Source organism: Python bivittatus, unplaced genomic scaffold (assembly GCF_059951505.1).
Source record: "Python bivittatus isolate LINGU-HERP-01145 unplaced genomic scaffold, Pbiv_v1 ctg000580_np1212, whole genome shotgun sequence".
In the NCBI taxonomy this organism is placed as follows: domain Eukaryota; kingdom Metazoa; phylum Chordata; class Lepidosauria; order Squamata; family Pythonidae; genus Python; species Python bivittatus.
In genome coordinates, this window is record NW_028277087.1 from 14,769,346 (window position 1) to 14,891,241 (window position 121,896).

Below are 121,896 nucleotides of genomic sequence, written 5' to 3' on the forward strand. Positions count from 1 at the left end.
GTCCAACACTCTTACTTCTCTGCTGAGAGATTTAGAGAGTTCCTCATTGGTCTACTGTCCCAGGTTCTGACCCTATCTTATCTCTCCCTTTGCTCTTGATCCTAAGTGTTTTATAGGAGCTCTGCCTATGCCTACAGTCAGTCAGATTTCTCATGAGATGAAAGCTAAGAAATAAACGATAATAAAAAGAAATAATTAAATATTTTATTTTAATTTAATTTAATTATTTTCCTTGCTTCCATCATTCTTCTTCCTAGTTGTGCCTCCCTATACTCCCATTCTCTTCATCTGCCTCTTTCTCATTCTTCTACAGCTTTCATTCTCCTTTTATCACGCTACTTCCTCCTCTTTTACGTTTCTCCCCCATTTTTTGATTCAGCCTAATGCTTCTCTGGGAGGTACCTGCTTCATCATTTACTCCCCAGTATTAGGCTTTCTCTTTCCTGAATACACACATGCATAATCTCTTGAACCATTTCCTTAAAAAAATAAAAGAAATACAGTATGTTTTTATAATTCTGCAAACCTCAGGATTCTCTCAGGTACAATATCTCTCCCTCTGTTCCACACTGGTCCTTCTACTACCACACTGTCAGCATGCAGGATTGAAATTCAGCAGCAGAAGGAATGATATAGGCCAAAAGGTCCACACACAGTTAATCAGGAAATTAGTACATTGTATCAGCCCATCGTGCTGAATGTTCATAATTAACAGATTCCAAGCAACCATTCAGATTTATCTGATCATCCTTCCCTCACTACCTCCCACCACAATCTCCCCATTACCTCCCATTTCCTAATGTTAGCTATAAATAACAGTAATCATAACTTGCAGTGTAATTGACAGAAGCTTGCCAGACAAGGATTTGAAATATTTCTCCCTCTATTTGCTATGTAGAATTTCTTGAATTTCGGCTGCCAAACTGAAGTGAAAGACGATGATAACAGCCCCTACCCCAGGGTTCATTCACTCATCTCCTTTTCTCAGAGATTCTATTTGTGCTAATCTGTATACTATCTTTTTTTTTTAAATCCCACTTCAGATAAGGTACATAATTTTCTTATCCATCAAGCTAGAACAATTAATGTGGATTGTGCAGGGATGTTGCTTTCAGAACTAAGGTTTTTATGTCACAACCAATGGAATTCTTTTCACAAATATTAGAATCTCTACCACAAAATGTTGCTTTTTTCTTGTTGTTCTTCAGTACCTTATTACTACTTCTCAAATACACTCTTCCGCTTCTAGGATGTAGAGCAATTGGGGAATAAAAGCATCCATGTGCTTTTCCAAATCTGGACCACTGATCCTGGCATCTACTAGCACAGTCCTGGTAGAACAATAGTGCCATCCCCCAAGTATTTGATTATTTTGCTGTGATAATATTTTCCACTAATTTATTCACAACAGATATAAAACTAACTGGCCTGTCAGCCCCTGAGTTTCATTGTTAAAAACTGCCATGACATTGAGCAATTTCTAGTCCTACGGCATTGTGACTAATTTTAGGGATACATTGCATATTTGTTTTACATTTGAGACATCAAAATACATTCAGTTGGAGTTATCTGACATATAAATGATGTTTTGGAAGACCCATTGGCTTTTGCAGATGCTTGTGTTCTGAATTGTATACCAAGAGTATGGAAGCTAATGAGAGAATGAAGGAAAGTGACATTGCAAGTTCTTATGATTGCCAAAAAAAAAAAAATGATACTACAAGGTTGGAAATACATAGATTCTCTTTGAATTATGTAGTGATCTGAAGAATTTCAGCAAGCATTCTATCATCAAGAGTCTCAATGGTAGAACTGTTTAGAAATTTGGTCTGCATATACAATTTTACAACAATTTTAATATACAACAATTGTACAATTAAAAATGTATAATTTACAATTCTGAAATGTACAGTTTTAATTGTCCATTTGGTTTTTTCCTGTTTTAAAGTTAGGTAAACTGACTTAAATGTAAACAAGGAAATTACATAGTATGATATCAGCATCTATGTAAGCCTAATGAAATAGCCTACAAGGCATGAATATTCATGGAAATTATTTTCCTTGTTTTTCTTTTCACATAATAAAAAGTATCCCTTAGATGGATAGTGATCAATATGCTTCAAATATGCATCCTTTTCTGCATTCAGGTCTGGTCCAGGTGAGTCTATGGAGCCTTGTTCTACCTGAATATTATCTGAATGCAAAAAATAATTGAGAGGAGAGCGATCAGTTTGAGTGCCCTGAGACACTGCCTCACAGGTTCGGTCAAAGGGGCAGTTAATAGTACTGTGCCCAGAAGTGGTGAGCTTTCAATGGCACACCTGCACTGGTCTCTGTCGAATTTCATCCTCTTATTTTCAGCCCTTTTCTCCAATCTATCAAGTTTGTTTTGATTTTCATACAACTTCAAGGGAATCCTGCCCAATTCTGTATCATCTGCAAATGTGATCAACATCTACCTCCACTTCCCACCTCTGGCTCCACAGTTATCTCCTACTTTAATCAATATTGAAGAAGAAAGGACCTGGGAGTGCATCTGGAGGGCCTCAACTCAGCCAATACCTCTCTCCCGTTTCATGCGGAACTATTGACCAGCACTCCTTGCATAAAGTTTTTGAGCCAATCAGTAGCAAGTTAATTTCATACCGTTCAGTCCCAGCTGGCTACTTGGTTGCTGTGACCTGGCTACAGCAGCACAGTAGCAGTAGGAATGGAGGCATGTTTCCGAAATTGCTTATTACTCCAGTATTCAGGAGTTCTCTGATATAGAAGAGCAACTTAATTTCCAAAATCTTATGGCTGCAGCATACGTCAACAGAAAACCAAGCAAAAATGTACTCTGCTGAGGACTGGAGATTGGTAATGCCATCCAGAAGAATAAACAAATATACATTTTGTGAAACATTATCCTGCGATTTCCCAATCTCTTATAGTAGGATTCATGATATAAAGGAGCACAGAGCAACTACGAAGCATAGGAAAAACATGGGAAGTTGAAAAGGTTTGGAATCCTCCTGAGCACTGATATGATTCCTATGATCCAGCAGCAGACACAGCAGTGAAGACAGAACTAATTTTTCAGGGTTTTTTTCTGCAGCAAAACTTGACATTTTTAGGAAACTGGTAATTGGTTAGTGCCCTTCATTATTTGCAAATATTTTTTTTTTGGTTTGAGCTTAAGGGAAGACTGCTGCCACCATGACAAAGCCTGCTTTAGCTAAAGTGAGTTATGTCTGGTTCTGCTGAATCTATTCCTTTAGGGCTAGGAGAGAGAACATGAGCTGGGAAGAAGAGGAGCCTGCCTAAAAAAATAAATAACTATGCGTGCCCTCTGCTATGCACACCACATTGTATAAAACATCTTCCTTATTTTAATTCTGACAGGGTATGAGGCATACGCCAAAGAGGGGGAGGAAGTGGGGGTGCTTTGAGTATGTGTACGTGTACATATAGCATCAGGGGCATCCATGAGGAGGTCAAAAAAGTCAAGATGGCATCCAAGACCACACAGTCAAAGCCCTGCTCCTTTTTTACATGTGTCAATAAACATAAAACGGAAAGGGACTTTGCTTGTGCAGTCCTGGATACCATCTTAACTTTTTTGACACACACCCATGCATGGACATCCCTGTAATATCATAGATTGATGACCTTATTCACATAACATGTTCAGTTATAGCTTCTTACTGGCAGCTCTGGCAATAAGCAATCACAATCACACAACTAAGTCATAAGCTCACTGTTGGGGGAATACAAAACCTCACCCCATATAGTCTAGAGCAGTGTTTCTCAGCTTCAGCAACTCTAAGAGGTATGGACTTCAACTCCCAGAATTCCCCAGCCAGCATCTATTTTTATAGGAATGGGCAAACCTTTTAAAGGAGGGGGCATCTCAGTTGTCCATGGGACCCTTAAGGGGGATGATGGGGCTACCATCATCATCATCATCTACATAACATTATATTAGCCTCTTCTCCCTTCCCCTTCCTGATTTAAAGAGTTGCCACCTGCATGAATTTTGTAAAATGTATTATTACATAAAGTTGCATGCTGTCCAATTCATATAGATTTGGGTATCTTAGAGTCAACAGATAAAACACACATTAAAAACAGTTTAACCTAAACATCAGCTTACCCTATGCAACCAGCCTCCATTCAGCAGCTGCTTACAATCAAGTGGTATCACCTGCCCCAAAAGCTCTTTAGAAGAGCATGTTTTAGTGCTCTTGAAATAACAATAAGGCAGGGGGCAACCTGACCTCAAGGGAAAGTCTATGTCAGAGCAAGGAGACTATGACTGAGAAGACTACTTCTAGACCCCACCCCTTCACATCCTGAAGAGGGGTAATCTGCAGCATGTCCTCCTGGCCATAACACAATGGATGGATAAATTCTACTCAAAGCAGATCATCTCCAAAGTATTGAGGACCCAGACAGGGCTTTATAGGTAAAAACCAGCATCTAGAATTGGATTCAAGTCTACTGGCACTGCTGCAGAATTGGTGTTATTCTGCTAAATGGGTTCTTCCTAGTCTGCCTGCAGTCTACTGTACTTTGTGCCAGCTGTGGCTTCCAAATTGCCTTCAAGGAAAATCCCATGTAAGACAAATTGCAATAATTTAAGTGTGAAATAATGAGGAAATAGATTATCCTTGCCAGTAGTGTTTATTTCTATATCTGTCTATCTATCATCTGAAAATAATTCAAGGTCTGGACCAGTCTTCTCCTCCAGGTATATTGGTATTACAACTCCCAGAATCTTGGTGGTGGTTGGAAATTGTGGGAGCTGTAGTCTCCCACACATCTGGATACCTACTTAAGGAAGACATGCCTAGAACACTGAACTATATCTTATATTGGAAAACATTTGGTTGGCTCATACTAGGAGTCCAAGCTATTTTGTAGACGCTGGCAATCAAGATGTGGTAAAGATACTAGAGTGATCATAACACTTAATTATACTGAGTCACCTTTTCCCAACCTGAGGCCTTCCATCACAACCAGGAAGTATGGCCAAGAGCCTTCTGAAAGGTACCAGGCTGGAAAGAGCAATAACCAGTTGTACAGTACTATCGCTATGGTACAACATGCTAAGCCCTACATGTAAATTAAGGGGGGGAAACAACCAGAACGTCTCTATTTACATATAATATGTCATGTCCCCAAATAAACAATATTATTAGTTAACATGATGGTCTGATTCATACAAGACAATGTAATGTGCAGGTTAAAACTAAGACAATGTCTGGGTAGCCACAGCATGCTTACCAGCCCTATTTCACCTTTGTCTAGCATCTTGCATAAATCTAGATAATGTGTTTATAAGTCCATTTCTTTAGCATAGCAGGCCAACCCAAATCAGAACATAACTCCAGGGGATCTCCAGGGCTTGATGAAAAACACTTCATAAGCTGGTTGTGTTACATTTACATGTAGATTTAGGTATAAAGCTTGATCATCCAAAGTGATTCATCCATGAAAAACAAAGAGCAGTGATGATGAGTCAGTCTAGCTATGAAAAGGAACCATTATTGGATTTTCATTGAGTGCTTAGTTGACAGGGAAGCACAGTGTCTAGGTTATGAATTTTCCTGCCAAATTTATGTTCAGGATTCCCTAAGCTGGCACAGATAGTCCTCACTTAACAACGGTAACTGGGACTGAAATTTCTATCACTAAGTAATGCAGTTGTAAAGTATGACATCACATGACTATGATGACTTAGTGACAGCAGTTCCAACAATCCCCAGTTACCATCATTAAATGAATTACTGCAGGTCATTAAGCAAGGACCTCACATGACTACAACATCCAACTTCCTGCAGACATCCCATTGACTTTGCTTATGGGAAGCCAGCAGGGAAGATCACAAATCACAATCACATGACCGTGGGATGGTGTGATGGTCAGAAATCCAGGGTGGTTGCCAAGCACCCAGATCATGATCATGTGACTGCAGGGGCACTGTGACAGCCAGAACTTTGAGGACCACTAGTTCAGCACCATTGCAAGTTCAAATGGTTGCTGAACTAGGGGGCATTAAACAAGGACCACCTGTAGTAAATTTAGTTTTGGAGATGCAATAATTTATCTCTCTCCCTTTCTCTTTCTCTTTCTCTCCCTCTCCCTCTCTTTTTTTTTAAAAACTATCCCTCTCCCAGGACTCATGCTGAGCAGGATCTGCACTGGAAATGGGGTAAGAAAATGGGAACATTTGTAGAGACTGGTAGAGTGGAAGATAAAAATGTTATTTTATTGTTAGAGTTCATGGTGAATTAAGAGAACACAGTCCTGGTTCTGATTTTCAGATCTCAGCATCATGTAACTTGTGGCAGTTAAATTACTGTCTCAAATTTTTACTTTGTTGTCTTCTTAATGTTAAAACACTTCTTTTCTTGATTATTCAATACTAAGTTTGTAATATAGCACCACACATTCCAAAACTTTTCATCCTGGTCAACCTGGTAAAAAAGGGAAATCTGGAAATACTGATTTAAAAGTATATTCCTGAAGATCTAAATCTGACCCATCAGTTTTCAGGTGAGAATGGGCACCTCCATATTCAAGAACAGGTAGTGACAGCTAAGATGGCTATTCACCTGGCTAATTGCTATATCCAGACGCCCCAAATTTCAGGTAGATAGAAATTCCAAGCAGAGGTCTTGCAAGTTGGTGTCAATACCAGTGACAGAAACACACACACATACCTACTGCCTTCCTCCTTGCTACATGGTTATATTTCAAAATATGGAAATTTATATTTTCTTTTCCCTTATTTTGTTAGTCGGCTTAATTATGTTCCTTTATAGATTGGTATGGGTTAAACAAAAACAAAAGACAGTTGAAAGGGAAGGTGCTACCACTAAAGGTATTATGCAGCTATTCTGCCTCTCATTCCTTAACAAATTTTGTTCTGCTAAAGAAAAAGGTGGGTGAAAAATGGGAAACACAAGAAATAAAGAATATTTGAAACCATGGGCACCAAGATTTTATTTATTTATATATACATACAGAAGCATACTCATATATATGCGGTGGTGGGGAGTAGGAAGAAAGACTTACGGTGGTTAGGGAGGATATGCTTAAGTTTTCCCTGCACCAGTGTGAAAGTCTCAATTGTGATCAGCCCCACCATATTTATAGTAGCCTGAAACACAAAAAGACAGCTGCACGCAATATAAAGTGCATTGTGTAATTTAGCCTTAACATTCCAGGTTACCCAAACAGGTGGCTTCGTACTACATTTTAACACAGGAATTATGTCTCTAAATTCATCATGGGTCTGATGAGTCAGTAGCAATAATTACAGGAAGTCTAAGTAAGTGCATCAAGATCTGGCCCTAGTGCATCCCAGCCTTCTCCCTACCTCCACCCCCCTAAATTCTTCCAAAAACCACACTGCAAGAGACCCACCATTGACATCATTTCCTTCTGAGATCTTCAGGATTGAAGGACCATCCCCTTCCCAATGGAGTACCAAAGAGAAAGTATTGTGGAATTGGAAAAAACAAAAAGTGGATAAGTCTTCATATTAATCCATGGCATATATTGGAAATAAACCAGTTAGTTCCAGACATGATCCCTCACCATTGGCCATGTATACTATGCCAGATGGCCATATGCTAACAATCCCAGCCACACCAACCATTCAGTGACATACTGGTGGCCACCCTGCAAAGAGGCAGGGCTGTAGAGGGTGGAGGGAATGGCCTGGAAGGACAGGAGGAAAAGCCACTACCAAGGCAACAGTCAGATAAAAGGGGCCTGGGCCCAGGCCAAAAAAGTAAGTTGAGAAAACATCTCAGACAAGCCCCTCCCTAATTCACATGGAGATAAAGAGAGAAGGAAGTACATTCAGACTTGCAAGATTCTATTACTATAGCTGTTACAATAAAAGTAGTACTGACCTACATGGCATTGGTTTCTTAGCCTGGTCTACCTTGTAGGCCTGGCAAGGCACCCCAAAAAGATAAAGTAGAGGCAGGACAGAATTTAAATTAATTGTTAATATTATTATATAGGAGTTCCTGCTTGGAGTGGAAAAAAGGAAGGAGGAAGGTAGCAGAAATGACACAGAAAGTTGCCACAGCAGAGGAAATAATAAATAGAGAAGGTGGATGAGAAATGTTAGCATGGGCAGAGGGTACTCAATGCCTGTGAAACTTGGAGATGTCAGGAAATACCTCTGGACTGACCAGCAAGTTGCATGCAGCTTTCAGGCCTCAGGTTGTATAGTTGTGGTATAGAAAATTCCGCCTTAGGACAAGATGAGACTCAGTGCTATCCTTTTCTGCTCCAGCCCATTATGAGGAAGAGAATCCAGCTTGCTGTTTTTCCCAAATCCTTGCACATTGTTTGCTGTGTGCTAGAAGACTTCCTGGCAGGCACAGATTGGTGATGCTATCAAGCAATACATCATCAGGGCAATGACCTTTTGATTAGAGTTTACACAAATACATCATAAAAGCCCCGCTGATCAGCAGGCTGCTTTTCCGATGATGCATTCATGTCATAGATCATCCGGGTGTCTTTGAAGGATGATGGATTTATAGCCCCTCTCAGTGGAATGCCATTGCTCACCCACAGAAGACTTGCATGGCAGGAACAAAAGCAGAGCTTTAAAAATGTTCTGTTAAAACTTTATTAATTTTTCCTTTTCAAAGAAAGAGATTCAGAGATGGGGAAGGGAGACAGGCAAGCATAGAAAAAGATTGCTACATGCTCAAATAAGAAAATTTGAAGAGCCCTATTGTTTTAGACTAAGGACCATCTCATCCAGTCCCACAGACTATGGTAGCTGGGAAAAATGGGGTTTGGGTGAACATCTCTCAAGAGCACTGGGTTACAAAAGCCTGATCTCATCCTACATTTTGCTTCCATCAGCATTCAACATAGCAAAGAAGGCTGTGATGATTAGATCATTCCTGTTGCTTGTCCCAGAGCTATCTTGCATCTGTGTGTAGGGTATTCATTTCCTAGCTTGGGTTTGAAATTTATAGATAATTGTATTCATTTTCTATCAAACACTGAAAGGCCTTATCCTCATAAAGTACAAGCTGAGCTATAATAGTGGTTCAGGAATTGGATTAAGACCAGAGACTTCTCAATTCAGGTCTGTCTTAAAATCACAGAATCTTAGGGTAGGAAGGAACCTGGAAGTCTTCTAATCCAACCCCCTACCCAGGGCAGGAATCCTCATAGCATTCCAGATAAATGACTATCCAAACTTTCTTTAAAAACCTCCAATGATGGAGCTGTTTCATTGCTTAATAGTTCTCATTTCAGAACATTCCTCTTTATTTCTAGTTTGGATCAGTCTCGCTAAAGCTTCCACCCATTGGTTCCTCAGGCACTGAGGGAAATAAATCCACATCCTCTTCCCTGTGACAGGCCTTCAAGTATTGGAAAACTGCTGTCATGTCTCCCCTTAGCCTTCTCTTCGTTATGCGAAACAAACCAAGTTCCCTGAACTTGGATTGAACATCAGAGGATTGAGCTTTCAGCTAAACCTTCTACTATGGAAACTCACTGTGTGATTTAAACCAGCCACAATCTTTTTCAATCCAACCTATGTTAAAGGTTCATTATAGGAGGGATCAACTTGGAGGAGCACAACATATATTGCCATAAGCTCCTGGAGGAAAATCAAGATACAAGTCGAACATATAAAGAAATAAATCTTCCTAAATAATATATAGTATAGGAACATAGGATGCTGACATGGCATTTGTTTATTTATTTTACATGTTTTATAGCCCACCCCCATATCAAAAGACTCTAGACAGGTTGCATCATCATCATCATCATCATCATCATCATCATCATCATTATTATTATCATCATCATCATCATCATCATCATCATCATCATCATTATTGTGGTTGGTCGCACAGCCAGATGTTTAGACTGGATTTGGCATTTTTATCCACCTATAAGCTGTTCCAATAAAGCTGCCTTTTGCAATTGACTGATGATGATTTTGTCAATACTGATGGTCTTCAAGTGCTGTTCCAGATGTTTTGGGATTGCACCTAAGATGCCTGTAACTATTGGTACTATCTTTGCTTTCTTTTGTCATAGTCATTCTACTTATTTGCAGATCTTTATATTTTGTGATTTTCTCCAGTTCTTTCCCTTCTATTCTGCTGTTTCCAGATATTGCAGTGTCCACTATTCAGACTTTTTTGTCTTTTTTATCAACAATTGTTAAGTCTGGGGTGTTGTGTGGTAGTTATTATTAAAAAGAACTACAATAGTAATCAACCTTCCCTTCAGATAAACACCAGTAACTTTTAACCAAGGTTGAGGGCTCAGTGAAACAAGACAGTCTACAACAATCTTCTAATTGCCTTGAGGGAGGCACCTTTACAAGCCTCTGGGGACAGTTTTACCAGTGATGAAACAGAGTTGTTATTATTCTAGTTCAGTGCTGTTCAAAAAGAAGGCAAAATACACTCCAGACAGCCAAGGCACTTTTGTAAGAAATCTCTTTCTTTTGGTTGTTATTGTTGTAATAGCCACTGTTTGGGCACCAGTACTGGCATTTTGTGGGTCACAATGACATTCCTTTCCCACTAGGACAAAGCAGGTACCCTTCAGGACAGCTGCCCGTTGCAGTAATTAAAAGAATTGTGCTGAAAGAGGGGAGCCAAGGGTGAAATCCACTGTGATGAATTTGAAACCAGACCTGAGGACCAAGGATAGGATGGAATCTCTGTTATAGATAACAATTAAGAGGGCCGTGCATAATCTCCTTGGGCAGGGTGAGCACCACCACAGGGTGATTTTAAGAAGCCAATTAATTCCAGTAGGCTTGCCTTTTCCTTCCATCTGGGTCAATACATCCTCATTCAAGTTAATGAAAAGTACATTGGTTTGGAAAGTAGGAATGAAGCAGCAAGCATCCGTGGATAGCATTCCATGCCGAATGAAAATTAGCAGCTTAATAGGCTGAAACCTGGCAGCAAGAGTCGGGGTAATTTATAATCTGCTTTTTAAAAATCACAGTCTGCTCCAGTGGCTTTTTGAAAAGTGGCCTCTTAGAGGTGGGAGGGGATTAGACTGGGTCATGATCACAGCTAATCAATAGAATTGATTGGGTGCTAATATATACCAGAAGCCTCCAGGAGAGCTAATTAAGTCCTCATCAAGGGCTTCACATTTCTGTAGGGAGGGGAGCCAAATTTAAATTGCAACTTCATCTGAACATTCTTGGAAGAAGAACAGCTGTGTCAGAAACCTGGCCTATAGATCTAAGCCACAGAAGGGCATAGTAGAGCCATCCTAGGGCCCCCCTTTCCACAGTAAACTGCAAAAATGTAGTCACAATGTAGGTTGATGAGAACACAGGTCAGTAAAAGTTCCCCTTTCATGGCATTCCAATGAGTGCTGGTGTGGTTTAGTGGTGGAAGTGTGGGATGAGGAGTGGGGAGACCCCAGTTCTAGTCCATCCTCAGCCATGGAAACACCACCAGGTAATGTTGGGCCAGTCATTCTCTCTCAGCCCAACCTACTTCACAGGGTTGCTGTTGGGAAAATAGAGGAAGCACTGTGTATGCCATCTGGAAATCTTGCCCAAAAGGCAGGATACAAATCTAATAAATAAATACCCAAGTTTGTTTTGCACCATGTACAAAAAGTAATGCTGTGTCAAAATCTGCTTCTCATCTGCCAAACATTTTCTTCCCCTAAAGAGAGCTCCTGTTTTTCTACCTTGCCTTCATAGAATCATAGAGTTGGAAGAGAACTGAGACGCTATCTAGTCCAACCCTTGCTCTGCCCTGGATCTTCTAGAGCAGTTTCTCAGCATTGGCAATTTTAAGATGTGTGGACTTCAACTCCCAGAATTGGCTGGCTGGGGAATTCTGGGAGTTGAAGCCCACACATCTTAAAGTTGCCAAAGTTGAGAAACACTGTTCTAGAGCATCACTGACAGATAAGCACCACATTTCTCTTAGAATTGTTTTCTTGAGATGATGTGATAGGACATGCTGTTGCTATGACTCTCTGTTGATGAGAAAGAACCATCACTCTGCTCCCTCTTTGACTGTCCCACTTTCTCTCTGAGAGTCCTTTCTTCTCCTGAAGGGATTCCCAAGATGTCTTCTTCCCTGAGCCTGAACTGAAATGGAAACCCTGGAGGCGGTAAAATACTTGAGAGGAGAGTACCGTAAAATGAATCCTCACACCTCCAAGTCTGGCTTTGACCCCGAATGAGGGCTTTGTGGCCCCTGGAAGACAACAAAAGCTCTTGTACATGCCAGGGTCATGCACACAAAGATGGTGGGTTTAATTCCTTCTGTTTAAAAGAGAGCTGAGAAGTTCACTTGAAAAAAATAATAATCATCAGACTTCTGTGCAAAAGTAATTCTGCAATTGGAGGAATGAAACCTCAGTGTGTTAAGTAGGTAGAGAGGCTTGAAGCAGAAATCACCTTACAGCTGATTGGCAAAGAGGATTTCAGAAAAGCTTCTAACACAGTTTGGGGAAAGTGAAGGGAAGGGGCAGAATGGAGGCCCCTCCAAGGCCAACTTAATGGATAATGTTACACTCAGGGTTAATCCCCTTAGAGCTCAATTTCTAAACCCAGGCATGAGAAATGGAAAATGACATGAAGCAACTCCTTGGGGAAGAATGTGATTTATTTATTTCTCTCCACCTTCCCCAGCCTGATGCCCTCTCCTGTGTATTCAGTTCCAGCTACCACCATCCCAAGCTGGAGCGGACATGATGCCCAGGTGCAGTAGGATCGTAGTTATAAGATAATGGAAGATTCAGGAAAGTTGGTTAATATACAATGCTGAAATTAGATACTAATTCCTCATTCTTTACCTGCATGAACATTTGAAAAAGGGCTCAGTCCGTCAACTGGAAATTGTGTATAATCCTTCAGCTAAAGTCTCTGCATAAGACAGTCCCATCTCCTATAGCTCCATAGCTGGAAGATAATTGCCCCCTTCAAAACAATCATTCCCTTCCTTCGAATCTGCAATGTTTTGCCTCACGTGGGTTAATATGTGATGTCCAATATCTGAGAGACTCTTTTACCAGATCAGAAAGAATCTGGTAGCATCTTTTCAGACTAATACTTTTTTTTTAAAGGCTACAGCTTTCACAAGCTACAGCTTACTCCATCAGATGAAAGCATATGCCTTTTAATAAAATTTGTTAGTCTGGAAAGATGATACCAGATTCATTCTGATTTTTGGCTACCATAGACAAACGTGGCTCTCTTCCTACAGTGTGTTTTGCCCGATGACACTGAATTTTATCCAATCAAATGCTTTCTTTATGAGCATGGCACAGTCCAGCATGGTAAGCTAGCTAGCTAGCTAGCTAGCTAGCTATTTGTTTGTTTGTTTGTTTGTTTGTTTAACTTGTCCCCGCCCATCTCCCCCCAATGGGGGACTCTGGGTGACTCACAACATATTAAAACAATAAATAGATATACAATTAAAATCTATAACAGTACACGTTTACAGAAATAAAAGGGAAAAAAATCCAGGAGGCCACTGAACCAGCACGGTAAGCTATACTAGTAATAACCTAAACAGTTTAAAAAGAGTAAGGGATTTGGGTTTAACAGCTCACAATTATTTTTAGGATAACCTAACTAGTATCTCCACACATCCAATCATTATATTATATTGATTATACTGTCTCCACACAAGACAGCCAAAATCTTGAGTTCCATTGACTACCAGGAATCAGGCACTAAGTGACCAGTCTTGTCCTACAGGTAGTCCTCAGTTAATTACCATAATTGGGGCCAGCAACTCCATTGCTAAGCGACACGGTTGTAAAGCAAAAAAATCACATGACCAACTTACAATGGCAATTCCAGCACTTCTGGTTGTGGTCATTAAGCAAATCACACATGGTTGTTAAGCATGTCATGTGACTGCGACTTGCAGCTTCCTGCCGGCTTCCCTGTTGACCGCTGGTTGGAAGCTGGCATTGAAGGTCACAAATGGAGAGCTCATGACTGTGGGACACTGTGACCATCATAATTGCGCACCAGTTGCCAAGTGCCAAAATTGCGATCATGTGACTGTGGGGATGATGCAATGGCCGCAACTTTGAGGACAGGTCATAAGTATCTTCATTCAGTGCCACTGTAACTTTGAACAGTCACTGACCCAGTGGTCGCTAAGTGAGGCCTACCTGTATTTGTAACTCTTCGGACGTGGGTAACCAATTGTTCTTCTCTGGGGTTCAAACCCTCTACCAGGAATTGAACTCATGGACCTTTGCACTTCAAATGACTATATACGGCACATTAACTTTAAGAGCTATCCAGGTCATGACATTCAGCAGTTGCAGGAATTCCCAGTAAAAAATTTGGACCCCATATGTCTTACCACCACCACCCCATCTTTTCATTGTCCACACATTTGATAGTCATATTTTCTAAACCCTCATCGAAGTAATTTCAATATGTTGAACTGGACACAGCATAAGATGGAGCTCTATAATATACTGTAGGTCTATTTTGTCTGCATCTCCAACAGACAATCAGACCTAGCCCTATTTCAAACCTGAACCTGGTAGCTTGGCATCTTAACCTTGAATCACAGCCTCTAAATTATGGATGTGCACATTATTAAAAATACTTCCTCTTTACTGAGCTGGGAAGGAAGTATTCCAATGAGATACTTTTTCTCAAGCTACTTTTTTAAGGTAAAAAATTGTGTAATCATTCTCATTTGCAGCAGCTCATAACACTCAAAAGCATTATATTGCTTTCTCCTAATTCAGGTGTTCTTGTAGTCATGGTGGCTGTGTAAATATCCTGCTTTTATTCTTTATCACATAAACACCTCTTATGAAGGCTTTATAAATTCAAATTCCCTTGATGAAAGCTTTTTCAAAAAATGCATATATTTCTGTTCATTCATAATTTTTAGCAGCATACCTTTTTCCCCTGCCTTTTTTTTTTCCCAGCGCCTGGTTTATAAAAAGGCAAAAACTAATGGGCTTTGATGTTAGGATTTGTAGGAAGATCTCATAGAAGATCACCACTTTTGGTGGAATTTCTGGGGAAAATCCACACTTCCTCTTACAATTCTTCATCCCATTCTCTTTCAAGGAACTATTTCATAATCCCAGCAGGGGATCAATATTATTGTAGCTGCTAACTAGTCAATTCTCACCCTGTGGAATTCTCCTTCCTCTCTCTTCCCTGTGGTTTTCTATTGGCAGCTGTTCCTTAGCTAAATCACTGAGTGTGGCTCAAAATCCACCAAAGAGGCTTTAAAGACAATTGAACAAGGACAAGGCCAGTGCCAACCAGTATAATAAGCAACATTTGCCTACCTCTCATGCACTGCTATTGAACTGCTTCTAATGACTGTGACATCAAAAGCTAATTTGTACCCAACCAGATAGACATCTGCTCATAGGCAGATGTCCATCTGCCTTTCCCCGAATAATTGAAAGTATTGTTTTTAGTGTACATTGTCAGAAAAAAAAATGACATTCTTGATGATATGACAGAAGCAACTTATATTCACTGCCTAACTAAACAGATACTGTTGGGCACAAGACAGCAAGCCGTTCTCTTCTTTTCAGATATAAAAATCTCATTATCACTAACTGTAATAAATTGAATTTGAAGGGTATCAGAGAAGAGCAGTAAATGGCCATGCAGATACCTGAAGGATTGCAAGGTGACTTTTCCTACCTGGCAAAGAAACACCAGCTCATTTAGAAGATATTCTGATTGTATTTCTCATCTTATGTACATGGAAGGAAGATTTTTTAGACTATGAGCTTTAGGGATTACTCATACTGTATACTGCAAACCTAAATCTGGGGATGTTCCTCCATCCAGCTCCATGAAGTTAGCTGCTAGAAGTTGAATGGGGCAATTTGCTTACCAGATAACAGGATATTACAATTTCCATAATCCATATCAAATTCAGAAAATACAGTTTAGTTTAAATCTTGCATCCCAAGACTTTACAGATTGGATCCAAGAAGATCAAGGGATTCTTCTTCTTCATTAGATTTAATTCCAGCTAGACCCCTTCATCAAGAAAATCTAAGACCTCAAGTTAGCTATCTGAATACCCATCTTCACTCCCCCACCACCCTCACCTATTGGCCAAGCATTTATTCAGTGCATCAGCAAGAAATTGGCAACAAAGACAAAACCAGAAATGAGTCCAAAACAAGAAATATAAGTCCACAAATCCTGCACTTCCCACATCCTCCCAAAGTCTACAGGAACAAATGGAGGTCTACTACAACACATGGAGAATACAATCCTTCCCTCTGTACCCAATAGAAAGTGGGAAATGACCACACTCTCCTTCTTTCTGCCCACAGCAAGGAATGATCATAAAGAGACTTCTGAACTGAAGAAAGCTGTTCCTTCCACCACTCAGATGGAGCATGAACACAATGACACTCAGCCTCCACTCCAGCAGAGTGAGGATAGGAACACTCCCAGCCTCTTCCTGAATAAGAAAATGATGGAAGGAGTACAAGTGGAGACTATGACCGGATACTTAAATCTAAATGTCTAATGTCTTGGTTTTGATCTCAGGTCCTATCTATCTGTCTTTCTACCTGTCTGCAAACCACAGTAGGTGTTGGGGGTTTGCTCCCTTTTGAAATCTTGCCTTCTCAATACCTAAATTATTGGCTCTTTATGTATATCATCCAACCTACAGTATATCATCCATTCAACTTTCTGGAATTTTTTTCTGCACCTATTTGTAAAAAAACGACATCTAAACAAATGTTGTTTGTCCTCACACACAAGTCATATCTTTTAACATTAATAAAGTTTTCTCCAGTTGAAATAACTTTGAAGACATAATTTTGTTCCTGCTATAGGCAGATAAAAGAACAGAGGAAATGGTCTCTATTGCTATCCCAATCATACTCAATGCAGACTTTTTTTAAAAAGGTGCAGCGTATTCTAGCTTGCTGGGGGGGAGGGGTCAGACCTCCATGTGATCTGACAAAGGACTGATATTCTGAACACTTGAATATATTACTGTGTCCAGGCTCCAAAATAATTTCAGAATAATAAAAAAATAATTCAACATAAATTTTACAACAATAAAAAATAATATAAACTAAAGAAAAAGAAAATGGAAAGAGAGAGTAAAAGGTGCAAAAAAGAAAAAAAGAGAAAAAATAGAGAGAAAAAACTGCCCTCATCACAAGTATAAGGACTTCCTGCCCTCATCACAAGTATAAACAGTTTCACTATCTTTTCACCTCCTCTTAATTAATGATATAAAACTCTTCATCCCATAACTCAACTCCAACCTATAGCATCCATATCTCCAACTATAGGCAAATCCAGTAAGCAATGTCTTTTCCAATCCAGGTGTCAGCAAAAAGTCCAAACAGAGCCCTAAAATAATAACTAAGCTATTATTAATTAACAAATATAAAATTCATCATTCCATATCTCAACTCTTAACTGTAACTGAATCCAATACACAACATTTTCCAGTCCAGTTGTCAGTAAGTCCAGAAAGAATCACTCAAAATAACATGTCCTATTTTAACCTTGATCAAATAAGCCAACTTTTCTTATCTGTCTGTTCCTTCCTTTTGCATAGAACAATCTTGTTCTTTAATCCATTCAGATGATTATTGACCCTTGTCTTCAATTTCTTCAAAACTTTAACAAGCCTCTTTTGTAAGTCCCGCATGAGGGAATTATTCCAATTGTTCTCTGGGATTGATATTTTTATTTCCATCTTAATTTTTAAAGCTTCTTCTTTCTTTCTTTCTTTCTTTCTTTCTTTCTTTCTTTCTTTCTTTCTTTCTTTCTTTCTTTCTTTCTTTTTTTTGGTATATCCAATAACAAATTCTTGTTCACATTGTTCTCCACACTCAAGTCAGATAGGTTTTCTTGCAAATCTTTTTCTGAACAGCTTCTTCTGGGAACAAACTGTTCATAAGAACACACAACATTGTGTGATTCAAGGTCCTGGTGCAATTTCTCAAAAATATCTCTGCACACCATTGTAAGTTGCTTATCTTGTTGTGTCTCCAATATCGAAAATAATTTTTCTTTCCCATGAAAATGCATTTATTCTTTAAGATTAATTTCAAAATCTTAATATTCAAAATCAAATATTTCAATGTTTTTTGAGCCCTTAATCCATTTAAAACTTTCTATAGCCAAAACCTATCTTGCTTTTTGCTGTTTATTTTAAATTATTAAAGCTTATAAAGATACAGTTTCATTTTCTTATATTAAGGATTGAAAGCACTCACCTGGTGTTTCCAGCCTTGCCATTTACAACATGTCTAACTTCTTTAAAGCAGTTAACAGGCAATTTCCTAAAGTGGTTAGCAAAGGAAGTGCGAACAGTGTCCTTTGAAGGCTCTGACTGCTCCTGGAGCAAGAATGGTAAATTCCCTTGTCTCCCAGTTCTCCCACCCTCCAGAGACCATTGCCTTGCAGCCTCCTTGTGAGGAACAACTGTATGAAGCATAATATGGGCAATCTTACATCCCCTCTTTCTCCAGAGAAGGTCAAAGGAGCCAATCTACTCGTCGACTTCCTGTTCGTAGCCACAACTGTCGGCTCTGCTTTTGCAGAGCCATTTTCAGTCTGCCATGTTCCTAAGAAAGTCCACTTCTAATTCCTGAGAAATGGACTCCTGATACTAGATTTCTTTTCATTTTTGGCCCAATGCCTTTGAGAAAGGAAAGTGCAATTATAAATCAGTGTTTGACTTACTTCCAGTGGCTTTCAATGTTGCAGTTTGTGATTTTTAAAAGATCTCATACATTCCGAAGGAAAACTACTACCATGTTTAATAATTCCTGAAAAATGGACTCCTGATATAAGCTTTCTTTTTACTTTGTTTTTCCTCAGTGCCTCTGAAAAAGGAAAGTACAATAATAAATCAGTGATCGGTTTACTTCCAATGGCTTTCAATGTTGCAGTTTGTGATTTTTAAAAGATCCCATATGTTCCAAAGGAAAAATTCTTCCTGGCACTAGAAGATTAACCAAGATTACTACCACAAAGTTTTCATGGATCATAACTTCATTAAAAATAAAGAATGCGGCCCCGGAAGAGGAATTTTAAGCATATATACAGTTGCAGTGGTGAGGGGAAGGAAAATGGGGTTGCTAAGAATACATATGTTTGCTTGACGGTTGAGAGAGACAATTGGTGAAGTGCAGATAGGGTAATTTCATTGCATTTTAGTTTTTTTTTTTTCCTTTGGTTTGCAGTCCCAATCTGGCCAAATTTCCTGCCCGATTTTTTTGTAAAAAGTCAGGAAATTTGCTGAACCAAACCTGGGGCAAGAAACTTATATTAGGGCTAGGATTTCACAATGTACTAAGCTAGGCTAAAGTGGACCCCTCAAGTCTTGCTGTGCTGTTTTATAATGGTGCGGGAGGGGGGAGGTTTCTGGGAGGAATGAGTGAAGAACACAAGAAGTGCTTGCCAAAAGTATATATTATAAAGTATATCATTCCAGCAGGATCACCCAAGACATGAAGGTCATCCCAGCTGCCCAGCGGAAGCAAGCAGGCACCTAGTTTGGGCAATAACAATATAGGAAGATGCTGGAGGCAGATGACACATTAGTGTCAATGGCAAAGACATCATTTCATACAATGTGGGAGAAGGCAACAGTAAACCACTTTACCAAGAAAACCAAATGGAGAGACAAGATAAAATGATTGATGATATAGTGCTGGATTATGGACCCCTCAGGTCAGATGGCATTCAACATGCTACTGAGGAAGAGCTGAGGAGCTTTCAGAGTACTAATTATGTTTATGATACGGCTAGATTAAAACTTTCAGGATAACTAATTGCCGATGTTGCCATGAAAAAAAGAAAATCCAAAGCTCCAAAAAACAGAATTACAGTGGGAACATGGAACATAAGAAGTATGAACAGGGAAAGCTCAACACAGTGAAAGATGAAATAAATCAATTATACATTGACAACTTAGACATCAGCAAACTGAAATGATCTGGAAGCGGACCCTCTCAGAAAGAAGATCATGCTGTTTACCACCCAGGACATGAAAAATTAAGGAGGAACAGCGCCGCTTTCATAGTCAGGAAGGATGTTGCAAGGACAGTACTTGGGTACAATCAGTGACCGAATAATATCAATTAGATTTCACGCACAACCCTTTAATATGACGATTAGCCAAGCTTGTGCTCCAACCACTGATGCAGAAGAAAAGGAGGATGACAAGTTTTATGGTCAAGGTCAATCTGAAAATGACAGAACATGCAGGCAAGATGTGCTGCTTCTGGTAGGAGACGGGAATGTCAATGTTGGAAATATTAAGGAGGAAAATGTAGTTGGAATGCAATGGTTTCTTCATTACTAACCCAGTCTCACCCAAATGATGCCTATAGATATGCACGTTACCAGATAGAGAACATAGAAATCAAATTGACTATATTATTGGTAGAAGGATGTGGAAGAGCTTAGTTATAAAAGCAAATATGTGGCCAGGGGCTGGCTGTGAAACAAATCATCCTGGAGAAAAATCTATGTTGTTGCTAAGAGTCATCACCAACTTGATGGCACATAATCACGCTAAAATTTAATTAGTTTGTGGTTGAATGAGTTGCAGAAATCCCACCATTGTCTTGCCATGTCGTGTGAATAAGGCCATCACATTTAATTATATGTTTTGTTTTGCAAGGCATGTTATTATTATTATTATTTATTATTTATTTGACTTGTCCCCGCCCATCTCCCCACAACAGGGGACTCTGGGCGGCTTACAACAAACTAAAATCAGAAATACAATGTTATATAATGTGAATACAGTGACTCTGTTGTGTTAGCCTGAGTTTAGGATTTACTCTATTGTGTTAACACAGCATACAGGATGAATGAGGGAACAAGTGGCATTTTCTTTTCTCTTTTACCACTCAAATACCTAGTGCCCTTAAAAGCATTTTTAACTCTGAGATTTCATGGACTTGCGCATGAACTGACAATTTTAGGAAACTGCAGAGCCAAAGGTCCTGTTTAAGAGCCTGCTTGACACTTTTATAAGCATCTCAGAGTTTTGAATGATAAAAGAAAAAGGAACACAGCTATGTCAGCCCCCACCACAATCCTATCAGGGACTGAGGAAAGGAGATGATTATCCTTCCCAGAATCCTGTGGACAAAATACACAATTTTACTCTTGAAAACTAGGTTTTCAAGTGGACTTTGTTCTCATCCCTAGGCAGAATTGCTTAAATACTAATTATCATAAAGTAACAGTATTGTCTCAGACAATTTTATGCAACCAAACAAACAGTTGACCTGTACCCCTCAAAGTCCAGCAGCTCCCTTTCTAAATAAGCTTTAAAGTCCAGAGAGCAGGGAAGGTTTATACACACAGTTATAGAAAAGACAGAGAGGAAAAGAATGAGAAAGGGGGAAAGGGAGAAGGAAAGAGGAGATCTAGGATTGCTTGGGAAATCAGCAAACCTGACCATTTGACTGTTTATCTTAAACTCCAGTTAATCAATAGTCAAGTTTAAAAGCCCCAGTCCATTTAACGTATACTATACCATGTTCAGGGGATTTCTTTCCCCCTTGCATCACTGTAGCAGTCACCCCATGAAACTGCTAATTGCCCCCAAAGGTGCCAGAGAAATGTGGCTTCTGTGATTCCCAATATTTCAAGACTATAGGGAAAGATTGAAAAGAACTCTGCAAATCATAGGGAATGATGGCATGATTCCTCCTTGAAGATAAATAAACATGACCTGTTCAATCCCAAATTAGTTTTTTAACATAAATAGTCCTCTTAGGAAATTACTTTGGTCCAGTGGAACCCTTTTTTCCACTTAATGGGCTTTTAACAAAGGTCAGACAGAAGATGGTGCTTTGCATCAGGTCACCATGTGATTAATGCATTAGGATGTAAGGTGAAGGCATTGCTTTTCTGAGATATATCAGTTCTTTCTCACATATATTTAAACTAAAAATGTGTGATCAACATTGATTTTAGAACAGAGGAAGAACACTCTCTTCCATATTTGGAATTACTGGATGGAACTCAACTGAAAGAGTTAGTGCATTAAAAGTCCCATGATTACACATTTCTTGGAAAAGGCTACAGGGTCTAACCGCTAGGATCAAAGTAAGAGTCACAGCTACCATCATAATACACATGTAAACATGGATTGCACCAAGATCCAGATCACAATATGTCACCAGAGGAAAACAGACATATCAAAAAAAAGTTGCTTGGAGAACATGTTCTCCTTTACATCATATTCAGAATTCATAAGACAGTCCATTCAGACTAGCAACTGGATGGAAAAGGGACTGAAGCAAACTATGAATAGTTCAAGGCTCAGATAAAGGAGCTCTCTCTATCTCAGCAACTAGTCTTATAGAGGTAGACTACCTCTGAATATCTATATTTATCATGGTTCATAGTTGATTATGTACTCCAGTACATTAAGATTTTTTTTAACCATAAAAATATTTGTCAATCAGAATGTCTTGTACCAGAATATGTTAGAATTTCTGCATTGGACAGAGAGAAGTATTTTCTTCTGTTCGTCCTGAATTTATTGCAAATCGGTTTCTATCTCTGTTAACATTCTCTCCATACCAAGTATAAACAGATAAATCCATATTTATCTGTTTATTATTTATATTTGCTCAGTTTGTTCCCTGGGTCTGCTATGAACTCAGTCAAAAACATAGCAGTATAAAAATCCAACAATAAATCTTTAAAAATCCTAGCCAGCATAAGAAGCCTAGCAATAAAATACAATACAAATCACAGTAATAAACCCAGCCAGTGCATAAAAAACTAACCTACCATGAAAACCCCCAGGACTTTTCAAAATGCAAAATCTTAACAAGCCCAGGGATGGGCATGGATGTGGGCATGGGTAGACCTTCACTAAATGCCAAAAGAAAGCAGTCCAACAGCCATATGAGCAATTCTATCCTCAAACTATAGAAAACATCCTACAGCTTGGGGACCCAGTCAAAAGGTCATTTCTCAAGATCACCTTACAAACTTCAGATTAAGGACACACTCAGAGAAAGGCCTATAAAAAATTTATCTTAAAGCACCTCAGGATGAACATTTATTTGTCTATGTTGTTTGAATACCACCATAATCAACAGACAACTGGCAGTTTATAATTAAAACCATAAAACATCAAATCCATAAGAATAAAGCTATTATAACAGGGTAGGGATTTTTTTAGACAACAAACAAGGTAGGGATTTTTTTAGACTACAATTAATGAAACATAAATATATAATTGCTTAGTATGTAATATTAATTCAAAACAAGAGTTCACCTTGTCACTTGAACGAGGAACTAAATGAAGGCCCTAAGCCTGAAGTGTGGGCAAGTGCAAGACAAGCAATGCAAGACAAGCAGTGTCCATGTGGAAGGCTTACAGTTGATTTCAGGATTCAAATAGTAGATGGTTAAAGGTTAGGTCTCAGAGGAAAAGAGGAGAGCAAATGTTTTGTATACCAAAGGACATTCATCTTCATGTTGTGTGCCCAAAAGCCCAAGTTCTGGGTCTGACATCCAGAAGAAACAATGCTGAGTTAGTGCTATACCAGATCATGTTCAAAAGGCAAACCTGCATATATTTTGATCCATGGTTCCTGTATAACTGAATCACTGTGTGAAGGCACCACACCTCAGAATCTCCAGATGCAGTTGTCATATGCTGATGTCTCTTTCCCACATGCTCATTCTCCCATCTCCAGCAGACAGCAGCAAATACAGTGAGAGATTACTTCTTTTTGTTTTCTCATATGTTCATTTCTTTCCTAGACATGTTCTTCTATTTGGCCCTTTAACTGTGGGGTTTTTTGATATCAAAAATGTCCATGATTCTATTGTTCTTGCTTCCTCTCCCTAATAAACACATACAAAATTATTGTGGCTTCCGTAGCTCATATTGTCAGGACCTATGATGCTCCCAAAGACCTATGAAAAGGCTTTCAGGCTACCAAAAAATCTATAGTTTATAGATTTATCATAATACTATGAGATCTCTACTTTGCAGACAATTTGAAAAGTTATTTATAGATATCACCTAGTTGTTTAGTCGTTAAGTCGTGTCTGACTCTTCGTGACCCCATGAACCATATTGCGCCAGGCCTTCCTGTCCTTCACTGTCTCCCTGAGTTTGCTCAGTTTCATGCTCATTGCTTCAGTGATGCTATCTAACCATCTCATCCTCTGCCGTCCTCTTCTCCTTTTGCCTTCAATCTTTCCCAGCATCAGGGTCTTCTCCAAAGAGATCTCTCTTCGCATTAGGTGGCCAAAATATCTGAGCTTGAGCTTCATTATCGATCCTTCCAATGAGCAATCAGGGTTGATTTCCTTTAAGATTGACTGGTTTGACCTCCTAGCAGTCCAGGGGACTCTCAAGAGTCTTCTCCAGCACCACAGTTCAAAGGCATCAATTCTTCGGCGCTCGGCCTTTTTATGGTCCAGCTCTCACAGCCATACATTACTACTGGAAAAACCATAGCTTTGACTATGCGGATCTTTGTCGGCAAGGTGACGTCTCTGCTTTTTAATATGCTATCTAGGCTTGCCATAGCTTTCCTCCCAAGGAGCAAGCGTCTTTTAATTTCATGGCTGCAGTCTCCGTCTGCGGTGATCTTGGAGCCCAAATAAATGAAGTCTGTTACTGCTTCCATTTCTACCCCTTCTATTTGCCAGGAATTGATGGGTCCAGATGCCATGATCTTAGTTTTTTTAATGTTGAGTTTCAAGCCAGCTTTTGCACTCTCCTCTTTCACCCTCATCAAGAGGCTCTTTAGTTCTTCTTCACTTTCTGCCATTAGGGTGGTATCGTCCGCATATCTGAGGTTGTTGATGATTCTCCCTGCAATCTTAATTCCGGCTTGTGATTCTTCCAGCCTGGCATTTCTCATGATGTACTCTGCATATAGGTTAAATAAGCAGGGTGACAGTATACAGCCTTGTCGTACACCTTTCCCTATTTTGAACCAATCGGTTGTTCCATGACCGGTTCTAACTGTTGCTTCTTGGCCCGCATACAGATTTCTCAGGAGACAGGTAAGGTGGTCTGGTACTCCCATCTCTTTAAGAATTTGCCACAGTTTGTTGTGATCCACACAATCAAAGGCTTTTGCATAGTCAATGAAGCAGAAGTAGATATTTTTCTGGAACTCTCGTGCTTTCTCCATGATCCAGCGAATGTTGGCGATTTGATCTCTACTTCCTCTGCCTCTTCGAAACCCAGCTTGTACATCCGGTAGTTCTCGGTTCATGTATTGCTGAAGCCTAGCTTGTAGGATTTTGAGCATAACCTTGCTAGCATGTGAAATGAGTGCAATTGTGCGATAGTTTGAGCATTCTTTGGCGTTGCCCTTCTTTGGAATTGGAACGTAAACTGACCTTTTCCAATCCCGTGGCCACTGTTGCGTTTTCCAAACTTGCTGGCATATTGAGTGCACCACTTTAACACCATCATCTTTTAGTATTTTAAATAACTCAGCTGGAATACTATCATCTCCACTAGCTTTGTTGTTAGCAATGCTTCCTAAGGCCCACTTGACTTCACTCTCTAGGATGTCTGGCTCAAGGTCAGTGATCACACCAGCGTGGACATCAGGGACATTAAGATCTTTCTTGTATAGTTCTTCTGTGTATTCTTGCCACCTCTTCTTAATCTCTTCTGCTTCTGTTAGGTCCCTGCCTTTTTTGTCCTTTATCATGCCCATCTTTGCACTAAACGTTCCTTTCATATCTCCAGTTTTCTTGTAGAGATCTCTAGTCTTCCCCATTCTATTGTTTTCCTCAATTTCTTTGCATTGTTCATTTAAGAAGGCCTTCTTATCTCTCCTGGCTATTCTCTGGAAATCTGCATTCAGTTGCTTATATCTTTCCCTTTCACCCTTGCTTTTCGCATTCCTTCTTTCCACAGCTATTTGTAAAGCCTCATCAGACAGCCATTTTGCTTTCTTGCATTTCTTTTTCTTTGGGATGGTTTTAGTTGCTGCCTCCTGTACAATGTTACGGACCTCCATCCATAGTTCTTCAGGCACTCTGTCTACCAAATCTAATCCTCTAAATCTATTCATCACCTTCACTGTGTACTCACAAGGAATATGATCTAAGTGGTCCTGAGTGGTCTAGTGGTTTTCCCTACATTCTTCAATTTAAGCCTAAATTTTGCAGTAAGAAGCTCATGATCTGAGCCACAGTCAGCTCCTGGTCTTGTTTTTGCTGTCTGTATAGAGCTTCTCCATCTTTGGCTGCAAAGTATATAATCAATCTGGTTTCGGTATTGACCATCTGGTGATGTCCATGTGTAGAGTCGTCTCTTGTGTTGTTGGAAAAGAGTGTTTGCTATGACTAGCTTGTTCTCTTGACAGAACTCTATTAGCCTTTGCCCTGCTTCATTTTGTACTCCAAGGCCAAATTTGCCTATTATTCCGATTACTCCTTGACTTCCTACTTTAGCATTCCAATCCCCTATGATGAAAAGGACATCTTTTTTTGGTGCTAGTTCTAGAAGGTGTTGTAGGTCTTCATAGAAGCGGTCAACTTCAGCTTCTTCAGCATCAGTGGTTGGGGCATAGACTTGGATGACTGTGATATTGAATGGTTTGCCTTGGATACGCACTGAGATCATTCTGTCGTTTTTGAGGTTGTACCCCATTACTGCCTTTCCCACTCTCTTATCGACTATGAGTGCAACTCCATTTCTTCTAAGGGTTTCTTGCCCACAGTAGTAGATATAATGGTCACCCGAATTAAATTCACCCATTCCCGTCCATTTCAGTTCGCTGATTCCCAAGATGTCGATGTTCAATCTTGTCATCTCATGTTTGACCACATCCAGCTTGCCCTGGTTCATAGATCTTACATTCCAGGTACCTATACAATATTGTTCTTTACAGCATCGGACCTTCTTTTCGCTTCCAGATACATCCACAGCTGAACGTCCTTTCGGCTTTGGCCCAGCCGCTTCACTCTTTCTGGAGCTACTTGGAAATGCCCTCCGCTCTTCCCCAGTAGCATATTGGACACCTTCTGACCTGAGGGGCTCATCTTCCGGCGTCATATCTTTTAGCCTTTTAACATTGTCCATGGGGTTTTCTTGGCAAGGATACTGGAGTGGGTTGCCATTTCCTTCTCCAGTGGACCACATTTTGTCAGAACTCTCTGTCATGACCTGTCCGTCTTGGGTGGCCCTGCACGGTATAGCTCATGGCTTCACTGAGTTACGCAAGCCCCTTCGCCACGACAAGGCAGTGATCCATGAAGGGGAGATATCACCTAGAGAGCCCTCTAATTATGAAAATGGCAATGCCCTACATGTTGAAAAATTATTGTGGACGTTTATTTTTCAGTTTAGAGTAGTGTGCACCCATTACACTTCCAATCAATCTCAGTCTCCAGCTCAGAGCAAGCACATGCACCACTCAGTGCAGATAATAATAATAATAATAATAATAATAATAATAATAATAATAATAATAGCAGTAGCAGCAGCAGCAGCAGCAGCAGCAGCAGCAGCAGCAGCTTGATATACAAGCATGAAAGTGAGGGAAAAAACTATCTATGATTTTTTAAAAAGTCAAGTTTTACTCTGAAAGGTTAGGGTTGCTTCCAGATAAGACTTTAAGACCAGTTTAAAATGTCATCAATTTGTAACTCTCACTGTTTTCCTGCTACACATCCTGTCTCCTTTTCTTAATAGAAAAAAAATCAATGAAAAGGAGATAAAGACAAAATAACAATTCAAAACATTATTGGGAACTCTTCATATATTGTATTAAGTCTACGTCTCCACACTATATTAATGTGTAGTATATACTGAGTATTACACATTAATATATTATGAGTCAGTAGATAAAGATATACACACTCTGTTCCAGAGTACCCTCTTTTTGGCAAGTTCAAATCTGATTTCATTGTGCCATTTAGAGAAAAGTCTGGGCATGCTGGAAGAGGAAACTGTTTCACTCAGTGTTTTGAGTGCTTAGTATGCTTCTAACCCCACATGGCCTTTAAAAATAAAGGAGAGAAATAGAATATGCATAGCTCAGGAGAGAAAGGAGAGAAAGAAGGCATTCACTTACTGCAACCTGATAAGGGGAGGGGACCAGAAAGGGAACGAATAAGCACTGGAAGCTAGGAAAAGTATAATTGAAAAATTCAGCTGGCACTGGGGAAACACTGAGGACGTGATTATGAAAGCTGAAGTACAAAATATTTGGGGAAGACTGGACTTAGGGGCCAGGATGCCTTTAGAGAAATAGATCTAACAGATTACAAGGCAGAGAGTCTTCAGATTAATATAGAAGGGGAGAATGCCAGGGAAACAGTGCAGCAGTAAAAAGACTTGTATACATGGAGACCTCAGAAGAGTTCTTCCTTATGGGATTCTTCACATCTGCATTTTATGAACATAAAATATAAAACATGACCTGGTGGGTCATCCCAAAGAACTATCAAACCTAGTTAGGTTTTCGAAACTGCTGATAAAGATCGATAGGCCTCTTCTGATTCCAGACATGATAGTACTTGGCCCAAGAGAATTGTAGCGGGAAAAGAGAAGGAAGGAGACATAATTTGAGAGAAGAGTTTTGATGAATAAAGTTGCACAAGATTGAGAACTGAGCAATTGTTATAATTCCTACATATCTAAGAAGGTTTTTGCAAAAGAGATGCTGATGGAAGGGAAAATGAAGAAAGACACTTGCATAATTATTTCAACAATGTAAGCAATTCAAGAGATAGTAGATCTATGCCCAGTTTATTAGGAGAAGCAGTAATGTCAATGTGAGAGACTCAGAATTAGCCCAAGTGTAGTTTAAATGTCTCCAAATTGCTGAATTACTGGCAAATGCATATTCAGTTCTTTAAGGAGGACCAAAGGATATTTGTAATTTGTAATATTTGTAATTAATAGCATTGGCAGAAATCAAAGACAGATTAGCACAAATGACACTTAGGAGAAAAAGAATTGAAGGGAAAAATGTATTTCACAGAGAAATTAGAGAGAGAAATTAGCAATATTTCAGATTCCTCATTCACAGGGAAGAGTTTGAACAAAAATGGTATCCTAGACTCAAACTTCTTTTTGTTTTATGGCCCAACAACCCATTATGTGCAGCAAGCAGAAATTGAAAATTGGACAATAAATGTTATCCCCAGTCCATGTGTGAATTCTTTCAGGCCTACTGGCTTAAATATTGGCTTTCTAGCTGGCTGTAATTACCCCAAACCTCTTTACAGCAGTGTTGATTGCTAAATCAGGATTCCCCCTGTGAGTACACATATTGCATGTTCAGCATGAAACAATTTATTTTCTTATCTTAAATATATTAAGATTAATTATTATGAAACGTAAAACAATGTTATGAGGATTTATAAAGAATTGAAACTGATCCCATAATGAGCTTTAAAAAGCAAGGTAGGCTGAGCTGTAAATTCAGGTGGGAACCTTAGGAGTTAATAGAACTGTTATTTGCATTGCTGAATTAATTGATAAGCAGTTTGAGCTCCTTTATAAAGCCTCAAGTTCAAAGCTGCATCTTAGTATGACTTATAGTGATGAGGTGCTCGAGAGCAGCCAAAGGGATTAGAGAGAGACAGTGACAGTGAGCAACTTTAGCCTTATTACAAATAGATGTTTCCTGATTGGTCATACTCATTTTGTTCCAATAGAAGAAATATCTGTAGCTCAGGTTTGAACTGTGGAGTCCTTGGTGCTCTCTGAACTTGGTTGTTTGATTGCAGATGTTTCATTACCCAACTAGGTAACATCATCAGTGTGAGTGTGGGATTTGCTCCCTATTTATATACAGTACACACACTCGCACTGATGATGTTACCTAGTTGGGTAATGAAACATGTGCAAGCAAACAACCAAGCTCAGAGACCACCAAGGACTCCACATCCATTTTGTTCCCCTGCCTCAGAAGAGCCCTTTTGTAAAAGTTCCTGCAAAATATTCTCACCATTCAAATGTTCCCATCAACCCAATAAGGTTAACTGTTGTATTAAGCTCAGTATAATAGGAAAGAGGGTCTGTCTTTTTTAAAGGTGATGCTGCTGGTCATCTATAGTTCATGATAAGTATTTGTATTTTTTAAAATATTACAAAACAGTGCTGTTACATTAGTGGGAATATCTTTTTAGTAAATCTCATTGTAATGGTAAATAGGTTTTGAACCACAGTGTCCAAGTGAGATTAGTCTAACTAATTAATCAATACAGCCTTACAGCCATTGTTGCTGTTCTTTAGAATTACTATTAGCATTATTATTTTTGGCATTACTTGAAGTCACTTTAGAGAGGTCAATCTCTTCATAATTATCTAGCTAAGCTAGTGTCTGAATGCCTTCTCCCGCTTCCTCACGCTGGATAATTTGGGATCCAATTTCCGCAAACTCTCCACACAAATTGGGTCCATTTCTGTACCTTAAATAATAAGCGGATAATTGTGAAAGAGAACACTAAAGCTTTCAGGGCTCCCTACTGAATGAATTAGAACAAAACAACTTCCAGAGACTTCCCTGCTAAATGTTTGATATCTAGCAATATTATTATTGTGTTTAAATATCTTTTAGAAAGTTCTGAGTGCTTTCTCTGCAGTAGAGCCTTGCTGCATTCCACAGTGATTCTGTCCTCCATAAAGATACAGAAGAACTCACAGAAAAAGTATTTGTTGTTGTTCAGTCATTAAGTCGTGTCCGACTCTTCATGACCCCATGAACCATATCGCACCAGGCCTTCCTGTACTTCACTGCTTCCAAGAGTTTGCTCAGTTTCATGTTCATTGCTTCAGTGATGCTATCTAACCATTTCACCTCTGTTGTCCCCTTCTCCTTTTGCTTTCAATCTTTCCCAGCATCAGGGTCTTTTCTAAAGAATCCTCTCTTCACATTAGGTGGCCAAAGTATCTGAGCTTGAGCTTCAGTATCAATCCTTCCAATGAGCGGTCAGGGTTGATTTCCTTTAGGATTGACTGGTTTGATCTTCTGGCAGTCCAAGGGACTCCTAAGAGTCTTCTCCAGCACCACAGTTCAAAGGCATCAATTCTTTGGCACTCAGCCTTCCTTATGGTCCAGCTCTCACAGCCATACACTGCTACTGGAAACACTATAGCTTTGATTATGCAGATCTTTGTCAGCAAGGTGATGTCTCTGCTTTTTAATATGCTGTATAGGTTTGCCATAGCTTTCCTCCCAAGGAGCAAGTGTCTTTTAATTTCATGGCTGCAGTCTCTGTCTGCAGTGATCTTGGAACCCAAATAAATAAAGTCTGTTACTGCTTCCATTTCTACCCCTTCTATTTGCCAGGAATTGTTGGGTCCAAATACCATGATCTTATTTTTTTTAACGTTGAGTTTCAAGCCAGCTTTTGCACTCTCCTCTTTCACCCTCATCAAGAGGCTCTTTAGTTCTTCTTCACTTTCTGCCATTAGGGTAATAATATCTGCATATCTGAGGTTGTTGATATTTCTCCCTGCAATCTTAATTCCGGCTTGTGATTCTTCCAGCCTGGCATTTCTCATGATGTATTCTGCATATAAGTTAAATAAGCAGCGTGACAGTATGCAGCCTTGTCATATTCCTTTCCCTATTTTGAACCAATCAGTTGTTCCATGACTAGTTGCTTCTTGGCCCGCATACAGATTTGTCAGGAGACAGGTGAGGTGGTCTGGTACCCCCATCTCTTTAAGAATTTGCCACAGTTTGTTGTGATCCACACAAAGGCTTTTGCATAGTCAATGAAGCAGAAGTAAATGTTTTTCTGGAACTCTTGTGCTTTCTCCATGATCCAGCAAATGTTGGCAATTTGATCTCTACTTTCTCTGCCTCTTCGAAACCCAGCTTGTACATCTGGTAGTTCTCAGTTCACATACTGCTGAAGCCTAGCTTGTAGGATTTTGAGCATAACCTTGCTAGCATGTGAAATGAGTGCAATTGTGCGGAAGTTTGAGCATTCTGTGACATTGCCCTTCTTTGGAATTGGAATGTAAACTGATCTTTTCCAATTCCATGGCCACTGTTGAGTTTTCCAAACTTGTTGGCATATTGAGTGCAGCACTTTAACAGCATCATCTTTTAGTATTTTAAATAGCTCAGCTGGAATACTGTCATCTCCGCTAGCTTTGTTGTTAGCAATGCTTCCTAAAGCCCACTTGACTTTGCTCTCTAGGATGTCCGGCTCAAGGTCAGTGACCACACCAGCATGGACATCAGGGACATTAGGATCTTTCTTGTATAGTTCTTCTGTGTATTCTTGCCACCTCTTCTTAAACTCTTCTGCTTCTGTTAGGTCCCTGCCTTTTTTGTCCTTTATCATGCCCATCTTTGCCCTAAACGTTCCCTTGATATCTCCATTTTTCTCAAAGAGATATCTAATCTTCCCCTTTCTATTGTTTTCCTTGATTTCTTTGCATTGTTCATTTAAGAAGGCCTTCTTATCTCTCCTTGCTATTCTCTGGAAATCTGCATTCAGTTGTTTATATCTTTCCCTTTCGCCCTTGCTTTTCACATTCCTTCTTTCCACAGCTATCTGTAAAGCCTCCTCAAACAGCCATTTTGCTTTCTTGCATTTCTTTTTCTTTGGGATGGTTTTACTTGCTGCCTCCTGTACAATGTTACGAACCTCCATCCATAGTTCTTCAGGCACTCTGTCTACCAAATCTAATCCCCTAAATCTATTCATCACCTTCACTGTGTACTCGCAAGGAATATGATTTAAGTCATACCTGAGTGGCCTAGTGGTTTTCCCTACGTTCTTCAATTTAAGCCTAAATTTTGCAATAAGAAGCTCATGATCTGAGCCACAGTCACCTCCTGGTCTTGTTTTTGCTGTCTGTATAGAGCTTCTCCATCTTTGGCTGCAAAGTACATAATCAATCTGGTTTCAGTATTGACCATCTGGTGATGTCCATGTGTAGAGTCGTCTCTTGTGTTGTTGGAAAAGAGTGTTTGCTATGACTAGCTTGTTCTCTTGACAAAACTCTATTAGCCTTTGCCCTGCTTCATTTTGTACTCCAAGGCCAAACTTGCCGGTTATTCCGATTATTTCTTGACTTCCTACTTCAGCATTCCAATCCCCTATGATGAAAAGGACATCTTTTTTTGGTGCTAGTTCTAGAAGGTGTTGTAGGTCTTCATAGAAGCGGTCAACTTCAGCTTCTTCAGCATCAGTGGCTGGGGCATAGATTTGGATTACTGTGATGTTGAATGGTTTGCCTTGGATTCTCACTGAGATCATTCTGTCGTTTTTGAGGTTGTACCCCATTATTGCCTTTCCCACTCTCTTATTTACTATGACAGCTACTCCATTTCTTCTAAGGGTTTCTTGCCCACAGTAGTAGGTATAATGGTCACTGAATTAAATTCACCCATTCCCTTCCATTTTTATTCACTGATTCCCAAGATGTTGATGTTCAATCTTGTCATCTCATGTTTGACCACATCCAAAAAAAAAAAAGGATAGACCTTACTTTTTCACAGAAAATGGACAAGTTAACAAGACAAGCCTAGAATTATCTTACTTTAAAGACTTTGGCTTCCACTTCCTTTACACCTCTCCTATTCCCGTTGTGTGTGTCTTCTCAGACAATTGCAAGCCCAGCACCCTTTGTTTTACAGACTATGCAACTTGTTCATTTGCACTAAAAGCAGTTCCAAGATGAGTGAAGATTATGTTTATTCCAAAATTATCAAATGGATGGAAACAATTGGCCATGCTTAGAGCTTAGTCTGCTGAGTGTCAGATGTGATGCGCGCACGCACACAAAATTAGGCAAAATCAGACAAAATCACCTGGTGTATGTATGTGTGTATGTGTATATAATTGATGTCAGCCTTACTAGGTAAACCAGACAGAAAACACAAAAAGATGAGCTAATTCTACTTTACTGTAAAGCTACATTAACAGAATCTTGCAAGTCTGAAAGTACAGATCTCCCAACATCTCCTTTATAGCCCAAGAAACTACGGAGGGGCTCTTCTGAGCCTCTTGCCCCACCCACTGTCCAGCTGCAGGTTATGCTTTCTCTCATCTGACTGTTCCCTTGGCAGCATCTCTTCACCCTGTCTCCCAAGGTCTTTCCTGCATACCATTACAGTACCCCACTGGACTACTTCTGAGTCCTACCTGTGACGTGTATCTCTGGATAGAAATCACTCTGCTACCTTATCTTCTCTGCACTATGGCCACTAGCCTAAGGTCTTCAAGCAGTTTACAGCATGACATTTGTAGTCAACTTGGACTATATGCAAAAGGAGAGGGAGTGGCATGTTCTCCTTTGCTTCAGACCTCAAAATATTTTGCATCAAATATTCCCTTTGGTTAAAGGGAAGTTAGTTGCAAGCCACAGTGAGAGCCCTAGTCCATGTCATGGAGAATCTGACGACATTTTTACCCAGGTACTGGGGGAAAAGGAGGATGTTTTAGATTAGATGTTGGAGCATCCCAAGGGGATGACTGAGCCATTGGGTTCTGGTTGGGTTTTATGGATTATGGTTTTTATAAGTTGGGTTTTTTATGGTTGTTGTGAGCCGTCCAGAATTGTGTTTTAAGATGGCTGGCCATACCTATCTTTTAAATAAATGAATGAAATAAACCTTGTGGATATTTCATACCTTCACTTGCCTTTCCATGTTGTTGTTGTTGTTATTAATTAAACTTGTAGGCTGCCTGACATTCAACAACTCTGGACAGCTCACAAAAATCAAAGAAATTACAATAAAATCAATAAAAGATAAAAGATAAAGATAAAAGATGCCAAGTGCAATGAAGAGGGGGAGGGTCTCACTCTCCCTCACCAAAGGTCTGGTTGAAGAGCCAGGTCTTCACAACTCTTCTAAATAATACATATCTTATAATATACCTTATAATACATACCTTATAACATGCAATGCATGTTATATGCATATGTATTGAAACTGATAGTTAATTATTAACTGATAGTTAGCAGTAGTTCATAAGCAGCATGGTTGCTTGTTATCAACCATGCTGTCCAGCCCCCGCTGATCATAGCCACCCTGTATGGTCTCTGGATTACCAAACTGAGCCTCCTCCAGCATACTGCCCAACATAGAAGGAGGAAAAGAAATGGAGGAATGTGGAGGTTGAATTCAATAATTAAAAGGTGGCTTAGGCATGAATAACACATGCCTGAAATAAAGACACGGGTAAAAGTAGGAGGCTGGACTATAATATGTAATAGAATATATATATATATTATATGAGAACCAGTTTCATATAATGGTTAGAAGCAACAGGCTAGAAACTGGCAGGCTGGAATTCTAGTCCCACTTTAGGCATGAAGCCACTGGGTGACTTTTATTAATCATTTTCTCTTAGTCCCAGGAAGAAAGCAACTTCCAAAGGCAACTTTGTTGTTGTTCAGTCGTTAAGCCGTGTCCGACTCTTTGTGACCCCATGAACCATATTGCGCCAGGCCTTCCTGTCCTTCACTGCCTCCCAGAGTTTGCTCACTTTCATGCTCACCAAAGGCAACTGCATATATAGAGAGAGAGGGAGGGAGGGAGGGAGGGAGGGAGGGAGGGAGAGTATAATATATACTGTTGAGGCACAAATGTGTTGACTAACAAACAAATTTCACCTCACAAGACGGGAATTTTCCAGTTCCTCTTTAGGCCGAATGGTAGGCCAACGGCTAAAATTCTGAGGGATTTCAAGAGAAGAACAAAATCAATAATACATTTCAAAAGGGAAGAAGAGTTAATTAAAGCAGGACACTTGTTTGGAGGATGACATTTCTAGGGGAGGTGACCCATTCTCTTTAATTAGACCATGTTTGATTTACTAAATTAGTCTAGTCCAGCATATGTGCAAAATTAAGCCATTTTTTTCTTTCCAGAGAAAGGTTCTGTTTTAAAGTGACAGTACTTCCGAAGGCACAGCCTGGTTGTGCAAATGCAGAAGCTGGAGTGGCTGAAGGTGCGGAAGAAGAAGAGCAGCTTGTCAGAAGTGCCAATGTGGAAAAAACATGGCTTGCTTTTTTTTTCTTTTTTTCTTTAGTTTACAGGAAGCCTGTCAAAGTCCTATTAATAGTGATATTTACCCAGGGCTTATCCTCATCACTGCTTCACACAAAGAGATTCTTATTTGTGCTATTTATCTTTTCTCACCCCTACCCTCCCATAAAATAATCTCAAAAGCTGTTTATCCTGCCTATAATGTAAGGCAAAGGCTCACCTGGGGATTGCCACTGCAGATGTGGCAAAAATCTGCTGTTCCGATACCTACAGACAATTGAAGAAGGGGAAGTGGGCTTCCTCTCTCTGTTTCTCTCTTCTTTTTTTTTAATTAAAAAAAGTGAACTGTTTCCCAGCCAGCAGCTCCTCGCAGCCATCTGCCAGAGTGCTTTATTTCTCAAAGCAAATAGCTGATTACCAACATGCACAAAAGGGGGTATATTTGAAGCAATTAAATAACAACCCCAAAATTATACAGCTGTGAGCTTCAAAATATGTTTAATTAAATGACTTTTTCTCCCCTCGTCCCAATAAATGGGAAGATCTGGCTGGCAGGATATAAACTAGTCTTGCAGGCAGTTCTGAAAAGTTTGCAAGCCACGCAGGGCTTTTATAAATCGTTTCTCAGAGTGCCATTTTTATAAAGCCGTTTTTATAAAATGCATCGGACGGTGTACGCAAGGCAGAAATGGTGCAGGGCTTTGGAGATAGGTTACATTTATAATATGAAGAAGGAGAGCAGATGTTGGGGTTGGCACAAGAATTGTTCAGAAACTGGGGAGGAGTAACAGTTAATAATGGAATGCAAACAAGGTAAGATGGGGTTATTGTCAGGAAAATGAGTTAATTAAAGAAATCATTGGAGAAAAGCAATGGAAGGGAGGACAGAGTAATTATTACAGTTAAGACTATTCTACATGTACAGAACATCAGTACGAGGCAACCAACTCTTTGTGATGGAAAAACTCACCTAAGAACACACCAACAATTGGAGATGATTCAACAATCATTTTATTAACGCTAGCAAATTACAGTATAGCAAGTCACTGGTTGCTGTTCAGAGCGAAGAGCACCAGAGATTAGTCAACCGAGTTCTTTTTTTTCCCAATAATGTTATTAAAAGTTTCGAGTAAAACAATAAAAGATGATACAAACTAGAAGAAAAAAGGAAAGATAAGAAATGCAAGAAAGAAATGTATTAAAAAACACACCCCTCCTCCTCTCCAAGAAAGCGACTTCCCATCCTCATCATGGCAAGTATAAACAATTCCCTGATCTCTTCACCTCCTCTTAGCTAACAAAGATAAAACTCTTCATCCCATAACCCATTTCTTAACACTAGGCAAATCAAATAAGTAACGTCTTCTTCAATCCAGTTACCAGCAAAAGATCCAAACAAAGCTCTAAGATTTTAATGTTAAGATATATAAAACTCCACATTCTACATCTCAACTCTTAACTATAACAAAATCCCACTTAAAAGGCATAAAATGTTCCCAATATCCTAATATAAATAAAATGTTAAAAACCCAAGTTTAACATGACAAAAAGAAAACATTTTTTCCTTTACAAAGGACAAGTTCCAATATACAACATTCTAGATAACTTATCCCCTTCAAATACACATTCCACATCTCTACTCTAAACTATAAGTGCATCCACATTTCACAAATATAAACTAATCCCAATATCCTAATGTAAACCAAAGACTAAAATTTGACATAAGAAAAATAATTTTTCCTTTAAAAAAGACAAATTCTCCAAACTTCCTTAAGCACCATAAAATTAGAATTACATAAAGTAACTATAGGGGGGAAAAAATCTTTACATCATATTAAATGTAAGCAAATCCAGTACACCACATTTTTCTAATTAAGATATCAATAAATCCAGAAAGAACCACCCAGAATAACAACATATCCCATTTTATCTCTGATTGAATAAACTGACTTTATAGTCCTTTTTTCTTCTATACAGGGTAGTCTTTCTCTGTAATCCATTCACATGATTATTGATCCTTGTTACCAATTTCTTCAATTTTAAGCAATCTCTTTTGTAAATCCAACAAAAGGAAATTATTCCAATTGTTCTCTGGGATTATCATTTTTATTTCCTTCTTCATTTTTAAAACCTTATCCAGTTTTCTCTCTATATCTGATGACAGATTCTTATTCAGAGTCTCATTCATATTTTCCTCATGTAAATTTTGCTGCATATCTCATTCTATAACATCTTCATCTGGGAATAAACTGTTCTCAAGAAGACACAACATAGCTGACATTTCATGATGCAGGTCTCTACAGAGTTCTTCAAAGATGTCTCTAAACACCATTATAAGTTGCTTGTCTTATAACTTCAGTCTTAAAAACAATTTTTCTTCCCCACAGACATACATTTTTTTTTTTTAATGTAAATTTCAAAGTCTTAATATTCAAAGTCCAACACTCCAACCTTTTCTGAGCCCTTAAAATTTTCTGTAGCCAAAACCTTGTTTTACTTTTTGCTGTTTAAGTTCTTAAAAATTATAAAAATAGATTTTCATATTCTTATATTGAGGAATGAAAGCACTCATCTGGTATTTCAAGTCCTGTCACTCTGTAGGTGTCTAACTTCTTTGAAATAGTTAACAGGCAATTTCCGAAAATAGTTAGCAAGGGAAGTGCACAAACTTAGTGTCCTTTGAAAGGTTCCATTTGCAACTGGAGCAAATATGGTGAATTCCCCCATCTCCTGATTTCCCCCCTCCATCCAAGATCACTGTCTCACTGTCTTGCAATTTCTTCATGAGGAAGAGGAACAACCATAAGGAGAAGCAGCTTGGGTGATCTCACATCTCCCTCTTTCATCCAGAGAGGATCATAGGAGCCAATCTGCTTTGGCTCCCTTGTAAAGTGCTGCAAACATCATCTCCACTTGTCTGTGGAGCTGTCTTCAGTCTGCATCTTCCCCTGGAAGCCCATCAACAGAGTTCTTATATAGGGTTATAGGGATTGAAGATGGGCATACATACACATTTGACTATTGAAAAAGAATTACCTTACAAGTGATAAGGAATACAGATAGGGGGAAAGAGGAATCTGGGCACCCCCGCATCTGGAAAGAGAACACTTTGTAATGCAGGATACTTAGCCTTTGAAAAGTATGAACGCCATCCCACTTTGAACAAGGAGCATGGTAAACACATCCATTATCACCATTCTTGAAAATGTTGCAGTTTTTGGAGGCATAATGTTTGTGAATCAAATGCCATTTATAGATGTATCAAAGATTACAACTATGGGAGGATATGTCAGAATATCCTCCCACAGAATAGTCATGACATATATTTTTATTTAAATTTATTTATTTTTAAAAGACTTGTATGGCTGCCCATCTTAGACCTGGATGGCTCGTAACAATTATTTAAACCAAACATGATAAAAAGATAAAAGCAAAACAACAAAGAAATCTGGTGCCACAGCCAATCTCCCTGGATAAAAACAACACCACTATCTTCCAGCTCCAGTTTCACCCTTGGAGGAACAGCCAACATTTTATGGGTTTCCAGAAGTTTAAGTGGGTGGGGGATCTCAAGGGAAAGGGTGTTCCACAGGGCAGGGACTGCCATGAAAAAGGTACATTTCCTAGGTCCCACTAGATGGCAACATTTAAGGCAGGGGTCCTGGAGCATGATTACTCTATCCAACCTGGTGGAGCAGGCAGATGCCCTCAGGGAGAGGTGTACCAGCAGATAACCTAGCCTTGAGCCATGTAGGGCTTTAAAGATAATAACCAGCACCTTGAATTACACCTGGAAGAAAACTAGGAGCAACTGGGAAAAAGCTGGTATATGAGACAGAAGAGTTAGCAGTTAAGGCTATTGTGGCTGTGTACATTGACTTTTACATTAAACAGGCAAGCAAAAGAAGAGATATTCAGGAATCATCAGTGACCCAGGTATGAACATATTGGAGGCATGTAGAACATAAAAAGTGCCTCCATACCATTCTGCTTTGAAGGCCACATGACTATGGTGTAAAGAACAAAAGCAAACATTGGATGGAGCTGACACGACCAGAAAGAGAGGCCAGAGCCAAAAGTCACAGGAAACAGCCATTCTCCCTCTAATACTCTCTTTTTTTTTCTTTCTGATACCTCATTTCTCCTCAATCTGACCAGAACTCTGAATTGTTTGTCAACAGCTTTTAAAATGTTTGTGACATCCTTGTGTAATTAGGCTGACAGTCTCTTGAGAACCACAAGTTTCCTACCCATGCTTTAAATGGGTTATGCAAATCTCAGAGGATACATTTGTCCTATAATCACTCTAATTAAATGGAACTTTTTTGCACAGAGCCGGTATGAGTTCCACATATTGGATTCAAAGAACAGGATTATCAAACCTCCTCAGGAGGGATACCCCATCATAGGAGCAACAATAAACATTTACTTCTTCATGGAAGGAACTTGGATAAAAGTATCTATATGAGATGTTAGACTAATTGACCTTTATAAATCAGGACTGTGGTCTATAGGAATTAAAGATAATCTATCAGAATATAAATTCATACTGCAGGATTAGACTTAGATATTTATTTTTATATATTTATACAGTACTGCGCAAAAGTTTTAGCCGGGTGTGGAAAACTGCTGTAAAGTAAGAATGCTTTCAAAAATATATATTGTAATTGTTTATGTTTATCAATTTACAAAATGCAAAGTGAGCAAACAGAAGAGAAATCCAAATCAAAATTTGGTGTGACCACCCTTTGCCTTCAAAACAGCATCAATTCTTCTAGGTACACTTGCATACAGTTTTTGAAGGAACTCGGCAGGTAGGTTGTTCCAAACATCTTGGAGAACTAACCACAGGTCTCCTGTGGATGTAGGCTGCCTCAAATCCTTCTGGCTCTTCATTTAATCCCAGACAGACTCAATAATAATGTTGAGAGCAGGGCTCTGTGGGGGCCAAACCATCACTTCCAGGACTACTACTCCTTTACACTGAAGATAGTTCTTAATGACATTGGCTGTATGTTTGGGGTCATTGTCCTGCTGCAGAATAAATTTGGGGCCAATCACACACCTCCCTGATGGTATGGCATGATGGATAAGTATCTGCTTGTATTTCTTAGCACTGAGGACACCATTGATCCTGACCAAATCTCCAACTCCATTTGCAGAAATGCAGCCCCAAACCTGCAAGGAACCTCCACCATGCTTCACTGTTGCCTGCAGACACTCATTATTGTACTGCTCTCCAGCCCTTCAGCGAACAAACTGCCTCCTGCTACAGCCAAATATTTCATATTTGGACTCATCAGTCCAGAGCACCTGCTGCCATTTTTCTGCATCCCAGTTCTTATGTTTTCGTGCATAGTAGAGTCACTTAGCCTTGTTTCCACATCAGAGGTATGGCTTTTTGGCCGCACTGGCCAGACTTCTCCAGACAGTAGATGGGTGTACCTGGGTCCCACTGGTTTCCGCCAGTTCTGTGCTGATGGCATTGCTGGACATCTTCTGATGTTGAAGGAAAGTAAGCAAGATGTGTCTTCCGTCTGCTACATTAAGTATCCTTGGCCAACCACTGCATCTATGGTCCTCAACGTTGCCCATTTCTTTGTGCTTCTTCAAAAGAGCTTGAACAGCACATCTTGAAAGCCCAGTCTGCTTTGAAATTTTTGCCTGGGAGAGACCTTGCTGATGCAGTCTAACTACCTTGTGTCTTGTTGCTGTGCTCAGTCTTGCCATGGTGTATGACCTGTGACATGAAACTGTCTTCCACAACCTTACCTTAGTAGCAGAACTGGGCTGTTCCTCACCCAGTTTTAAGCCTCCTCCACAGCTGTTTCTGTTTCACTTAATGGCTGTGTTTCAACCTACATATGAAATTGATGATCTTTAGCACCTTCTTGGTATAATTGGTTAATCATACACCTGACTCTAATCCTACAAGATCCTTGACTTTGTGCAAGTGTACGAAGTGTGCAAGTATAAAAACTAATGTTGTTTTGAAGCCAAAGGGTAGTCACACCAAATTTTGATTTGGATTTCTCTTCTATTCGCTCACTTTGCATTTTGTAAATTGATAAACATAAACAATTACAATGTATATTTTTGAAAGCATTCTTACTTTACAGCATTTTTTCACACCTGCCTAAAACTTTTGCACAGTACTGTATATCAAATTTGTCACCACCCATCTTTTTAAAAAGTGACTCTGGGTGGTTTACAGAGAAGTCAGCAAAGATATGCTTTGCTAACTGCAATATTATTTATAAATCCGTAGAAATACTACCAAAGGCAATTGTCAGTGATCCCCAGGCACTAGCCAAACAAATGTATTCTGTATCCAAAAATTATGTGTAAATATACCAGTGATGTACAACAAGAGGGATGAGATATGGAGAAATACAGATTTTCAGTGACGTTTTTCATAATGAGTCTCTAATGCAGCATACAACATTTTTCTCAGACTGTACACTGAATTTCATACAGCAGCAACAGGAGTGCTGAATCTGTAATTTCATAGAGAAAGGTTTGATCATATTAAAATGACATATTTGAACAGAGCTTCTCAAGATACTACATTTGTTCAGCAAAGATCACACAGCATGGAGGAAAATTCATTTTGCTAAATTTAACAAAATCAAAAATTAATCTGTTATTGAGTTAGACTAGTATATAGATGGAGAATCACAGAATGGAAAGATTGGAAGTCATGATGGTGACTATCTAGTCCAACCCCTTGCCCGGTGAAGGAATTCCTGACAGATGGCCATTTTGTTTCTATTTAAATACTTCTAGCAAAGGGGAGTCCACTACCTTCCAAGGCAGTTTGCTCCATTGCTGAAGAGTCCCTGCCATTAGGAAGAATTTCCTGATGTACAACCTAAATAGATTTAAAACCATTGTTTATTAACCTGTCTTCTGGAACAGTTCTGAACAATTCTGCCCCTTCTCCTACATGACAGCTGTCATAAATTCAATTTGAGGATGATCACAGACTCAGGAAGGAGGTGACAGAACTCCCATTATTACAAAACAATTTTCAAATAAAAGTTTCACACTTAACTCTAAGGTTTAACCCATATTTGTTAGATAAATTTCTATATTACTTTTCAATTAACTTACTCAACAATATCTTGTGTCTTCTGTTCTATATACTATGACTTCTTAACCAATAACCATACTTTATTCTCTATTCTACCCTTATAGACTACAATTTATACTCTATTCTATAGTACTGTACCTACAATTTCTTATGCTATTCTACTTTTCCCCCAAAATCACTCACTTGGAAGAATGTGCAGTCTGCTTGGGCCAACTGTTCAGTTATACAATGGGAGTTCTTGCAGTCCCCTTAATACTCCCTGGTACAGCTGTAGATGTGGCACTGTGAACTTAGGCCTGCTTCCCGAAGCTGCCAGTGCCCTGGGTCTTTAAGGAGTGGTGGTGATGGCTAGTGCCTGGGCCCTTCTATGCTTAGCAATCCAGGCCACCTTTAGATGCTAACACCTCAGCCATTCAAACATGCCAGCACCTGAACTCCTCAAGATACCAGCACTTGGGCTTCTCAGGAGAACTTTGCCAATGTCTTCAGAGACATTCCAGTGCTGACACTCTTCATTGCCAATGCCACTCCACTCTTGTTGCTGCTATGCCACCATGTCTTCTTAGCCATTTCAGCTTTCTGAGCTCTTTCCATCTTCTTGCTCTCTCATGTCTCCTGATGACACCATTGCACACAGCTTTTTAATGAGGATAGCTTGACCAATCCGCAAGGGTGATTGAAAAGTGAAAGAGAAGGAGGGGCATGGCATTCCAGCTGCCATGCATCCTTCCTTCCATAACAGCTGTTCAGATTCTTGGAGATAGCTATCATAACTCCCCTCAGTCTTCTATTCTTCAAGCTAAACACACCACACAGCTCCAATCATTCCCCATATGTTTTTCCCTCCAAGTTCCTTATTATTTTGGTTACTGTCCTTTGGGCATGCTCCAATTTGTCTAGGCAGTTCCTAAGATGTGGCATCCAGAATGGGAAGCAATATTCTAGGAGAGGTCTGATCAAGGCAGAATAGAGAGGAATAATGATTTCTCTTGATCTTGACACTACACAGAGTGTGGGAGTAGACATTAGAGTTAAATATACACTAAACAGAAGGCAGGGGATAATGCATAAGTAAATTTGTGTAACCCTTGAATCTCGTAACAATTCAGATCATGAAAATGGTTTAAAAAATGGAGATGACTGTTATTTGAGTCACAGATTCTACATTTGGTTGCAGACTGAAAATGAAATGTGGGAGTTGCTTGCAAACCTTTATATTAGGTTCTGCTTGTTTATCACCTTGTTTAATTGTGATGCTGGATAATTCAATAGCTTCCATATTCTTTTGTCAAACTGCCCTTCCTGTTAGGAAGTTTTTCTAACCTTCATTGGGACCTGCCTTCCTGTAACTTTATTCCATGTCTTGCACTGAAATAATAGAAAACAGGTCTTAACTTCTTCAAGTAACTGAAATACTCAGGCACATTGGAAATGCTGCCAAATCCCTCCTCAATCATGTTTCCTCAAAGCTAAACAAACCCAGGGTTCCCTCAGCCTGTTCTTGTAAAATTTAATTTCCAGTTTCCTGATCATCCTCACTGTCCTTCTTTGCACCTCTGCAAACTTGTCTGAACCTTTCTTAAAATGTGGTGCCCAGAACTGACCAAAGGGTAGTACATCGGGAAAAAATTGGAATAAATTTGGAGACTATATTTGTGTTGCTTCAGCCATTTGCTTTTTTAGCAGCCATGTTACACAGCCAGTTCAGTTCAGTTTGTAATCAATAGCTATTCTAAGATATTTCTCACACATTGTATTATCAAGTAGTTCCCCATTCTATATCTGTGCATTTGGTGTCTTTTTCCTAAACCTTGAGAGGACCAGATACACATATCATTCTAATTTGAATTTAAAGTTTTTATTTTCCTTATGTTTCAGCTTGCCATCAGTTCCACATTTCAAGAATTGCTCCTTATTTACAATTAAAATATAGCATTCATTTTCAGGTTAATAAAGAACATTGTTTATGCATCTGGGAGAGATGCCCCATAGGTGCAAACAGCAACTTTAATTTCACTGATCACTTTTCAGATAAGATCATTTTCAGATTCATGACTCATGAATAGCACCGCTGAAATCAGTTAGATCATTTGAATAACACAAGTCTTATTGATTTCAGCAGCACTTGTATGATCCACTTAGAATGCTTTTTTAAGTGGCTTAGAAAAACTGTATATAAACTTATGAAATAAATAAGTTTCATATTTCTTGAAAGGTGGTATATTCTAATAAGTATTATTCTAATAAAGTTTTACAAATTTAGATGTGTTCTAGAGCATTTTATTGGTTTTACAATGAGCAGTATTCTCTATTTTGGAGATCTTCAGTTGGTATACTTATTTATGGTCAACATAGCTCTCACTCACTCTATTTTTATATTAATGTTAATAGTATATTGTAAGCTTCCTAGAGGGAAATGGTTTTTTTCTTATCTCCTCCCATTCTTTCCACAAAGAAGTACTTGCCAGATAGATTGAACTATGATTCTTATCACCAGCTACCCTGTTGCAGTGCCTGCCCTATTGAACAGCGTCCCCTCTGTGATTCAGACAGCCCTCATCCTGTTAGCCTTCCATAAGGTACTGAAAACCTGGCAGTTCCTGCAGGCATTTGGGTTTTAACAAGCTGTGCTAATTGGTTGGTTGATTGGAATTCTTTTGTAGCATACTGGGAATGGTTTTTCTTGAGCTTGGTGATGTGGGTTATTTGTTGATCAATTTATTGTTGTTTGGTTTTAACCTTTTGTATGTTACCCAAAGTCATTCATATGAGATTGGGGGGGGGCAACTTTTTAAAATAAATAAATCTCTCTAGATTTTTCCAGTCCAAAAATCTAAAGGGTATTAGACTAGATGAGGGTAAGTTCTCACCACAACCTTATCAAAGATCTTTGATCTTTGGAAGCCAGTGGTTGTAGTTAGAATTTTGAAAACAAACATGTCATTCTCCCCAAGTGGCTGTTGCAGAGAGTGGTTATTCACAAAACCCTAATTTATCAGAAGGCAAACAAGTGAAATTCTCCTTGCCGCCTATTTTTTTTTTTTCCCCCCTGAGCAGGTTGACAGACTTCCAAACAAAGCCCAAAGCTGTTGCTACCCATCCTTTTTACTTCCGATGAATGCCTCTGGGATCCTTCTACAAACAAAGTGGCACAAATTCTGCCGCTGAGCTTATGGTCTTCCTTCTCCCTTCCTGTTGCGTGCCTCTGGAATCCATCATGTCAACATTAACTTCTGTCTCTAATGTTTCCACCTCCAAGCGATTGCTATAAATCCCCAGTTTTCATGAAACGTGAAACACTTCTCAGCAAGAGCTTAGTCAAAACAGATGCTCTTACAGCTGTGTCAGCAGATCAGAATATGAAGCCCAGAAGTCAACTGCCATATATATGTCTCTACTTTGCATGGTGGATGTCTTAATGATGAATGTCAGGCTATGTATCTACATATGTCTCAACTACTGTAACTGCTGCACTGGTTGGTCTCCAGGTGTAATTCTTCTAGCACAGCCTTCCTCAACATGGTGCCCTCCAGAAGTGCTAGGAATTGCCATTTACAGTAGCAAAGAATGAGGTTAAAATACCTACTCAGTTTTCCTTCTTTGCTGACATCTCTCCTGGCCTTGAATATCTTTGCTCAACAGTTGTGATGGCTCTCCTGGTTTTTAACTTGGTGTACTACCCAACCTGATTGAAAATACTTCACTCTGATGGCTTGATGACCTGAGTGAAATCACTGCTACAGCTTCTTCTTGTCCCTTTTAGCCCTGCAGTCAACCTAACAAATGGGGCTTCTATTTTTTGTCTAGAAAGACAGCTTTTAAACATCACTATTCCCTAGCATTTGAATATCAAAAAGGCCTGCTCAGTCTAATTTACACAGAAGAGTGTGGAGATAATACATTGAATGAAGAGATTTATATCCATACATACATATGAACTATATATATTACTGCACTTAACATTTTTGCGGAGGTAGTAGCCACAGTGGATAGGATAGTGTTGCAAAGTGGGTGGGGACACATCACAGACATGGGTGGGAGAGGGCTTTACAATTTTCCCCAGTTTGGAATTGTTTTTAACCCTGCTTGGTCTCATTTGGTCCATTGAAGCTTTCTGACCATAGATAGGAATGAAGTCTATGGGTGTCCTCAGGGGATTAAAAATGTCAAGATGGCAGCTGTGTGTAATTGGAGCCCCACCCCTTTTTACATTGGGTGCATCAAAAAAGGAGTGGGGCTTTTATCATGTTGTGCGATAGAATACATAATAGATTTTTGGAACATAGAGGAGGGAGAAGAACCATTATAGGAGGGTTGGATCATTAAAGATTCCTGAGTCTGGGACAGGAGACAACATGTGAAAGAAACTCAGAGTAACTCTACCTTAATCATACAAAGTATAAGTTGATCTGGAGAATTGCTTTGGTGGGCTTTCAAAATTCTCTTTCATTACCCTACAAGCAATAGAGTTCATTCCAGAAATCCAAGTGTTTTGTCAGCCTTTCAAGGTTGTCCATACCAGGAAACAGATTCCACAAGACTAGAACTAAGATTTATTGAGTTAAGCTATGTTAATAAAATCTCGCAAGTTTGATTGTGTTTTTCCTCCCTCCCTCTTATAACCCAATGAGTTAGGGAGGAGCCAGCCTGAGTCCCTCCCTAATACTATCTCCTTTCTCAGGGCTCAAGGAATGTTTCTGCCCATTCTGTTTTTGTAACAACTTCTGGCTATTTCACTTAAGGCCATCTTCATGGTTGTCTACATGTTTCCTGTTCCCTGAGTTTGCCAGCCTCAATGGGCTTGACATATTGTTACAACCTTTATCCTGACTTTATGGAAGCCCTTGATGAAGCCTAGTTTTGGGGCTTATATAGCACTGCAGCCCAGCCATATTTTGTTATATCTAGCACAACAAACAGGATTATTAGAGAGGAATCTTTAATTCTGGAGACAGTAATTTTCTTGAGCATAGCCTGAGGATGTCCTATTTTGTACTAACTACCCAGAACAGAATGATTAAGGAAAGAAATGAAAGAATCACATAAAAAGCTTTTTCTACTCTATCAGACCACTAGTTCACATAACACAGTACCATGAAACCTGAATTTAGCAGCCCTCAGTACAACAGACTTCACAGACAATGGACCAATTTTCCTCCAGGCTTTACATCCTTTGCATGCTGGTGTCATTTGCTAATGGCATAAATTGTTGCGAGTGGAGCAGTGTGATTTACGGCATCTGCAAAATGACATCCCACAAATGAGATACAGTACACTGGTGCCAACTGCATCATTTGTGTAGTGATATCATCACACTAGTGATGCAAGATATCAGTTCAGAAGTCTGACGAGAGATCTCTCTTTCTTTCCCCACATCTTTGAAGACACAGAAGAGAGCATCAGAAAAGAGGAAAACTATGTCAGAAAAAGAATGGTGGGTCCCCAGTAGATATGTAAAAGAATTCTTCCCAGATTTCTTCTGGGACCTGATTCAGGATTTCCATCCAAGAGGAAATCAGGCAGAACAAAGGCAAATCATAAGTGAAGTTTAGCTAATGTTTTATTCTCCCTACCCACCTCTAAAAAAAATCTGAATATGGGCTGAGTGTGCCAAGTACTTTAATGAATCAACAAGTTAATTAAATAGTGGTTACAGCAAACTGTAATGATTTCAAAATGATGTAATCATGCAGCAATTGTGTACAAAAGTCACGGTATTTGCATAACAACATCATCAGGCTTGGGCCATCATTCACGACATGCCATAGCCCACATAGCCATAAGAAGTTTTCTTGTAGTTTTTCCAACATCCAATTTTTTTACAAGCTTCTGTTGTGTCATCATTCCTAAACTGTTACAGAAAGTATGTGTTGTGGTGGGAGTTGTTTTTATCGGTCTACTATTTGCTGGAATATTTTTTGAAGTTACATACATACTGTATATGCTCATCATGCTATTCTCTTTCAAGGTAAGCAACATTATGGAAGGAACAGGTAAAAAAAGTATGAAGTAGACAAAACAAAATTAAAGACAGGAGATACAGGTAGTCCTTGTTGAACGACCACTTATTCAGTGACCGTTCAAAGTTACAAAGGCACTAAACAAGGGGGACTTACAACCATTCCTCATAGTTCCATTGTTGTAGCATACCCACAGTCATATGAATGTAATTCAGGTGCTTGGCAACTGTCTCACAATTACAATGGTCGCAGCATCCCATGGTCATGTGATCACCATTTGCAACTTTCACTGCCAGCTTCCAACAAGCAAAGCCAATGGGAAAGCTGGTAGGAGGTTGCAAATGGCGATCACATGACCGTGGGATGCTGCGACCGTACAGGATTTGCCTAATGACAGCAACAGGGACTGCCCCAACTGCTCTCGTAAGTCAGTGTGGTCACATAACATCATACTTTACGACCGTGTCACTTAGCAATAGAGTTGCCTGTCCCAATTACCATTGTTAAGCAAGAACTATCTGTAAGAGAAAAGGAAATCTAAACCTAATTTACACCAACACCATTCCCTATGCCTCTCCATCACCTTTTCTTCCTTGCTTCTATTATACCATCCACCTATTTATACATTATTTTTGTTCTTAAGAATACTTTATTTTCCAAAGTGATATTTCTGAAAGTGAGCCAGACTTGAAAACCTCTCTGTCAAAACAAGTGCTGGAATATCAGTCTGCACATGTCTAGTCATCCCTCAGACAGACATTAGGACCCCATCTACTCTTTCCTTCAACTCTGCCCACCCTGTGAATTTAAACTTTTATACCATGTTCCAAACATCAGCTCAGGCTGGTCAGATGGGGGGGTCAAAAAAGTCAAGATGGTGGGCATGATCATACAGTCAAAGTCCCACCTTTGTATGTGTGCGGTGCATGTTAAAAAGTGGCAGGGCTTTAGTTGCAAGGTCACACCTACCACCTTGACTTCTTTTATCCCTCTCTGAATGGATGCCCCCGATGGGAGGCCTTTCCACCTTTTTCTCCATCCATTTTTGAGATAGCAGAAAACTATACTAGCATGCAATTTGCTGTCCCCATTGCCAATCCCTCTATGGCTTCTATTCTGAGTCCTTGCTGGTCATCTGATTCCCCCCAAGGTATTGGGTAATGTACTGTAACAGACGGAACGCACCTTAAGGCTGTCCTAGGAAAGTTACAACTTTAAAAGTGGTACTACAGTTAAGAATGTAATAAGCCTGTCTCACTGATGCACTGGAGACAAGCTGAAGCCAATATCATGGGGAAATGAGAGAAAAAGGTATTACCAGTGCATGCCCATTTGCTATGCTTAGCTGCAAGTGGGGAAAGGCCCCAGGAGTTGCTTCATGTTTGTGATGGGAAAGATTAACAGTTCATTAGGAACATATGAGAATTGATTTTACCTACTCCTTCCTACACATGGGATTAACATGTTGTTAAACAAGCTGCCATCAACAGAGTGGTATAAGGTTTGAAACCTCTGTGTATTCCAAATTAAAATGTTTGAAAAAATGGATTTCACTGCAGCAAAGGTCAGTCAAGTGGTGAGTAGGAAATTAGCGAGAACAAAACCACAACTTCAGCTCTTTATTTTGAATTTTGCAAAACTGATTTTTGCAAACATGTTTTTGGATTTCACTCTGATCCTACAAACTGCCCCCTGCCCTTCCCTTAATTGCCCACGTCAAATCTCAGTGGCCTAAAGCCATTAAAAACTGTGTTTCAGATTTCTGAAATAAGAAAAAGAGAAGAAAAAATACACTGAAATATACAGGAAAGGCTCTGCAAAATAAAACCAGAGTTCATAGAAATGGGAAGGCCCAGAAAAAGACTATATACTTCAGCCTTTTCCATTCTCCAGATGTGCATTGGACCAATGCCCATAATCCCCAGCCAGCATAGCAATTTTACATTTGCTTACACTGAACTGTTTTTGCCAATTTAATGCCCATTTCTTCTGTTTTGAAAGATCTTCTCACTTCCATTTTTATTCTTTCCACCTTTCCACACCTAATCTGTGTTTCCTACTAAGTGAATGAATGAACAGCTGAGTTAACCCCCAGCTCCAGATCACTAACAAAACATTTTTAATTGTTGTTAGTTCAAAAGTTGACTCTCTTTTATCCCATGACTGCTTTTGGTTTGGAATTTATAAGGAGGAACATTATGAAAGGCCTTGTGAATGTCCAGGTAAACTCTATCAGGTCACTCCATCCACACCCGTTAATACTGTTGAAGAACTCTAAAAGTTATCATTAAACAGAGTTCTTGCTGTTAAATAGCATTATTTATACATTTCCTTTCGTTCAAGTCTTGTTATGTTGCCTCATCATGGCAGGGGGTTGTTCCTGAGAGGAATCAATGCCAGGAGTGTACACCAAGAATTTATATTCCCAGCAGTGTCACCCAAGGCACGAAGCTCATCCCTACAGCCCAGCTAAAGCAAACAGGCACCTCTATTGGACAGCAGCAAGATAGGAAAATGCTGGAGATGGTCACTTTAGTGATAACAGCAAAGGGTTCATTTCATACTGCACAGAAGAAGGCAGTGGTAAACCACTCCTGTATTTTATGAAGAAAACCACAAGACAAGATAAAGTGATTGACAAAGATCTTAGGAAGGACTCAACAAAGAATACCAAGCTGTGGAATGTCCTTACAAAAATGGGAATCCCAGAACATTTCATTGACAAATCTTTTGTAGGGAGCCATGGAGATGACCTTGGAGAAAGTATTCAGAAATCATTAAGCATCAACAGGTCCCAAAACATGTTTTGAGCTCAGGAAACAGGGAAAGTATTAGGAAAAGACTCAGACTGGCTCCTACTTGTATATGAAGCTCATCAGGTAACAAAGGACTAATTACAATCTCTCAACCCCACAAAACTCAGATTGCTGTTCTGAAGATAAAAATGAGCAGTGATCTCATATATTGGAAGGAAGGGTAGGATTTAAATGTAATAAATACATAAAATGTAGGGTTTAAAACAAACAAAAAAATGAAGACCTGTTCTCCAAGAATTTTAAATGCATAGGGCTAGGGTTATCTGGTTAGAAGGGCTAAACTAAATTGTTGCTGAAATTTCCCACTGAACTGGTACTCTAATAAAGTCCATCCTGACTTTTTCATATTGGGTGGTTCCCCCTAAGCAGAATCTAGGTCATAGCCAAGACTTTCTCTGAATAGAAATATTTCCAGATTTGGGACTCAGCACCTTGAAAGGAACTCCACAGAGTTCAACATTACATTGGTTGAGTTGGCTTTTAGATCTAGGATAGAACTAAGGTGTTCTCCTAGTTTTTTCCTTGAGATCTAGACTTTCTGCATGCAAAGCATGTGTTCTGAGCTACAGTCTGAAGAGTTTCTGAACAACTTCCTAAATTGTTTTATCAGACAGGTCTGTTCTAGTTGTGGGAGGAGGTGGTGGTGGGGTGCATCTAAATGAACCATGACTCTAGCCCAATGATTTTCAATTTTGGCAACTTTAAAATGTGTGAACTTCAAATCCCAGAATTCCCCACCCCTTTAGAAATTCAGAAGAAATAAACACAGGTGAGGTCCTTTGGCCAAATCATCAGATCCCCCATATATACCAGTAATGATGCACTTAAACTCTCTGCACCCTCTATTTGAGAAGCTACATGGAATAGAAGATCACAACAGTTTGAAGTTATAATAATCTCTCACCAAAGCAACTCAGCAGCTGGGAAATTTGATAGGCTTTTGACAGGATTCTGCTTTTAAATACTACTCAGAAATTTCAGTTGATACAAAATGGGGCAGTCCACGTGCTGATGGTAAATGCCATAAACATACATATTATATTTGTGCTGTGAACCCTACAGTGGTTGCCAGTAGGTTTCCAGGTACAATTTAAAATGTTGATTTTAACCTAGAAAGCCCTATATGTCTACAACAGTGTTTTTCAAACTTGGCAACTTTAAGATATGTGGACTTCAACTCCCAGAATTTCCCAGACAGCATGCTGGGTGAGGAATTCTGGGACTTGAAGTTCACAAATCTTAAAGTTGCCAAACTTGAAAAACACTAGCCTAGAGTCATGCTTCATTCAGATGCACCCCACCATCACCTCCTACAACTAAAACTGACCTGTTCAATAAAACAATTTAGGAAAACTTGCTGGTAATCTGAAAGGCTGAGGCTAGAAGGAGATGCTTTTCCACTATGGCCCTGGTGAAATAGTTTACCACTGGAGATTCCATAGCAGGTTAAAACAGAGCTCTTTTTGACTGCCTTTTTAATTAGTTAGGATAGCACCTTTGGAGTTATATACTCCAGATAATTATGAATAGTTTATGGCCATATTAATGATTAGCCACTAAGAGCCTTCAGAAATGGATGGCATACAAATGAAGTAAATATATTAATATTATATTATACTATGGATTTTTTATTTTATTTTTTTTTATAAGCCACCGATAGTTACGTGAGTGCAGCAGTATGAAAATCAAATAATATCCCAATATTGCAAGTTTTTGCCAGTTCAATAACAGGGTAACTCTATTAAATTTCTGCTGAAAAACAATCATTTTCTGATTACCAGTACTAAGCCATTGCAAGCCCTAGTGAATTCTGTGCAATGGATGTACAGTTTTCCCTTTATGGAAAAGAATAACTGCTAAGCAATATAACTAAAACATGCTTAACTTTATTAAACTGTTTTCATTTATACCACTGAATCATTTTTCCAACCAGAGTATGTTAGTTTGAGTCATCACACTTCTGTATAAACACCTCACCAACATTCTGAGGACTGATTTGGAGTAAACATTCTGCAGGCTTAAGGCAGGTTTTTGACAGATACTCAACCCATATAAATTATATTGAAACCTGTGGGATTTGAACAATAGAACATGTAATTGATTGCATCCACAAACTATAATGCTTAAGATATGTTCTTGATTAAGTTCATCAGATAAGGACACCAGAGCTCTGAAAAGGAAACCAGTACAGATCTTATATGACAGTCCTTTTACTTTAGCTTATGTATATGTGAATGCTAGCACAAAAGAGTTGATGTAAAAATCTGCACTGCCACTTTGCTCACAGGTATTAGAAACACAAAGCAATTAGGAAGCAAACCCCATTTCAATCCGCATCCAATGCTCTTAAACTGCTATCTGGTCTCTGACTTTAATAATAGAACCAACCTAATTTAAGTATATATTCGGAGCTGCTGTTCAAATTTCACTCCGTAGATTCTACATTCTGAGCTGTCAAGGGGAAGAAACAACAGCAGTTTGTCTGAAAAAGAAAAACAAGTATTGGGTAAAAGAGAAAAATTGTTTTTCTGACTGCATTTATAGTTCAGGCATTTATAGTGATTGCATCTGAATAGCCTTTACATTTTTTGAGGAGTTCCCACTTTCCTTTCTGTTATAAACAAATCATTACAGACACTTAGAGCAAAGTTGTTTTCTAGAAACACTGACTTTGCAAACTAAAACTTAATGAAAGAGGCAATGCAGTCTCAGTGTTATTTCTGGTAGATAGCTGTAGATTTCCAGTTTTCAGAAGAGATTAAATAAACCAGAAAAGATGGTCAGCAAACAGAATGCTAAGGCGAAAAGATGGCTTACAACATTCAGTGCACTGCCCAGATATTTTAAGGTGCCAAAGAATATTTAGCACTAGTTGTCATCTCTCTCAAGTTTCCATTAAAGCTTAAAAAAAAAAACTTAAAAGCAGCTGAGTGCCCAAATTAATCCCAAAGTATTTCCTTCATCTTACTGGTCATCAGTAATTTAAGATCTTAACTAAGGATATACTCAAATTCAGGGAAAGAGTTCCAGCTCACAACTGTCACTAGGTTATGTGGGAATAATAGTACAAGGCCCTATTGATTAATTGCACTAAGAGGCATTAAAAACTACAAATCCTATTCATAACAGAAGTGAGAAATATTCCTAACTTCCAGGAATGTTCCAGGTCTTAAGAATGAGGTTTATACTGGATATTCACAAGGTCAATGTCAGACAGTTTTCCTTGTTGATTCTCTTCCATCATGCCTACTTTGCCAGGTTAAGTTTGGGAAAGTAGTAAGGAAAGACAGGTGAAAAGGAACTCTCAGCAAACACCCCTTTCCACACAAAAACTTGGAGGGGACACCTAACTCTGGTTACAAGACAGGCTGGGGTAGCTCATCTATCAGCACTTAGAAAGCCATATTGAGAAATCAACCCTGGACTTACAAAATATGCTAGTCAACACTGAAACTTTCAAATATACTGTTGTACCACTGTAAAGATTAAGAGAAGGAAGGATGAGCTGCAAGGATGAGAAGTCCTATCGGTGTGGAAAATGTGAATTTTCTTGGTATCTGGATGGAGTACTCTGGCATCTTCCAATGCCCTCTGTGCTGCTTGAGTAAAGTTAACATCTCCTGAAGTCATCACATCAAAGACGCATGACTGGAAGTAGAAGTCTTCAACTGGTAGCTTCTCCTTACATAGCAGATTGGCTTTCTTTCTGGTGAGGCTACCTTTTGGATGACAGTACTCATATATAGACATGCGCTGGCTGAAAAAGCATCCTGACACACACAGCTGGAGGTCCTGTTCATCTGTGAAGGAGAATGCTACCTCCTTAGCTGTCCGGATGGAGAAGATCAGGTGCTTCCCTACCTGGCGCACAGCAATGGTGGTACCAATGTACGTTGCTTCGATTGTTATGTACTGTCCAGGTATACGTTCATGAATGGTTAAGCTATTCCCTCCAGGCTTCTCACCACCATTCACTGAACCATCTGTGAATGCTACTGGCAGGTTGTCCATTTCTGCTTGGTAGACTTTCTCCTCAATGCACTCTTTCATGTTCTTAAATATGATGGTAAGCTGAAAAGGAATAATAGATTTAAAGCACAAGGGATAGTTCAGGTAATTAACTTTTCAAGGAGCCATTCAATGACTGATTCATACTTTACCATCCAAAGAGAACACACACCAAGCTGAAATCTTCTATCCTCGTTTAGAGGAAAAGCAAACATTATCCATCAGATGGGATGGAAGACTAAAACTAACTAAAATGCCTTTTCTTATGCAATAGAAGAAAAGGAGGCAACACAAACACACATCACTTTTCTGCTTTTTCATGATGGACCTAACTGCTATGCTCTATCCAAAAACACAGCCTTGCCTGGGAATCTTAGTTATCCAGTGATGGATTCTATTACAGAAGAGAAATAAATGAGGGGTCTCCCGCAGCAGAAGCAGTTTCCCCAAATTAAAAAAAAAGGGTCCAGTTTACCTATGGCAGAACATAGTTCTGAGCTGAAAAAAGAAGAGAATCAACAACTTCTTGTGGGATTTCTGGAAAAGCAAGGGAGCATAAGAAGCAGAACTGCTTCTTCCATTATGTGTTAAGTTGATGCTAAACTTCCAGGCATGTTTCTTCCCCAGGTGCAGTAAAGTACATTGGCTCTTCAGGGCAACATAGGAATAAAAGTTGATTCACATATCAGGAAGTATTGCCTGATCTGGGGAATCTCCAAGCTTTCAACCAGAAATGGAATAGTCCCAGCTATTCATTTTTTAAAAAACTGAAAGTGACTGTGATTGAAATTTCTTGGGAACAATGAAAATTTCTTTAATCCAATCAGACCACTGGAAGCTCCAACAATACCAAACCCCTGCAAATGCTGGGGATTTTATCAGAAGTCCTCTATCAGTGATGGGAGCAGATATTGGACCTAGTATGCCAGCAACATTCACATCAGTCATATACCCACTATATATGTTCAGTTTCCTGATGGAGATGGCAGAGAATGTATTCCAACACATTAGAAAGGCACCAGATGAGAAAAGGCTCAAACACATTCCTGAACTACCAGTGCAAACCAAGGAAAGCTTCAGTATTGGCTGGGATCAGATATTGCATTAAACCATGTTGTACAAATCCAATTGTTACAACGTTAACCCATGATTTAATATTTTGTGGAAACCCAACCAATCTGACAAACAAATACAAGTATAATATGAGTAAGGCCAATCATTTAGAGGGGTCAGGGCCAGAACTCAACCTACAGGCCTTCTAAAGGCCAGGCAACATGGTGACATCCAAGAGAGAGACAAAAATGTGGGGTCCTTTTTTGGTTGGGGAGGTTTTAAGGATATGAACAAGAGTGGGAAGCCTTTGAGAAGCAAATTGCTCCATCTTCATCTTTAGCATCGTCTAAAACCTAAAGAAAAAATCAAATCACACCAGCAAATCAGCTACTTTGCCAGCATGTTTTCAAACTGCTGGGAGTTCTCAAATGGGATGCTGGGGAATACATTCACCCTGTTGGTTGCCCAATCCTGATATGGAAGAGTGTATTTCTACCTTGCCAATCCCAGTGATGTTTGATCCTTTAACAATAGGATAATTAGTGGTCTGCACAAATAAATTATTGTTGTCCAGAAGTGGCCAGGAGCCTTCAGCTTGGCAAGTGTAGAATTCGTCACTGAAAGTCCGGACATGAAGTTTTCCAAAGACAGCACAGTAGTGGTATGTGGGGGGACGGCCATGTTTACGGATAAAACTCTTCTCATAGTCACAGGTATCTATGGATGGAAAATCATGTTTGTTGGGTGCCAGTGCTGGAGGTCTTGGCAATGCTGTTGGCTCTTCCTTGGAACAGTTGTTCTGAATTATGAGATCTTCAATGACATAAACAGCTGCATGATATGCCAGGTCCCCACGGCAAGTGAGGGCTGTCCTCCGGGTGCAGCTAGAGTAGGAGCTCAAGGCATTACAGTAGGCAGTGTTCCTTTCAAGACCATGCAAGTTTGCTGTGGCATCTATAAATTCAGAATTACAGCGCGAAATCTTGCAGTGGGAATAAACTGTACCAAGGAAAATCAAGAGAAACCATTAGAAATAAGATGGAATATTCATACTTCAACATCCTTTGCAAAACTGCAAGAATCTCCTCCATAATACCTGACTCATCACCTAGCAATTTAATAAGCAAAACCTGGTCATCTGGCCCAAAAGCTTCCAACTCTCTTATACAGTCCACTGGAGTTGGGCAGCCAATAAATTTAAATAATAATAAAGCCCTAGATAACTTGAGCTCTGAATACAAAAGGGAATGCCTCCTGCATAAATTCCTCAAGTCAGAAGCAAATAATTCACTCTGTTAGCTCTTCATTGCTGTTTGTTTTTCTAGAATTCCCTGCAAGGGTTTTTCTGTGCTTTCCCATATCCATCCCAGGATCTCTCTGCTGGAGATTACAGCATGTTTTTCTGTTTTTTAGCAAGAAAGCATTTCTGCGTATGAGAGACCTTCTCCAACTTGGTTCTGTTCAAACATAATGACTTCAACTTCCATAAATCTCCAATCACTATGGCCAAGCTGGCTGGAGGGCTATAGGTACTGACATCCGATTAAGAAGACATCAAAACAGGGATAGGTGTATAAGGACTTTTTTAGACCATTAATTTATCAGAATGATACACTTCTGATTAATGATATTTTATAGTATTTTTATAACAAATTATCAGAAGATCAGAAATGGGAGCAGGGTCTTGTAGAAGACAGAGCTAGGCATGCATAGGCCTCAGTGCTTCAAAAAAAACCCCAAGACTCTTTCTTAAAACACCCAGAACTTCCTTTGACTATTACAGTTGAAGATTGGTAGCACAATCTGTCATTATTCGGAGACAAGAAATGCATGAAAACTGTAGTGTAAGCTGTATTACACACACACAGGGAAAAAACCCAGCCCCACTCATTTTGCATGGGTGTCTTGCAAAATGTGGATCAAGTTTGTCCAGCACCTTATTTTGACAGCATCCAAGGGCAGCCTGGAGGTATGTAAAATCTGTTGGGTTTGTCACCTATCACTTTGGTACTTGGGGGAAAACCAAATGACTCGCTGTGACTGGGGACAGAGGTGATAGAGTCTGAATAGGATTGGCAATGAGAACAGCAAATGTCAAGCTAGTGTAGTTTTCTGCTGACTGAAGTTTGGATAGAGAGCAGTTTAGCTCAGCAATAGGGAAAGACCCTAATTTAGCACTACCCCAAATAAATAGCTTAGATGTCAAATCTCTTACCATGTTTATATAATAGGAGAAGGGTCAGCAATTTAATGAAGAAGTTTGGATTCGTTGAGTAAAACAGATTCACGCAGCGGGCTGATTGCCTTGTTCTGAACCATTCAGTCATTTTGGAAGCTGATCGTTCAAGTCTCTCCTCACCCTTTCTTTCCACTGGTTTGCTGTAAATAAACATAGACTGAAATAAATCTTTTTGGTGTTCTCCTGCTTTATGCCACACAATCTGGCCTCAGGGAACATTGCTGTCCTGTACGGTTTTTTAATTTGTAGCTCTCATTTTGAATTCTGTTTGGGGGAAAAAATTGTGACAATGAAATTATTCTTTTTCTGGTATTCATATCACTGAAGCGCACTGAGGCCATTGTACTTCTATGAAGGCAATTCTTACCTGAAGTAGTTGGAAGGCAGGGTTACCTAAGGTGTAGCTATTTCCATTTCAGACCAGTGACAGGCTTAAAAATCTCCACTTCAGAGTCTAGCAAACTAGTTCTGGTTCTTCTCATACTCTTATTGGCCCTCTCTGGTGACTTGAAATGTACTCCAATATAAAAAAAAATTGCAACAAGATATTCCTTTTGAGGACTTCACATTTCAGCCAAGATAGAAGATCCTTGACTTAAACAAAACTAGGTAAAGGAAGATACCTTCTATCCACCTCCAACATCAATCAAAGCAGTACGTGGAAGATGATCAATTTCAGGCTGGCAAATAACCGCCGAAGCTGGAGCAATCGTTCACACGAGAATGCCTTTATCCACCATTTTGATGGAAGGGCAAGCTAGTAGCAGGCATCTTTTGTCTTACCCTCTGAAGAGATTCCATTGCTCTCTTGTTTAAGAGTACTACAGCAATCAAGAAGGATCTTCTTTCTTTTCACTATCCAATAAACAGTTTCCTCCATTCCTAGTGTCCAAGGCCGATTTTACAAGGACTTAGTGACACACTGCACATCCCAATCGTGTGTGTGTGTGCTACTGTGAGAGATAGTAACCTTTCACTAAAGTCAATAAACTATGGCAGAGACTTTGCCCGTTTCCAAACTTGCATCATGAGTTAATGATCAACCAGTTGATCCCTGCATACAGTGATCCCTCTAACAACAGGATGGCAGAACCCAAAATTATAAAGGATTTTACAATAGGCAACAAGTTTGGGAGAAAGACCCTTGTGTCACTGCTGAGATGAACCATTGAATTATTCCCTCCCATAAGATGCCCAAGAGCTAGCTTGCATCTCTCAGTTTGTAGCATCAAACTCAAACAGGAAGAGCATTCAGTTCAGTCCTAATCAATTCAGTTAATGATCTAGGACTGAATTCACACAGCATGCTTTGCTTATTAGGATGGGTTAGCTAAACAGGCTGTGACTTAAATTGTGAAAATCCAGCCCATCTGATTAACTTGACATTCAATACATTGTATAAACTCAGATAATGGGTTAATTCAGTAATTAACTTCAGAAAGATTACTGAATTCACCCACTTTGAGTTTACACAATATATTGAATGATAATCTGATCAAAAGGGCTGGGTTTGCACAACAGATTTGTAGTTGTATGGGGGGGAAAACATGGAAGAGATACTGCTATGTACATTGCCTTGAATTCCTGGAAGTAAGGCAGGCTAGAAATAAATAAACAATCATTTTCCCCACCTGTCCTCTTTGTGGGAAAGATGGAGTCAAAACTCACAGATCCTGTGTTCCTAGAGGGACACGTGGAAGAAGGCGGTGACTCTGTGAGGCCACTTCCTCTTCCTCCATGCAACGAAGAAGCACATGTCTGAGCTCTTCAGCTCAGAGATAAAGTATGGCCTAAAGTATGGCCTAGTCTTATAATCCAGTTAATAGTTTAAAATTGCTGTTTATTTATTTCTTGCTGCTGTAACTGCTGTTCTGAAAAGAAAGAAAAGTACTTCATGTGAGTAAACGTTATTTCTGCTTTCCTTTACAAGAAAACTGCAATAGTTATTTTTGGGGGAATAAAAGGAGTAGCACCAGTTATAATTCCATGCCCACACTCTTGAACAAGAGATCCCGAATCCTGCAACCAAGGCTTTTAGGACTCATGATGTGTACATCTAGTTGAAGAGAGACACAACACAATCCACAGCCCCTGAGCCACCTTTTTCATAGCCCTCAGATCCTGTTCCTCATTATTATGACTCCTAAAAATTAACAGTTTGGTTTCCTGCTATCTTGAAGTAGGAAACGTGAGAACTGCAATGCAAACTCTAAAATAGAGATAACACAGTTAAAGGAAAACCACCAACATTTCCATCCCAAGTCCTGCCTCACCCAGATGTGAGACAAGGCCATGCCTACCCTGTGGCTCTCAATCCTCACAATGTTCAATGGGGTCACTGGCTACCAAATGGTTGCCAAACCTGGGTTACATGAATTAGACCATTATTGTTTATTGAACACAGGTTTTAGCACATGAACTCAGCTTTTTAGTGGTTTCACACTGAGCAGATAGTAGTCTAGTCCACACAAAGGCCAAGTTTACAGAATAAATCACAATTAGTGATGGTCACACCACAAGTTATATTTTTCCAAATTAAAATGGCTCCATTCATATGCAGCATGCTGAACTGAAATCAAACAAACCAAAGTATGATTTAGGCAGTGGGTTATGGGTTTTGATAAATAAGCTGGTGTGTGCTTGGGTTCACAGGTTGCCTAAGCCATACTGTGGCATATTTGTAAATTAAATCCATGTGAAGGTCAAGCAAAGTTCCATCTCAGAGGATGCTCACACTAGGCTACAACCTCCTATTAATTTCAATTTTTAAAAATAAGACCTCCAGGGTATATGCAGGGCCAGAAGCAATCCTGGAAATAAAGATTATGCTTGAAGATAGTACTTTATAGAAAGCTAGTTTCCCATTTAATTTGTTTTAATTAAAATATTTTTAAAATACGCTAAAATTAGATATGGAGTCTATAGGTTACATGGGTGTTTGTGGACCCAGATAATACTGCACTCCAGGGGTATAACTGAGGGATTCTTGTCCTGTCAAGTGAATGAAATAAACACAAGTAGCTTGACATAGAAGAAAATGCTGAATACTTCCCTTTTTTTAATTCTCCCTATATCACAAGACATTTTAGATGCCTCCCAAAATGACTTATATCTTCAAGCAGCTGAAGTCCAGCTGTTCTGATCATTTAATGTGGTTTCCAAGCTTAGCCTACACACTTCGAAATAAGCAGCACTGAAAATAATTGAGCAGTTATTCCCTGTATTTTTAAAAAGGTTAACCAAGATCCATCTTGATTAATGCTTTGATGAAACGCTTCCAAAAACTCTCGGCTATGTTCTAGATTGAGAAGTCCCTCCCCAAATTCCAGAATGCAACAGGAGCAGACAGGCGCATCTGCAGGGGTCAAAAAAGTTAATATGAGAAAAAAATTGATTAATGCTGGATGTTGGAAGTCCCTCTTGGATTTTTTTCAGGAAGCAGAAAAAAATGAAATTATGATATATGGATTTGATAATTAAATTAATAGATTATACAAAATATGTACATTAAGGTGCAGTTTTAAAGTAAGAGGTTATTATATGATTCATTTATATCTGCTGTATGAGGAGTCAGAAGTCATTCTTTTTATATTTTTCTTTATTTTCTACCTCTTTTGTTTTCTTTATTTCTAGCTCTCTTGCTTTCTACTCTTCTTGATTAGTTCTTGTTTTTATTCTTTTGCTTTCTAAAACTTTATTAAGTCCATTAAAAAAATCTAAGATGTCAGCCAAGAGGGTGGAGTTATGTAGTTATAGTTACCATCTTGTCTTTTTTGACCCCTCCAGACACCTGAGGTGGCAGATTACTTCTATATTGTGCCAAGCAAACTACATGATTATGCCCAGTAATGATCAGAAATCAAGTCTGACTCAAAAGAAACTCTTTTATACAGCATGTGTAACCTAGCCTATATATAGTCCTACAGTTCTTTTTCACCTATAAACCAGCTTCACAATAAAATAAGTTAGACTGTTTTCCAATTTATATTGCAAGATTTCTTATCTAAATATTTTTATTACTTAAACTCTCCACCTTTAAAATTTGCAATTTAAACAGCAACAAGCAAAAGAGGCAATTCCACAAAGTTTTCTTCAAATTCGACTAAACACTTATGAATTCAACCTCCACTGAAATATTAATTAAGAATTATTAAGTATCGATATAATCCCAAACAGACTATTGACACCTACCCCTATTCTATTCCATTTTTTCTGGACAAAGACTTGAAGGAAATATGCAGATTTGGAAAAACAAACCAATGGGGATTCTTAGCAGCAGGCAGAGTTCATAGCACCTTCGTTCATCTTTTTGAAAGATTCAGAATTACTAATGTCACCAAAACACTAGAGTGCTACTCTTGTAGACTCAAAGTAATAAATGAAGAGATGCTGAGGTTACATATCCCAGGCAACTTACCATCACCACAAGTCACCAGAGTTCCACTTATTTAAAAAAAAAAAAAAAGTATTTAAAACATGTGTGTGTGTGTGTGTATTTTACATATATAGATATATATATGTATGTATGTATGTATTTTATATATATATAAAAAACACACTAGATTTCTCCAACAAAGATTTCTGTTCTAGAGTTTGCTTGGTCACTTTTTATTCATGCCTGCTTAGCATGATCCCACCCTTTCTTGGTCCCGCCCTTTATATTTAAACACCTGTAGTCATGTTATATTTTTTAAAAAAGTTCCTCTGAATTTATGCAAAATGCCTTTTGACTCAGCTGAACAATTGTAACCTATCCCCACCCAAAACAGAGATGCAATATTCCTTCTGTTATTGATGGTAGCCCTTACCCTCCCAAGACATACTGAATGACAATTTCTTGTTTATCTTACAGCAAAACAATCTAGTTTTGCTTATAATCAGCATAAATAGCCTGGTGTCCTCTATTTCTTTTGGATGGACTCTCATTAGATCCAGCTGCCATATCCCATGGCAAGAGATTACGGGACTAGTATCCAAAATATTTGGAGAGCCCCAGGTTGCCAAGGCTTACTTGGAATTCCTTTTATTGTTCAGTTTTAGGCCAGTATTCCACTTCTGGATAACACCTGCCCATTTTCATTGCTACTTAAGGTATCTTATTGGGCTAAAACTTTGAAGTTAGCAAGATTAAAAGGAGAATCACTAGACATATACCTTTAAGGAACTGCAGCATCCCAAATCAGAAAAACTTGAAAAAAATCACAGAGGAATAGATTTCTCCCCCACAGTGCAGCTTCTTTACTTTTTAAACAAAAACTGGATCCTCAGCCCGTGCTAAGCCATGGTTTGCTTGCCCAGGGTTTAAGTAAACTACAGTGTAGTGGATGTATATAACATACTGAGCCATAAACCATGGTTTACAAGCCACAGTGGCTGGGTTCACATCTGCTAAGCCTAATCCCAACTACCTTTAGAGTTGCATGGAAACTCAGACATGGTTTGTTGAAGATTGAATCCTAAATCTTAATTATGAGTCAATAGCCACAATGGCTGAATTCATACAACATGCTAAGCCCAAATGAAAGACGCCATATCATGGCATAACATAACAAACTGTATGAGCCCAGCCAACATTGTAAAGTTTGTATTCTTGTTGTATCCTTGACCCCCAATATATATGTAGGGCTATCTGATTTTTAAAAAGATCAGGGCCTTTTTTAAAAAGGAGGACTTACTTCTACTGAAGTTCCATCTTTTACACAGCTAGTAAAAGCAGAAGCATCTGTCAGTTTCTGCAGGTGGTTATCCTCTAAAAGCAGCATCATTTAGTACACTTTCTGTTGGTTTTCCTATTAAATACAAGAAAGAGTAACAGTAAAAAAATATACAAGTCCAAACTTCAATAACAGACAAACAATGACATGCAATCACAGAAGTTTGGCTATGTGTTTGTACCCATTTACTTGGGATTAAGCCCCAATGAAGCCAGTAGGACTTACTTTTGAGTAGGCATCCCTAGAAATATGCTTTACATATTAGAATCATATCAACTGGCTGGTTTAGCACATCACTCTAAACCATGATAGGGTTTGTTGATTTTCGATTTAACGTCTTATGTGATATTAGTGCCTGGCCACCTTTTTTATCAGTTGTGACCCTGTGACAATTTCAATGCAGTCGCCAACCTTCTCTTTCTGGGGGAGGTTGTTGAGAAGGTGGTGGTAGGTCTAAGCTTCAAAGGATTCTGGAGGAAGTGGATTATCTGGACCCATTACAATCAGGTTTCAGGCCAGGGTAGAGCACTGAGACATCATTGATTGCACTTGTGGATGACTTCTGGTGGGTCTGGGATGGTGATAGTGTATCCATCCTGACCTTTTGACACATTTGATTAGGTATCCTTTTGAGCCAGCTGAGGAGGTTGGGGATGAGAGGTATGGTTCTTCAGTGGATCTTCTCCTTCCTCCAAGGCCACTTCCAGTTGGTGTTGCAGGATAGGAGAGGTTCCAGCCTTAGGCCCTTGCTTTGTGGGGTGCCACAGGGCTCAACTCTCTCCCCATTACTATTTAACATCTACATGAAACTTTCGTGCTGATGATACTTAGCTGTACCTCTCTGACCCGGGCCACTCCAGTGATGTTGTCAAGATGCTTTCCCAGTGCCTGGAAGCTGTACAGGCCTGGATGGGGAAATATTGGCTTTGGTCAACCCTGAAAAGACTGAGTGACTATGGGTTTTAGAGTCCCCCCATATCTTGTGATTTGATATCTTTAACTCAGGCTGGGGTGACATTCCCCCAGTTGGAGCTGGTGCACAATCTGTGGGTTCTCTTGGACTCTCAGCTCCCGCTCAAAGAGCAGGTAGCAGCCATGGCCAGGAGAATCTTTGCACAGATATATCTTGTATGCAAGCTGCATCCTTTCCTAGATCGGGAGCACTGCTCATAGTCATTCATCCCTTAGTTACCTTCCAATTGGACTACTGCAATGTGCTGTACATGGGGCTACCCTTTAGGAGCATTTGGAAGCTGCAACTGGTCCAGAATGCAGTGGCATAGGCAGTAGTGGGCACACTTTGGTACACCCATGTAACACCACTGCTGCATGAGCTACACTGGCTTCCAGGTGCAATTCAAGGTGCTGGTTGTCACCTTTAAAACCCTATATGGCATGGGCCCAGGTTAGTTGCAGGACTACCTATCCCCAATGGTTTCTGCTTGCACTACTAGATCTGGCAGGGTCTGCACACTCCAGGTCTCCTTGATGAAGCAGTGTTGCCTGGTGGGACCTTGAAAGTAGGCCTTTTCTGTTATGGCAACTGCCTTATAGAACAGCCTCCCCCTAGTGATACAGATGGCCCCAACCCTGTTGGCCTTCGGGAAGGTGGTGAAGAGCTGGCTTTTCCTCCAGGCACTGTGGCCAGGATGCTGATAGAGCTGGCACAGGGTGGTTGGTAGATGAATCTAAGTTTTTATTGAGGCCTCAATGCAGTTTATTGTTTCAAATGGTTATTTTTAATATATTGTGTTTTTATTCGGTTTGCTTGTAATCACCTTTAATAGTTCAGGGTTGTGGTTCAGAACCTGGCTATATCTGAGGTGGTCTCATAAGAAGATAAGATCCAGCCAGGAGGTCCTGTTCCCAGAGCCTTCTTTCTTTCAGCCTCTTCTGGAACAGCAGACCCTCAGATATAAGGACAGCCTTAACCCTGCTAGGATTTTGAAAGGCTGTCAAGACCTGGCTTTTCCGGGGCAATTTGGAGATGCTATGGTTACCTGAACTGCTCCTTGTGAAGTGGCAGCAGATGATCGTTGAGAATTCTGATGAGTTCATGATTATGATATGTATTGCCATGTATTTTGATTCTGTTATCTTAGTTCTAAGTATTTTTAATCTGAATATTATAATTAGGGGATGGGAGAAACCATGAGTCTATCAGAAAAAGTGAAATAAACCCAATAATTCATATAGAAAATATTTCATGAAATGGACCCTTCTCCAAATATATCTGTCCAGATACTTTTTATTGATTCTTTGGGACATTTACTGGGGAATAAGTCAAAAAAGACACCCTCATCTCCTACTCAACTCTTAGCAAGGGATGCCTTGTATTTCTTTGCAGTAAAGATGAAGGTAAAGACAAAGACAGGTTTGAACTGAGATCAATTCCTGGTGCTTTCATCAACCTGTTGAAGCCACTTTCCAAAAAGTGCCTTCTAAAACCAATAGATGCTCTTTCTTTAAAAATAGGAAAATCAAAGAAAATGTTTTTAAATTCTTAGAAATTCAGGTTTAAAAATAAATTTGCACTATGAACTTCTATTTTTAACAAAGATTCTTTAGTTGTTGGGGGGTTTGTTTTTTGTTTTTGAGGGATGGGTAGTATTTAATACCACACCTCTAAAATAAACCTTGCCATTAAAGGTTTAACTCTGTAAAAGTGTTGGGTTTTAGATATTCAATATCTGTTCCCTGTAATACTTTCTTCCCCTGTAAGATGCAAAGAAAGCAGCCATTTTTATGGCGGCAGCCATTTTGAAATTCCCAATATTTAGAAAGCCCCTCAGGTTTCTGGCTAAAATTAAATGTCTGTTTCTACACTCTTCCTAAAAAAAGAATGTTGCCTCTCCCCGAAGTATAGCTGAAATAAAACAGACAATGTGGAGGGGAAAAAATCAAGAAATCCTCCTTATTGTCATGGATGGCAAAAATGGAGTGCAGCTCTGAGGAGAAAGATCACACAATTTTATTGAAGCAACGATCACTGGGTTCCAGCCTACAGAAGAAAAGGAAACAGAACACAAAGGATAGGTAAGAATTTTTATAGATATTTCAAACAGTTGTATATGCTGTTTGGGGAATTCTGATTTGGTGTTAGGGTTCTTGAGATCATAGAAGAAAAATCTGAGTGGTTTTGTCTATGAAATAAAAGCTGCATTATTATTAAAGAAGCAATGTGTTTTTAGAAGCAGCAGCATTGGAAATTACTATTGTATCCCCTGCTAACGAGCAGTAGAGTGTTGATGGGATTAGGCACCTGTCTCCAATTTACATAAAACATTTGCAGTTATGTTCTTGACCTTTCCCTCATTAGGCTAGTCTTAGCCCCATTAAGTGGAGCTGGATCTCTGCTGCTTCATGTCAATTTCATTCTTGTTAAGGTAAGCAATATTTCTTGACCTTCAGTTCCTGATGGAATTAGGGTGCTTTCTTTTGGAAAAGTAATTTTTAGACATGATGCGATTATGTAAACAGGGAACTGAACCCAATCTCTATCACATCTACAGGAACAGAGAAACATGAAATGTATTCTCCTTTTATTTCAGCCATAACATTATCAACTGGTATCTCCTTACTCAGATGTTCTCATTCATACCATGAGGTCCATCAGATGGCTTTGGTTCCTTTGTATCAAACTGACCTTACTGGATTGTTGCAAAGAGGAAAATAAGGGGTGGTCACTGGAAATGCATGGCCCTTCCATTCATATAGCCACAGACATAAATAATCAACCTCCTTTGCCTTAATAAAAATTGTGAAGCAAATAAAGATAGAGTTTCTGCAAGGACACATGAAGCAGTTGGTTAGCCACCTGCCCTCTAATTTAGCCAAAAGAAACAGCCACCAAGCAATCCAGCACTCAGCAGAGAGAAAGGCACCCAGTAGCTTATGAACCTGTTAGGGCTGACCTTGGCATTGGACGTGATCTACCATTTGAATCATGAAATTCCATAATCGAGGATTTTTTTTTCACCAGGAACTCATTATTTATGAAACAGAAGGAGGAGCAAACAATGCCTTCATGCATTTGTGCATTCCAAAAACTCATCCATATATACTTGATGATGGAAGAAAATAGTGATGGCTAAGCACAGATGATGGGGCCATCACATGTACAAATCCATAGACAAAATTCTCCCATTGCCTTCTGTCATCCACAAATGCTTTCTGGTGGAGATGGCTCATACCTTCAAGGCATCAAAGCCTGGTTCACAGATGCCCATACAACATTTGTTTTCCTTACACCTGAATCCTGTACACATGATGACTGGTAGTTAAATCTGCAACTGTGTACAAGCAGTGTATTTTGAGGGAAGGGGATGAGAGCATTGTCTTTGTAGTGATTAGACATAGTATTTGGCCAGTTAAATACTATGTCTGTATTATTTGATGTTACAGAACAACCAGCCCTGGCTGACTAGCCAGGTGTGAGAAGGAATGAAAGATCTCTCTGCAGTATCATCTATGATGACAACTAATTCATACATTAGAGATCATGAGTTGACTTTGCATTCATCAAGTGATGACAGTTCATAATAGTTATGGGGGATTATGAGGTTATGAATAATCTATATCAAAAGCACATTTGGGAAATGACAATATGGTCCCATGAATACCTGGTGATACCACAGAAAACAGTAGAAAATGTGGGCAGTATTTCTGATTGGTAAAACATTGCTTGTCCTAGAATTCCTAACAGAATTCTCAATGATACATATGTACCACAGTGGCCGTTTTCTTTCTGCATTTTGTTTACATTCTGTAAGCATGGACTGAAGTGTAAAGCCTCTCATGAAGAAAAACCTTCAACAGCTTAAATCAAATAAAATGTAGAATTTATATGAAATGACAACTGAGGGCCGCACACAACTATTACTTTAAAAGGAACTCTAAAAACCAAAGAATTAAACTTTATTTTGGCCTCTCTTAAATAACAAGACAATACATTTAACAATGAACACATATCTGAGCTCCCCGTTATGTCCATGATTAATAATCTGTGGTTTTGTTTTTTGTGTGTGTGTGAGAAGAAAAACCTTGCATTTGCTTATGTCTGTACTCTTTTTCTGTAAAGTTTTACAAATAATATAATGTTAACAAAACTTCCTCTGTCCTTTGGCAACTTTGATTTGATGTGAGAGTTTTTTCATTATCATAAGTTCCCCAAACTTTTCTCAGAGATTTCATGTTGGCATAGCAGTTCCTTCCCCAAAACCTAGCAGTAACACATTCTGCTGCCAACAGCAAAAATGCCAAGATGGTTTAAAACATCTTAGCTTTTCCTGAGTCCTGAATGAGTGGAAAAATACTAATGGGATTGTCTATGGCTTAAGATGTTCGCTGTGGTGGGTGGAAAAAGCTATACTCTAAAAGAAAGTCAGAATTTATCATGTACTACCACATGCATTAATACAACTCTGAATTTCCACCCTTTTCAGTTAGGACTAGGCTGCTTAATATAAATAAATCTCATTTTAAGCAGTGGTCATGGCCATCTACATAAAGTGATTGCATTTGCATTTGCCATTACTTTTCCAATCCTTCCTCAAATTTTGCCTTGTCTGTGAAGTTTGTAGGAACCCTGTAGTTTCCATTTCCTATTGAAACAAGGCCTAACCTAAGTACTTAATAAGGTACATATTCTTATTCTGTTCTTCTCTTCCTTACTCCCTTTACTACAACCTTCCCCAATTTGCACTCCCTTCAGATGCACGGACTATATATTTTCCACATTCACAGCAATGGTTATTCACAATCACATGAGGTCCTTGCTTAACAACCTGCGTGGCCCTCACTTAACCAGAGTTACTGGGGACTGCTGGAACTGCTATCGTTAAGTGGTGTGGTCACATGATCCCAATTACTGTTGTTAAGCGAGGACTGCCTGTACTGGCAAGAAAAATCTAGGAGTCAATGCCCACATTTCTGAAGGGCACCCAGATTTGGGGAAGGCTGCCTTACTCTATTACACAGATGTCCTGGGACTGTAATGCTCAAAATTTTCAACCATTCCCAGACTGACTAAAAATTCAGGAAGCTGTAGTTCCAAACTCATCTGGAGGGTACTAGGTTGCGGGAGACTTTTCTTTAAAGGCTAAGATATGGCTTAGTGATACAGAACACCAGTTGCAGGTAGAAGCTTCTATTTCAATCCATCACATCTACAGATACAGCAGAAAAATCTTACCTGAAATCATGGAGAACTATTGCAAGCCAGTAGTCCTGGATTAGATGGACCAGTAATTTGTCCTTCATAAAAGGCATCTTTTTATATTTCTATGCCTCCCTTCTGTTCAGTTTTAAAGCAGAAGATTTTTGAGCTGAGATTACTGGTGTTTGTTTTTCCTCTGTAAGGCACCATTATTGGTTGTGGTGGTGGTGATGGTAATGGTCCTTGGGTGATCTGTGCAAGGTGACTTAAGATGATCTTAAGCGATCTGATGAGATTCTTGCAGGGTCAAACCAAAGATCCATGGACTCCAATATTCTGTAACAGGAGGCAATCTAGATAACCCCTTGGAATCCTACAAAGAAAGCAGGTAATTTTTTCCAAGTAATGTTCGGTGATAAACTGCTTCTGAGCATGGATGCTTCATATCACAATGATAAATAACAGGCAGTGATACATCTCTCTTATCTTTTAGTGCCATAAATTAGCATTAAAAGACTGGGAGTTGCAGTCCCAAAATATGTCAAAGCTATCAGGTTGGGAAAGACAAACTTAAATTATTTTATCTGAAGACATCTTCATCTCACTGTGGCACACTTCCCTTGGTTGTTTGCTACACTTGCATCATACACTTGCTTCTTCCTCCATGAAACTGCCTACATTCTCCAATCTCTTGAGCAGCCAAGTCCATGGATGTATAATTTTAATGGTGCTACCACTTTAGGATCTCCTTAGCTATTCATTACATCTAAGAGTACACTCAAGTTCATCAGTTGTGCAGAAATAGATAACCCTCATTCTTTGCCAAGGACCAGTTTAGTTATAGGTGGCAAGTGAAAGAGCACATATGCTTCTGAGAGGCATACCCAGACTAGAATCATGTCACAGTGTGATTTTTTTTTTTTTTAGAGCAAGGATCTGGAACTTTTTCAGGTGATGCATGATGTTTAAAAAATCAAAAAATTTCAAACAATGTCGCATGTGCTAAAAAAGAATAATTTTTAAAAGTAAGCTGGCCAGATTCTCATGAGTTCTTGCAGGTATCATCTTTCTGATAAGATGCTGGCTTTTTTTTTTTAACTTTTTTCTTTAAATTTTGGAGGTTCTGGAGTGCCACCAACCAGGGTCATGGGCACCATTAGTGCCTGTGGGTGGTGAGCTGCCAACCCTCTTTTTGGATCCCAAATACAGCCACTTGTGATGGACTGGAATGGAGGAAGGGGGGTGAAAATGGTGCTCTCGTCTCCAAAGCAACGCTCTGGAGATAAGCGGAGAAAGCTGGCGCATCCCTAAACATTCCAGAAGATAGTGAATAGCTGTGCCTGGGAACTAGTGGTCAGTCTGAGAAGATTTCTGTAAATAGGCGCTGGCTAATAAACCTTGCTGATTGAACCTGCATGGTCTCCAGGAGTTCTTTGGGCTAGGCCTGACATCACTCCAGCATATGAGATGTCTTTGATTGTTTTTTAAGTCTTCAGAAATGTTTGATGCTTGAAGAGGACAAATCTAAATAATCATTTATTATAGATTACAATTAATCAAATTGAACCATTTCTCATTGGCTTCAGACTGCAATTCCAACCATTCCCACTGACACCAACAACAAACTGTAGGAGTTCTACATACTAGAGGCCATCCCTACTGCTTATCTCTACCCTACACCTATATTACAGGAAGGCTGCCATGATCAAACCCTGATTTTCAATATATTCTTCCTTCTTTCTCTACTTAGTAGCTCCCTAAATGAGCCATTGAAAAAAGCTGCAATGAACTATAGCAATGGATGCTACTAAGTATTAGCAGTTGTGACAATCTCTTTTTTTATATAAAGAATTAAGCAGCACCTTGCTGGAGTTCTGTTTAGCAAATGCAGCTGAATGCAAAGAAGGGAGCTGTTAAAGGGCCCCTTAGATATACCACAACAGCTGCAATGGGTGAGTGCAGGTTCCTTTGCAGTTAATGAATTCTCCCCCTCAATATTTTCATGTCGTTGTTCACAAGCCATCTGTTTGGCTGCCGTGCTGGAGTCTGATTTCTTTTCTTTTTTTCCTGAGAAAAGCAAAGGCTTATCCTGAACTACTAATGCTATTGACAAAAGTATGTCTGTGGGGTGTGTGTTTGTGTGTCTGTGTGTGAGAGAGACAGAATGTTGGGCTTAGGAATGCAGATTGGATGAAATCAAAACACAGTACAGTGTGCCAGAATTTTAGTTTATGAAACAGGCAATATAAATGAAAACTGATTTCCTATTATATACTTTAAGTAGTGCTTGATTAAAGCAAGAAGATGGTTAGGGCCCAAAAAAGGTAACAACTAGCTGTATGTGTGCAAGTGAGGGGACCTGAGAGTGGTAAGTGGTACAAAGGATTACTTCTTTGGGCAAGGTAAGCCTACCAGTGGCTCTAATCATGATGATTGGCCAAACCTGACTGCCAGGGTTCAAATAATTGGCTTTCTCTAGGACTCTTTGCAGTTGCAGGACCACCACTTTCTCCACAACCTTTCCAAAAAAAGAAAGGTTGGAGACAGGTCAAAAGTTGTCCAAAATGGTGGGATGAAGCAAAGGTTTTTTCAGCAGGGGCATACCACAGCTTCTTTCAGAAGTGATGGAAATATCCCCTTGCTCAAAGAAGCATTGATTTTTGCTTGAACCTAGCTTTGTGCCACCTCACAGAAAGCCCTAACCAGCCATGAAGGGCATGGATCCAACTGGGAATTGATGAAACTGACAATGCAGAGGGCCCCATCCATTTCCACACCACTACAGACTCAAAATTATCGTAGATTTCCCACAGAAAATAATTGTAGGTAAGCTCAAAAAATATTCCACATCTGCCACACTGTACTTTTGACCTCAATGATGGACATATTTTATTAAGTGAGTCCATCTGGTCATAACGGTAATCTTATATAGCACATGACATCTTCCCTGAACACCCATTTACTTGCTAATGGAAAGACTATGAGCATCCTGTGTAAAATGTGGAAGGTCTATTTTTGCCTAGCAGAACAGATGTGTAGATTTTCTTTCCCTCTCCTCCCTACCTTACCACTCCTTGTTCCAAAAAACCTGTGTACCAGAACAAAGTGACTGACAACATTATAGTAATGACCGTAGCTCCACTCCATGCCAGCAAAAGCTTTTTTATTCCACTCCACAACAGATCAAAGATAAAGCAACAGCTGTCAGAAGCTCCCGAGGCACTATAATTACCATTATTATTTTGTATGTTATACTACTATAATGTATAATTATTATTTTGTATTTCCATAGTAGTATTTTCCATCAGAATTATCCTTCCCAATCACTCCCTCCTCCTCCAGTTCGCATCCTCATGGAAGAACTGGTGGCCACAATATGTAAGGCAAAGAGATGGTAAAAGATGAAATTAAATGCTGCTGACAATGATGTTATATCTTAAATATATTTCCTGAGCTTCTCTTTTAGATGTTTATGGAACAGCACGAGTGCACTGTTATGCATTATGCACATCTCCCATACTATTTTTCATTGTGAAGCTTGAGACATTGTGAAGCAACACAATCCTCTATAACTCACAAATGGAATGCCGAGAAGTTTCAAAGAACCAGGAAAAATACTCTTGGGTTGATCATTTAGCAAAACATCTGTTCTTTCCAACTATTCATTTTCTTTTATGACCTAAAAAAAAATCAGAAAATACAAAGCTGCAGAGAGTAGAGTGTTCTCATAAATGTTGATTATAGAGTTTTGATCAGTGCTAGAGACTGGCTCAGAGTATCATTTGGGGGAGACTGAGTTGGGCAGACTTTTTTCTGCTAAAGATGACGTTTCTTCTGAGTGATCTACCAGAGGCTAAATGCTGCTGTAGGTGGGGTTAGAGCCAGTGGTGGGCAGAGCCAGAGCCAAATATGGACAGAGGAAATAAGGATAAAGGTTTGCAACATACAAGATGATATATCCTTCCCTCCACATGAAATAAGCCAAAGGCTACAAGTCTCAAGCTGTAGGTTCCTTAGCCGGTTTAGGGAATTCCACTATACCATCACAAATTAACAGTGCTACAATAAATATTTTAACACCAACCTTTTTCCCTATATGAGGGGTTCTCTTATGTGATGTAGAGAACCTTCTTCCTCTTCACACAGTTCCTTTTACCTAGAAAAAACCCAGTTGCAGACCAGGTTCAGTACCCTGTAGTAAAATTATTTGTGCTTGAATCTTGGGATGCACCTACAAGGGTGTCATCTATCTTGACAACGGCATCCTTGACCAATTCATAGAAGCTAAATAAGGTGGTGGTGGACTCTTCTTAAATGCTGGAATTTTGCAGGGAAGAGTTTTAATGGAAGGAAAATCAAGTCCAACAAAACTATTTATGGTTCAAAAGGGCATAGAACATACAACACCCTGAGTGATATTTCTGCAGAGTTCACAGCCCTGCCTCTGCTGCTGTGATAACTAGCAAAAGTCTTCTGCATCAGGCCAAGCCAGAATTAGACTGATAAATCCCTCCCACAAACTACTTTTCACTTCCATGGCTGACAGTGCAGGCATCCCTGCTGTGCCAATGCTTAATTAATGTTGGAGGTGGGTCTGGGGCTGCCACCTCCATCTCCCTGGTCCGTTGCTCACCTCACGGTGCAAAAAGGAGGATGCTTTATTATAGGAAGACCAGAAGTTCTAATCTTCCAACTAGCCCTCATTCCAGAAGCCAGATTACTGTTGTATTGTATTGTGTTGTACTGTTGTATTGTGTTGTACTGGTGAGGCAGATGGATGTACAGCTCCATAAGTATCAATTCTTGGCATCTTTTATCCCTTTGACCACTTGGGATGTTAAGAGTACAGATAGCAAGCAAGGGATTCCCTTGTGCTTCTGCTTTCTACTCTGCCCGCTCCTGATTGCTAAACCAATTCTCTTTGGTTCTCCTCTTCAGCCTCTTTCCCACAAGGAGAAAACACTGGCTTGCTTCTTCTTTCCCCCACCTTGGGACAGAAAGCTTTCTATCAAGGCACATAATCTTAATAAATCTTGACTTTTTGAAAGTCTGGGATCTCTCTCTAGATACTCTTAACAGTTCCACCCACAAATGTATCTTCTGCTAAATACAGACCCTACTCAATACACCGGAGGATACCAGCAAGAATTCCCTCAAAATCTTCCCTGCATAGGCTAGTGCTCAACTGTGGCTCAAGCTGGGTCATGGAGTAGAAAAAAAATACAAAATGTGGGCAATAAATATGGTTGCTAGGGAGGTTGTTGAGTCACCCAGTTGCAAAGTCTTCCCCCTTCCCCAAAATAAGAGTGGCATATATAGATCTCTTTCCTTAATTCATATGTGGACCTTTAATTCAATAGTCAAACACTATTCTATGTGTAGAAAGCAATGAATAGGAGTAAATGGACATTTCTTTCAATTAGAGGGATGTAAATAGTGAGGTCCCCCAGGGTTCAGTATTAGGACCAGTGATTTTTTAAATATTTATAAATAATCTGGAATCGGCCATGACTAGTGGAATAGCCAAATTTGCTGATTATACTAGATTGTTCATTGTGGTAAAAACAATAAGGGACTGTGAAGTGCTCCAAAGGGATCTCTGCATAGGGAAGTGGGCATTGAAATAGCAGACGTCATTCAATGTGAGCAAGTGTAAAATGATCTGCACTGGTGCAAAAACCCTAACTACACATACAAATGAATGGGACTAGAGCTAACAGTGATAAATGAGGAAAGAGATCTTGGAGCTTGCTGGCCAGGGAATTCTGGGAGTTGAAGTCCACACATCTTAAAGTTGTCAAGGTTGAGAAACACTGTCTTGGAGTAATGGCAAACCGTTCAATTAAGGTGTTGACACAGTGTGCACCTACTGTAAAAAAGGCCAACAGCATGTTGGGGATAATAAGAAATGACACTGAAAATAGAGATGCCAATATTATAATGCCCTTATATAAATCAATGGTGCAACTGCATCTGGAATATTGTGTGCAGTTCTGGTCACCGCACCTCAAGAAGAATATAATGGAGCTAGAGAAGATTTAGAGGAAAGTAACTAAGATGATCAAGGGGCTGGAGCAACTTCCCTATGAGGAAAAGGCTGTGACATTTGGGGTTTTTTAGTCTAGAAGGGAGGTTTATGACAGGGGACATGTTTCAGGTGTACAAAATTATGCATGGTGTGGATGAAATGCTTATGTTTGTATGTTAAAGACCAAGAGGGAATCTTTTTTCTTCAGTTTTCATAAGCATATCTACAGTGGGGCAAAAAAGTATTTAGTCAGCCACCAATTGTGCAAGTTCTCCCACTTAAAAAGATGAGAGAGGCCTGTAATTTTCATCCTAGGTATACCTCAACTATGAGAGACAAAATGGGGGAAAAAATCCAGAAAATCACATTGTCTGATTTTTAAAGAATTTATTTGCCAATCATGGTGGAAAATAAGTATTTGGTCACCTACAAACAAGCAAGATGTCTGGCTCTCACAGACCTGTAGGAGGTACAGGTTGTACTACAGGTAACAGCACCTGTTTGACCTTGTTATCAGTATAAAAGACCCCTGTCCACAACCTCAAACAGTCACACTCCAAACTCCACTATGGCCAAGACCAAAGAGCTGTCGAAGGACACCAGAAACAAAATTGTAGACCTGCACCAGGCTGGGAAGACTGAATCTGCAATAGGCAAGCAACTTGGTGTGAAAAAATCAACTGTGGGAGCAATAATTAGAAAATGGAAGACATATAAGACCACTGATAATCTCCCTCAATCTGGGGCTCCATGCAAGATCTCATCCCGTGGGGTCAAAATGATCACAAGAACGGTGAGCAAAAATCCCAGAACCACATGGGGGGACCTAGTGAATGGCCTGCAGAGAGCTGGGACCAAAGTAACAAAGGCTACCATCAGTAACACACTACGCCACCAGGGACTCAAATCCTGCAGTGCCAGACGTGTCCCCCTGCTTAAGCCAGTACATGTCCGGGCCCGTCTGAAGTTTGCTAGAGAGCATTTGGATGATCCAGAAGAGGATTGGGAGAATGTCATATGGTCAGATGAAACCAAAGTAGAGCATTTTGGTCTAAACTCAACTCGTCGTGTTTGGAGGAGAGAGAATGCTGAGTTGCATCCAAAGAACACCATACCTACTGTGAAGCATGGGGGTGGAAACATCATGCTTTGGGGCTGTTTTTCTGCAAAGGGACCAGGACGACTGATCCGTGTAAAGGAAAGAATGAATGGGGCCATGTATCGTGAGATTTTGAGTGAACACCTCCTTCCATCAGCAAGGGCATTGAAGATGAAACGTGGCTGGGTCTTTCAGCATGACAATGATCCCAAACACACCACCCGGGCAACGAAGGAGTGGCTTCGTAAGAAGCATTTCAAGGTCCTGGAGTGGCCTAGCCAGTCTCCAGATCTCAACCCCATGGAAAACCTTTGGAGGGAGTTGAAAGTCCGTGTTGCCCAGCGACAGCCCCAAAACATCACTGCTCTAGAGGAGATCTGCATGGAGGAATGGGCCAAAATACCAGCAACAGTGTGTGAAAACCTAGTGAAGACTTACAGAAAACGTTTGATCTCTGTCATTGCCAACAAAGGATATATAACAAAGTATTGAGATGAACTTTTGATATTGACCAAATACTTATTTTCCACCATGATTTGCAAATAAATTCTTTAAAAATCAGACAATGTGATTTTCTGGATTTTTCCCCCCATTTTGTCTCTCATAGTTGAGGTATACCTAGGATGAAAATTACAGGCCTCTCTCATCTTTTTAAGTGGGAGAACTTGCACAATTGGTGGCTGACTAAATACTTTTTTGCCCCACTGTATCTCTCTGCTTTCTGGAGATCTTGAGGATCACTGGGTCATGCCACAAAGGCATTTAGTTTGTTTTACAGTACACAGTGTACTTGTGGTATTCCTACCTCAAAATACTGTGATGGTCACCATTTTGGACGGCTTTAAAAGGAGCTCAGACAGCTTCATGGAGGATAAAACTCTCAATGCCCACTAGTCATATGGGCTATATAATATCACCATCATGAGAGCTGTCTGTCAGAAGCCACAACAGTGTCAAAATAAGATCATGTATGTCATGGTGTTATGATGTAGATGACAGTATTTATCCCTCCTTCTTTCCCCCCACCTCCCATAGACACCCATGATGAATACCTCCAGGGATATACTGTCTATAGCATTTCCATAAACTTCTAGTAGCCTGCTCTGGGAGCAGAATGCTTGACTAGATGTCTCTTTCAGCTGATCCACCATGGATCATCTGTTCCTCTTACATTTTAAAAGGATGGTTGTCCTCACCATGACACACGCTAAGCAAGCCATAATGTACTTTCTTTGATTTAGCTGTAGTAGGTTGTGTGAACATATCCTCTCTGATTAAACATGATTTGTGGCTCAGCATGTTGTGCAGAATCAGCCACCTGTGGCTTACTCAAAAACACAATGGTGCTCTTTCCCAGTGCAGTCTCTTGTTTAGTTTAAACGTGTTCAAAGCAAGAGTTCAACAAAATATATTGTTTTAGTACAATGTAAAAAAAGAAGGTGGCTTCCTCCAACTCTCCCGATTCTCTTAAAACAATTGTCTTCAGCATTTCTTCAGGAAGGCAGAATGCAGGAAGCATTTCTTCACTTTAGAATGCAGGAAGCCAGGTTTACAAAGGAAAAGGAATGATTTATGAGTAGTCTGTGCTTAACAGGACAAGCCTTATATTACTTACTCGCAATAGTTTCACCAGCTACAGCACAGGATGCAAGTTTCATTCTTTCCAGCTGTCACTTTGCCTATGCTCATACTTTATAAATGTAAAAGATAGACAGTGACCTTCACAGTGGTAAGATATTGGCTGAGCAGAAGAATTTTTTAAAATAGAAGAGTAGACCATTACCCAGTAAAATATGGCTCAGATACTATCTACAGCTGCACTAATTCACCAGAATGAAGCATGGTCAGAAATATTTAAGGCTGCTGTCCACAACTACAGAAATATTCATTTCACAGCCTGTGGTCCACCTTGACCTAGAATAGCAATACTGATAATATGGTTTGAATATGGGAAATGTACTCAGGTGTACTATTTAATAAACTTGTATTTTGGAGGAATCAGCAAAACAGGTCAATCTGTTTTCCTTCTGTGTGTATTGCTAACTCAAAACAAAAACAAGAAAAATCAGAGGAACATTACACACTAAGTTTTGGCATAGGTATAAATTGGCTGAACTTGTTTCCTTAAGCTGAATTCATACTTTTTCGTGACTTTCTCTCATGCACATTCTTTTAGGAACAAGCAGAGAAAATGAAGTCTCTCTAAAAAGTTAGAAAATAAAATGTATTTGCATAATATAGGTTGCTGAATTACAGTTCTTAGCTTCTCACATCATTGGCCACGTGGCTGGAGCTCATGGCTATTGGAGTTTAGCAAATTTAGAGAACCACTGGTTCTTCATCTTTAGTGCAAAAGAAAAATAGGTAGAGATGGCTCACAGATTTTTCAGTCTGCATCAAGAGAAGAAGAGTTTCCAAAACACAGGAGATAAAAGTTCTGTATAATTCTATACTGGTCAAATGTGATCTTGGGTATTGTATCTAGTTCTAGGCACTACACTTCAGACAAACTGGAGCAATTCCACAGAGGGGCAATAAGGATGATCAAAGAGACTGAAGGAACTTATCTCATTTTTCAAATACCTGAAAGGATGTCACATAGAAGAAGGCCAAAGCCTGTTGTGATCATTCCAGAATGCAAGACACAAATGGACTGAAGTTACAGAAAGTCTTATTAGAAAAAATGTTCATGATGTGGGTGTATGTATAGGTTTAGGAAAACCTGCAAATTTGGGGTTCCTTTTTCCCTGCTGAGGCCTGAATAAGTCTTGTCCATTTTCTTTTGGTGCATGGTTGGGAATTGAAGCAGGGTAATCATGAGATCTCTCAAAGCCTGGATCACCAACTTGCCTCCCTCATCCATGCCAGGTTGGTGCAAATCAATATGTAATAAGGCCTCCCTTATCCGTGATCTGATAGTGGATGAGAGAGCTGACCTGGCATGTATAACTGACACCCGGCTAAGCTTCTCTCTTGGAAGTGAACCCAACTGGGTTTCAAGTGTGGCAGCAGTCGTGATCCAAAGGGAAGGGCAGTGGAGTAGCTATAGTCATCCAGAAGACTCTGGTGGTTGTCAGGAGTGATGCTCCACAGAGAACCAGATGCAAGTCCCTGTTTGTAAAGGTGGATTCCAGGGATCAGTTGGGACTGCTGCTACTGTACCAGCCTCCCTGCTGTGAGGTGGTTTCCCTACTTGAAGAGCTTCATTTTATGGCTGGGCTGGCAGTGAGTTCCCCAGACTTATGGTTCTGGGGGACTTTAATTTGCCATCCTTGGGCATGGAATCAGAAGCAGTTTGGGAGTCCATGGCCACTATTGCAACCATGGACCTGAGTCAGGTTACAGAGGGCCCAGCAGATGGGGGTGTCACCGGTTAGACCTGGTCTTTGTTTCAGGGCAATGGTGATATGAACTGGACTTGACGGATATGCCATCAGTCCTTTGTCATGGACAAATCACTCTCTGTTAACTCAGGAGTTTTCTGTGGCCATTTCCCACTGCAAGGCAGATAGACCTATCAGTCTACCCCAGGTGCCTCATGGACCCTGTAGGGCTCTAAAGGGAACCTTGGATGTGCCTGAGGCTCTGAAGTGCAGTCTGACTAAGGCCTCAATCACTGCTTGGAATGAGAGGGTGATTAAGACCTTGGATCAAATTGTACCTGCATGGAATCTCTCTGCTTGTAGATCCCAGCAGGTCTCCGAGTTTACAGAGGATCTCTGGAAGATGAAGTGGCAGAAGAGATACTTACAGCGCTGTTGGAGAAAGATGAAGACTGATTCTGACCAAGCACAGATGAGAGTTTTTCTTAAGGATTACCTTGTGGCAGTGAAACATAATTACTTCTCTGCTCTTATTGCATTCACCGACTGCCAGTCACAGTCTTGTTTATGGTAACCCAGCTTTTCTTGGGTAATTTTAGAACCATGCTCATCTACTAATCCAGCCTCCCTGAATATATATTCAAAGTATAAGTTGAACAAATAAAGAGAGAGTATATGGCTTTGTCTCACTCCTTTCTGACCTGGAGCCAGTCTGTTTCTCCATGTTCTGACCATACTGAGACCTCCTGACCTATATATAGGTTTTGCATGAGGATAATAAGATGTTCCCATTATAGAAAAGCTTTCAATTGTGCTGACCATGTCAAGCTGGGGAATGTTGTTAGAAAAATGGGATTTCCATGTTTCTAACAACATTCTCCAGCTTGACATGGTCAACACAATTAAAAGCTTTTCTATAATCAATGAATCATATACTGACTTCTTTTTGGTGTTCTTTGGCTTTCTCAATTATCCAGCATATATCAACAAAAATATCTCTTATTCCTTAGCCTTTTCTAAAACCATCTTGAAAATCTGGCATCTCCCTTTCCACAAAGAGTTCTAATCTACACTGAATAATCCTAAACATCATTTTGCTAACATGGGAAATTAAAAATAATGTACAATAGTTTTCACACTCTTTTAACTACTTTCTTTGGTATTGATATGTAGACTGACGTCTTCCAATCTGTTGGTCACTGTATCATTCTCCAAATTTGTTGGTATAGTTTGATTAGAATCTTTACTGATACTTCTTCTGTTGCTGTCCATATTTCAGTGGGTATTCCATCCGTTCTTGTAGCTTTCCAACTTCGTAATGACTGGAGTGCTGATCTAACTTCATCTTCTAGTACTAGAGGTTCTTTAAGTAGGGAATATCTTCAAATATATCTTGGATATTGACATCTGTACTATACAGAATTTCTTCCATCTTTGAATCTGTTAATATCTGTCCATAGGTGTCCTTAACATATCAATTTGAGATTGGAACCTGCTTCTGAGTTTAGAGTTCTTTTGGAAAACTTTCCTTGTTTTTCCATGTCTGTTTCCATCTTCAGTGTCTTTACAAATGTCATTGTAGTACTGTTTCTTGTCTTTTCTAACAACTCTCTAAAATTCTTTGGTTTTGGCTTCTTCTTGGCCATTTCCACCATCTGTTCTGACATCTAGTTTGCTTCCTTCTATTTTGTTGGCCACTGGTTTGGGGATACCTCAAGACATGCACCCTGCAAACTAATCATACAAAGTGAGAAAATGAAAGGGAAATAATAGAAATCAGATATAATGGCGGCTTCCTATCGCAGGATAAATGAAGAACATTTTAGCATTGGTGCTAAGAAATATCTAGCCCTGGACCTTATCTATATTACTGAAGGAGAATTCCTGGGCCAAGTTAAAATCCCCTAACCCAAAAACATCTTCCCAGAAACAAAAACTGTCAGCATAGCCATAAAACATTTAGAAAGCCAAGGAATGCTGAGAAGCTGGGAAAAGATCATGGGAGGTGAGCGGAGTTCTGGGAAAACAGAGGAAAGTAATTCCCTAGAAAGAAATTATGTGCATCAAATAACCGCCTCTTTGTTCTTTCAAAACCCCATTGTCTTTGGAATCCTGTCCCATTACCTCATAGTTATACCCTAATGGCCTCACTAACTTCACTAGACACTTGATGTGTTATATCCAATGAAATACCTGGCTGCTCTATCCAATCACATGTATATTCTAATTTGTGTAAATCTATAAAGAAGGGCTGTGACCCCGCCCCTCTCTAGGCCTGTCTGTCTTCAGTTGTCAATAAACCAACTTGTGCTTCAATGTAATGTGTCCTGATCTCCAGTACAAACATATCCCTAAAAATTCTACTATACTACATATTTCACTCCATCTTCCAAAGGGCCCAAAGGAACAGAAATAGAAGTTGTGTCCTGTTTGGGGACAGAGGTTTCAGCATGGGGTTCATAGGCATAGTTGCAATTTGATTTAATTTTTTTTTCTTGTCCTATCTATTTTGGAGCATGATCTCCCAAGCCTGCCACTTAAAAACGAACCAGAGCCTTTAGCTCAAAGGAGGTTGAAGATCCTTGCTTTGAGTCTCTTGTATTCCACTGTTGCACCCTTTATCCTCATCCAGGCCAAACTGTGCTGGTTCTGACCTATGAAGTCCTAAGATGGCTCAACAGCTGCTTGCTGCATTTCCATCTTCTAGTGCTTGTTTTGCAAAAGCCTGAACATAAAGCAATGGCTTTACCAAGCCAAAGTAATAAATATAAATTGTAGCTGTAATGTTCAAAATGCACAGCACATTAAAAGCCTAAATGAATTGTTAATAAATATTGATGCTTCTGGCTGAAATGAAAATAAATGCAGCGCTCTAATCTTATTGGGAGCAGAGACCCAAGAAAGAATTATGAATGGAGCTTTCTTTGGCAATTATAGAGGAGAGAAGAAGAGGGAGATGCCAGGGCCGTATTTAAATAGAATCATCCATTGGAAGAGCTTTTCTTACTGTGGTGAAGGAAGAAAGATTCCAGACTTTGATTATTAAGTCAAGAATGGAAACTGCAGATGTAGCTGGTTCAGAATGGCACTCGGTTCTTTGTAGTTTGGGCTTTGTATGCACCCAAGTGAAATTATGCTAGTTCTTTGTCTTCCACTGATTCACTTGTATCGTAGAAGGGCAATTCTAACTGAGAATCATATTGTCATGGTTTGGCAACTGCCCACCACAAAGGGAGGAATGGGTGGCAATTGTAGAAACACAGAAGTTTTGCTTAATCAGGGTTTGCTAAATAAGTCACAACTGGCTGGGTTTACAACATACTGAGACAAACCCAAGCAAGCTATATTGTAGCTTAGCACAATATGTGAAGCCAGTAGAAGTTTCTAAATAACCCCTCATGGAACCCTTGTGGAAATCATACTTCAGCTAAACCTTATTCACTTCTGCTAAGAATGGAGAGAACAAGTCAAGTACAATAACAACCCTCATTTTGCACTCACTGAGTGTGTGTATGTATCACTTTTAACATGATGAAAGAACTAGAATCTAGGCTAAAGCTGTGAAGATGAAGAGGGCTGTTATTGTCCATGATTGTTGCTTGTGAGAAATAATAAGGCTGTAGGTTTGGGGTTCAGCCTCTGATATCACATTCTAAAGTTGGTAGTAAACAGTCTCAAGAGCAAGTGTATTTTTTCCATACTGTATAAGCAAATAGCTGCCATTCATTCCATACCATTTATTCCTTGGACAACAGTGTTGTTCAAAGAGAAGCTCCAACATAATGTGTGCAAAACAGAAATCACTCTGACTCTCTTGAAACATGCATGAAACCATCAGGGCATACAACAAAAAGGAACAGGGAGGAAAAAGCGGCGGGGGGGGGGGGAACAAGTTCAGGTTCCATTTCATAAAGTTACAGTTCTTATCATGAGGGTTAGGATTAAAGCACTTCAGGTATCAGAATGAATGACATCTCTTAACAGGGATGATCGAATATCTCTACTTTTTTTCTGTCCTTTTGCTCTGCAGTCACTAGGAAAGACTGGCACTGAAGAATACTGAGGGAGTGACAGAGGCAGCTAATCCCAGTCAATAATGCCTTAGGGGTTCCTTGAGACAAGATTTATTTGGGTTCACCACCACACTAAGCCACAGAGATCTTCCAGGCAAAGGTTCAGCCTCAGTAATAGTTCTGACCCCCCACCCCCAAACATGACATTGTAACTGAGAACTTGAAACTGAACCTACAGCAGCTCTCTGCAAATGACCCTGTATCTACAGACACACACTATAATCTAGCAAATGCCACTCCAGAAACACATTGCTAACTTGTGCCCCAACTGATGGTCTAGGTTTCTATTGTTGGAGGTTGAAGCACTGTGTTTGAATGACCCTGAGAATGAGAATCTGACCTGAGAAAGGATGAGTGAAGCAGGTTTTACAGTATACCTAAAACAAAAAGATGTATTTGTCAGAAATACATTATAAGGATAGAGAACACCTAGTTAACCACATCCTACCCAGAGGCCAAGAATCTGTGCTCTGTGAGCGTGTGCCTGGGAAGAAAGGCAGAAGGAAGTGACCTCAGATTAGTCATTTCCTAGAGAAAAAGCAGGTAGAGTAATAGGCAAAGAGGGGACACAGAGTAAATCCTTAGCTCTCTATCTACACCATACTGCTCCTTGCGGTCAGTAGACCATGAGGAGCTGAAGAGTCAGCATCATTGGATTCATACCTCCAACACCTATTGGAAGGAATGTTTACTCCACTCTGCCTTTCAATTCCTTGCCATTATGCAGCAACAGCTGCAATGAGCCTCTTTTTCTCCCACAACGATCAGCGACTTTGCTTGAAACTTCTCATGGACATGAGAGCTTTCCTTTTTCCTTCACTCCCCAACCCCTCATTCGCCTCCCATAACAGTCAAATGCAGAAGGGCTAAGCATGGGATTTATAATGCACTGAAAGTTTGCTGCCATGATGACTGGGAAGTATTTGAGGATTTTTAGCATTTTTTTTTGTAATTTTTAGCCATTGATCTTCTCTCAAATAACTCCCTTGACACTGTCCCTGGGATTTTTTTTTTTTAATAAAATAGCAATATATATGTAAAAATACATAGACCATGTGGAAGGAGATACTAGCAATTCATGTTGTTTTATTTTTGTGAAAGTATGTTTATTTAGTCATGGATTCAGCAGAATTTAAGAGGGTAGGATGAGACACTCCATTATTGGTCAGTTTGAAAAGTGAGATAAAGATACAGATGGCTTCATGTTATCTGCCTTTGGTCGACACCATGGAGGAAAGGGAAAGATCTGATTGGCTAATAGGTTCTCTGTAAGATCTAGACTTACAAAGGTTTAGACATGGCCATTCTCAAAGCATCAGTGTCCAAGATGATGGGTACATAGTAAAAACAGCATAAAATTTAGTCACATTTTAAACTAGGTTGAGAAGACTGAGAGATAGGGAGGGTGGCCATCTGGAAGACCTCGCAGTATGGTTTTGGATTAGCATGTACTAAACTACTGCTCTGGATTACAAACGAAACCATTGTGGATTATAAACTGCAGTGTAAACGCTTAGTTCAGTGATAAGGAAATCATGGCTAATGTGATGTGTGAAACCATCCAATATTAGATTTCACAGAATCTCTCCCCAAAAATATATTAACTCAAGCTGGTATCTGAACACAGCACTGCTGTCACTGTTTAGCCATGAAACCGTTTTTAATTTCAAGTTGTTTTAAAAAGAGAGCATGGTAGATAATTATAAAAACAGATTCCATCACTGAAGACGTTGACTGATGCTGGTTGGAGTTAGATCTTGACAGCGAAACAGGATGAGCGACGGCCCAGTGGCTCTAAAGACATTACCTTGCAAATGCTGTTTATTTTCTGTCAACTCTAAACTATGCAGTAAATAACACATTATAAAAGACATCCAGAAATAACATTAGGCTCAAATGGAACCATCCATTACATTCCCTTTCTCAAGCCTTTTAGAAAAAAAAAATATGTTTCTCTCTGAAGTATTTCCACTTTTTTTTCTTCATGAGAAACTCCTTCTATGGTTGCAGGCCTGTTGAAAGAAGAAAACGGGAAAGAAAGTGTGTATGTGTTTATAAGGAACAAAATTTTTAAATACAGCCACCCCATTGTCATTTGGAATCTGACTCCACAAGCCTCGTTCTCCCAGATAAAGGATCAGCCATTTATTTTACCTTATTCCTAAAACAAGTTTATCATTATTTTTGAAAATGAAAAAAGAAATCTCCCCAACCTAGGATCACCAGACATCCATCAAAAGGAAAACATGTCTTCCTTTTTGTCCTCGTGTTCTCCATCTGGCAGGCATAGCCTTTAAATCAAATGTTGCCCAGCTTTTTGAGTGCCTTGTTGTTTTTTTTAAAAAATATATTTTTGGACTGTTTTCATCACAGTAGTCATTCACACTTTTCCATGTATTCTGATCAGTCTTTTTGGTGCTGGAAAAATAACTTCATACACATGTAGCCCTAAGTACTTTTCTTTTTTTTTGCAGTTTTTTACTGTAATTTTTGCCACAGATGTCAAGAAAATTGAACAATATGTCCTCCTTTCCAATTGTCCATTTCCTCCTTTCCCTGTTCAGATATCTGGTAACCCTACCCCAACCTGTCCTACCCAGGAAAACTGTGAAAACTCCTCTTGTTGCTTATGGATGTGAGAAAATCTTTATAACTAACTATATGTCATTGATCTTTCCACTGTGGTTCTTGCTGCTTCCCTCAAATGTTCAGTGCACATTAAAAAACAAAAAAGCTATTTCCTTAAAAGAGGGATGAGGAATTTATACTGGGTCATGAGCTACAGCTCTGTTACACAACCTGCCAGAGAGTTGCAAAAGACCATTTGGCTAATTGATTACAGCACTGAAAGAGGTGAGACTCAACTTTTTATTCTGGAGAAAAAATAGAATAAGAACAGGGACAACTTGCCTCCTAAAGCAGGGCTCCTCAACCTTGGCAACTTGAAGATGTGTGGACTTCAGTTCCCATGCTGGCTGGGGAATTCTGGGAGTTGAAGTCCACACATCTTCAAGTCACCAAGTTTGAGGAACCCTGTCCTAAAGGACCTATGCATTGATGCTCCCCCCCACTCCCACCCCCACCTCTTATGTTCATGATTTGGTAACAGTGAACAACACATTGCTGAATTTGAGGCAATCTGGGGGGTCCTTCTTGACTCATGACTCCTGCTCAAAGAGCAGGTGACAGTCATGGCTAGGAGCTGCCCTTGAAGGTATCTAGAAGCTTCAGCTGGTACAAAATGCAGCAGTGTGGGCAGTTATGTGTGTCCCAAGAACGGCACGTTACACCTCTGCTCTGTGAGCTGCATTGGCCTCTAGTTTGCTTCCAGATCCAGCTCAAGCTGCTGGTGATGACCTTTAAAGCCCTACATGGCATGGGGCCAGGTTATTTGAGGGACCGGCTCTCCCCAATTACCTATACCCTCCCATCAGGTCTGGCAGGAGGGGGCATGTTAGAGGTCCCGTCAGCCAAGGAGCTTTGTTTGGCAGGACCCAGAAAGAGAGCCTTTTCTGCCATGGCATTCACCCTTTGGAACATCATTCCCCCCCAAGGTGATTGGCCCCAACCCTGTTGGCCTCCCAGAAGCCCCTCAAAACTTGGTTTTGCCATTAGGCCTGGGGGTCCCATGAAAGCATGGAGCCCATTAAATGGCTGCTATAAATTTAGACTGCATTCTTCTATGTCTTTTTGTTATTATAGTTTTTTAACTACTTTGAATTGGTTTTAATGGATGAACTATATTGATTTAGTTTTTGTTCTAATTGTGTAGGCTGCCCAGAGTCACAAGCAAGTGAGATGGGTGGCTGTATAAATCAATCAATCAAAATAAATGTTGGTAATTTGGGGGGTAATTTTGAAGGAGGTTAAAATAAGGATACATTTAGTTCACTCTCCAAGGACTTTTGCTTTCATTTCCACTTTTATTTCTTTTGCAAATACAAACACTGTGTGTGTGTGTGTGTGTGTGTGTGTGTGTGTGTGTGTATACATACATACATACATACATACATACATACATACATACATACATACTGTATATCCATTTTGACTCCAAATTTTGGTGGTACAATCTCAAGACCCTGGAGGTGCTGAAAATACAGTGCAGGTAAAAAACCGATGACATACATTTCCTGCCTTCCCTTCTAAGGTACAAGCACCTTCCCCACTGAAACTATGGTAGGGCTGGTTAGAGCAGGGTCTTCCTCATGGCAGCATTAACCCACTTGCTCCAATCCATGAGTCAGAAGAAAAATACATCAGTATAATTTGCCCTCCCGGATGGCCGAGCTCTAATCTCTCCATAACAAGGCTTACTGATAACAACTTAAAGTAGTAACTTTTCTAGCAAAAGTTGTTCAAAATTTACCTCAAATTATTTTAATTGGAGAATGAAAGGACTGAGTATTTTTGGCCTAGAGGAGAAAAAGGAGATGGATGGCAATGATAGTACTCATCAGATACCTGCAGGACTTATTCAGGACTGTATCAACTATGCTGGATTCCCAGAGTTTCAGCTGAAATTTAAGATAAATTTGGAAGATCTAGTAAAATAAATTTGATAAGAGCAGTTCAACAGGGGATACAACCTCTGGACCCAGAACTGTATTCATCCACTTCTCCCACCAAAACATCTCCAAAATTTCTCACCAAGTTGCAATTTTTAAGGTGACCAAAGCATAACTTTATTAAGCACATGGAGCATTATCATATTAATTGTGATTCAATTTAGTTTAAGGTTAGTTTAATTCATTTTCAATTTCAGTTCAATTAAATCAAATTTTTTGTCCTGACACAGCCACTTTGGGGAGTCGAACCATTTTATTCATAGGCCAAGTATACCCTTCATCCTTCTGGAGGAAACCAGATTGGGAAGATGAGGGTATCATAACTCAGCAGGGTTGACATGTCTGTCCTTCCTCACTAATTTTCTTCAAGAGCATAGACAGAAGAATTATATAAAACAATCCCTGAAACTCTTTCTATCCTGACAGATGTAGTGAATGTTGGTTTAAAAAAAAAGAAAGCTCCTTCCACAAAATCCCACCATCTGGTGTAGCTTCCATCCATCTGTTTGAATATGAACAAAAGTTATGTCCCATTGGTATCAACATGTGATTGAGACTGAGATTTCAGTTCTCTCAGACCATCCCAGAATCCTTCACATCAGGCTGTGCTAAAATCTGCCTTAAAATTTCTCAAAAGTTTTCTTCCTTGGTAAAAGAAACTTCCTTCTGTTTTCTCAAGGGGCTTGAGGATTTGTTTCAAAATTTACTTTGTATTTTTGAAGCTTATTATTGGGAATGGTTCAGGTTTTCTGAGGCATGTCATCATTGTTCTGAAGCTTCTGTTGCTACCCACACTTCCCAGTCTGAAAATGCCCCATGGAAGAAGTTCATTCTTGATGTCTTTTAACGGAGATGACATTTGCAAGCTGGTAAGAAGAAAAAAAAATTCTGCAAGAACCTGGTTTCCCACCAAAGAACAATGTTACTTAGGGCCAAAATCGATGGTGTAGAATCTAGTTTGTAAGTAATTGCAAAGGGAAAAAATATTTTATTCCATTTAAGGTTGTTGAATGTTTGTTGTTCCATTAAGCACTGGATTAATCTCATTCATTTATTCTCCTATTTTACCTCCTTTTTTGAAATATTTTCTAATCCATTATCCATCTGTCCAATCTGTATTCATTTATATTCATTTTGCTTTTATTTATTCACAATATTTTTCATTTTGTTACTCACTTTTTTTTAAAATGCATTTTACAGCTTGCTTTCCCAGCACCTACACACACACAATCTGCAGCAGTGGCAGCAACAGAAACACTCATTTCTGTGCCCATCCCTTGAAGTCACTCTTTTTTTTAACCAGAATGCCCTGAAAGTTGTATTTTGGGGGGAAAGGAGCATGAAGGGAACGGCTACTGCCATATTCAGAGATACATGAAGTTTCACTTAACTGCAGTATCAGTGATAATTATCTGTGGATATACCTCTCATCAGTTAATCTTTCAAAGATCTTTATGGCTTGAATTCCCTAAATCTATTTTGCACTCTGTATTTCCATTATCCATTCCTGGATTTATCAAAGCTGTCAGTACAACCAGAATGACAAGTAATCAACAATCAGATGACAGCACAAAGAGGCATGCTGTCCTGTCCAAACATGTCATACAGAATAACCACCTGGAAGCAATAGTGCTGACCAAAAGTAGATGGGGCAGTAAATACATCTTGGCACAACATTGTGAAAGCCAATGAAATGTGGTCATTGGGGTGTTGGATTAGAACTGGGGAGATTCAAAACCCTATTAAGCCATTGGATGGCTTTGATCTCCTCACTATCTTGAGGATAAAACTGAACAAAGGAAAAGTATATACTGGGGAAAAGGCAGGTTATAAATCTAGCCAAGAAACAAAATGATATACATAAATTTAACATGTATACATTTTTAATGTGAGTAGCAACCATGATGGGGACTGATAATCAGAATACAGCACACGAGCAGGAATGTGTTTAAAAAGTAGTGAATCGTCCCCCTTAAATTTTTTCAGTTACTGAATTTGCTCCCCCTGCTTTCAGTCACACAGTATTTGTATTTAATATGCACAGCAAAGAGTAAGAATAAATTTTAAAAACTCGGCCTAGTCTCAAGAAAAGCTAAGCAGGGCAGGATTTGCTTAGTAAATTAGGCATTAAAAAGAGCATCTCCAAAGATAATGAGAAGCCACTGCTGTTCTGTTGCCAAGAAGACCAAGAGTCAAGCATGACCTGAGGGAATAAAAAGGACACACCCAAGAGCACTTTATGGAATACATAAACATAGGGCACCCAGTAGCAAGCATGCAGTTCTCAAATTCCTTCTTTCCTCCTCCAACCTGCCTAGGATACTCCAAACTTGCACAGCCAAGAAACAGCTCTGCAGTTTTCTGCAAGGAAAGGTTCAACACACATAGAAATAATATCATGAAATTATAATTATTTTCCACCACCACTACTGTCCCACACAAACAACATGAATGGAATATTCCCTGCAATTCCTGGCCCTAACCATTTGGGTGACATTCTCATATCACTGCTGCACCCATTCTCCTTCCCAGGAATAGGTAGGTAGGAAGGACGGACGGACGGACCTACCTCTTCTGACAGCAGAAATCCCTCTCTGCGAGCAAGAGTGAGAAGGTTTGTGCATGCTAACCTATTACAATTAGATGTCAGTCCTAAGGATGTTGGCACTAAGCAATCATAGCCAAATATTGGTGTTGTGTTCAGGCAACAAGCTTAATCAGATCTGAGGAAGGTCTATTGACTGCATTTCCAACATACTAAGTGTAACAATCTGCCACTCACAACTCAGTAACTCTCCTTGCAACCAGTAATGGTTCAAAAGAAAGTTTATTGAGAACAAGTGTACAGTTCCAAAGTATTGCTAGGGCTGAGCCCGCACCCACCAAAAGTTGCTTTTACCTTCTTTCTCTTTCCCCCTTGCACCCCCCTAATCTCCAAGTCTTCTCACACACGCTTGTTGGTACGACCATGAGCATTCCTCAGTCTTTGATAACAGCCCATATGCCTCTAATGGTCATTTCGTTCATCCATCCTTCCAGACCCTTCCAGCACACACACACACCCCACGTCTCCTAATGGCAGAACTCAAGCAAGCAAGCAAGCTAGCAAATAAGGTGGTTAATTGATTGTAAGGATTCTGATACTAAGATTAAGCTTAAACTTGGTTTTTCTTGTGATTTACCATGTTCCGTGAATTCTGCTTGTTTGTTTAGTTTATGGTTAAATTTATTATCCAGATCCAGCAACTAGAAGTATGTTGTATGAACCCAGCCAATGAGTTGTAGAGATCTCCATCAACAGCAGTCTTTGTCTCATTTCTAATTTTCCTTGGAAACTTATGTGGGAATTCTTTCAAGGTTTATATTTCATGTGCTACACGTAGCAAGTATCTGCTCAGCAGCCACTAGAGGTATTCATTCATTCATTCATTCATTCATTCATTCATTCATTCATTTTAAACTGCCACAATCATGCCATTCCCAGCATTTTATACATGTCTGGTTGTCCCAAGGAGTATTCCAAATGGGACTCATTCTTTAGCTAGCACTAATGTCATTTCTCAGGCCCTTGACTTAGGTTGCAAATGGATTACATGACACAAAAAACAGAAAAACAGAAATATCACAGAAAACAAAATGCAAACATTCTCCTTTTCATTTATGATCACCTCTCCCAATCTGTTGCTTCTCAGATGGGTTAGAATTCTCACCCCATTGTTCCCACAGAGTCAGAAGGAGCCATTTAAGCCATCAAAGTCAACTCCCTGTTTAGTGCAGTAACCAAGATCAAACCATTATATTTTTATAGTTGTATGTTTTCCAGACATGCATGGTTCTTTTTACTCAGTTTTATGGTCTTAATTTTAACTGCAAGCCGCCCAAAGTCAGGAGGCCTTTATAAATAAAATAAAATAAAATGCTGAGCCTCTGCTTGAAGTAATCAGTTTCTGGTAATCAATTTCACAGGCAAATTGCTATTCCTCTGAAGTTTTTCCTAACATTCAGTTGGATTCTACTTTCCTATACCATCAGACCATTATTCCATATCCTACCACCATGTACATTAAAGAACAAGTTGTGGCTTCCATCTCTGTGACATCTCTATAAACAAACTTGAGAAAGTGGCATCTCATTTCACCTCAATCACCTTTTCTCAAGGCTAAACATAACCAGTTAGTTCCATCTCTTTTTTTAGGTCTTCCTTTCCAAGGTTTTTCTTTCTAATCTTCCTTCCTTTCACCTCTCTAGTTTGTCTGAATCTCTTTTAAAGTGTGATGCCTGGAAGAATTGGACACAGCACTCAGGGTCTGCTCTGCACATGTTCTTCTTAGCTATATCCACCACGTTGCGAATCTTATCTGCTGACATGAGGAAATGGACAGAAGAAGCTTATACAACACTGAAAGGAAGAATCTATACCTGATTTGTAGAAATGTATTATTGACCTATTTTGCCAATAGCTCCATTGCCTCTTTGTTGACATAAAGGATAGGAAGATTTTCATTTAGGGGTTGTTTTGTTTATGGTGTAATTTACCAGACAACCCCCCCTCCTCCTCCTCTTTCACCCCACTTTCTTTAATGGTATCTTGTTAGTAAAGTTGAGTGTATATTCAATTTTCTGTTAGTTTGACACAATGAAATACCTTTTTAAAAAGAGAGAGAGAGCTAATTGGCTTCCTTGACATTTTGCTATGGATCAAAGGAATTTCTGCTGTTCCTTCAAAAACATTTATTTATTTATTTAGCTAGCTAGCTAGCTAGCTAGCTAGCTAGCTAGCCTATTTATAAGCTATTTATCAACTAGGACTTTAGGCAGTGGCCAATACAAGCAGTATAACAATTTAAACCAAAATATGAAGTCCAAATAAACATACAACAGGCACCAGGACAAACTAGGGAATGAATGCCCCCTGGAATAACATGGTGCCTCATAAATGGGGGGAGGCACTCTCACCTCCAGGGCTAAAATGTTCTAAAGGTGGGGGCCATCACTTAAAAGGCCCATTGTCTGGACCATGCCACATGGACCTCACAGAGTGGGGGGACCATCAACAGAGCCTCTCTAGAGGTTCACCAACTGGACCTACTCACTGAGGTAGTAGCAGAATCACCAAAAAACAGTGCCCTCAACTCCCAACTGCTGCTCCAGAAGAATACCATAGTTGATGGTACCAAATACTGCTCAGAGGTCTAAGACCAACACAGGTGCACTACCACCATCCAGGTCCTGACATAGGTCTAACAGAGTGAGCAATGCCACTTCTATCCCATGACCAGGCCTAAAACCTAACTGGGAAGGATCTAGGTAATCTGTTTCTTCCAAAATCCTCTGAAGCTGAACCACCATCACCTTCTCCACAGCCTTACCCAGAAAGGGACCGTTGGAGACGGGGTGGAAGTTGTGAAGAATGACTGGGTCCAAGGAAAGCTTGAGGATAGAGTGCACAGCCACATCCTTCCAGGCAGGTGATCTCACACTTCCCTCAAAGAAGTATTAACAGAAGAGCCAGGAAGGACATGGGTCAAGCCAGAGGTGGTAGCAGATTTCCTCAGGCTCCATTGATGAAGCAGGATCTCCATTTCCTCACACTCTACTAGCACAAAAGTATCCCAGATAATCCACAAGATATTGCTCCTCTCACCACTATAGAATCTGCCCAGTCAGGGCATATACAACTGTCTTTATCCACTAATAGACCTGCAGCCTCATCCAATGTACCTGTTGGAGTTTTGATTTGCCAATTGTTTCTCAGAAGGTTTCAGGTAACACAAAATGTAATAATTGCCATTTTAGAGATTGCATTGTTTTCTTTCTCTGGGCTGCTTTCCAATTATTGTTTTGCTTTTGCATAGATATAAATTGCTAGATAAGGTCTAGGAGAAAGACATGGGGGAAGAGATGGAGAAGAGAAAAGGGATGATGATGTTCACAAGGTTGTTCTGGCTGACAAAGCTATCCCTCAGACAGTATTATCTTTCCATTCCCAAAACCAAGTAGTTGGTAGTGTAATGTCTACAAGAACAGGAAACTTCCCTGCTTTGAGGCACTATTACTTAATGGCAAAATGCCTACACTGCAGGTTCAGAGTCAGTTCTTAGAACACTGCTCAAAAAAAAAAAAAAAATAGGATTAGGAGAAATGTTGGAGAAAGCCGCATTCTGCCTCAAACCCTTGGTAGATAGATTAAGAGTCTAACCTGGTGCAAAACAATTTCATACATTCTTATCCTATCAAGGCTGTGCTTAAGGTTCCAAATTCATGGCTTATTCCCAAAAGTCAATTGCATTGCAAACCACTAGCAAGGTGTGATAGCAGGAGTGATGTGTGACATTGTCACTGCCTCCATATTCATGAACATACTCAGACAGCCCTAATGCCTGATTTATTTAGATGAACAGTGGATGAATTGTTTTATTTCTGCTAACAATATTTAGGATTAATCAGAAGTTTCAAGCTGGGGAGAAGGGAAGGGAGAATAAAATAATGCTGGGTAAAAGGTTCAGAAGGTCAAGCATTTTACCCATAAATTAGCTGTTATAGTGAGAAACAATTCCTCTCCAGGTTCCCATTGCTATGAACTGCCTGTCATCTCCTCTCTACTGGAGAGAGATATATGATAGTATTATTTAATTTGAATCCACCAGAAGAGGAAAGCAACTCTCTGACCTTTTAGGGGGAGTTATTAGCCCAATGTCTGACAAGCACTCAGTGCTAATTAACATAAGTTACCATCTTGGTCTGAAGTGTTCCTTCATTAGCATCTCAGGTCAATTCCTTTTTTAATTTCTGTCTTGCAGGCCACAGACAGAATCTGAGATGAGAGAGGTGCCAAGACTTGGCATTCTGACAGCAAGAACTTTGGAACAGATTGTAAAAATCCAGATACAATGGAAATTCATAAGCAGAGGGAAGGAAACTTCTTGCGAGGTAAAATAGGGGCAAATTTAGGGTCCCATTGAAAATTCCCAGATTGGAGGAATATGGATCTTAGCCATGGCCATCCATTAGTTTCAGTTTTGCTCAGTTTGACCAAATATATGCATTTTTGTTAGCAGTTTCCCTAATACACTGCATTTTAATATTATTCTCCCCTAATCTATTCATTTTTGCATACTCTTTTGTCTACTATGTAAATATTGCTGTATATTTTAACTGCAAATGAATAAAAGAAAACAGGATTTTGGATTGCTTATAGGTTCAGGGTGTACAGATCAGGTAAATTCACCTTAAAATGAAAGATTTATTTCTTATCCCCAAGCATAACTCAGCAGGAGAAAGGAACTGAAAGTGCTATTGTTCAACTTTCATAGGATGTGCAGGAACACTTTCCAGGTGTACCTGAGTCACTTTTGTAACATCTGCTTTTCCGCATCAATCCCTTCTCATATTTCACTCTGAATGCAAGCTTTGCATTATGTGATACCTGGAAAGGGGGTATCCATTCATTCAATCAGTGAATAAGCCTCCTTTTCTCTTTTCATTCTTCAGATATTACAATAATCTTTACTGGAATCCTATATATTCTCCTTTCAATATTATTTTCTGTGTGGATGGATCAATTGTTCTTTTGCTTACTTGTCTAATAACAAAATAAAGCATTTGTGCAAAAATCAGTAGGCTGGAGAAGGAAGGTACCATAAATACCGCAAAGAGAAACATTCAGCTTTAGTCTACCTACCTTGATCATGACATTATGGCACAGTAGCCCTCATAGATAGCAGATTAAGTACCTACACTGATCAAGAAAGCAACTTAATCCTCCCCTGCTCAGCCTTCCACAGCTAGAAACATAGTCTGTTCTCACTATCCAGCTCTTCTGAGCAAACCTGAGCCCTTCTCTCCTTTTAGAAGCATTTTTGGCCTATTCCATGTTGCTATTTCCAAAGGATAAAGTAATTAATGCCAAAGGAGCATCTTGTTTGGTCCACCATTCTGAGGAGGAGAACTTCTAAAAAGCAAGGGAAAATGAGGCAGATAGCAATGGCATATGAGACAATTCAGGGAACCCAACATTCCGAGTCAGGAATGAGGAAGCTGTAGCTCAAGGATCAGATCTAGCCTGCCAGGCATTCCCTTTCAACTCTTGGAGGCTCCTAGTGAGGGCATATCTCTTTTCTGGAGCTCCATCTCTCAGACAGGGAGATATCAGTAAAGTCAAGATGGCAGCCGGAACCAAGCAACTGAAGCCCTGCCCCTTTGTGGCAGGGGGTTCATGTAGGATATACATAAAGAAGGGGGAAGGCTTCAACCACCAGTTGCAGTCACCACCTGAAACATTTCAATCCTCCCCTGCAGACATGCCTGATGGTTACAGTATACATTTTACAGAAATAGTATTATACTGGCAGCTTAGATTTCCCAAATATTTCAGTGGTTAGTAGCACCCAGCCAAACTCATTTAGGCTTAAAAGGGGAGTTGGGCTTGGTTCTACCTGGCTGGAAGACTACCTGGGAAAACCAGAGCTGTAGTCTAGACTGGGAATTCAGGAACCCAGAAGGACATCCTGGAGGAAGGTCATGCCAAATATGGTTGAACTGTTGTGAAGAAAACTGAATGGACACATTCATGTAGTTACCAGGAGACTAACTTCAAGACTTATTTACTTACTTACTTACTTACTTACTCACTCATTCATTCATTCATTCATTCATCTCCGCCCATCTCCCTCTAATGGGGAACTCTGGGTGGCTCACATGATCCATTAAAACAATAAATATATATAAAATTACAGAAAACATAAAAACTATACAAACTTTACCTTATGTTAAGTTTTTAATTCCTTTCTTAATGATTTCCAAGATGGTCTAGCCATTTTTCACAGCAGCTACTTCCTGGGCTGATGTTTTCACCATAACCCAAGATCTTTTTCCTGGTCACTCACTGGTAGTTCACAGACCATTAATCTATATGTAACATTAGGATTTGTAATGCCAGTTAAATCATTTAACCCTTCCTTATCTGAACCATATGCACACATCATATGAAGAATGATACTTCAAATGCACTGGAGTCTATGATCTGTCTTTTCTCCTAGCTGGATAAAATACAAACATTTCACTTTCCACCTTGCCCATATCATACAAAATCATTACCCACCCAACCACACATGGTTGTTTCTTGTTGAAACCAAAGATTGTCAAGCCTTTCACAGAGAAGAAAGCAATCCTTTGTGGTGGCCTAGATTTCTGTTCAAATTCAGTAACACGAAGTTTCTCAGTGTTTTCAGGTAGAAAATGCACACAAACTATAATATAATCCCTAAATAGATTTTAGACCTGTTTAGAAACACAAAGATAACTCTCACTCCAATCAACCCCAAAACTGAGAAAACTTGTAGCATGAGCCATCTCTTTTGCTGTAAAAATACAAATGCCCACTCGATAACAGCAATCAGATACAAACCCCTAACTCTTTGCTGCCATCTGGTAAGGATACAGAATTTGGCAGCCCAAACACAATAGCCCTAACTTAAGGCTATCTGGAAAATTCAATCTGGGAAGGAAAATTTAAACGGTGGTACAGGGGCATTCAAATTAACTGTTCACACAGTTGGGCTGGGTTTGTACTTAAACTTAGATCCAAGTTTAAAAATATCACTCCTGTCTTCATAAAACATGCTATTCCCAAAGAAACAAATCAAATTATGGCTGAACATGATGACCCAGTTCCCCCAATATGCTAAAACAATCACTGAGTTCCTTTAATTTGCTAAACCATAAACCATGCAATACCATTTTAGCCTAAATGTAAATAAGCCTTACTGTAAATACGTAGCATAGGATTATTAAGCTATCCTTCCAATGATAAAGTATCCACATTTATTTTTGGCATAAACATATGAAGACAAGAATCCAATGCTTCATCATGTCTCCATACCACACCCTCTTATAAGATCTACTTATAGATCTCCATACTTGACTTGTCACCTTTATTACAGGGCCTTCACTTGGCAAAATGAAAAGTGTAGCTTCTCCATGTTTGATGTGTATTTAATATACATAGGTGTAGAATGTTTGCAAACTGCTTCTTGAAATATTTCAAAATGATCATCATAAATCACTTCCAAACTTAGTATGGAAAGCTAGTTTACTGCCACCAGAGGAATCAACCGAAACTCTGCTACTTCAATCCATGAGAGATTCCATGGAATTAAGTCATATTTCCTACTCCCAAGAATCTTAAGAGATAGCAAATTTTACTTTCTTCTTTTTCTTTTTCTTTTTTTGTAAAAAACAAAACAAAACCAAGCAATTATTAACCATTAGAAACACCTTTCCCTCCCTCTTTTTCAACTAATAAATTATTTAAGCATCTTTCTCCACCCATCTCCAAGTGTTTGATTAACTGTCTTTTTTATGCAGTGATTAAAGTTACACTTACAATAAAACTGTTTTGTTTGGGTGGTAATTGTAAGTAGCAGCAGCAACTCTTGTTTCCAGATGCCTTACTTTATTATCTTCCTTCAGAAAGGTCTTAATATTTATGTGATTTATTGATCACTTAAAATGTCAGCCCAACCATTAAGAAATGCATTTCGCTGCAAGTCACCTAATTTCCTAGTACATAATTTCTTAATAAACAGATATGTTGTGGAGAAACATTAATTAATTTCCCTTCCCCTGTCCCCCAATTAGGAGATGCATTTTAGAGACAGAAGTTTCAATGGAGCTTAGGGATGATTTATATCTTTCCATGGCTGTTGAAAAAAGATGCATTGAGACAGGGTCCAGCAAGGACTTCGATGTGTTTAGTAATGGAAGGACATTTGAGATTTACATCAAAATCAGGAGAGGAGATTCAAGGAAATCATATGACATTTGTCTTCTTAATTAATGACAAGACATATATATTAAAATATACAGCCTATGAAACCTTGGTTTACGAAAGAAGCAGCTGCAAGTCTATAATGCACTCAGCAATGATTGAACCAGCCACATGCAACTGGCCAAACATTCTGCTTCTTCCCAATTGATATTAACCTTGAGTGGCATTGAAGAGAGTGCTAGTACAATTTTTCAACGCAGGTCTAGTGCTCTTTCAGAAGAGTGCTAAACCTGTGCTTATAAGGAGTCTGCATAAAACCTGACAAGCACCGTAGAAAGTGCTAGTTGGGCAGTATGCAGGGAGGTCTCTCTGCAGAAGCCAGGTGTCCTGTCTGCCCTGAACCCAAGCCAGAATAGCCATGGAAGACAGTTTTCAGTGACCAGAATAGGCAAAGTATGCCTGCAGCAACCTAAAATGGCTAACAGGAGCTGGGCATGAACAACCACAGTATTGATGCAGCATGCTAGTTCATGGGGAACATGTGCTGGGAGAAGAGGGAAGACATTGTTTTAAAACTAGAACAGCCCATGGCAGCTTTAAGCTGCTTCAGATTTGGCTTAGGATGAAACAAAGGGAGAATAATGAGGACATGATATTAAAAAAAAAAAAAAAACCAGTAACCAGGGCATGATTATGCTACAGTTTGGGGGCTGTGGGGATAAACTGAAAAAGAATTTGGAGGATTGGGAAGTTAGGATCTGTAGCATCAGGGGAGAAGGGGCCAATTAGATTTGCTTTGGAAATAAACCGGCTAATTCTCAGTCTGGGGAAAGAAAATTTGGCTTGTCCAAGATAACGTTAATGGAAGCTATGGGTCACCTCTAGCCTTTAGTTTCAAAAACGAATTGGGGGGGTGGGTGTCTTATGTATACTTATAATTTAGATTTATAAAGGCTGCCCCACTCAGCACAGACTCTGGGCTGCATACAATTAAAGCCAATACAGCACCTAAAACAATCAGGAAAAAAAACATAATTTGAATCTAAGAGGGGGTACCACATGCCATAGCCAGGATGAATTACACACCAATAAGCACAATGCGAGTCTATCCCAGAGCTTGGGGAAAGAGTCCAGTTTTTAAATATTGTCTAAAAAATTGTAGGATCAGGGCAGTCCACATCTCTGGCAGGATGTTTTTCCAACATGTAGCTCTTCCACATAATCTGCTAGCCATTTTTAGATAGCATGTCCTCAAGACGCAGCCTGTCTCCTCAGCAGCTCACCATGGAGGCAACCTATACTTGTCCTTAGCTGTTCCAGTTTTAAAGCAATGTTTTCCGTCTTCTCCCCTCATAAATCAAGCCATACCAATCACCTACATTCACAGTCTTGGAGATGATTTAGTCAGGGGTTGGTGTCTGCTAAATTCCTATTGGGGGTTGGAGGCTGCTGTGAGCATGCTCCCTCCCTTCTGATCACGAGGGACTGCCCTTTATGTCCATTTTACTTTGGGCTGCAGGAGAAATTGGTTTCTGTGGAGGCATCTTCATGTATAATGCCTAACTCACCCTTTGAAAAGCACCATTGAGACATGATGTGGGTTCCTTATGTACGCTGGGAAGTTACTGTTCTGGAAGACCACAAGACCTGTTATTAGACACATTTTCAGTGATCTTTCCCAACTGGCAGATCTTTCTCTTAAAAAGGGGGGTGGGTCAGCCAGTTGAATTACAGTGGGAAAGAGATATATTCCTGGTTCTGATCCAAATTACTGCATTACAGGTTTTTGGCGGCGGCTGCTGCTGCTAACAAGGGGTTATGTGTGGCCATACCTCTACTGTTTTTACAACTTTAGGAGAGAGGTGTTGACCGTTTTGCTTCCTCCAAAGGATACTTCTGGAGGCGATCAACTGCATTTCTTACTGCCATTCCTTTGCAGCAGTTGTTCTTTTGGGATATTTGGGAGTTAGAGTGAAATGGCAAGAGCCCTGCCCATTTCCTCTTCTAGCACCAGTGACAGGAATACCAATAAATCTGTTTACCAGTCTTCTGGAAGTTTGGTAAACTTCTGTTCAAAAATAGCCCAGCTAACTGGTCAGTGGGATAGAAGATGAGCCAAGATGAAATGGGAGGGATCTCTCTTAGTGTGCCATGTGAGCTCCTTCCCACTTCATCCAACGCCTCTCTTTCACCATTCATCTGGGCTTATTTTGGACATGTTCAGAAATAGCTTAAATCAGGTCACTGATTTGGAGCATCTCCACGTCAGAAACTGTCACTTAGACAGCTGGAAAGGTAGCTACAGCTTCCACCTCAAGCACTTACCCACACTTGCCCAAGTCTCCCCCTCCACCCTTTAAGGAGAATGTCTGGATGTGGCTTCTCCTGCCAACTCATGATACTGGGTGGGAAGGAAAATAAAGCCCAGAGAATCTATCAACTGCTGCCCTTAAATTGTCCCACAGTAAAGCTTAAAGACAGGATGTCTCACAAGCCTCATTACTGAGGGAGATTATTGCTCAGCCATCAGGGTAGTGTAAATTATGGAAGCATATTTGGCTGTCAGACCAAGGCCCGGAGGAATGCATATTAATGTGACCATGAGGAAGAACCCCAAAACAGCTAAAATCAAATAGAAAAATTGTAGGCTTCATAAGGTATGAATAGTAGGGCAGTCATGAGGCTTCTGCTTATGTGAAGAGAAATTATAAATAGTCCCCATACAGACATTCCAGATTAAATATGGAATATTAAGCTTTATGGAAAGATATGGAAAATATTAATCTTTTCTTGAATAGAGGGCATGTAATGCTTGGACATCTTCTCGATTAAAATGGAGTCCCTCTGAGCGGGTTGCTTCAGGCCTATTTTAAGCACAATAGTTTTGCAAAACTCTTGCCATTTCCCAGCACACTTCAAAATCCATCACAACAGCAAGCAGAGCTAGTAGAAAACAAAGAGTGTCAGAGCAGAGATACCAGCAATCAAGCCCATATTTCTTAATAGTTTCTGATTCCATGATGAATGAGTTCCTTGGATAGTCAGTCTTTGATCCAGGTTTCAGAGAAAGAAATTGGAGCCAATTTTTCCACAGAATACCAATGCTAAAAAAAAACTGAAGGCAGCTACTGGCAGAAATCTCAAAGTGACATGTATGGTGTAACATCCTACTTCTAAGCAGCCCCCATCAACTCTACCTTGTTGGCTCCCCAATCTCAGTAGTCCACAAGGGCTTTGTGTGAGAAACTCCACCAGCCCCTGAATCTGGGACAGGTAAAAACCCAGTTTGCTTTGAATCAGAAATAATGTCCAATCCAGAGCAGGACCATTTTAATGTTCTTATGTTTAAAAATCAGTTTTCATTTTCTGATTATGCAGACAACATAATTGTTCCAGAAAGTCCAGGATCCCTGTCACTTCAACTGGATCCCTTATTGAGGTCAGAAGTTTAAACTTCCTCCATTTGATTCTCACAACAGTACAGGTAGTCCTCAGTTAACAACCACTCATTCACTGACCAAAGTTACAGCAGCGCTGAATGAGTGATACTTAAGACTGGTCCTCAAAGTTCTGGCCATCCCAGCAGTCATATGATTGCGATCTGGGTGCTTGGCAACCGGTTCACACTTACAATGGCTGCAGCATCCCACAGTCATGTGATCACCATTTGCAATCTTCCGTGCTGGCTTCCCATAAGCAAAGTCAATGAAAAAGCTGGCAGGGAAGGTTGTAAGATGCTCCTGTAAGTTGCTCATACTCCCACAGGTTTTTCTCCCATGATCACGTGGCTGTTGCAGCATCTCTGCAGTCACAACTTCACAGACCAGTCATAAGTCCCATTCATTCAGTGCTGTCTTAACTTCGAACAGTCACTGAATGAGTGGTCATAACCCAAGGAATACCTGTACTATTTTCTGCATCATCTACTTATTTCATATATTTTCCTTTATCCAATGCACATATAAAAGGGCAGAGTACGCATCACATCAACACATTGCTTTTGTCATTCCACCCCACCCCATTCCACGGACACCACTGGGTCAGCATTACAATGGTGGAAGAATCCACTGAAATAAGGATGTTCCCTTGCTGGTTTCCATTTTCCCAGGCAGATCAACAGCCCCCACTCCCATACCCTTCAACTCCTATTATTCCAAAACAGGAACTTTAAGCTTTGTGCCGTTAGCCATAGATTTAGGCTTGGAGAACTTCTCGCTCTACTGCTGCTCAGTATATGGTCTATAATGTAATGACAGCATCCTGGCAGCCCTTCCTTTTCTCAGATACCTCTAGCCAAGAAATGCCCACAGCCTCTTTGTGGGATCTATCACACTATCCAGTATCTCTTATGATTAGAAACATTATCATTTAATCATTTTATGGGCATCTATCAGGAGTGCAAAGGAAAAAAATCTGCATTTTTCCTAGCAATTCTCATTCCACTTGATAAAAGAAAAAGTGCTGTTCGAATTTCTTTTAAAGAAGAATGTATAATTAAATTCTCATGGGTCAGTTGTGATGTTCCTGCATTGTTTTTAGTTTACAAGGTGCCAAAAGTCTTTGTGCAAATATTCTGCCTTTCACTGTATAATTGTCTCTTCAGCAGTCTACAGCCTTCCTGGGTTTGCAAGCTTCTCTAAACTCCCAAGAGGAGGCACCCAGAAGGCCTTTTCAGATTTTTAAAGTGATGGAAAAATGTGTAACAGAAAGACAGTAGTAGCAGAACCACAGCTTTTGCCATCCCTGGCAATAGTCAGCTAAGCAGCACCTCCAGGGGAAAGTCACAAGAAATACTCAAGCACTCTAAAAATATGGTAGTAAAACAGAAGCCCTCTTTTGTGGGCTTTTTAATGAGAATTTGAAAGGCAGGTGGCTATGTTGCATTATCTAGAAGTGACACAGTCAACTTTAAGCACTCCAAGTTCTAAATAGAATCAGAAAATTAAGAATCAGAATACAAAATTAATATGATTTTTTTTTTTTAGGCACTGGGATGGAAAAGTCTGTCCTGTTAGCTCTGTGAAAACAAAAACAGGATTGAATTCTTTCTCAGAGCAAAGTCAAGCAGAGAATTTTAGATCCTGATGTGCAGAGGGAAGGATGTAATACTTCGCACTATTAATACAATGAGCTAATGTATCCACCTTTTAACGCCCCCAAATATTTTTATCATATCCTTGGGCCCTCACATAAGGCTCAACTGGCATGCTTAAATATTCTGGCCTCAAGGGAGTGCTTATGAATATGTTTAGTTATAAAAATTGAGACCATCATATACTCCTGGAATGCCCTATCTATTTTTCTTGGAGTTAGAGATCATTCCCCTGATCATAAATGATCAGGATTGGTCCCAACAGGTAACTGTGTGTGCTTCTTATTTAAACAGCCAGGACAGCAATGTTTCCAGCAGGTAGCCAAATTCTGTGCATACCATTAGAGGTTAGAAATAGATGCATCTCAACAGAACTTAAATATGCTCAGTTTGTGCTGTGAACAAGACTTTTATGCAGGACATTTTGTATGTTAACTCTGGTTGGTTGGTTTATGACTGGGCATAAACTAATAAATAATAAATAAACAGAACAAATCCTGCCTCGTATAAGCCAGTTGCTGAGAAAGAATTATAGATTATTTGAATTGTTCAGCTCCCATGATTTATTCCAGCAATGGCAACCTATGGCCCCCAAGTTTTTTTTAAAAACCCATTTGTTAGTCAGGAAACATATAAAAACTGTGATACTGAAAGTCAAAGTGCTCCCATAAAAATCAGGGGAAAGAGAAAATCCCAGCTCTGCTCATGTGCGTGACCTCTCCAACTCACTTTGCATCTTTATTCTATCTATGACAGCTCTTAGATTCCCCAAAATGAGTGCAGCTTCTGAACCCTAACATGTTCTCCACCACTTTGGTGAGTGATCCTTTGAATGTGCAAAGCCTGTTGATTTACACAACTGCAAAGCATCATCACCAAACTGTAGCTAGATTCTATACATTGTGATTCTCCAACAATTAGCCTAACCTTTAATGTTTATACTAAGGACAGAAAAGCAACCTTAAAGCTTCTAAAATCAGTCCAGTCTCCTAGTGGGGATTCAAAGGAAGGACTAGAAGAGCAGGATTACCTCCAACCAACAAAAATGATCACAAGTCAGCCATAAAGCTCTGATGTCTTTGCACAAATTAATGTCAGAAACATACAAGCTAATAAGAAAGGAAGAATAAAAACCTTCAGAAGCTTTTCCCTAATTAATCTGTGCACCTTTCTTAAATAAGGAAGAACTTCTTTAACGCATTACTTATTATACCTAAGCATCATGCTATCAATCATAGGAGACATAGAGGCATTTTTCCAAACTAATGTCTTGTCATTATACTAACATTGTAATGATGATGATGATCCACATTTTTCTGGCCACAGGGAATTCACACATGATAAGGATGATAGAAATCTGGGGCCATGCCTAAGCTGAGCTAGAAAAGCAAGGAGAACATTTTGGACCAAAACTATTGCTTTTTAATATATTTTGCATTTCCTCAGAAAATAATCGGGTACACTTGATATTTTTAGTCACTTGGATCTTGATTTGAACATTTGCAACTGGCATATATTCCAGGCACTAGTTCAATTCAGTCCCAGCTGGCTAGAAACCATGGCCAAAAGTGTTTGCACGTAGTGGGAGATATATCCTCCCAATGGCTCATAAAGGTTAATCTCCTCTGCCATGCTTGGGTTACGGATGGGATAGTATATTCTTGAAATTAAGATCTGACCAGAAAATAAATGCCTCCTCCTGCTCTAATTTACTCAAAATGGAAAGAATGCTCCAGAAACAGCCATGTTAATTTATTCAGTATCCGAGCACTGCTAAGTGCTATGCAGAATTGTGAAAATCTCAGGAGGTCCTCAATTTAGGATCAGATAGCCCCTCCCCCCCCAAAAAATCTGCCTCACTAGCAAAATGTTGGGCATCAAGCAGAAGGTACAATTTTACTGAAAGATATGGGAAGAAATATAGGCTGCTAGCATATCCTGCCCTTTCGGTGTTTACTTACCTCTAGGGCAGTTAAAAATAATAAAAATCAAGACAAGTCACACCAATTATCAAAAGAGGGAGGACTTCCATATAACTTTTTTGAGTAATATAGAGAAGGTATAGACTAGCTTATCAGTTATACCCATGCCACAAGCATTGTTGCCTACTCATGGGACTGACAATGCTAGTTTTGATACATTTTGGCCAGCATGCCCTAACCATAACCAAAGCCCACTTGTACCCCAAGTATGTTCATGCTATTCTAGTGCACTAATTTAGAAATTACCTTGCAAGCCACATCATTGCCAACTTCCTACCATGTAGGAGGTATATGTCATAAAGTAATCCACACTCAGGATGTATGTTAGTAGTTTAAGAAGCACATTGGGGGAGAATGGACATGGAAGGGAAGAAGTGAAAGAAATGAGAGGGGAAGTAGGACAACTGCAGAAAGAGAAAGTAGGTCCTGTATAAAAATGAATTAGAAGATAGATTACTCACCCAACAGGATAAATGGAAACTGGATATAAAGAAAGAGGAGATGGCTACTGCTTGAAACAAAGCAAAATGAATAGGTCCTGAATTAATGGGGATTGAACATAAACACAAATGGCCAGTACAAAAGAAGTACATTGAGGTAGTTTGATCATACAGAGAAAATAAATAAGGATCAAATTGCAAAACAAATATATTCAAAGTGAATGGGTCAAGAGAAAGGAGAAAATGAAAAAGTAACCATTGGATGTGATTGATGAGATCCTTAGAAAGAGAGACAGGAAGCTACGTACGAAGCAATGCATGGATCTTGTGGTGGTCAGGATGGCTGGCCAGGATAGAAATGTATAGAGAGGTATAATGAATGGAGTTCACACAAACTAGTTCAATTTATATTTCCTTTTGTTTTCTTATGCTTTTAATTCCTTTAGCTTCATATTTTTACTCCTTTTCTATGCTCTACATAACACTGCTTATCTTGAAAGAGAATTGCATAATGCACAGTTACCTATGTATGTATGTATGTATGTATGTATGTATGTATGTAAAAAAAAGGGCTTAGATAATAAAAAAAAGCAGGTAAGAGTAGTTAAAATTAAACTCTGTGTAAGATTTACATTTGCTGTGGAACAAATGTGTCTCTATAAAAGTCTTCACCAACAAAGATTCTGAGAAAAGGTGCCAACCTAAACCCCTAAAACAGGACATTTAGGTGCCACCATTGAGAATGCTGTCGCAGTGGGTCTTATCAGTTAGGCCTCATCACAGGTGGGAAATAACAGGGAAGGAACCATCTGTTAGACCAGGGTTCCTCAATCTTGGTGACTTGAAGATGTGCGGACTTCAACTCCCAGAATTCCCCATGCTGGCTGGGGAATTCTGGCAGTTGAAGTCCACACATCTTCAAGTCGCCAAGGTTGAGGAACCCTGTATTAGACCTTATAGTATGAGAAACAAATACTGGGTAGAAGATTCCCAAGGCAGAAATTGGCAACCACATTGGCTGCTGTGCAATTCCCCAACCTTATCTTTTCAGGCTTCTGCTAACATTAGAAGGCAGATTAAGGATTTTCAGTGGTTAAATTCTTGTACGCATTTTTAAAAGAAGTCCATTAGGCTTCCTTTAAGGCTTAACACACCTTTTTGTCTTTAACCCCACAAAAAAGCCAAACATTGCAGGCTTATCACTGCCATTCAGCTTTTGTAGGGCATTTTTTTAAGAGCAGCCTTCCTGTGTCCTAAAACAGGAATTCTATATTCTCACTGTCTCATGAGAACACTGAATCTCACTAGATTTCTAAAGTTAGTTCAAATATCTATCTATCTATCTCTCTATCTCTCTATCTATCAGATTGGCGAAAGGGGGCTCAGACAAGGTTGTTATGGATGACATGGTGTCTGTAGGTTTCCACACTCCCAGCCCTCAGCCTAAGAAAATATATTGAACCTAAACCCTGAAAGGCTTCAGAACTCATTGTGCTTATTTTAATTTATAGCCCCAAACAAGCTGATAATCAATCTAGCTCTTACATGATCAATGCAGTATGATCCCGCTTGCTAGCACTTATCCAAAAGTATATTATCTTCCAGTCACAGGTACCAGTTTTATACACAGCTATTCCCTCTGCAGGCCTCTGATGGTTGGGCACAAACAACCACAGATACCTGAGCAGCTAGATCCAAATTAAAGATGTGAATACATGGCGGGAGGAGGGTAACAGAAAATTCTGAGCAAAATATCCTCACTTTGTCCTTTCATGCCTTTATTTCCATAGAATCATAGAATGTAATGGTTGGAAGGTATTTTGAAGATCATGCAGTCTAGTCCTGGCCTTGTGCAGATCCATTAATTCAGCCTCCCTGACAGATGACCATCCAGCCTCCATTTAAATATCACCAGCACAGGAGAGCCTGCCATCTTGCAAGACAGCCTGTTCCACTCTCAATCAGCTCCTACAAATAGGATTTTTTTCCTATGTCCTACCTGAAATCTACTTCCTTGAACTGTAAATCCATTGGCTCTTGTTCCATTTTCTGGAACAACTCTGAACAATTCTAACACATTTTCTATAGTAAAGCCCCTTGGATACTTGAAGACTACCATCATGTCTCCCTGCAATCTTCTCTTTCCCAGGCGACACATACCCAAAACTTCCCACCTATCCTCATTTTTTTCTTCCAGCTGCTTATTATCTTGGTTATTCTTCATAACTTCTTGCAGGCTCCTACCAAACAGTGCATTCATTTCTAAATGTTCACAAACCATTGCTTAATAAAAGACACTAACAAAAGTTAGTATTGCATATATTTTCATCTTTCTAAAAAAATGTTCTATTTCTCCAAAATTTCTAGAAATGTTACATCTCTACTCCTGATCATATATCATACAGTTCATAATGGTGGCAGAGGAATTTTGGAAGACTGAAAGCAAGATGACTAAGAGAACTTCCTAAATCAGCTTTCTCCAACCTGATACCCTCTTAATGGATGAGGATTGTAATTGTACTGCCTGGTCATTCTGAGAGGCATGTCAGAAGCCAGTAAGAAAGATTTCGGACTGATATTACTCAGCCTATAACTCTGAAATATTACACAACCTCAAAGTCCTAGAGAAGCAAGCATGTTCCACCTACTGTAGTGGAATGGGACATTTTAGAGAGCCCAGGATACAAATCTTGACTAAGCAAGTCTCTGGGTCTTTTCATGCTATAGTTTGAGAAGAATCAGACTCTCCCTGTGAGATGTATACATGCTGAGATCTCAAGTGCCTTTATTCTTGCATCAAACAACTGAACAAAATCAGACACCATTGAAATCTACTAATACAGCTCAGAAGTAAATGACTACTCTCCATGAAAGTGGGGGGGGGGAGTAGATAATATGTGTAAGTATTGTACATGGCAGTAGAACACACGGGAGAGTAATGTCTCAAAAATAAATGAAATATAACATCAAGCAATAAGATTCCATGAAGAACAGGGCATTACTAAACAGTATTGTAATAGTTCTGCAGTTTGAAAAGACATAATTGACTTTGCTGGGTATCTTTTATAGAATTCCCATTTTGTGTTCCAAGTCAGCCAAAAATACTAGAATAAGATTAGCTGATTGTTTTGCCAGTTGTACACAAACCTAACACCTAGATATTCAAATAGCTCCCCTTCTCAAGTTCTCATTTTAACTACTCTTGCTCCTCCTACCCCATTCTCAATAGCTGCACTCTGAAAATAATGCCTGGAAGATGCCAGCTTTAAACAATTCTTTAAGGCTGGAGAGGCTGAGCCTGCCTTAGTGCAAAGTGGGAGGGGGGTCCTCAACTCTCCCTTTTACACACTGTGTCCCACCTTCCTGACTTGGTGCAGCTTCTTGGTAGTTTTATTGAATCATCACCAATCCTAATGGAAGAAGGAAATGCCTTTACCTGGCATCTTCACCTTTAATACCATCTTGTGAGACAGATGGGGATCTCACACCCTGAACATGTCCTTGCCAGTAAACTGGAAATCATCATCATCCTGGTGGTGGTGAAAAAGGAAAATTATATTTGGCAGCATCACAACCTGGCCATTGAAGCATGTGGACAGAGAAAAACAGCCTCCCCCTTCCTTTTGTCAAGTGCAAACAAAGCCAGAAAAAAAAAATTAAAGATCAAGATTATATCAAAAAAGAAAGGAAAAAGAAAAACTTCCTTTTTACTTCAAGCAGTCAAAATGCTCCAAATAATTACAAATGGATGAAATACGGGATTTAGTGTTCTTAAAATCACAAATAGTTTGTTAAATGTTCCTCTCCCATAAAGCTGTGGACAGCCTGGGCACAGATCCATGATAGGTGGAATTTGAGGCTCAAAACAGGGTGTAGGATGGTCAAAAAAGTCAGGATGGCAGCCACAACCATGGAGTCAAAGCCCTCCCCTTTTATAAAGGTTGCAGTGCACATAGGAAAGGGGCAAGGTTTTGATTACATGGTTATGGCCAGCATCTTGACTATTTTGACCCCCTCCCTGCAGTCACCCCCGGGCTCAAGCTTAAGATGGAAGAAAAGCACAAGAATTGAGTTTGCTTCACCCAAGTATATTAGACTTCAAATGCAAAAGTTAATATTGACAGTTACTAGAAACCATACCTTAGAACCATTTTCTACACCTTAGAAAATAAGGTATAAAATCCTTATAATGCATCTTAGCTTACTGATTCTCATTGTTCTATGATTCAGTGATACTTTCCTTTTTGCAGTTTTCCAACTTCCAATTAGAGGCTTAGGAGCAGTTTCACCTTCCTCCTTTGTTTTCCTAGGAGCTTCTGAGTTCCACTTCAGGAATCCTCCCTCATCTCAATAATCCAGAGAAACCAGCTTCACAGTTTTACTGTGGATCCAGACAGTTTTAACTCTCCATAGACCTAGAGACTTGCCTCAATTATTCTGAGCTTTGTCTTTTTCTATTGCAGTGTTTCTCAGCCTTGGCCACTTGAAGATTTGTGGACTTCAACTCCCATGCTGTCTGGAGAATTCTGGGAGTTGAAGTCCACACATCTTCAAGTCGCTACGGTTGAGAAACACTCTTCTGTTGACCATGGAGGCCTCAGGTTCCCAATCTGGCATTTCCTCTCTCACCTAGAGAAATTAGCTTCACTCTTCACCACAGATCCAGGCAGGCACTTTTCCATTGACCCAGAATCCTGTCTTCCACCTTTCCAAGCTTTGCCTTCTTCTGTTTCCGCTTGAGACTACTAACCGTGAGATCTTTTTCTAGCCTCCACATGATCATAACATTGTCTAGTAATGGCTCTACAATCTTCCCTAATCTCTCTCTCCCATCTCAAGGCAAAGCTTTTTAAAGCAGAGTGGTGGATTCAGATGTTGGTTCCCCATCTGATAACTTTCTGTATGGACCATCTCTGGGATGAGTGTGGAAATAGCTTGTCTCCCTTCATATGGGAGGCAAGTTCTGCAGGGAATGGAGGCTTGTCTAGTCACTACAAAGCATTGCAAAAATACAGCACATATACCAGGGCATGCGCAGGACAGGTCAAACATAGCAAGATGGCAGCTTGCAAAGTTCTGCCCCTTTTTTATATATGTCAGTACATATTCAGAAGGGATGGGGCTTCAACTGCATGGTCACACCATGGTCTTGATTTAAACTTTATATGGAACTGCCCTCCATGTGTGGGGTCTAGGGAAAGTGTTCCCATTGCTCCCCTGTCCCAGCCCCAGCCATATAACAAGGCCTTGAATGAATACACTGATCCTAGTTAGCTTGTTGTTATTAAGCAAAAGATATTCTCTGCCTTTCTAAAGGAAACTCAAGGGAGCTTGCAATAAAAACTGTTAGTTTAACACAAAGCAAGTTACAAGAAGTTAAAAGGGCAGAAGCAACACAGATATTAATAATGAGATTTTTAAAAAAATATTTGAATCATAGAATATATATTGCACTACCCTTCCCCCAACCTAGTGCTTTCCAGGAAATTGTGGATGTTGAAATCTAGCACATCTGGAAGACAACAGGCTAGGAAATGCAACACTACATTAATCATATGCCAAGTTTGTTGGTTGCTAATTTCTTCCAGGGTCAATTTGAGGTGCTAAATCTGGAATGGCTTCTCCATTTGTTTACCATTGGATACCTCCACTATTGGATGCACAAGCACAAGTAATTGAAGTCAGGCAGGTGTGCAAAATCTGGAATGGCTTCTGCATTTTTTTACCATGATCAGTATGATGGAAAATACATTGCTTTTTAATTCTTCACACACTCGCACCCAAGAAGAAAAATTTGGATTCTCATGGACTACAGTTCCTTTGCACTGGATCTAGTAGATTGGTATCCAGCAATTATGTAGGAATGCTGTATCTCTCACTTTAGAGTCATTACTCTGCAGAACTGCAGGCACCATGGTTTCAATCAAATCCTAAGGAAAGATCCTTGCTACTGAAACTCATCCCATGGTCCTTTTCTTAGGAGCAGCTGAGGGTCTTCAGAATGATGGGGAAATGTTTCATGAGAAAACATTTCAACATGTTCTGTCACATCAGAAGGGGAGAGTAAACTCTCAAGTAATTCTAGAGAAATTCTGAGGCACTCTGAGAATGACTATAGAAAAAGGGAAGAGAAGAGAGACCTTTGGGGAAAGTAAGAGAACAGAATTCAGCATAGCAATCAGTGATTTTATTTCAATCTGTGGGCTTATTTACCAAACAGCTCTGCCTTCTTACAGCAGTATTTTTTTTTCTTGTCCAGATATAAGCCATGTGGTCTAACTTCCAAATTAGAAACTCAGACCAAGTTGAGTCTTCATGAGTTTACTTTGCCTTTCCTTCCATCTGCGTCCCTTTCATATTTCACAGCTCCTTAGTGGCAAGATGTCAGCCCGTTATATTTGAGGAGGGAAGTTGGAGGGGAGCAAGAAATCCCTCCAGACAACTTGTCTGTGTGTAAGATTATGATTATTACTGGGGCCACCATGATCCAGATGGAAAGCCAGATTGGCTCAGGCTGTGAGTCTTCTCCTCGCCTGCTGCTCACTTCCTGCTTTTGCCAGTAAGGATTATGTCAGTGGACAAGCTGTGTGTGCCACACCAAAGCAGGCTATCTAACTGAATTAGCTCTTTTCAAGCTGTTGGGGATTTTTTTTTTTTTTTATAATACATGTGTGTGAGAGAGTGTGTATTTATACACACATACACACTCTTTGGAAATAATTTAAACCAGAATGGTAGATTTCTGCCCAGAGAGCTGATACTGGAAGTAACAGGAGAAGCACAGGAGAATCCACGGTAATAAAGACAAATCTTAATTTACCTCCTCCCCAGATAAAGCTAGCAAATTTGTTTTTTTATTACTTGCAGCAATTCTCACCCCACCAGTCCCAAAGGACTCTGGGCAGTAAACAGCCAAAACAAAATTCCAAAAAAGCATAACTGAAGTAATGCAATGCATTTGTTAAAAGCCTTAGCAGTCACGGTCCTCCCAGTCACCTCAGGCCAAAGGCACAATGGAATAGGATTCCTTTCACTTCCTTTCAAAGTTCCACAAAATGGGGACTCAAGAAGGCCAGCCACCTTGTGCGTGCTTCGTGTACCTCCCAAGGAGCGTGAACTCTCAGCAGGCCCTCTCCAGATGACCAGACTGGATTTCTTTCAGTCCCCTCACTTCCTACCATACCCAATCTAGCCTTCACAGCAACGTAAAAAGCTTTCAGCCAACCCAGGGCCAATAAATATTCCAATTTTACTTGGACCATTTGGTTCATACATTATGCTAAGCCATAATGTAGTTTGCTTCATTTTGGCTTAGGGTGATATGTGACTCCATCCAACTACTTCTGCTTGAAAAATGTGGCTTCTGACTTAGCATTCTGTGTAAACCAGGCCATTGTGGCTTGTTTATCAAATTGTGGTTAAATGAACCATGGCATAGGCCCTTTCATTTTGTTTGATTTCTAACAGCAGGAGGGAACTGTGGCTGGAGTTGCATCTGTGTTACCGAAATGGGCAGAGCCAACATGTTCACCCCATACAGGGCAAAACCATTTCCATAAGTGTTGCTTTTTATTTTAGTGACGAGAAAATAGGAAAAAAATGTGATACCAGAAATCAGCTGTTTGATCACTGAATTTCAGCCAGGCAATACAGAGAGTTCTGGAGATCTTCTATTTAATACAAGGCAACTCTCACTGAAAAATGTTCCCATTCCTCAAACTTTCTACAAGATGCTTCTAGGCTAACTAAGATGACCACAGGGCTACTTTCTCTAGTATTCAGTGGATATCTTGCAATTAGCTGCCCACATCCCTGTACTATAATGCTTCATTTCAGGCACTCAGATTGGAGTCAGATATTATGCTAGGTCATAAGTACTTCATGGTTGAAAGCTGTCTTCACTATATGCTTGCTGTGACTCACATGTGTAAGTATTCCTTCATACTTACTTTGTAAAACACCCTTTAAAGGCAGTTATGGAATTAACCCATTTTCTAGTTTTCCATAATACTGGGACCTATAAACAAATTAAATGGGCTGGGTTTCCACAAAATACTAAGCCACAAATCTCACCAAGATTAGCATGTTGTCCAAATGCAACTGCTAGTTCTTTAATTTGAATAAGGATTTTATGTGATCCTAGTTGGCTTATCATTTCTGAGTAAACCTAGCCATTGTGGTTTATAAACCATGGTTTGGGGCTTAGCAAACCATTGTGTAATTCAACCAATGATGGCTTACCATCCCTGCTTAAGTAAATAATGGTTTGCCACAGTGTGCACTCTCACACTGAAGGAGAAACATTTAGAGGGGTCCTACTCCAGAATGCCATCTAAAGGTCAAGATAGAATTGTTGTTGTTCATTTGAATTATATCCGACTTTCAGCCTAGAGGGCACTGAAATATACAGGGTATACCAAAAGTCAGGCCCCATAGGCAATTTATTATATAAATTACATTAAATGTTCAAATTGGTTGCCATTTTCTTCTGAACATTTCCTTACTCATTGATGCATGACCTTTGAACATTTCTAGGTACAGTAACATTTTCTCTGATATTTGCAAATTGTAATGAGATGGTCTCCTTTAGACTGTCTGTTGGCCTATGGGGGTCTGACTTTTGATACACACTGTATATGTCCAGTTGTCTGTCCCCATGCGCAAGAATCCTGCAAAATATACTCTCCTCTGGCACTGATTAAGCCGGCAGACATTAACTTTCTTTGTATTCAGGAGGCCAAAATTGTACACATTGAAGAAAATAAATCTGATCTTTCAATAAACGAAGTGTGATTATAATTCAGTTCAGAAGGCAACTTTCATTTTTCAAATATCTATACTAAAGAACTTACTATTTTTTATATTAGGGACAGGTGAAGTAGATGGGAAAATATATCCTGTTGCCATGGAGACTCCCAAATGGGAAGGTATGATGTTAATGGAGCTTTGATGGTTTTCTTGATGCTCATTATAACATTATGTAAAAGAAGTTAATTTTTTAAAAAGAGCAAAGCAATTAACATTTTTCTAGGGAAAACAGTCATCCTGATATGAACAAGGTAACAATTAACAAGTGCGTGTTTAGAAGTGAATCATCTGAAATAATGATATAATTATGCCCCCTTCAATTAATGAATAAAGGACAGAAGATCATCCAAAGAACTTTGCCATTTTGTTCTTGAATAACCTTACAGGCTACATGGATTTTTCCATTGCCATTTGAATTTATCTATAGAATCAGAAGGACCTGAGGTCATTAACTGAGAGCTGCCTGGAATCAACAATCTTTTCTGAAAAGGTATAGGTCATCAACCACTGTAGGTGGTCTAAATCAACCTGCAGAATTCCAACACCACATATAGTCGTGTGAAAAAGAAAGTACACCCTCTTTGAGTTCTGTGGTTTAACGTATCAGGACATAATAAAAATCATCTGGTCCTTAGCAGTTCTCAAAAGTAGGTAAATACAACCTCAGATGAAGAACACATGACATATTACACCATGTCATCTATTTTACAAAAAGAAAGCCAAAATGGAGAAGCCATGTGTGAAAAACTAAGTACACCTTATGATTCAATAGCTTGTAGAACCACCTTTAGCAGCAATAACTTGAAGTAATCATTTTCTGTATGACTTCATCAGTCTCTCACATCATTGTGGAGGAATTTTGGCCCACTCTTCTTTACAACATTGCTTCAGTTCATGGAGGTTTGCGAGCATTTGTTTATGCACAGCTTTCTTGAGGTCCCGCCACAGCATTTCAACTGGGTTGAGGTCTGGACTTTGACTGGGCCATTGCAACACCTTGATTCTTTTTCAGCCATTCTGTTGTAGATTTGCTGGTGTGCTTGGGATCATTGTCCTGTTACATGACCCAACATCGGCCAAGCTTTAGCTGTCAGACAGATGGCCTCACATTTGACTCTAGAATACTTTGGTATACAGAGGAGTTCTTGGTCGACTCAATGACTGCAAGGTGCCCAGGTCCTGTGGCTGCAAAACAAGCCCAAATCATCACCCCTCCACCGCCATGCTTGATAGTTGGTATGAGATGTTTGTGCTGATATGCTGTGTTTGATTTTCACCAAATGTGGTGCTATGCATTATGGCCAAACATCTCCACTTTGGTCTCATCTGTCCAAAGGACAGTGTTCGAGAAGTCTTGTGATTTGTTCAGATGCAACTTTGCAAACCTAAACCATGCTGCCATGTTCTTTTTAGAGAGAAGAGGCTTTCTCCTGGCAACCCTTCTAAACAAACCATACTTGCTCAGTCTTTTTCTAATTGTAATGTCATGAACTTTAACATTTAACATGCTAACTGAGGCCTGTAGAGTCTGAGATATAACTCTTGGATATTTTGCAATTTCTCTGAGCATTGCATGGTCTGACCTTGGGGTGAATTTGCTGAGACATCCACTCCTGGGAAGATTGGCAACTGTCTTGAATGTCTTCCACTTGTGAATAATCTTCCTCACTGTAGAATGATGGATTTTAAATTGTTTGGAAATGGCCTTATAACCCTTCCCAGATTGATGGGCAGCAACAATTGCTTCTCTAATATCATTGCTGATGTCTTTACTCTTTGGCATTGTATTAACACACACCTCAATGCTCAAGACCAGCAAATTCTTAAAACTTTGGCTTTTATAGAGGTAGTCACACTTGCTGATGATCAATTGATCAAGGGCATTTGATTAGCAGCACCTGGCTGCTACTTAGCCTCTTCATACCCATGGAAGCAGTAAGGGTGTACTTAGTTTTTCACACATGGCTTCTCCATTTTGGCTTTCTTTTTGTAAAATAAATGATGACATGGTGTAATATGTCATGTGAGGTTGTATTTACTTACTTTTGAGAACTGCTAAGGACCAGATGATTTTTATTATGTTCTGATACATAAAACCATAGAACTCAAAGAGGGTGTACTTTCTTTTTCACACGACTGTATCTCTATTAGTTAACACTTAGTTAAGTAATATCAAAACGTATTTGCACAACCAGAACCTGGTTCAGATCATCAGACCTCCCTCAATAGTTGGCTTTGTTGCCCATCTACAAACCACACGATAGAGTACAAAGAAGCAAAGGCCACCAGGGCAGGAAATAGCATGTGCTCCACAATTCATTGCCTTTGTATATCCAGGCCTTTTGGACAGACAATGAATGATTGTTCTCCATCTCCATCAGATCTGTCTCCTAAATCTCATACCTTTCTACTACTCCTGTTTGAGCCGTCAGTAGCCAAGTATTAAGATGATGACATGTGTTGCCACCCATCCTTTCTCAGTGTCTTGGATTTCTCATAGGTCCATCAATATCCTATCAGTATGCTACTCCTTGTTTGTGTGGCTCAAGTGGATGACATTTAGGAGTAGATTTTTTAAAAACAAGTCAACATGTGTTAAATTTCAGGCAATTTATGATATTGTCTTTAATTTTTTAAAAAATTTAGGTATTTTCCATGCAAACATCCAATATTACTCCCTTACCAGACCCAGAGGCTTCACCAGTCTTAAAAGAACACTCCAGCTCTTGAGAAGATAGTTTAGCAAACGACACTGAACATTGGAACTGCTTATGATACCTTATTTCACTTCCTTTCCCCAAAACACTGTGATTGGAGTAATCTGATAAAGTTCACTGTGATTAGAAGCTAGAGCTGTCAGACACAAAAGCACATCCCCTCTTCTCCCATCTTGAAGGTTTACTTATATGAAGAACCTGGAGAGAAATGTATGAATTTTTGCAGACATAATTTACTGTTTACACAACCAGCTGGGTCAGTTAAATATGACTAGATGCATTTGTACAACAAACTGAATTACTTTTAACATAAGTGGGGGTGTGGCTAGCCACAAATAAGGAAGGTGTGCTGAGTTCTCCACTCTTCCCCCGATCTAGCTATTTTCTTTAATATAGCCAGTTTATCTCATTAAATATCTTATCAAATAATAAAATAATTTAAAGGATCTTAAGGAAGGAGACTCTGCACAAAGGAAAGGGGATTAAAGTTTATTTAGAAGACCCCAAAAAGGTTGAGGAAGTATCTCTTCTCAGCAACAGAGTAGAATCAACGGAGGAAGAAGGCTCTCCCCACAGACATGGACAGACATCTGATATGGAGGTAATTGGACAATTAATAAAACAAAAAAGAATTAAAGGCAGAATGGGATAAATATGCTGTGGGAGTAACTAAAGACTTGGCAGGAATGTCTGAGCAAATGAATAAACAATTTAAGGAAATGTCATGGTAAATAGCAGATATAGCTCAGGTTGCCAGCAAAGCTTATGATATGGCTACAAACAATACTTTGGAGATAGGCAAGGCCCAAAAGAATATTGCTAAAATAAAGATTGAGTTGGCAGATTTACAGGATCATCACAGAAGAAATAACTTAAGGATCAAAGGAGTGTCAGAGAAAATTGGAACAACCAATCTGACTATCTCTAAAATTAATGACCTGGGTTCTAATTTGAACATAATGGATAAAGATATTGAATGTGCTCAGTGAGTTTTCTCTCCTAGGAACACACAAAAACCTAGAGACATTTTGGTCAGAACTGTAAATTCAAATATAAAAGACAAAATTATTTTCAATTTATTATGAGAATTCAGAAAAGGCTAAGCAAGTCGTGTTGTAGGAACTCAGACATTATGTCCTGGGTGCTTTCGAATTTCAAAAACCTAGCAGAGCTTCATGAGGGTCTAGATGGACCTGAGTTGCTTCAAAGGAGATTCAGATATCTCCCAAATCCCTACAAGTCAAAATAACTTAGCCCTGTTTTGTGAGCCGCCTACGGTTATGGTACAAAAGATTACTTATAAAATGGGCAGCCATGTAAGTCTTTTAAATAAAAATAAATAAATAAAATTCGATTTAGGCTAAGTTTCAAGATGCATCCAAATATGATGCATATTTCTAATTTAAACAGCTATGATTAACTGCACAATCTATTCTTGAAAGAAGAAAATAAGTACTAGTCTGCATGTATTGACCAGACATTTTTTTTTAATGTTCCAGCCTGACACTGCAGTGTGTCCTCATTTTTCCTTTAGTTCCAGTACTATAATGAGGCTATAATGGTGGCATATTCTCAGTGAAAATGAAAATGGTAAAAACACGTAAGATGTTTCAAACACTTCCTATATGTCCTGCAATTACAGCATTCTATATCAGTGTATGGCACTTGCTGACATAAATATAATGTATTCCATAACAACTTTATTTGAAAAAAATATTAGCTCAGCATTCTCTGAAGCCATAGTTTCCTTTCATTCATGTCCTCACACTCACAGCCCTCCCCTCCAATAGTTTACAACCCTAGTATCCACAGCAGTTACTTATATTCAATTCTCTCTCTTTCTCTCTCGCTTGCCCTTTTGTCTTGCAGATATGGCTCCAGATTTGCATAGGAAGCAAATTGCAGCAGAAGGAAGTGATGATCTGATTAAATGTCCCCAGTGATTGATTGGCAGGGGGCTCTTTTCACTTCCCAAGTAGATTTGA

General features: G+C 39.5%; 1 protein-coding gene and 1 long non-coding RNA gene across 5 annotated transcripts; one reads left to right on the forward strand and one right to left on the reverse strand.

Moving 5' to 3' along the window:
- Nucleotides 1–53,501: 53,501 nt before the first annotated feature.
- Nucleotides 53,502–60,095, reverse strand: LOC103056267 (hemojuvelin-like). 3 transcript variants are annotated; one of them, XM_025172926.2, is made up of 5 exons: nt 59,926–60,095; nt 59,119–59,282; nt 57,400–57,902; nt 55,272–55,913; nt 53,502–54,324 (listed from the first exon to the last, which is right to left on the reverse strand). In XM_025172926.2, exons 2-4 carry the CDS (start codon nt 59,228–59,230, stop codon nt 55,299–55,301), a joined length of 1,230 nt encoding a protein of 409 aa, XP_025028694.1. In that variant the 5' UTR covers nt 59,231–59,282; nt 59,926–60,095; the 3' UTR covers nt 53,502–54,324; nt 55,272–55,298. The 3 variants fall into 3 exon arrangements, with proteins under 3 accessions (XP_025028694.1, XP_025028692.1, XP_025028693.1); XM_025172924.2 differs by having other exon boundaries at nt 53,502–55,913; XM_025172925.2 differs by having other exon boundaries at nt 53,502–55,913; nt 59,510–60,095.
- Nucleotides 60,096–60,891: 796 nt separating this feature from the next.
- On the forward strand, nt 60,892–111,352 carry LOC112541824 (uncharacterized). 2 transcript variants are annotated; one of them, XR_015797651.1, is made up of 4 exons: nt 60,892–61,038; nt 67,723–67,892; nt 96,905–97,034; nt 110,754–111,352. It is a non-coding gene; the product is annotated as an uncharacterized LOC112541824 (long non-coding RNA). The 2 variants fall into 2 exon arrangements; XR_003085763.1 differs by lacking the exon at nt 110,754–111,352 and adding an exon at nt 110,177–110,674.
- The last annotated feature ends 10,544 nt before the right edge of the window (nt 111,353–121,896 follow it).

Bases quoted from the DNA above. Each gene is read 5' to 3' on its own strand.
- LOC103056267 (XM_025172926.2), bottom strand. From the start codon at position 59,230: ATGACTGAATGGTTCAGAACAAGGCAATCAGCCCGCTGCGTGAATCTG. The intron at 57,903-59,118 runs GTAAGAGATTTG...TCCTTGGTACAG, and splicing joins TCTCCTATTATATAAACATG to TTTATTCCCACTGCAAGATT. The intron at 55,914-57,399 runs GTAGAAATACAC...ATTCCTTTTCAG, and splicing joins ACATCACTGGGATTGGCAAG to CTTACCATCATATTTAAGAA.